Source organism: Pan troglodytes, chromosome 19 (assembly GCF_028858775.2).
Source record: "Pan troglodytes isolate AG18354 chromosome 19, NHGRI_mPanTro3-v2.0_pri, whole genome shotgun sequence".
NCBI lineage: Eukaryota > Metazoa > Chordata > Mammalia > Primates > Hominidae > Pan > Pan troglodytes.
The window spans coordinates 93,438,951-93,568,432 of record NC_072417.2 but is presented as its reverse complement, the minus strand read 5'-3'; the positions used below and the strand labels follow the sequence as shown (position 1 = coordinate 93,568,432).

At 47.8% G+C, this 129,482-nt stretch overlaps 4 protein-coding genes across 13 annotated transcripts; 2 read left to right on the top strand and 2 right to left on the bottom strand.

Moving 5' to 3' along the window:
* Positions 1-24,630: 24,630 nt before the first annotated feature.
* On the top strand, positions 24,631-42,377 carry LOC129137559 (eukaryotic initiation factor 4A-III-like). Of its 2 annotated transcripts, none has more exons than XM_063799419.1 (12): positions 24,631-25,036; positions 27,583-27,655; positions 29,982-30,048; positions 30,535-30,597; positions 31,775-31,907; positions 32,165-32,245; positions 32,756-32,897; positions 33,650-33,788; positions 34,420-34,535; positions 35,586-35,693; positions 35,790-35,917; positions 39,585-42,377. In XM_063799419.1, the coding sequence occupies exons 1-12, from the start codon at positions 24,868-24,870 to the stop codon at positions 39,680-39,682; spliced, it is 1,317 nt and encodes a 438-aa protein (XP_063655489.1). In that variant the 5' UTR covers positions 24,631-24,867; the 3' UTR covers positions 39,683-42,377. The 2 variants fall into 2 exon arrangements, with proteins under 2 accessions (XP_063655489.1, XP_063655490.1); XM_063799420.1 differs by having other exon boundaries at positions 24,643-25,036; positions 36,346-42,377.
* Positions 42,378-45,097: 2,720 nt separating this feature from the next.
* LOC129137561 (uncharacterized) lies at positions 45,098-54,393 on the bottom strand. 3 transcript variants are annotated; one of them, XR_008540234.1, is made up of 5 exons: positions 53,172-54,393; positions 50,166-50,396; positions 46,803-46,957; positions 45,975-46,500; positions 45,098-45,268 (listed from the first exon to the last, which is right to left on the bottom strand). XR_008540234.1 is itself a non-coding variant. In XM_054670238.1 (4 exons), the coding sequence occupies exons 1-4, from the start codon at positions 53,365-53,367 to the stop codon at positions 46,213-46,215; spliced, it is 870 nt and encodes a 289-aa protein (XP_054526213.1). In that variant the 5' UTR covers positions 53,368-54,393; the 3' UTR covers positions 45,098-46,212. The 3 variants fall into 3 exon arrangements, 1 of the variants encoding a protein (XP_054526213.1); XR_010153128.1 differs by having other exon boundaries at positions 45,098-45,242; XM_054670238.1 differs by having other exon boundaries at positions 45,098-46,500.
* On the bottom strand, positions 53,189-114,416 carry LOC129137562 (uncharacterized). Of its 6 annotated transcripts, XR_010153129.1 has the most exons (7): positions 113,362-114,416; positions 110,014-110,168; positions 109,186-109,711; positions 67,245-72,151; positions 63,717-63,745; positions 58,571-58,893; positions 53,189-53,319 (listed from the first exon to the last, which is right to left on the bottom strand). XR_010153129.1 is itself a non-coding variant. In XM_054670239.2 (3 exons), the coding sequence occupies exons 1-3, from the start codon at positions 113,570-113,572 to the stop codon at positions 109,424-109,426; spliced, it is 654 nt and encodes a 217-aa protein (XP_054526214.1). In that variant the 5' UTR covers positions 113,573-114,416; the 3' UTR covers positions 106,705-109,423. The 6 variants fall into 6 exon arrangements, 1 of the variants encoding a protein (XP_054526214.1); XR_010153132.1 differs by lacking the exons at positions 53,189-53,319; positions 58,571-58,893 and having other exon boundaries at positions 61,045-63,745; positions 70,059-72,151; XR_010153133.1 differs by lacking the exons at positions 53,189-53,319; positions 58,571-58,893; positions 63,717-63,745 and adding an exon at positions 63,755-65,222 and having other exon boundaries at positions 70,059-72,151.
* LOC129137560 (eukaryotic initiation factor 4A-III-like) lies at positions 85,020-98,536 on the top strand. 2 transcript variants are annotated; one of them, XR_008540233.2, is made up of 13 exons: positions 85,065-85,440; positions 87,987-88,059; positions 90,385-90,451; positions 90,938-91,000; positions 92,180-92,312; positions 92,570-92,650; positions 93,161-93,302; positions 94,055-94,193; positions 94,832-94,947; positions 95,997-96,104; positions 96,201-96,328; positions 96,826-97,019; positions 97,179-98,536. XR_008540233.2 is itself a non-coding variant. In XM_054670237.2 (12 exons), the coding sequence occupies exons 1-12, from the start codon at positions 85,272-85,274 to the stop codon at positions 96,840-96,842; spliced, it is 1,236 nt and encodes a 411-aa protein (XP_054526212.1). In that variant the 5' UTR covers positions 85,020-85,271; the 3' UTR covers positions 96,843-97,077. The 2 variants fall into 2 exon arrangements, 1 of the variants encoding a protein (XP_054526212.1); XM_054670237.2 differs by lacking the exon at positions 97,179-98,536 and having other exon boundaries at positions 85,020-85,440; positions 96,826-97,077.
* Positions 114,417-129,482: the final 15,066 nt, after the last annotated feature.

Below are 129,482 nucleotides of genomic sequence, written 5' to 3'. Positions count from 1 at the left end.
TTGCTTGAGCTCAAGAGTTCAAGGCTGCAGTGAGCTATGATTGTGCCACTGCCCTCCAGCCTCGGTGACAGAGCAAGACCCTGGCTCAAAAAAAGGAAAAGAAAGAAAAAGAAAGAAAGAGAGAGAGAGAGAAAGAAAGAAAGAAAAGAAGAAAAGAAAGAAAGAGAGAGGAAGGAAGGGAAGGAGAGAGAGAAGGAAGGGAGGGAGGGAGGGAGGGAGGGAGGGAGGGGAGGGGAAGGGGAAGGTGAATGGGAAGGCGCCAGGAGCCGTGGCTCACGCCCGTAATCCCAGCACTTTGGGAGACCAAGATGGGCGGATTACCTGAAGTCAGGAGTTTGAGACCAGCCTAGCCAACGTGACAAAACCCTGTCTCTACTAAAAATAAAAAAATTAACCAGGTGTGGTGGCGTGCACCTATAGTCCCAGCTACTTGGGAGACTGAGGCAGGAGAATCACCTGAACCCAGGAGGCAGAAGTTGCAGTGAGCCGAGATTGTGCCACTGCAACTCTAGCCTGGGCTACAGAGGGAGACTTCTGAAAAAGGAGAGAAGAGGGGAGGGGAGGAGAGGGGAGAGGAGGGGAGGGGAGAGGAGGGGAGTGGAGAGGAGGAGAGGGGAGAGGAGGGGAGAGGAGGGGAGAGGAGGGGAGAGGAGGGGAGAGGAGGGGAGAGGAGGGGAGAGGAGGGGAGGGGAGGGGAGGGCCCAGAGATCCCTAATTCCAAACTCTGAATCTAACTGTACAGCAATTCTAGAAGAGCCTAAGATCATAAAATCCTGAGCATCTAAGATGTGGGTTCTCCTTATTTGACCCCTCCCAGGTCAACATCCTTCTCCTAACCCAAGTGTCAGTCTCTTCCCTTGCCAGTGATGTAGGAAGAAGGCATGTACACATACACACACGCACACGCACACACACACACGTACATACCCCATGGGGGGCAGAGGGTGACAAGCCCAGGAGGAGGGGGCACAGCTCACCCCGGCCCCCCAGTGCCATGACAGGCTGGCTGTGCCCCTGCTACCAACAGCAGGCAGCTGGTCTTGCTCACTTTGTTCTGAACTTAGACACCTTCCTTCTGCTGTCTTTCATCCCGCGGCAATAGCGAAGAGATGAGAGTATAAAACAGAGATCCCTTTCATCTAGCATGACCCGTGCTGTTTGAAGGCAGAACTCAGCATTCAGAGAATGTTCCAGTGATTGACCCAGCAACACAGACAAGCCGTTTTCTGCTCTCTAGTCCACATACAAGGCAGCTCCTCCACTCCTGATGAGGAAGATGCCGGCCCCTCCCACTCCCCTGGGACCACTCTCGGGCCCCATCAGACCTGTGTCGGCTGAGCCCCTCCGTAGGCTGAGCCCTCCGTAGGCTGACCTGCTCTTCGCCGGATGGACTGCGCGCACTTACCTTCCCCCTCCCAGGGAAGCGAGGACTGAATGTGGCCCAATCTCTGGCTGAACTGAACGGCAGTGGACAAGCAGGTTTGACAGGCACATCCCACAGGAGCAGTGCCTTATATGGGGCTTCTATGAGCCATCGAAGCACCAGTACAGTCCCACAGCTGGACATTGCCGTAAGAACCACAGGGATGGCGGAGAACAGTCCGTGCATCTGGTCGACCCATAGAAGATGGTGATTGAGGGTGATTGAGGGGAAGGCTTCAGGGTTGGGGGCTGGGAATCCTCTCTCCTTTGTGAACGGTCACCCAGTTCATCATCATTTCTACCCTTGGGAAAATCCTACGAAGATCAGGATAAATTCTAGGGCCTTTCTTGGTTCTCACGATCCATTATTGGAAGTATCTGAATAATTCCAATAGATCCATCTCAAGTTAACATTTCATAACTATTGTTTAGATTTAGATGAAAGTCTTGGTCCTCCACGTTGAGATATGTCTAGAATCCGATCCATTCTCACCACCTGCACTGTGGTGCCCTGATCATGGCCCACCGGGACCTCTGCAATGGCTCCTAACTTCTTCCCACGCCCCCATCACCAGCGCTCAACACAGCAGGCAGAGAAGTCCTGCTAGAGCATGAGTCAGCTCCTGTCATTCCCTTCGGTGTACAGCTCCTGGAGTCCTCAGCGTGACCATGAGGCTCTGCTTATCAGGTCCTTGCTGACCTTATCTCTCTTTTACCTGCTCCAGACACACAGCCCGACAGTCTTGACAGTCCAGGCACACTTCTGCCCCAGGGCCTTTGCACCTGCTGTTCCCACTGCCTGGAACACTCTTTCCCATCCCTCCTTCCAGACTCTACTCAAATGCTACTTCCCAGATCATCCTAATTAAGTCCGTAGACCTCCCATCCTGGCCTTCACTCCCCTTCCCTGTTCCATCTTCTCTGTGGGAATACTGCCTTGACCTAATGTGTATTCTAGTTACGTGGCTTCCTGCCAGCCTCCCCACTCCACAGTAACCTACTGAGGACAATAATTCTTGTCTTTCTTGTTCCCTGCTGTGTCCCCACCCCTAGGGCTGTGATTTTCCACAAATATTGGTTGAGTGAATGAATAAACATTGGTTAGGGGCTTGGTTCCCAATGATGCAGACACTGAAAGAAGGGAAATTCACAGCTCCATGGCCTGAGAACCTTCAGGATTATCCTGCGGACAGTCAAAGATCGGCCTTCAAGGTCATGTAGCTCGTGGTGGCTGAGCAGTAGCTCCAACCCAAATCTCCTGGTGATGAGCCGGCTGAAGGCACAGCCAGTTGGGCAGAGCAAGTGAGAACACAGGCCGAGGCCAGGTGCAGACATGAACTCTCCAACCAGGGTTACAGCCCCACTGGGTGTCAGCTTCCCCTCGGGCAGTTCATTTAAGCCCCTAAGGCTCAGCTCTCATAGTTTCCTCCAGCAGACCTCATGATAAGCCCTCCCCCACAGTGGGAAAGCTTGCCAGCTCATCACACTGTGCCAGCCACACAGAGAATTCTAGTTACAGAAAACGCAAAGAAATGCCGCCATTCCCAGTAAAAGACGGGGGCAGAAGAATGCACTGGAGATGGGAGGAGCCTCCCTAAGAACAGAAATAGCCATAGAAATAGTCAAGGTGCAGCCATAGAAAGGAATGAAGGGCCTTTGCAGAGACATGGATGAAGCTGGAAGCCATCATTCTCAGCAAACTCACATGGGAACGGAAACCCAAACACTGCATGTTCTCACTCATAAGTGGGAGCTGAACAATGAGAACACATGGACACAGGGAGGGGAACAACACACACTGGGGCCTATGGTAGGGGGAGTGGAGGCGGAGCATCAGGACAAATAGCTAATGCACGTGGGGCTTAAAACCTAGGAGATGGGTTGACAGGTGTAGCAAACCACCATGGCACACGTCTACTTATGTAACAAACCTGCACATTCTGCACATGTATCCCGGAACCTAAAATAAAATAAAATAAAAAGAAACAGTCAAGGAAGCCACAACCCTGAAGGACCCTGTGTTTTCTAAGGTCAAAAACCATATCTTAGGCTAGGTGCAGTGGCTCACGCCTGTAACCCCAGTGCATTGAGAGGCTGAGGAGGGAGGATTGCTTGAGGCCAAGAGTTCGAGACCAGCCTGGGCTACACAGGAAGACCCTGTCTCTACAAAAAATAATTTAAAAAGAAGCCGGGTGTGGTGCAACATGCCTGTGGTCCCAGCTACTCCGGAGGCTGAGGTGGGAGGATCACTTCAGCCCAGGAGGTAGACGCTGCAGTGAGCCGTGGTTGCACCACTGCACTCCAGCCTGGGCAATAGAAGGAGACCCTGTCTCAAGCAAAACAAAACAAAACATATCTTAATCACTATGGCATCTTCAGGAGGGCCCCACTGGCAGGTCATCTGTATCACACAGAATTGCAGCTGCATACACATGTCCAGAGCCAATAAAGCAGCACCTCTAGTAATCCGGCCAGGTTAGGTTAGGGTATCCCTGGAAAAACTCAGAAGGGGGACCTGGGGGACAGGGGCCAGCAGGCACCAGGACGGCACCACCCAGGGGCTCTGTGCCCCGTGGCAGTGATCAGTGAAGAAACGGACATGTGCCAGACTTGGGCCAGCTGAAGAGCTCCTCTGGGCACTTTTTTTTTTTTTTTGAGACAAGTCTCACTCTGTCACCCAGGCTGGAGTGCAGTGGCTTGACCTCAGCTCACTGCAGCCTCCACCTCCCAGGTTCAAGTGATTCTCCTGCCTCAGCCTCCCGTGTAGCTTGGATTACAGCTATGTGCCAACATGCCCAGCTAATTTTTGTATTTTTAGTAGAGACGGGGTTTCACCATGGTGGCCAGGCTGGTCTTGAACTCCTGATCCCAAGTGATCTGCCCACCTTGGATTCCCAAAGTGCTGGGATTACAGGCATGAGCCACCACGTCTGGCCTCCTCTGGGCACTTTATTCATCCATAGAATGTAGGGAGTTGGGGAAAAGCTTTGCCTTGAAATCATGATGTTGGCACCAGATGAAGATGGAGGCGTGAGGCCCTAGAAGAATAAAAATCAGACCCTCACAAGAAAACCCCAAGATCAGGAGTTTAGGTTGATCGAGGAAGGGGGCCTCTACCTGACTCCCCTGCCACGGGTGGAGGTAAATAAAGGGTCAGGGTGTATAAACAGGGAGCGTATGCGTCTTCACTCTTGTAACTGGGGGCTGGGAGGATTCCAGGACTTCTTCCAAGACATTTGAAACAGGTCCTCAACATCCTGGCTGGAGACCAGAGTAGGCGTCTCTGGCTGGGTGGCTCTGCAGCGTGGCTGGCTGTGGATGAGGATGAGTGGCAGCAGAGACCTCACGCCCACCTCTGGGCCGCAACAGTGCGTGCAGTGGGCTGGGTGGGGAATGGCAGGAAGCAGCTATTTCCATAAGAGCTGGTAAAACTGGTCACTCCTGTTGTGTTTTACAACTGCCTACCTGACAGCTCCACTTGGATGTCTAGACACCTCAAATATAACCCAGCTAAGTCACATCTATTGACTTTTTTCTTTTTCATTTTAAATATTGAGGCGAAATTCACACAACATAGAATTAACCATTTACAATTTTTTTTTTTTTTTTATACGGAGTCTCGCTCTGTCACCCAGGCTGGAGTGCAGTGACGCGATCTCGGCTCACTGCAAGCCCCACCTCCCGGGTTCACGCCATTCTCCTGCCTCAGCCTCCCGAGTAGCTGGGACTACAGGCGCCCGCCACCACGCCCGGCTAATTTTTTGTATTTTTAGTAGAGATGGGGTTTTGCCGTGTTAGCCAGGATGGTCTCGATCTCCTGACCTCATGATCCGCCCACCTCGGCCTCCCAAAGTGCTGGGATTACAGGCGTGAGCCACCATGCCCGGCCACAAAAAAATTTTTTTAAAATACAGGGTTTTGCTCTGTTGCCCAGGCTGGACTGCAGTAGTGTGATCATAGCTCACTTCAGCCACAAACTCCTAGGCTCAAGTAATCCTCCTGCCTCAGCCTCCCAAGTAGTTGGGATTACAGGCATGTGCCACCACATTCAGCTAATTAAAAAAAATTTTTTTTTGTAGAGATGGGGTCTTGCCATATTGCCCAGGCTGGTCTCAAATACCTGGCCTCAAGCGATCCTCCTGTCTCAGTCTTTCAAAGTACTGGAATTACAGGTGCATGCCACCATGCCTGACTAATTATTTTATTTTATTTTTTCTAAAGACGGAGGTCTCGCCATGTTGCCAAGGTTGGTCTTGAACTCCCGACCTCAAATGATCCACCCACCTTGGCCTGGGATTACAGGTGTGAGCCACAATGGCCAGCCAAAATTACCATTTTTAAAATGAACAATTCAGGCCAGGTGCGGTGGTTCACACCTATAATCCCAGCACTCTAGGAGGCCAAGGTGGGCAGATCACCTGAGGTCAGAAGTTGGAGACCAGCCTGGCCAACATGGTGAAACCATCTCTACTGAAAACACAAAAATTAGGCTGGGCGCGGAGGCTCACGCCTGTAATCCCAGCACTTTGGGAGGCTGAGGTGGGTGGATCACGAGGTCAGGAGATCGAGACCATCCTGGCTAACACGGTGAAACCGCGTCTCTACTAAAAACACAAAAAATTAGCTGGGTATGGTGGCGGGCACGTATACTCCCAGCTACTCGGGAGTCTGAGGCAGGAGAATGGCATGAACCTGGGAGGCGGAGCTTGCAGTGAGCCAAGATCGCGCCACTGCACTCCAGCCTGGGCGAGAGAGCTAGACTCTGTCTCAAAAAAAAAAAAGAAAGAAAGAAAGAAAGAAAAAAACATGAAAATTAGCTGGGCTTGGTGGCAGGTGCTTGTAATCCCAGCTACTCATGACGCTGAGACAGGAGAATCGCATGAACCCTGGAGGTGGAGGTTGTAGTGAGCCAAGATCTGACTATCGCACTCCAGCCAGGGTGACAAGAGTGAAAATCTGTCTTAAAAAGATAAATAAAATAAAATAAAATAAAATAAACAATTCAAGCCAGGCACGGTGGCTCACACCTGTTATCTTAGAACTAGAACTTTGGGAGGCCGAGCTGGGAGGATTGCCTGAGCTCAGGAGCTCGAGACCAGCCTGGGCAACATGGCAAAACCCCGTCTCTAATAAAAATACAAAAAAATTAGCCAGGGGTGGTGGTGCACGCCTGTAATGCCAGCTACTGGGGAGACTGAGGCAGGAGAATTGCTTGAACCTGGGATGCGGAGGTTGCAGTGAGCCAAGACCACACCACTGTACTCCAGCCTGGGTCACAGAGTGAGACTCCGTCAAATAAACAAACAAAAAAACACAATTCAGTGGCATTTAGTAAATATACAACATTGTGTGACCACTTCATCTAGTTTCAAAACAGTTTTACCACCCAAAAAGAAACCACACACCCGTTAAGCAGCTCCCAGTCAAAGGCAACCACCAATCTGCTTTCCATCTCTGGATTTGCCTGTTCTGCACAGTTCATATACGTGGAGTTGTGTAATATGTGGCCTCTTGCATTGGTGTCTTCCCCTCTGCATGATGTTTTGAGGCTCCTCTGTGTCATAGCCTGTGTCAGTGCCTCGTCCCGGATGTGGCCATATCGTATTCCATTGTGTGAACGCCGTGCGTTGCTGATTCATTTGTCTGTTCATGGCCATCAGGCTCTCGTGAATGCTGCTATTGTAACCGTGTAGTGGGTTCATTTATCCTACTTCCCAGATAGAGCCAATTTATCAAGACAGGGGAATCGAAATAGAGAAAGAGTTTAATTCACGCAGAGCTGGCTGAACAGGAGACTGGAGTTTTATGATGACTCAAACCAGCCTCCCCAGAATTCGGAGGCTAGGATTTTTCAAGGATAGTTTGGGGGCCCCGGGAATGAGTGCTGCTGGTTGGTTACAGATGCAATGACAGGGGTGACAGTCTTCTTCTGGGTGAGGCCACAGGACACATTGGCAGGTCCAGGTGGACCCATCATCTGTCAGAAATGCAAAACCCTGGCTGGGCGCAGTGGCTCAAGCCTGTAATCCCAGCACTTTGGGAGGCCAAGGCAGACAGATCACAAGGTCGGGAGATCAAAAACATCTTGGCCAACATGGTGAAACCCCATCTCTACTAAAAATAAAAAATAAAATATTAGCTGGGCGTGGTGGCACACGCCTGTAATCCCAGCTACTCTGGAGGCTGAGGCAGGAGAATCATTTGAACCCGGGAGGCAGAGGTTGCAGTGAGCCGAGATCGGGCCACTGCACTCCACCCTGGGCAACAAGAGCAAAACTCCATCTCAAAAAAAAAAAAAAAAAAAAAAAACCGAAGAAGAAGAAATGCAAAATCCTGAAAAGACATCTCAAAAGGCCAATCTTAGATTTATGTGTACACATCAGCAAAACTCAGGCTCCTCTCATCCTCCTAACTTGGTAGACTTTCATTAGCCTTACGATGACAGTTTAGTTTTGGAGAAGGGCTATTATCGTTTAAACCACAAACTAAATGTCTCCCAAAGTGAGCTTGGCACAAGCCCACTTTGGAGGTTAAAGACAAGATGAGGCGTTTCGCTGGAGCCCATGAGGTTGAGGCTGCAGTGAGCTGTGATTGCACCACTTCACTCCAGCCTGGGCTACTCAGTGAGACCCTATCTCTTAAAAAAATTAAAACAACAACAAAAACAACAAACAAAACAACCAAACTGCACACTTTGGATTCCATGTGGGATTAACAATGGAAGCTACTCCATTTTGGAGTCTGGTATTTAAAATTCTCACTGCGGCTTGGGTTTGCCTCCTGATCAGGGAATCAGTCCCTGCTGGCTTCCATTTATTGATCCTTATCCCTTCCATGAACAGCTTTTGATTTCCTGCCTTCTGTCTTTGGGACACAGGGCTTTTGGACCCTTATGTGCAGGTGGTCAGCTGAGAAGCTGAGACCCTAGAGAATACAGCTGAACAGAAATGTGAGTTAGACTCCACTTGTGGCTAGTGAAACTTCACTTTCTTTGAGCTGTCTTTGGGATGGGTCTGGGACTTATACAAAAAGAATTATCAGCTGTTTGGCCCAGCTAAAATCTGGTAACAAGAGATTTGAAAGGATTTTTTGGGGGGCAGGGGGGACAGAGTCTCACTCTGTCAACCAGGCTGGAGTACAGTGGCACAATCTCAGCTCACTGCGAGCTCCGCCTCCTGGGTTGAAGCAATTCTCATGCCTCAGCCTCCCGAGTAGCTGGGATTAAAGGCATGCACCACCATGCTTGGCTAAGTTTTGTATTTTTGGTAGAGACGGGGTTTCACCACGTTGGCCAGGCTGGTCTCGAACTCCTGGCCTCAAGTGATTCGCCCACCTTGGCCTCCCAAAATGCTGGAGTTACAGGCATGAGCCACTGTGCCCAGCCAATTCCTTCTCTTTTTTTTTTTTTTTTTTGAGACAGAGACTTGCTCTGTCGGCCAGGCTGGAGTGCAGTGGCACGATCCTGGCTCACTACAACCTCCGCCTCCCAGGCTCAAGCAATTCTCCTGCCTCAGCCTCCAGAGTAGCTGGAATTACAGGCGTCCGCCAGCATGCCTGGCTAATTTTTGTATTTTTAGTAGAGAGGGGTTTCACCTTGTTGGCCAGGCTGGGCTCAAACTCCTGACCTCAGGTAATCCGCCCACCTCGGCCTCCCAAAGTGCTGGGATTACAGGCGTGAGCCACCATGCCCGACCGATTCCCTCTCTTTTTAGACCACACGGGGTAACTTCCTGACATTGCCATGGCATTTGTAAACCATCATGGCGCTGGTAGGAGTGTCATTTTGCATGCTAACACATTATAATTAGCATATAATGAGCAGCGAGGACAGGCAGAGGTCACTTCCATCGCCATCCTGGTTTTGGTGGGTTCTGGCTGGCTTCTTCATCGCATCCTGTTTCATCAGCAAGGTCTTTGTGACCTATATTTTGTGCCAACCTCCTATCTCATCCTCTGACTAAGAATGTCTAACCTCCTGGGAATGCAGCCCAGTGGGCCTCAGCCTTATTTTACCCGGACCCTGTTCAAGATGGAGTCACTCTGGTTTGAACGCCTCTGACACCGCTGTTCACTTAATTTACAAAAATTGTTCTCCCGTATACTTTTACTCTGCCCCACTCCTGCTTCCGCTGCCATATTCAGTACCATGTAAAGAGATCTAGAGATTTCTAATGACCCAAACCCCTTAAGGAACTCAGAAAAAAAAGATGCCACTCACCGTTGGTTGGAGGGCTTCTGCTTTCCTTGTGGAGTTTCAAGCGCCACATGGAGAGTCTCCTGAGGTCTAACGCTCCGCTCTCTTTTGCACAGTATTACCCGATTTCTTTGGCTTTTCGGAGATACCAAAAATGGCCCTGTATTGTGAGAAAACTTGACCGTGGTTTGCGTAATGGTTAGGCAAGAGATACAGTTTTAGAGGTGGCTGATGGCAGTTGCTTACAGAAAATGGTTATTACTACAGGGGATGACAAAAAGCATGGTTTGGGGCACCAATGAGGTGGGAAATCAGCCGGATTTGTTTTCTGAGCACCAGTAATGACCCTGCTGGTCAAAGCAGGATGCAAACTGGGTGCAGTGGCTCTTCCCTATAACCCCAGAATTTTGGGAGGCTGCAAAAGGAGGATCACTTGAACCCAGGAGTTTGAGACCACCCTGGGCAACATAGTGAGACCCCCGTCTCTACAAAAAATTAAAAAATTAGCCAAGCATGGTGGCATGTGCTTGTGGGCCCAGGTACTTGGGAGACTAAGGCAGGAGGATTGCTTGAGCCCAGGAGGTCAAGGCTGCAGTAGGCCATGATTGTACCACTGCGATCCAGCCTGGGCAATGGAGCGAGACCCTATCTCAAAAAAAAAAAAAAAAAAAAAAGCAGGCTTAAATAAAAAAAAAAAAAACCAGCTGAAACCAGCAGATGGAAAGAAAAGTGACCTCCAGTTGCCCTCACTGCTCATCAGCATGAAGACCTTCCTTACGGCACTATGACAGCCTATAAATGCCATGGCAATACCCTATATGGTTCCAGAACTCCCCTACTTCTTTTCTAGAAAATTCAGAATAGCCCACCCCTTGATTAGCATATAATTAAGACCGGGTGTCATTGTGGCTAGCCAGTGCTCCCTTGTTGCAGCTGTGGCTGCCCCTGCTGCTGCTGCTGCTCCTCCTCCTGCTGCTGTTTACTGCTACTCTGGCCTCTCCCTGTGGGTTAGCCCTGCTCTTAAATTATTTCCTGAGCAAAGCCAAGAACTCTCTCAGGCTAAGCCCCAATTTTGAGGTGTGCCTGTGTTACCTAGAGGCTATGAAAACACAGCCCACCAAGGGATACGACTCCACGGACGATAGGCTGGCCACAGATTGGGATAACTGGCTTTGTTTCCGAGTACCCCCATTTTTCTAAAAGATATTTAATTATATTTTTCTCTCTTTTTTTCTCCTTTTCCCAGTTCCTGACTTCCTACTTAGCCCTTTAGGTATGCAAATCTAGCCTTTTCTCCCCTCCTTCACCAGACAGTCCCTCGAGATCCCCTGGCAAGTGCATCTAACTCCTGGAGAGTTAACAGTTGATTTACAGACCAAAGCATGCCTGCTATGGAACTCCCCCATCAGGGGGTGGCCTGGAGAGATAATGGTCTGCCCACAAAAGTGCCAGCAGTCACAAGCTCGACCACCTGATAGATAAGGCACTGGAGCTAGCATGAACCCACTCCTGCCCCTGCTCACTTCCTCCCCTGTCTTTTAGAAGTGCCCACTTTCTGTTCCAAAAGCAAAGTGGGACAGCTAAATGCAAGACAAATGCCTGTGCCACTTCCCCAAGCTAGCTTTGGAATAAATAACCTTATTTGTGCCAGACCTCATTCTAAATAATTGGACTCTGCAAGTGGCCAGCAACTAACCTACTCTACTGTTGAGTTAGAGCTCTGGGTTGCCCACCAGCCTCCAGGGAATGTCCTTACAATGAAATGCACTGTGGGGAGCATCACACCATCCCGTCCCATGACGAAATGAAATGCACTGTGGGGGTATTGCCCGGTCCAGTCCTGTGCTGAAATCAAATGCACTGTGGAGGCACTGCACTGTCCAGTCCCATGACAAAATGTAATGCACTGTGGGAGCATCACGCCGTCCAGTCCCGTGCTGAGATGAAATGTACCGTGGGAGCATCATGTCGTCCAGTCCCGTGCCGAGATGAAATGCACCGTGGGAGGATCACACCGTTCAGTCCTGTGAGGAGATGAAATGTACCGTGGGAGCATCACGCCGTCCAGTCCCGTGCCAAGATGAAATGCACCGTGGGAGGATCACACCGTTCAGTCCTGTGAGGAGATGAAATGTACCGTGGGAGCATTGCACCGGCCAGTCCCACACTGCTCTCTTCTTTCTGGGACCCAGGATTTGGTGTAAAAATGGGGTCTTTGATTTTGGAGGATCTGTGCTCTGCCTTCCAGCTGTGCCTGCTTTATGCGTATTTAAAGATTAGGCCCTAAAAACACCATGCTTTCTTTCCCCTTTTCATTAAAGGGCTCTACTCTTCAGGGTAATCTAATTTATCTAGTCATCTAATTAAGAAACAGGCCCTCTCCCTCTCCCTCTCCCTCTCCCCACGGTCTCCCTCTCCCTCTCTTTCCACAGTCTCCCTCTGATGCCAAGCCGAAGCTGGACCGTGCTGCCGCCATCTCTGCTCACTGCAACCTCCCTGCCTGATTCTCCTGCCTCAACCTGCCGAGTCATGTTTTTGGAGATGAAAATTTACAGTTCCTTCACAATTGTTTAGGGCATGAAACAGTTAAGAGATTAATAGTCTGAAGTGAGGGAGAGAAACTATATGAAAAATGGCAAATGAAGAATCTTATGAGTCTATAAGATCTGCTTGTGTTTGTGTGTTTGTATGTCTATGTGTTTATGTATGTCATGTGTATGTCATGTTTCACTACCAAAATACATGAAAGAGCTCTAATTAATTGGCTTAAGGAAAAGGTAAGCACTTAAATCAAATATTTTATCAGAAAAACAGAAACGTTAACTCAAATGAGTTCTAGTTCAGGTGACTCTAGCAATCTTTGGTAAATAGGGTTCTAAACTATTGGTAAAACAGGATAGTAAAATGTCTTCAGAATTTAACTTAGACATTTTTGTCTAAGTCTAATGGTCTGTTTGTTTGGTCAGATTCTGTCACCTAAATGTTTTAAAGTCATAAAACTGTTGCTTATTATTTTAATTTTTTGAAACAGAGTCTTTTTCTGTCACCCAGGTGAGAGTTCAGTGGTGAGATCTTGGCTCACTGCAATCTTTGTTTCCTGGGCTCAAGCAATCGTCCCACCTCAGCCATGTGGAGGCATAGCTGCAGGCACTGTCCTTTGTCCTGGGCTCTGCATCCAGCACATTATTAAAATTGCTGACCTTCGAGGTTTTTCTCTAAAAATAAGTGTTACTAAGAGTTCACATCATAATTAATATATGTAATTAAAACTCCAGCCTGGGCTACACAGTGAGACTCTGTCTCAAAAATAAATAAATAAATAAAACTACTAGATAGAAGAAAAACATTTCTATGTGCAAAATATATGAGGAAAGTAAAACGTGTTTTTAGTAAAGGAGGTTATAAGAAGCCATACCATTGTAGTTTTTGTTAAAGGGATATTAATTTTGCCTAGTTAAGTTTTACACTGAGGGAATTTAAAAATGATAGATAAAACTAAATGTATATAGAAAGTTGAAAAAGAAAATGGAAAATTGTCAAAGCTTATAAAAGATTTATAAAAATCTTGTGGTCAAACTGGTTAAGAATGGATGGATTTGTTTATAAAATTTTATTAAAATTAGCTTCATTATTAATAAATACTAATGCAAATGTAAAATTTGGTTTCCTTTTTGGAACAAAATTTTTGTGTAATAAGAGTACAAGATGTCTGTTTACTTTTTGAGTAAACTTCAAAAAACAAAACAAAATAGGTGAGGGAGGCAGACAGATTCAGTGGCCTCATGCTGTATTTATTAGTTTTTTGGCTTTTGAATTTTTTTTGAGATGGAGTCTTGCTCTGTCACCCAGGCTGGAGTACTGTGGCATAATCTTGGCTCACTGCAACCTCCACCTCCCAGGTTCAAGTGATTCTCCTGCCTCAGCCTCCTGAGTAGCTGGGATTACAGGCATGCACCACCACGCTTGGCCAATTTTTGTAATTTCAGTAGAGATGGGGTTTCGCCCTGTTGCCCAGGCTGGTCTCAAACTCCTGACCTCAGGTGATCCACTGGCCTCAGCCTCCCAAAGTGCCGGTATTACAGGCATGAGCCACCGTGCCCAGCCTGAATTTATTAGGTTTATGATTGTTTGGGAAACTGACTCTATTAAAGGGTATATAATTTTTGCTTTTTGAAGTATTTCAATTATCATTGTGGCTCAATGACCATTTTACAGGGACCTGTGATCCTATTTTGTGATATGAAGTGTTTTAAACCTTTGATATTTGACAAACTATTTTCTTTTGAGCTATTTATAGCTTTTAACAATTGAGTGAAGTATATTCTTGTGAGCAAAATTTGAAGCATATTTCTTTCTCTTCATCTGATGTCTCCAAGTTTGAAAACTATTTGTGAGTATTCCTAACTTATGGCAATATAGTTATTTGCATAAGGTCAGTAAGAATCTGTTGTCTTTCATAACAGGACACAGTTGGACACACTGATTATTTTACCAAGGCATGGACTAGAATGGCATATTTTAGATATGACTGGACTGTTTTGAGGAATTGAGGTTAACTTATAGAGCTGAAAAAAAGACAGTTGAAAAGACTGGCCTGGTACCTTGACTCAGTGGTTCCCCTGCAAGCTTCCTGACCTGTGTTAAGTAAAGAATGTCATTTTCTGATTAGGCCCAGGAATCTCAAAATATATTTTGAGACCTCTAGAATAAGTCATCCAACTTATACAGGTATCTGTAGGCACAGATAAATCCTCGGCTTGGCTCCCAACTCATACAGGTATCTGTAGACACAGATAAATCCTTGGCTTGTTTCCCAACTCATACAGGTATCTGCAGGCACAGATAAATCCTTGGCTTGGCTCAAGAGGCTTTTACAAAGTCTGACCTTGGCCAGTCATGGTAGCTCAAGCCTGTAATCCCAATACTTTGGGAGATCAAGGCAGGAGGATTGCTTGAGGCCAGGAGTTCAAAACCAGACTGTGCAACATAGTAAGACTCCATCTCCCAAAACAACAACAACAACAACAACAAAGCCCAGTGTAATGGTATGTTTCTCTCATCCAAGCTACTTGGGAGACTGAGGTTGGAGGACCACTTGAGCATAGGCGTTCAAGGTCATTGTGAGCTATGATCACACCACTACACTCCAGCCTGGGCAACAGAGTGAGACCCTGCATCAAAAATAAATAAGGCCAGGTGCAGTGGCTCATGCCCGTAATACCAGCACTTTGGGAGGTTGAGGTGGGCAGATCTCCTGAGGTCAGGAGTTTGAGACCAGTCTGAGCAACATGGCAAAACCCTATCTGTACCAAAAATACAAAAAATACTCAGGTGTGGTGGCATGCGCCTGTAGTCCCAGCTACTTGGGAGGTGGAGGTGGGAAGATCACTTGAGCCTGGGAGGCAGAAGTTTCAGTAAGCTAAGATCGTCCCACTGCACTCCAGCCTGGGTGACAGAGTAAAACTCTGTCTAAAAGAGAGAGAGACAGAGAGATTAAATAAATAGTCTAACCTTATAAAAAGTTCCAGCAAAAGCAACTTAAAAGAGCCTATATGGCCAATTACTATTTTTACTATACTTTATGCAAATAATCGGGCCAAGTGTAATAAGACTAAAACTTATTTTACCAATATATTGGTCTTACTATGATTTCTTCTTGATAACAATGGGAAACTGGAGACAGAAAAATTAGGTTTCAAAAGAAAACTACAGGCTGGGTGGGAGGATTGCTTGGGGCCCAGAAGTTCAATACCAGCTTGGGTGACATAGCAAGACTTCTTCCCTACAATAATTTTTTTTAAGAAAGAAAGAATACTATAGTACACTTGTTGTTAGTTTCCAGCCTTGTCCATTGTTTTTTCAGTTTTTATTATTTTCTACAATTTGTGATGAATCCTCCATTCTTATCTGGCTACAAATCTCCAAACTAACATTTTCAAAATCTTCTTCCATCTTTCTGATGTGGACTGAATGAAATTGCTACCACATTTTCCCTGAGGCCTTGCAAGCTGAAGCTCATACTATCAGGGGAACCAGCCTCCAATGAATATTTCAATGTAGGTTCTTTTCTATTTTCCCTAAGTATTGGCTGGTCTGAGAAATAAAGAGAAAGAGTACAAAAGACAGAAATTTTACACCTGGGCCTCTGGGGGTGACATCACCTATTGGTAGATTCCGTGATGCTCCTTGAGCCCCAAAACCAGAAAGATTTTTATTAGGGATTTCAAAAGGGGAGGGGGTACGAACAAGGAGTAAGTCACAAAGATCACATGCTTCAAAGGGCAATAACAGATCACAAGGGCAGAAGGGCAGAGCAAGATCACAAGGCCAGGGTGAAATCAGAATTACTGATGAGGTTCCATGTCCCACTGGGCACGCATTGTCTTGACAAACATCTTAACAGGAAACAGGGTTTGAGAGCAGACAACCGGTCTGACTACAATTTGCCAGGCTGGAATTTCCTAATCCGAGCAAGCCTGAGGGCACTACAGGAGACCAAGGTGTATTTCATCCCTTATCTTCAACCACATAAAACAGACACTCCCAGAGTGGCCATTTTAGAGGCCTCCCCCTGGGAATGCATTCCTTTTCCAGGGTTATTCCTTGCTGGGAAAAGAATTCAGCAATATTTCTCCTATTTGCTCTCTGCAAGAAGAAAAATACGACTCTGTTCTGCCCAGCCCCGCAGGCAGTCAGACCTTATGGTTATCTTCCTTGTTCCCTGAAAGTCACTGTTATCCTGTTCTTTTTGAGGATGCCCAGATTTCGTATTGTTCAAGCACACGTTTTACAATTTGTGCAGTTAACGCAATCATCACAGGGTCCTGAGGGGACATTCATCCTCAGCTTATGAAGATGATGGGATTAAGGGATTAAAGTAAAGACAGGTATAGGAAATTATAACAGTATTGATTGGGGAAGTGATGTCCATGAAATCTTCACAATTTATGTTCAGAGACTGCAGTAAAGATAGGCGTAAGAAATTATAAAAGTATTAATTTGGGGAATTAATAAATGTCCATGAAATCTTCACAATTTATGTTCTTCTGCTGTGGCTTCAGCTGGTCCCTCCATTCAGGGTCCCTGGCTTCCTGCAACAGGCTGAAGTTTTTCTTTTAGGTTAAAATAGAGATAAGATTGATCAAACAGACTCTTTGTGGCAATAAGATACCAAATTATAAACAAGACCTAAGGCCATGGCAGGCAAACGCTGATTCACACCCTACTAACCATAAACCCTTGTCAACCTTTTTTTTTTTTAATTAACCTGGTACAAGGTGGCTTCCTTTCCAAACTGGTTCTGGATGAGCACACATGACAGAATGGAAATCAAAATATTTTTCTGTGAAATATATTTCTTTGACATATTTTGGAATGGCACTGCAAAGCTGTCTTTCGGCTGGGCGCGGTGAACTCACGCCTGTAATCCCAGCACTTTGGGAGGCTGAGGCAGGTGGATCATAAGGTCAGGAGATTGAGACCATCCTGGCTAACGCGGTGAAACCCCGTCTCTACTAAAAAATACAAAAAAATAGCTGGGCATGGTGGCAGGCGCCTGTAGTCCCAGCTACTCGGGAGGCTGAGGCAGGAGAATGGCATGAACCTGGGAGGCGGAGCTTGCAGTGAGCCAAGATTGTGCCACTGCAGTCTAGCCTGGGCAACAGAGCGAGACTCCGTCTCAAAAAAAAAAAAAAAAAAGCTATCTTTCGTGGGGGAAATTAATTTGCATCTGTAGAGAATGTCCACTAACATATCCAGGCCTTGCCTGGATCTAGGAGAGATTTGCTGACAGCTTGACACCTTTAAAGTCTGAAAAGAGACATTTGCCATCCATTTTCTCGGAGGGATGCTAGAAACCTATGAGGCTTTCATTTACATAAGAAGGGCCTTCATCCCCACAACTGCCTTAACTCAAGCATTCTTTTCTACTTACTTCAGGTCTTTAGACGGTAGCTTAACTCTTTTTGACTCCCCCAAAACGTAATATAAATAATAGCTTAACTCTCTCAAATGGCAAGTAAAGAATCTGTAAAACCCACGTATGACTTGTAAGCCCCTGCTCTGGGATATCCTGCCGTTCAGGCTGAACCAAACGTATACCTTCCATGCACTGACTTACATCTTTGCCTGTAACTCCTGTTTACCTAAAATGTATAAAAGTAAACTGTTACCAGCCAGGCACAGTGGCTACTGCCTGTAATCCCAGCACTTTGGGAGGCCAAGGCGGGTAGATCACCTGAGGTCAGGAGTTTGAGACCAGCGTGACCAACATGGTGAAACCCCATCTCTACTAAATACAAAAAATTAGCCAGGCGTGGTACTGCACGCCTGTAATCCCAGCTACTTGGGAGCCTGAGGCAGGAGAATCGCTTGAACCTGGGAAGCAGAGGTTGTGGTGAGCTGAGATTGTGCCACTGCACTCCGGCCTGGGCAACAAGAGTGAAACTCCATCTCAAAAAAAAAAAAAAAAAAAAAGGAAACTGTCTCACGTGTCCTTGTGAAGAGACCACCAAACAGGCTTTGTGTGAGCAACACGGCTGCTTATTTCACCTGGGTGCAGGCAGGCTGAGTCCAAAAAGAGAGTCAGCAAAGGTGGTGGGATTATCATTAGTTCTTATAGGTTTTGGGATAGGCGGTGGAGTTAAGAGCAATGTTTTGGAGGGCAGGGGGAGGATCTCACAAAGTACATTCTCAAGGGTGGGGAGAATTACAAAGAACCTTCTTAAGGGTGGGGGAGATTATAAAGAAACTTCTTCAGGGTAGGGGAGATTACAAAGTACATTGATCAGTTAGTGTGGGGCAGAAACAAATCACAATGGTGGAATGTCATCAGTTAAGGCTATTTTCACTTCCTTTGTGTATCTTCAGTTGCTTCAGGCCATCTGGATGTATATGTGCAGGTCCCTGGGGATATGGTGGCTTAGCTTGGGCTCAGAGGCCTGACAGAAACTGTTACCTGGGTACCTTGTGACCACTTAAGGCTTTTTGGGTTTGTGTTTTTTCCAGGCCACAGTCACTTCTACTGGTTCAGAATAACCCTCTTGAAAACATTTTTACAGGGTTTGGTTTTTCTGTTAACACTGCACATGTGCTAGACTCTGACCAGCCAGTGCAGGGTCTGAGAGTCAAGACAGCAGTGAGGTGAGTTCAGGCAGCGCTCAGCAAGGTGCCTTGCCCCAGCCAGTTGGGTTTAGGCAGGGCTGTGCCTAGAAATGAACAGTGTTCACCCTTTAATACCTACGGATGGGTGGAGACTTCTGGCAAGAAGTCACTTTTAGGGGATGGCCCCTTGGATCAGATCGAGGTCACTTCTATCTAGGACATCAACTCCTGCAGTGATGAGTTACAGGAACCCAGTGCAGCCCAGCAGCACTGCCCCTGAGCCTCCTGGGCAAGAAGAGCCACCTCACCCTTTTCTACCTGATTCCTGGGAGCCGATGAAGGTAAAGGAAAAGCGACAGGTCGGCTCTGGAGGGTGGCAGACCACCGGGCTGTTCCCATTGTCACAGGGCAAACCCCCAAAGTAGGACTCAGCCTGTGAGACCACGTGGGTTCCTGGCTTCCCACGGGAAGGAACTCAAAAGTGAGCCAACGGAATGAAATGAAAACAGGTTTATGAAGGAAGTAAAGGAATAAAAGCGTGACTACGTCATAGGCAGAGCAGCCCTGAGGGGTGCCAGTTGGCTTTTATGGTAGGTAATTTCTTAATCGTATGCTAAAAAGGGGTGGACTGTTCATGAGTTTTCCGGGAAAGGGGTGGGCAATTCCCGGAACTGAGGGTTCCTCCCTGTTTCAGACCACATAGGGTAACTTGCAGGGGTGGCCATAGCACTTGGAGACTGTCATGGCTGGTGGGAGTGTCTTTTGGCAGCTGATGCGTTATAATTAGCATATAAGGAGCAGTGAGGACAGGCGGAGGCTGCTTTCATCACCATCCTGCTTTTGGTGGAGTTCGGAGGCTTCTTTACCACATCCTGTTTTATCAGCGGGTCTTTGTGACCTCTATCTTGTGAAACAAGTCCTGCCACATTCCTACCTCACCATCTCCCCCACAGCAACCTCCTGAGCTCACAGCGCTCCTGGCCAGCTGGGACTGCGTTGTGTCCCTCCCTCTCTCTTGCCCCAGAGGTCCACACATTGAGTAAGCCAACAACTATTTATTGAACACCTACTGAGCATTAGGGAAACAGTGGGGGCAAAACAGACAGGACCCTAGCAGCCACATTTAATGGGGTGAGTAGTCTCCCTCCCCAACGTGGAAACCATGTGGGAAGTGAGATGCCGGTGACAGCGAGGATGCTGAGACCAGGCATAGGGGTCTGTCTACCTCAGTGACCGGGAGCCTCTTTTCCTAGACGCCATGGGGGCCAGGGACAAAGGGCAGGCACTATAGCTACTGTTTAGGGAACTCAGAGCCTGGCCTGCTTGTGCCTTTCCCTGCAGGGCACTTGAACTTATCACACTGGGCCTTAGTGTCTCCATCAGTAAAAGAAAAAAGATACCTATCTGCATTCTCTACTTATGGAGATAATGGAGGTTTCCCATAGTAACGGAAACATTTATCCAGAACTTTAAGCAGGGGACTTGTGGATAGAAAGCTAAGCGAGGCTGTCAGCTCTCATTTATTAAGTAGATGTTATGCATAGCACAACAGAGCTACTCAGAGCCGACACTTTAACAAATCTGGTGCATGACTCACAAAGCATGTTCTCAAGACACGGCTGACGCGATCCTAACTGCCTACCAGTAATAAACAGAACAAGGGGTTTGGGATCCTATTGACGCTAGGGCATCTGCTGAGCACTACATAGGCCATGGAAAAGCACGCACCATATTTCACAGCAAAAACCTCTTCTCCTGAGAGGAGCTCTTGCTGCTCTCCTACATGACAAAAACATGAGTCTCCTCCCATCTATTCACCACCTTCCCGCACTGCGTTTTCTAAAGCCTTTTTGGCAACAGGGACGGGTTTTGTGGAAGACAAATGTATTATTCCATTTTCATACTGCTATAAAGAACTGTCCGAGAATGGGTTATTTATAAAGGAAAGAGGTTTAATTGACAGTTCAGCATGGCTGGGGAGGCCTCAGGAAACTTACAATCATGGCAGCAGGTGAAGGGGAAGCAAGGCACCTTCTTCACAAGATGGCAGGAAGGGAAAAGTGCCGAGCAAAGGGGGAAGAGCCCCTTATAAAACCATCAGATCTCGAGACAACTATGGAGACAACAGCATGGGGGACTCATCCCCGTGATTCAATTACTCCACCTGGCTTCTCCCTCGACACGTGGGGATTATAGGGATTATGGGATTACAATTCAAGATGAGATGTGGGTGAAGACACAAAGTCTAGCCACGTCAACAACTTTTCCACAGGTGGTGGAATAAAATTCTTCCAGAGATGGACGGGGTAGTGGTTTCGGGATGAAACTATTCCACCTCCCATCATCAGGCATTAGATTCTCATGAGGAGTGCACAACCTAGAGCCCTCGCATGTGCAGTTCACAACAGGGTTCACACTCCTCTGAGTCCAGTGCTGCTGCTGACAGCAGGCAGAGCTCAGTTGAGCTCCCTTGCTTGCCTCCTGCTGCACCGCCTGGTTCCTAACAGGCAACACACAGGTGCTGATACTGGTCCGTGGCCTGGGGTTTGGAGATTCCTACTCTAAAAGGTGGATTTACCCTCATCATCCCAGCGCCCCTCAGCCTGTAGGAAAAGAGGCCTCTTGGTCACAAAGGTGGACAGACCCATTAAGCTCTGGGTGAGCAGCCCCGTCTCCAGCACCTCATGTCCCACAGTGTTTGTGTGTTGGGGAGGGGTCCATCTCACGCGATTAATCTCAAGGCAGGAGAGCCCATGTCTCTTTTATGCCCCATTGTTCCCCTAGAAAGCATCGTTCACCCAGAGACTGCAGCAAACCTCAGCAGCTCTCATCATTGTCACATTGTCATAGACTCTGGGCTAAAAAGCTACTGCTCCCCAGAAAAGTTAGAGCCCTTTAAGATGTGTGTTCAGACACCTGGCATAAACAACATTTCCAGGAAAATGGTGTAAAATGTTAGATCATCTAGTCATAAAAATATGAAGGAAAACAAATCTAAGCAGTTTGTGGATTAGATTTTAAAACTTTGAACAAGGTGAGGCCTGGTAGCTCACACCTGTGATTCCAGCACTTTGAGAGGCCGAGGTAGGAGGATCGCTTGAGCTCCTGGGCTGGGGCCAGGGTGTAGGGTCCTCAGTAAGGCTTCTGAATAAAACTAACTTTAATTCTTTAAAAGCTTAACTGTTTTTCTTTAGTCAACAAGGTATTTTACATTCTTCTCCTACATTAAGTCATTGAAATCTGTGTGTATTTTATGACAAAGCGCTACAGCACGGCCTGGGAAACAGTGTGAGGCACTAAATGATCCTTTGTAGAGTGAGGAAGGTATCAGAACTTACATTTTATTCAGCTTTATAAATATTTAATATTTTGGGTAACACCAGCATCCTTACAAGGAATGTTTATCAGAAGGTCAATTATCTGTCATGGATAAATTCTGGTGCCAGAATGAGGTTCACTCTTGGAGAAGGCTGCATTTACTTGTTCACCCTTGAAATACTGCAATCCACCGACTTCTTGATAAAAGGATGCTCTGGTTTTCTGTTTATTTTTGAGATGGAGTCTCTGTCGCCCAGGCTGGAGTGCAGTGGCGCAATCTCAGCTCACTGCAACCTCCACCTCTGGGGTTCAGGAGATTCTCCTGCCTCAGCCTCCAGAGTAGCTGGGACTACAGACACCCGTCACCACGGCCAGCTAATTTTTGTATTTTTTTTTTTTTAACTAGAGATGGGGTTTCACCATTTTGGCCAGGCTGTTCTCGAACTCCTACACTCATGATCCGTCTGCCTCGGCCTCCCAAATTGCTGGGATTACAGGCGTGAGCCACCAGGCCTGGCCAGGATGCTCTGGTTTTAACTAAAATTAACCTTCATAAAAGGAGAGCTTTTCAAGCACTCCTAGAAAGAAGCTGTGGATTAAAGATGTGCCCAGTGATGCAAGCCAGATTTGTGACCATAAGAAAGGACAGCACCGGGCTCATGCCTGTAATCCCAGCATTTTAGGAGGCTGAGGCGGGCAGATCATGAGGTCAGGACTTCAAGACCAGCCTGACCAACACGGGGAAACCCCATCTCTACTAAAAATACAAAAATTAGCCGGGCGTGGTGGTGCATGCCTGTAATCCTAGCTACTCAGGAGGGTGAGGAAGGGGAGTCGCTTGAACCGGGAGGCAGAGGTTGCAGTGAGCCAAGATTGCGCCACTGCACTCCAGCCTGGGGAACAGAGCGAGACTCTGTCACACACACACACACACAAAATAGCGGGGCGCGGTGGCTCACGCCTGTAATCCTAGCACTTTGGGAAGCCGAGGCGGGCGGATCATGAGGTCAAGAGATCAAGACCATCCTGGCCAACATGGTGAAACCCGGTCTATACTAAAAATACAGAAAATTAGCTGGGCGTGGTGGCGCGTGTCTGTAGTCCCAGCTATTTGGGAGGCTGAGGCAGGAGAATGGCGTGAACCTGGGCGGCAGAACTTGCAGTGAGCTGAGATTGCGACACTGCACTCCAGCCTGGGCCAACCCAGCAAGACTCCGTCAAAAAAAAAAAAAAAAAAAGGACAGAGCTGGCGCTCGTGGAAATACAATTTTCCCAAAGTTACAAACATGATTCTCAACAGCATGAACTGCCCTTCAAAGATGATGGAGCTGCTTCAAAAGGCGTTAGAGGAGCTGGGTACGAAGAAGCACTTAAAGTGTCAGATAAGAAAGCGGTTAGTGGCTGTGCGTAGTAGCGACACCTGTGGTCCCAGGTGCTCTGGAGGCTGAGGCGGGAGGATCGCCTGTGCTCGGGAGGTGGAGGCTGCAGTGAACCGAGATCGCGCCATGGCACTCCAGCCTGGGCGACAGGGCCAGACTGTCTCAAAACAAACGAACGAACAAACCAAAAGCAGGTTAAGATGCGCAACTGGTTAAAGTTCCGCTGGGCAATTAAAAAATGATCCCGTCTGGGTTATCTTTGCTGCAGGACACGCATTAGCAGCACCGTCTACTGACAAGTGGCCTTCATTAAGAGCAAATGGCAGGCTCAGCGTGTATTTTACTTTAGAACAGCTGCTTGCCGGGCACAGTGGCTCATGCCTGTAATCCCAGCACTTTGGGAGGCCAAGGCAGGCGGATCACCTGAGGCCCCGCAGTTCAGGACCAGCCAGGACAACCCTAACCCCCACCTCCCCCAACCCCGTCTCTACAAAAAAATTTTAAAAATTAGCCGGGCGTGGTGGCGCGCTCCTGAGGTCCCAGCTACTCCAGAGGCTGAGGCGGAGGCTACAGTGAACCCTGATCCTACCACTGCACTCCAGCCTGGGCGACGGAGCCAGACCCTGTCTCCAACTCACCAGGCAAACGGTGAAGACACACCCAGGCGCGTCCCCTAAGAGGGACGCCGGCGTCAGGGGCCCTGGCCCTCCCCAGCGCAGACCCGCCGGAGCCCAGCGCCGCGCCGGGGCCCACCACCGGCGGCCGTGAGGGTTTCCACCCGAATCTCCCCGGCGAGCTGGGCGCCTCCACTACGGGTCCGCGACGCAGTCCACCCACTGCGGGCCCGAGAGAGGACCCGTGCTCGTCATTTTTATTCGAGGCGGGGCTATCTGGGGACCCCGCCCGGAGCGGAGGCCCCTCGCGGCCCCAGCCTGTTTCCAGGGAATTCAGGGCCACACGCCGCTCAAAGAACCTCAGCGCCCCAGTCCGCGAAATCCCGCAGCCGCTACGAAACACCGCCAACTTCAGAGGTCCCACACCCTCCATCCCTTTTGTAAGGAACTGGGTACCCCGCCCTCAACGAGATCCCGCGGGAACTGCATGTGGCGCGAGAGCAGAAACACCTTACTTTTCCCTGCGGCAAACGCCCAGTTCCCTTTCACGTGACGAAGAGTGCCCCGTCCCCCAGAGGCGTGGCCGCGTCGCACGTAAGCACGTACGCACGCACGTCTCTCGCTTTGGCATACTTAAGGCCTCAGTTCTCGGCCCCGCTTGGCAGTTCTCTTAAGGTCGGCAGCGGCAGCGGCAGCGAGGTCGGCAGCGGCAGCGAGGTCGGCAGCGGCAGCGAGGTCGGCAGCGGCAGCGAGGTCGGCAGCGGCAGCGAGGTCGGCAGCGGCAGCGAGGTCGGCAGCGGCAGCGAGGTCCGCTGTGCTCTTCCGCGGACTCTGAATCATGGCGACCACGGCCACGATGGCGACCTCGGGCTCGGCGCGAAAGCGGCTGCTCAAAGAGGAAGACATGACTAAAGTGGAATTCGAGACCAGCGAGGAGGTGGATGTGACCCCCACGTTCGACACCATGGGCCTGCGGGAGGACCTGCTGCGGGGCATCTACGCTTACGGTGAGCGGGCGCGGGCCGCGGGGGCCAGCCGGGGGCGAGTCGGGGGCGAGCCGGGGGCTGAGGGCCCGACTGGTGACTCCCGGGCCGGCCCTGCGCTCCGGAGGTCGTGGTCAGGGTCGAGGCTCGGGGGCCAGTGACGTCCGACCCCCACCCCCACCCCCGTCCTCGCCCTCACGCCTGGCTGTGTCGGCGCTTTCGGTGCGTGTCCCCCGTGCAGAGCTCGGCGCTGGGTCTGTCGGGGGCTGCAGCCGCTTCGAGGCGCCTCAGCGTCGTTCATTCAGCAGATAACTGTTTTCTCCCTATTAGCTTTTCTGGGTACTGGGGTTTTGGCGGTAAAGCGGATGGGTTTGCGCCTTTACGGGTTTTGAATTTCGTTTGGGGGGAAAGCATACTGTCAGGCTGCCCGGGCAGTGGTGGTTGCTGTGAAGAACCTGCAGCGGGGTAATTGAATAGAGTGGGACCGGGAAGGAGGAGAGAATTAGTAAAGCAGAGAGGTAAGGGGCTTCGCAGGAGGGGGTGCCATTTGAGCAGAGTTCTGGATGAAGGAGACTGTTAATGAGAAGAGGGAAGAGCAGTTGGGGCAGAAGGAACAGCTGGTGCCAGGGCCTTGCAGCCCTTAGCCAGCTGCATTCCAGGAACTGAAAGAAGTCCCCTGTGGTGGGATTTTGGAGAGCTAGTCGGGGCAGATCTAGCAAAGACGTGTAGGGTGACGAATAATTTGAATTTCATTTAGAAATCTAGTGGGAAGCCACTGGAAGGTTTTAAGTAGCTATGTGACACGATCACATTTACAGTTTTAAAGATTCTTCTGGGTGTCTGTAGATTTGAGGTGAGGCGAGGCAAGGCAGGAGAGGAAACAAGAGAGTTGGGAGCTTTTGCTCCAGTTCAGGGAAGAGAGGATTGTGCTGCCTTGGAGATGGAGTACCAGGGAGCTGACAGCATTGGCTGATGGATTGAACGTGAGCGACAGAAGAAGGAGAGTTGGAGTGTTTTGAGTAAGCGGTGGTTGATGCTGCAGACATTTGGCTAGGTAGGCAGCACTCCAGAGAGTCAGAATCAGGAGCTGTCTCTTGGTATGTTTGAAAGATGTGAGGAAGTTGAGGGAGAGCCTGGAGAAGAGGTTGGGTTGGGCACATAGATGGGAATGACCAGCATCTGGGATAAATGGCCTGTGTTTAATGCTTGGGACAGGGACATTTTTTATCGTGTAGTTCTCTTCCTTTTCTTTCTTCCTTTTCCTTCTGACAGTCCTGCTCTGTCACCAAGGCTGGAGTGTAGTGGCATGATCTCAGCTTATTGCAAGTTCCACTTCTGGGGCTCAAGCGATTCCTTTGCCTCAGCCTCCCGAGTAGCTGGGATTATAGGTGTGGGCCACCACGTCCTACTAATTGTTGTATTTTTAGTAGGGAGGGGATTTTGCCATGTTGCCCAGGCTGGTCTTGAACTCCTGACCTCAGTGATCCACCAGCCTCTGCCTCCCAAAGTGATGGCATTACAGGTGTGGGCCACCCCACCTGGCCGTATCCTGTAGTTCTTGATGCCACAACTGTTTGGACAAAGTGAAGCGAAGTTGCTGAGGATGGGTGGTGAAAAAGCATCTCAGGCAGCCTCGCAGTGAGGCTGACAGCCCCACCTGGTTTCCTGGCACTCAGGCGGTCCCTGCCCTAAGACACTGTTGTTCGTTTCCCATCTATGTGCTTGCTCTTCATGAAGAGTTTAAATCATCTGCTATATTTGCGTTTGTGTTAAGATGGGAAATTGTGCTACATTTTCTTTTGTTTCTTATTTTTCGCTATGCCCCAGAACTGAGCAGAGCTACATTTAAGAGACTACCAAAAAATAATTGAAATAGAGTTTTTGTACATAAAATTTTATTTACTTGAAAAACACGTGGTTCTTCTTGAAAATAGCCTCACCCTTTGGTGTAGTAGTTGCTTTGCAAGAGAGATGGTGTTGTAGTTAGTGAGCTGCATCCAGACAGAACAACACAGGACACCCTGCAGCGTGACCCACGCAGGTTAAACGGAGTTGTAGACCTGTCAGCAACACACAGACTTAATGCTAGCTAGTAGGAGAGAACAATGGCTAGAGTGCCTTTCCTGTTTTTTTGTTTGTTTTTTTTTTAATTTAAAAAGTAGTATAGGTTGTTTGTAATCCAGTCAAACCTAAGGGAGTAATTAGAGTAAAAAGTAAGTTTCTTTCCACCCCTCTACTGCAGTAACTGCCAGGAACATTTTGGCACTTATACTTCCAGATGCTGCGCGCCCTGATTTTTTTTTAAAGAAAACTGGTGTCTATATTCTACAATTTGGTGGTTTTTTTAAAAATAGAGATTGGTCTTTACAAATAATATCCCACGTTAGTGTAGAAATCCACTCAGCGCAATTCATTGAGCCCCTGGGTTTTGAGAGCTTGCTATGTTGAACACTGGGTTAGGCTGGAGGACAGGTTCAAAAAACAAACCATGTCTGCCCCTGAGGAGCTTACAGTACAGGGTTTCTATGCCGTCATTGTGGTGAGAGCTAATTTTTTGTTTTTATTTGCAGGTTTTGAAAAACCATCAGCAATCCAGCAACGAGCAATCAAGCAGATCATCAAAGGGAGAGATGTCATCGCACAGTAAGTTGTCCTGGGGTGCGGCGCAGGGCTGGATGTGAATTTGGGCAGCGCAGTGCAGTTAGATGCTCCGGGATGACTGTTTCCCTCAGCTTGTACACGCTCAGTTCCAACACTTTCCCTGACTTTAGCCACAGGGTTTAATAATTTTTTAAATTTGTGTTCTCTACTGTAGAAAGCTTTCATTTTCTTTTTGAGATGGAGTCTCGCTCTGTTGCCCAGGCTGGAGTGCAGTGGTGCCATCTCGGCTCACTGCAACCTTTGCCTCTCAGTTTCAAGCTATTCTCCTGCCTCACCCTCCCAAGTAGCTGGGATTACAGGCATGCACCACCATGCCCGACTAATTTTCATATTTTTAGTAGAGACGGGGTTTCACCATGTTGGTCAGGCTGGTCTCAAACTCCTGACCTCAGGTGATCCACCCTCCTTGGCCTCCTAAAGCGCTGGGATTTCAGGCATGAGTTACCGCACCCGGCCAAGGCTTTCATTTTCTTAGCCAGCTTTGCTTAGTGGTTTGCTGGCATGTGGAATTGTATATAACACAATTTCGGAAAAACAGACTGTGCTTTTCCTCTGCTCTCACACCACCACGACAATCATCAGCACAGAAGACGACTTCTGTGAGCAGAGGTGTGGGGGTTTTCCAGCTGGGTGTCCTCCAGTTCAACTCTCACACCACCTGCCTGGAGATAGGCCATATCCTGCAGGTTGAGGGCTCAGTCCCCATGACTACCCTCTTTTCAGACACCAGTTCTAAGTTCGGATCTCTAGAACTTCTGACCAAGCAGCTTCAAGTTGGGTTCCCAGGATCTCCTCTTTAGGTTGGATTAATTTGCTGGAACAGCAGCTCAAAGAACTCAGGGAAACACATTTAGTGGTTTATGATAAAGGGTACTGCAGAGGATACAGATATGGGGGGAGGGGTGCAGCCTCCAAGGGGCGGGTGGTCACCTCCCGGAACCTCCTTGTGTTCCACTGTCTGTGTTCAGCCATCTAGAAGCTCTTGGAACCCAGTCCTCTTGGGTTTTTATGGAAAATTCCATGAGGTCAGCATTCTTTCCCCCATAAGGGAATAGGGCAGGAGCTTTTCTGGGATAATACCATAATGCTTTTTTAAAAAAAAAATTTGAAATTTAAATTGTTTACATTTTTCGAGACAGGGTCTTACTCTGTCTCCCAGACTGGAGTGCAGTCATGTGATTACAGCTCATAGCAGCCTCAAGCGATCCTCCCACCTCACCCTCCCAAGTAGCTGGGACTACAGGCACACATCACCATGCCCAATTACTTGTTATATTTTCTGTAGAGACAGGGTTTTGTTGTGTTGCCCAGGCTGCTCTCAAACTCCTGGCAATCTGTCTGCCTTGGCTTCCCAAAGCCTTGGGATTACAGGCGTGAGCCACTGTGCCCGGCCTCAACATTTTTTTTGTTAAGATATGGGGCCTCACTTCGTCACCCAGGCGGGAATGCAGTGGTGCAGTCATAGCTCACTGCAACCTCTAACTTCAAGGATTAAGGAATCGTCCCGCCTCAACCTCCCAAGTAGCTGGGACTGCCAGAATGTGCCGCCGTTCCTGGTTAGTTTTTTGTTTTGTTTAGAAATGGGGTCTCTTGCTGTATTGCCCAGGCTGGTCTCGAATTCCTGGCTTCATCCAATCCTGCCTCTGCGTCCCAGAGTGTTGGGAATACAGGCCTGAGCCACCACACCGTGACATGAGGGTCTTTATGACTCACAATCTGAAAGGCAGGGAAGATTAGAGCCCTGCTGTGGAGCAGGTGAAAGGAGAGCAGAAGGTCAGAGAGATTGTTTCCTGAGGCCTAACAAACCCATCAATTTAATAAGACTGTAATAAGGGCTATGGGAGCTGTGAGCCAGGAACTCTGGATGAAAACCTGTATATAGCCGTATCTCCTAGCACCACAAATCCTCTTTTCATAGCTTTATCCCTCGTTTGCCTAATTTCAAAAAAGACTCATTTACACAAAAATTTCTTTGGAGGAGAGAGTTAGTCCAAAATCCTAGAAGGAAAAGAGTTGTATTTCGATAAAGGGGAGTCCTCCTTTTTCTGACACCTATGAAACGCCTCTTGAAGTTAGAGAGTCTGTGACTCCATTGCCCCCGTGCAGAAGCCATGTCTACTCTCTTCATGGACACTTAACAAGCTGTGACACTGGGCCCGAGTCCTGCCTCCTCGCAGTTAAGATGGTATTAGGTACGGGGGCTTGCTCTAAGAAGGTACCTAAGTGCCTCTGGAGCCCAGGCCTTGGAGTGCAGCTGTGGCGTGGCCTGTCCTCCCTCTAATCCCACTGCTTTTGTTTCCTTGAATAGGTCTCAGTCCGGCACAGGAAAAACAGCCACCTTGAGTATCTCAGTCCTCCAGTGTTTGGATATTCAGGTAATTTGCCATTCTTAAAACAAACTGTTATGTAATTCTAGGAAATACTTGCTTTTTCTTCTGTAACTACAGTGTTCAAAAAGTATAATTTAAAATTTTCTAGTATGTATTGACTCAGCAAATTTTTACACAGAGTCTTAGTTGTACACTAATATTTGCACTAATATTGTGTCACGATTTGCTATTTAACTAGAGGAAGCTCTTGTCTGCAGACGAGGATCCTGACACATTAAGTTACTGTTGGATTTGCAATTTAAATGACATTAATATTTGCTAACCTGTAAGAGATGAGAAGTATGATTAATATGAGATACTATTTCTCATATTGATCTGAGTGTGAATGACTACAATCCACTTTGATAATACTGTGGATTCTCTAATTTCTGATAAATTCTTTCACCAGGTTCGTGAAACTCGAGCTTTGACCTTGGAATCCACTTTGATAATACTGCGGATTCTCTAATTTCTGATAAATTATTTCACCAGCTTCGTGAAACTCAAGCTTTGATCTTGGCTCCCACAAGAGAGTTGGCTGTGCAGATCCAGAAGGTGAGATGGCTAAAGATAGCGGTGTCCGATTAACAAGTACTGCTTTTGTGATTTAGTTGTGAAACACCGACTTATTTATTTAATCCAATCCTGTTTTCTGATACCTCAAAATTTTCTTCCTGATTAACATTTTGCCATGAATCATTATATAAATTGCTGGTTTGTATTAAGTCATTTTTGGTGTGGCTTGTGTGCTCTCGGTAGTTTTTTACAGCCTTAGAAATGTAGATTTTTTGCGAAAAGTCAATTTTAATAAAAATAAATTAGGCCGAGGTGGGTGGATCACCTGAGGTCAGGAGTTTGAGACCAGCCTGGTCAACATAGTGAAACCCTGTCTCTACTAAAAATACAAAAAAATTAGCTGGGCGTGGTGGCAGGCGCCTGTAATCCCAGCTACTTGGGTGGCTGAGCAGGAGAATCACTTGAACCCGGGAGGCAGAGGTTGCAGTGAGCTGAGATTGTGCCATTGTCCTCTAGTCTGGGCAAGAAGAGTGAAACTCTGTCTCAAAAAAAAATAAATTGTACCCATTTTATACTTAACGTAGTATAAAGACGTATGTTTAAAAAGATGTATATTAAGATGTTAATGTTGGTTTCTTCAGTGGATGGGATTATGAATTTTACATATTCTTTTCTGTTAATGATATAGCTTTTGTAATAAGAAACCAGCAGGCCGGGTGTGGTGGCTCACACCGGTAATCCCAGCACTTTGAGAGGCCGAGGCAGGCCAATTAGGAGGTCAGGAGATAACGACTCCCTGAATACACATATAGGATGCACACAGCACAGCGTGCTAACACGGTGAAACCCCATCTCTACTAAACATACAAAAACAAAATTAGCCTGGTGTGGTGGCGGGCGCCTGTAGTCCCAGCTACTCAGGAAGCTGAGGCGGGAGAATGGCCTGAACCCGGGAGGCGGAGCTTGCAGTGAGCTAAGATTGCGTTGCTGCCCCCCAGCATGGGCCACAGAGTGAGACTCCGTCTCAAAAAAAAAAAAAAAAAGCAAAATTAACTTGTTTTTGTCAGAGAAAAGAGCAGGAGAATTTTGTGGTTTGGAGATAAGAATGGCATAAATAATAATCGGTGATCATCTCGGAGGAGAAACAGTCTTTCTTTTTGGAAAATGTGGATGTTTCTCTCTCCCACCCTGGACGTGAACCTGTGCTTTGTTTCAGGGGCTGCTTGCTCTCGGTGACTACATGAATGTCCAGTGCCATGCCTGCATTGGAGGCACCAATGTTGGCGAGGACATCAGGAAGCTGGATTATGGACAGCATGTTGTCGCGGGCACTCCAGGGCGTGTTTTTGGTAAGCACTTTTGTCGCTAAAAATGGTGCTGCCGGTAGTATTTGTAAGAAGTGCTTAAATGGTACAGGACAGCTTTCGATTTGGTAGGCCGCACGGTAGACTTTTGCACCTGGGTCACTTGCAGGAGGTGGAGGGAAGGTCTCTGGAACCCTGAGACCAGTGGAATGATGAGCTCTTTCTTGGGAGCCTCAGGTGTGATTATTTCAAAATCTCATAGATGTGATTTGTCATAAGTATTTCAAAATCTCATGTTATAGATATGATTCGTCGCAGAAGGCTAAGGACACGTGCTATCAAAATGTTGGTTTTGGATGAAGCTGATGAAATGTTGAATAAAGGTATGAGTAACAAAAGAATTACTTTTCTACTGACATAATTCTTAGTTCTTAAATTTTCACAGTGTAAAATTGAAACAGCCAGTGACTGTTCTGAATGTGAATAGCGTTTTCATCGTGGAAAAACAATTGTGCCTTGGCGGCAATTATGAACAAAAAATTCCTACCTTGATTTTATTTGTTTATTCATCGTGGGTGACTCAGGCCAGCCTCTATGGCTTTTTATTTGGTATCTAGGACTCTCGGGGTGGGTTTCTTGATCCCTAGATCACTTCAGATTGAAGAAGCACCAAAGGGAAACCAGATTCCCTCAACCAGATAACACTCCGGGGGGCGGGGAGTAGGGACGGAGAGAACGCGTGGATGTGGCCTGGTGCTGTAAAAATGAGATTTCCTGTCAAACGTACCTTATCACCACTCTGCCTCTAACCCAGTGGGAACACTGGGCGTGCACCTTCCATTTCTGGGTGTGCCGCCCTAAACATCCCTCACCTGTCTTGCTCCCTGTCCCAGGTTTCAAAGAGCAGATTTACGATGTATACAGGTACCTGCCTCCAGCCACACAGGTGGTTCTCATCAGTGCCACGCTGCCACACGAGATTCTGGAGATGACCAACAAGTTCATGACCGACCCAATCCGCATCTTGGTGAAACGGTAGGAGCCCCTCTTGTCAAGTTTACTAGAACACTGGGCCGCATTTATAAAGGATTTTATGTCGTAATTTCAAAAACTTTTCATAGCCAGAGTCTGGCTGTGTTGCTGAAGCTGGTGTCAAAACCCGGACCTCAGGCTATCCTCTTGCCTGAGTGTAAAGGAATTGAAAGCATGCAAATTCTTTTAAAATTCCTGTTTTAAAAAACCAAATAGGCTGGGCAACAGAGAGAGACCCTATCTCTACCAATAATAAAAAATTAGCCAGGTAGGGCGGCACATGCCTCTAGTCCCAGCTACTCAGGAGGCTGTGGTGGGAGGATCGCTTGAGGTCAGGAGGCTGAGGCTGCAGTGAGCTTTGATTGTGCCACTGCACTTCAGCCAGGGCAACAGAGCAAGACCCTGTCTCAAACAAAACAAAACAAGACAAAACAACCCATCTTTTACAATCCTCATTGTGGTTTGAACCAATAATTCTAAATTTAAAAATTAGGTGACTGTATTTATTTATCAGTGTTTCATTTAGAATCGTATTCCATGTGCTGCACATTGTGAAATGTTAAGTAGGATACAGAATGGAGGCCTGTGTGACGGAAGTGGTGATAGGATGGAGGACAGGGCTGGGGCTGCTGGGTCTGCACCAGATATCACGGTGTGACCTTCTCCACCAGGGTCTCCCTGGATCCTGGCTTGGCCCACCCTCAAGTCCTAGAAGGAAGGATGAGTATGTAACAGGATTTGTCTTTGTCCTTCAGTGATGAATTGACTCTGGAAGGCATCAAGCAATTTTTCGTGGCAGTGGAGAGGGAAGAGTGGAAATTTGACACTCTGTGTGACCTCTACGACACACTGACCATCACTCAGGCGGTCATCTTCTGCAACACCAAAAGAAAGGTGAGAGGCACTGCACAGCCTCCATGTGCTGAAGGGAAACTGCAGATTGAGTCTCTGAATGACGTCAATCAAGATTTTTCAGTAAAGGGCCAGTTTGTCCATATTTTAAGCTTTCAGGGTATGTGTTCTCTTGTAAAAGCAGCTGTAGACAATATGCAAACGGTCACGTGGCTGTGACCATTAAAACTTCATTTACAGAACAGCGATATCAGCCACCCCTAAAGATTCAGATTTTGTTGGTTGAAGGTGGACCCCAGGCCTGAGTAGTTTTAGATCCCCAGGTGATGGTAATGTGGAGGCAGACCTGAGAACTGTCGGCCACTTTCCTGAGAAAGGAGAGGAGTTGGGCTACATTCTAACAAGATTGGATTTCAAATGAGAATGAGCACACCTGGCCCCCTCCCCCCATAGAGTCATTATATGGAGAAAATGAAGTAAGAGGGTTTTGTGAGTGCACCCCAACATTTTCTGGGAAAAAGTTTGTACATCCAGTTAGGATGATTCTGAGTTTTAAGAGCAGTTACCTTATGAATATTGATACTGGTTCTGCAAATGATGCGGTAAAGTCCCGAATGCACGTCTCTGCTTTGGTATACTAGCTTTCAGTAGCATCTGTTGATTGGATTTGTAGGTGGACTGGCTGACGGAGAAAATGAGGGAAGCCAACTTCACCGTATCCTCGATGCATGGAGACATGCCCCAGAAAGAGCGGGAGTCCATCATGAAGGAGTTCCGGTCGGGCGCCAGGTGGGTCCGCTATGCTGTGGCTCTGCAGGTCAGGGTTTGCTAGACTGTGCTAAGCACTTCATATGCACTGCCTAAGTGCAGGCCCCACACCCGGGGGGATGACAAGCTTCTGCTCTGAAAGCTGAGGCCCTGGGTGAGCAGAAAACCTTCCAGTTAATGAGGGGTCCGCTGTGCTCCTGTAATACTTAGGTTGAGGTGATAACTAGCCTTAACTAGCCAGGTTGGTCACCTTGGTTACAAGTGTGTGTCTTCTTTTCCAGTAAGTAGGGGGGTTTTCTGTTCATCGTTTCGATTAGTTTAATTCCACAGTGGTCAGAAAGCGTGGATTGGGTGGTTTCATTCATTTGAACTTGATTCAGACTTCCTTCTTTGCCCACCTTGTGGTCAGCTTAACAAATGTGCTGTGTGTGTCTTTTTTTTGTTTGTTTGTTTTTGAGACAGTCTCACTTCGTTACCCAGGCTGGAGTGCAGTGGTACAATCTTGGCTCACTGCAACCTCTGCCTCCTGATTTCAAGTGACTCCTGTGTCTCAGCCTCCCGAGTAGCTGGAATGGCTAATTTTTTTTTTTTTTTTTCATTTTTAGTAGAGATGGGGTTTCACCATGTGGGCCAGGCTGGTCTCGAACTCCTGACCTCAGGTGATCCATCTGCCTCAGCCTCTGGCAGTGCTGGGATTACAGGCATAAGCCGCCGCCATGGCCGGCTGAAGTTACCATTTTTAATTTTTTGCTAGGCAAAAGTGAAGTATTTTTCCCAATTATTGGTTTAGGACCGATTAAACAAGTTAAAGATAGTCTAGTAAAAGATGTCTATTTTTTTAATCTGATGGAGCACATGACCGAAGTAACTAAATCCACCAACAGCCCCTCTGCACAGGGGTTTCTGGTGCTGTCCCTGAGGCTTCACGTTTGCAGACAGACTGTTGAGAGAGGAGAATCTCGTATATTTTGGACCTGCAGCCAGGATTCCTTAAAATTAGCAATGGAAGCAAGTCCAGTCTTATACTTGTATGAGTAATTTAATCACCTCAAACACTCTTTCTTTTTGCAGCCGAGTGCTTATTTCTACAGACGTCTGGGCCAGGGGATTGGATGTCCCTCAGGTGTCCCTCATCATTAACTACGATCTCCCCAATAACAGAGAATTGTCCATACACAGGTAGGGTGCAAGCTCTCATTGGCTTCACTTCTGTGACACATTTACTAAATCTTGATTGTTATATATACTAACTGTAATATTGTTTTATTCCTGAAGAATTGGGAGATCAGGTCGATATGGCCGGAAGGGTGTGGCCATTAACTTTGTAAAGAATGACGACATCCGCATCCTCAGAGATATCGAGCAGTACTATTCCACTCAGATTGATGAGATGCCGATGAACGGTAGGAAATCGTCCAGCTCTACTGTAATTGTAGAGGGAACTTCCCTATTCTTAGTTTGGGGCACTTGAGTTTGTTTTGTTGTTGTTGTGGTTTGTTTTGTTTTGTTTTTGAGACGAAGTTTCGCTCTGTCACCCAGGCTGGAGTGCAGTGGCGCGATTTCGGCTCACTGCAACCTCTGCCTCCTGGGTTCAAGCAATTCTCCTGCCTCAGCCTCCTGAGTAGCTGGAATTACAGACGCGTGCACCATAGCCAGCTAAGTTTTGTATTTTTAGTAGAGACGGGGTTTCACCATGTTGGCCAGGCTGGTCTCGAGCTCCTGGCCTCAAATGATCCGCCCACCTCAGCCTCCCAAAGTGCTGGGATTACAGGCGTGAGCCACTGCACCTGGCCCATTTCACTCACTTTTCTAATCTTTTTTTTTTGGAAAGAGTTTCATCGTTGATGAGTTTTGCTCTGCTGCCCAGGCTGAAGAGCAGTGGCACCATCACAACTCATTGCAGCCACAACCTCCTGGGCTCAAGCGATCCTCTCACCTCAGCCTTCTGAGTTAGCTGGGACTACAGGTACATGCCAGCACATCTGGCTAATATTTAAATTTTTTGTAGAGACCGGGTCTCACTTTGTGGCCTAGGCTGGTCTGTCACTCATGGGTTTAAGTGATTCTCCCATCTTGGCCTTACAAAGTGCTGGGATAACAGGTGTGAGCCACCATGCCTGGCTTCATTTTTCTAATTTTTTTGTTTGTTTTTTTGAGAGCCCAGGATCTCCCTGTCGCCCAGGCAGGAGTATAGTGGCAGGACCATGACTTACCACAATGTTGACAAGCTACAACAGATAATTATCTGTTTAAATATTTAAATTATTAAAGTATTTAAGTTATCTGTTGAAATAGTTAAAGTAATTACCTGTAGCTTTATAGGCACACAGCACCACAGCTGCCCAATTTTTAATTTTTTAAAGACAGGGTCTCCCTCTGTTGACCAGGCTGGTCTTAAAGTCCTGACTTCAAGCAGTCCTCCCGCCTCAGCCTCTCAAAGTGCTGGGATTACACACCGGGCTCTAATATTTGAAATGGAAATGTTAAAACTGGCCCCTCCCTTCCTGAAATTAGTTGGGATGATAATCTTATTTCAGGGTTAGGGTGAGCTTGGAAATATTTTTAAATTTCATCAGGTGATTCTACTTGAAGGCATCTGAAATTCTATAGTTTATGAATGGAACTTCCTTTCACTGAAACTGTGACTGGACCCTTGCTAGCCAGCTGGTGGCTGGTAGACCAGCTGCATCATCAGGAGTTGGTTAGAAATGCAAGTGCTCCGGCCCTGTCCTGGCTTGCTGAGTGAGAACCTGCAGGTAACAAGACTCCCAGGTGGCACTGCTGGCCGAGCGGGAGGAGCACGAGACTACAGGCCCAGGCAGCTTAATGAGTTCCTGGCAAGGAGGAACCAGATACAGGTGTGTTCAGGGCATTTGCTCAGCAGCAGTGGGGAGTGATGCCCACCACAGCTCTGGCTAGTGCCAGCCTCAATGTCCGTATCTGCAGGCGCCTGAGCTCACTGAGGCTCACCTGGTCTCATCAGGAGCTGCTGCCAGGCTTGTGTTAGAGGTGAGGAGTGGCTCAGGTTTCCACACAGTCACTCCGGAGGACGGAAGGCCTCCATTACCAGTAAGAATGATTCTAGATGAATAAGCACGTGGTGTTACAGTGGAGGAGGCAGCATTGGTGCCTTGGGGAGGAGATGGCAGGAGAAGGGGTGGGGCTTAAGCTACCCCACACACTGTCTAGGAAAGGTCATCCAAAAAGGAAAAATACAGAACAAGTGTTCATAAAAATGTCAAACTGTACTGACAAATCAGAAATGGTATGGGATTCTCCAAGATTTAAAAACCACCAGTCCTAAAGGTTGACAAGGAAAGTCTCCAGACTTTCTGGAGAGCAGCCTGGCCCTTGGGCAGTCAGTGATGAAAATGCTATTTCCCTTTGGTGGTGTGTGGTTCTGCTGTAGACAGCTGTCTGGAATGTGGACTTCTCCAGGAAGTTGAGCGTTGCTCCTGCCTATACCAGGGAAGGATGCTAAGTGCTCATGGATGGGGGCATGGTGCGGGACAGGGTGGAACATTTGCAGTGATGCTGGGAAGAGAAGGATACACGAGGTAGAGAACTCACGGAGGTTCTTGGGAGGGTGGTTTGGGGCCAGGATCCTCCCAGAGTCCAGATGGAGTCAAGTTCAGGCAGGGGGTCTGCTGAGCCTTGCTAGGGAGGTATCACTGGGCCTCTGGTCAGGTGGAAAAACTGGCTCTAGATCCTGAGGGGCTTCCCAAGGTCCCCAGCAACCAAATCCAGATGAAAAACCCCTGGGTTATGTACTTCATTACAAAAGCATAATCTCACTGAAAAAAAACATAGAAATGCATAATTTGAAAAAGTCATCCTTAATCCTCCTACCCAGATATAACTCACAATTTGATGACTGTCCATCCAGTATTTTAATTTATCTTGTACATCTACCTGTACATAAAGACCTTTTTAACCCAAAATTGTAACCCACTTTGCCATTATTAACTCAGGTTTTTGCTTAGTAATGTATCATATATATTTCACTATGTTAAAAAAAAAAAAAAAGCTACTTTTCCAGCCTCTATACCATGCCTCCTTTGGAAGCAGTTGAAGATTCATTAGAATAATCTTTTATTTGTTTATTTTTTTGAGATGGAGTTTCGCTCTTGTTGCCCAGGCTGGAGTACAATGGTGTGATCTCGGCTCACTGCAACCTCCACCTCCTGGGTTCAAGCGATTCTCCTGCCTCAGCCTCCTGAGTAGCTGGGATTACAGGCGCCCACCACCACACCTGGCTAATTTTTCATATTTCTAATAGAGTTGGGGTTTCACCATGTTGGCCAGGCTGGTCTCAAATTCCTGACCTCACGTGATCCTCCTGCCTTGGTCTCCCAAAGTGCTGGGATTAGGCATGAGCCACTGTGCCCACCCAGAATAATCTTTAGAAGTGATTTTCTTGATCAAGGTACATGTTTCAAATTAACGTTGCAGAAAGATTTTCCACCCATTTATACTCCTAATGGTATATTTTCTGGTTTTTTTTTTTTTTTTTTTTTTTGGGTGGTTGAAATTTATTCAACAAATACATATAGGATGCCTTGTCTTAAAGCCAGGCAATTTTCCTAAAAGAATAACCACATAAAAAGGGTTCTAACCAAGAGCTAGAGTGTCCTGACCCTTTGAGGTATGTCTAAAGTATAGAAATAGAATGGTAATGTTGATGCTGTTGGCATGTTTCTTTGTAGTAAGATTGTTTAAAATAATACATAGACATAAAATGTATGACGAAAATAGCACAGCACCGAAGAAAGGAGTCATGGAAGTATACTGTCAAGATTCTTTATTACTTGAAGGCAGATTGTGATGAATTAAAGATGCGAAACATATATAAAAGTGTTAAGCAATTTTTAGGTATGAACCTTTAAAGCAATACAAAAATGTGAAACAGAAATAAACAGCCAACGTAGGAGACAAAATAAGAGTTCTAAGGAATACTTAATCTAAGAATCCTGAAAAGGAAGGAAAAGGGAACAGAGAACTTATGAGATGGACAAATACAAAACGGTAGTAGGTTGAAAATAACCATGTCAATAATTACATTTATTGCAGATTGTCTGTCTCACCTCAAACTAAAAGAAAAGCAAGCTAAACCCAAAGGAAGCAGAAGAAAGGAAATAATAAAGATGAGAGTAGAAATAAATGAATAGAAAAAAATAGAGAAAATCAATAAAACCAACGGTTCATTCTTTGAAAAGATCGACAAAATTGACACATCTTTAGCAAGTCTAAGGAAAAATATGTTCAAATAACTAAAATCAAGAATGAAAGAGGTGATGGCACAGCTGACTGTACAGAATACAAAGTATCAGTGCCATGGATTGTTTGCCAACAGATGAACCTTGATAAAATGGAGAAATTCCTACGACAAACAGATTAAATCAGTAATCAAACTTTCAACAAAGGAAAGCCAAGGCTTGTGAATCCTGCTAAACTTTTACAGAATTATCACCATCACAATTTTTTTTTTTTTTTTTTTTTTTTTTTTTTGACGCAGAGTCTCACACTGTTGCCTGGGCTGGTGTGCAGTGGCACAATCTTGGCTTGCTGCAACCTCCGCCTCCTGGGTTCAAGTGATTCCCTTGCCTCAGCCTCCCAGTAGCTAGGATTACAGGTGCCTGCCACCACATCCGGTTAATTTTTTGTATTTTTAGTAGAGACGGCGTTTTACTGGGTTGGCCGGGCTGATCTCAAACTCCTGATCTTGTGATCTGCCCCCGTCAGATTCCCAAAGTGCTGGATCACGAAATCTTTCAAAAAATATAAGGCAGATCATTTCCCAACTCACCCTGAGGCCAGCATTACCTGACACCAAAACAAAGCTACCACAAGAAAAAACTAGATCAATATCATATGAATGTAGATGTAAAAATCCTCAAAAAACTGGCAAAACAAATCCAGCAACATATAAAAAGGATTGTACACTGACAAAGTGGGATCTATCGCAGGAATGGAAAGTTGGTTTAATATCCAAAAATCTGTCAATGTAATACACCCTATCAATAGAATAAAGGACAAAGTCCACATGATGATTTACAGATGCAGAAAAAGCATTGGACAAAATCCAGCATCTTTTCAAGATAGAAAATAAGAATGGAAGGGGGCTGCTTCAACCTGATAAACAGCATCGATGAAAAACCACAGCATTACCCGCTAAGGTTGGGAACAAAACAAGAATGCTCTTGCCACGTCTATTCCAACATTGTACTGGAAGTTACGAGCCAGGACAATTAAGCAAGAAAAGAAAGAAGGCATCCAGATCGGAAAGGAAGCATCAAAACTCTCTAGTCCCAGATGACATGATTTATACCTAGAAAATCTTAAGGAATTGACACATTTAAAAAATCACCTATCAGAACTTATAAATGAGGTCAGCAAGGTTGCAGAATATATGTTCAACATAGGAAAGCCAGTGTTTCTGTACACTAGCAGTCTGAACAACCTGAAAATGAAATTAAGAAAATAATTCCATTTACAATTGCATCAAAAAGAGTGAAATATGTAGGAATAAATTTAACAAAAGAAGGGCTATACTTGTTCACCGAAAACTACAAATAGCTTGTTGAAAGGCATTGCAAACCTAAATATACAAATGTCCCAGGTTCATGGATTGGAAGATAACTTTCCCAAACTGACTGATAGAGTTAGTTAGGCTTTGTGTCTCCACCCAGATCTCATCTTGAATTGTAATCCCCCTAATCCCCACATGTCAAGGGACAGACAAGGTGGAGGTAATTGAATCATGGGAGCAGTTCCCCCCATGCTATTCTTGTGATAGTGAGTTCTCACAAGGTCTGATGGTTTTATAAGGGGCTCTTCCCACTTCACTTGGCACTTCTTGCCACCTTGGGAAAAAGGTTCCTGCTTCGTCTTCGCCTTCCACCATGATTGTAAGTTTCCTGAGGTCTCCCCAGCCACACTGAACTGTGAGTCAATTAAACTTCTTTCCTTTTTAAAGCACCCGGGCTCAGGCAGTTCTTTATAGCAATATGAAAATGGACTAATATACTGCTCTGCAGTGTTTAGGAGAATGTGGAGAAACTGGAACCCCCAAACATTGCTAGTGGGATTGTAAACAGGCACAGCCTTTATGGAAAACAGCCTGGCAGTTCCTCAAAATGTTGAACATAGGAGTTGACCTAGCAATTCTCCTCCTAGGTCTATACTCAAGAGAATTAAAACAAAAAATCTGCACACATAAAGCTAATGTGTTCATAGCATTGTTCATAAGAGCCAAAAAGTGGACACAAGCCAGATGTTCATCAGCTGTAAGCAAAACTGGTGAATCCACACAATATTACTTGGCAATACAAAGACATGAAGTGCTGACACACTACAACCTGGATGAACCTCGGCAATATGCTAGGTGGAAGAAGGCAGACACAAAAGGCCACGTGTGGTGTGATTCCATTTACATGAAACGTCCTGAACAGGTAGATCCATAGAGAGATTAGCAGGAAACCATTCACAGTGGTTTCAGGAGCTTGAGGGGGGAGGAGGGGGATGGGTGAAACGAGGAGTGGCTGAAAATGAGTATAGGGTTTCTTTTGAAGGTGATAATAATGTTCTGGAATTAGATAATCGTGATGGTTGTACAAGTGTACTAAAAACTGAATTGCATACTTTAAAATGGTAAATGTTATGGTGTGTGAATTACATCTCAGCACAAATATCATGAGGAATCTCATGCATCCCCCTCTAAAATTACACTTACAAACCAAAAGCACGAGCAAGGGAAAACAAGCAAATTGCCTACTGCAAAATTAAAAGACAGATATTGTTAGGCTGGACTATAAAGCCATACACACCTATATACTGTTGCTTATGAGAAATATAAAGACAAAAGTGAAAAGATGGAGAAAAATACACCATGGTAATGCACACATCAAAATAAACCTGAAGCAGCTCTGTTAATATTAGACAAAGGAGATCTCAGAGCAAAGAATATTGCAAGGGACAAAGAGAGTCATTTGATAATGATAAAGGGGTAATTCATTAAAAGGATATAACAATACTAAATACCTATGCACCTAATAACAGAGCTTCAAAATACAGGAAATATAGGAAGGAAAAATGGAGAAAACTGCAAGGGGAAATAGACAAATCCACAGTGGCAATTGGGGCTTTCAGTAACCCTCTCAGGAACAAGGCACAGGTGTCCTCTCCCTTCTGTTCAATATATTACACTGTGGATTCTGGCCAGTGCAACAAGGCAAGAGAAAGAATAGGCCTCCAGGGTGGAAAAGAAGAAGGCTTTCTTCACAGATTATATGTTTCTCTATGTAGAAAATCCTAAGGAGTCTACCACAAAGCTACTGGAACTAATAATTGAGTTTTGGGAAGGTAGCATTCTACAAAGTCAATATAGAAGAGTCAGTTGTATTCCTATATGCCAGGAATGAACACTTGGAATGGGAAATTTGGAAAACACCACCATATACAGTACCATCAAATACATGAAATACTTGGGGGTATATTTGACAAAAGATGAGCAAGCTCTGTAATTGAAAGCTACAAAACGTTGCTGTGAGAATTAAAGATGTAAATAAATGAGAGATACACTGAGCAGATTGGAAGAGTCGATATTGTTAAGACATCAGTTCTCCCCAGGTTGATGTACAGACTCAACACAATTCCAACCAAAATATCAGGGAGCCTTTTTTGGGAGAGTGGGGATAGGGCTAAACATTGACAAGCTAGTTCTAGAAGTTATATGAAAATACAAAGATCTAGCATAGCCAAAACAACTTTGGAAAAGTGCACCAAGCTACTCCTGATACCAAGAAATATTATAAAGCGACAGTAGCAAAGGCAGTGTGGTATAGTCATAAATATAGACCTGTTGTAGATCCAGGGAAAACAGTAGAAAGTTCAGAAAGACTACACATTTATGGTCAATGGATTTCCAACAAAGGCACTTAAGCAGTTTTATGGGGAAAGCATAATGATTTTTGGTTGTGTGTGTGTGTGTGTGTGTGTGTGTGTGTGTGTGTGTTTTGAGATAGTCCAGCTCTGTCACCCACACTGGAGTGCAGTGGCCACAATTATAGCTTACAGCAGCCTCGACCTCCTGAGATCCAGGAATCCTCCCACCTGAGCCTCCTTAGTAACTGGAACCACAGGCATGTGCTGCTGCATGCATCCAATTTTTTATTTTTTTATTTTTAGTTTTAAAATTTATTTATTTTGAGACAGAGTCTCGCTCTGTCGCAAAGGCTGGAGTGCAGTGGCATGATCTCCGCTCACTGCAAGCTCCACCTCCCGGGTTCACACCATCCTCCTGCCCCAGCCTCCCGAGTAGCTGGGACTACAGGCAGCCGCCACCACGCCCTGCTAATTTGTATTTTTAGTAGAGACGGGGTTTCACCGTGTTAGCCAGGATGGTCTCGATCTCCTGACCTCGTGATCCACCTGCGTCGGCCTCCCAAAGTGCTGGGATTACAGGCGTGAGTCACTGTGCCCGGCCTAATTTTTTGCTTTTTGTAGAGATGGGGTCTTGCTGTGTTGCCCAGGCTGGTCTCTAACTCCTGCTCAAGAACTCCTGTCCCGGTCTCCCAGTGTTGGGATTACAGGCAGGAGCCACCACACTGGCCCAATAAGGAAGCTTTGTGTGGTAGGTAGAATAATTGTCCTCAAATATTGTCAGGTCCAAATCTCTGGACCTTGTGAATATGTCACATTACATGACAATAGGGACTTCGCAGAAGTAAGTGCAGGATCTTGGATGGGGGATCCTGGATTATCTAGGTGGACACAATCTAATCTCATGAGCCCTTAAAAGTCAAGACTATTCTTTGGCTATGGTTGGTCAGAGAATGATGTGATGGAAGGAAGGACAGGCATGACAGGGACTCAAGTCCCTCATTTCTGGGGTTGAAAAAGGCATGAGCCAAGATATGGGGGAAGCCTCTGTAGGCTGAGAAGGACCTCTGGCTGACAGAAGGGAAACACAGACCTCAGTGCTACAACTGCATGAAACAATTCTGCCAGTAGCCCATGTGGGCAAGGAGACGGATTCTCCCCTGGAGCTTCTGGAAAGGAAGGCAGCCCTGCTGACACCCTGATTTCAGCCAGGAGAGCCCTTGTATCAAATTTCTGACCTATGGAACTGTGATGAAATACATCTGTGTTATTTTAATTCCCTCAAACTGTGGTCATGTGTTACGGCAGCACTAGAAAATTGACGTATGTTATAACTCTATAATAAGGAACGACCCAGTTTAACCATGGGCAAAAGAGGCGAACAGACACTTTACCAAAGAAGATTGATGGATGACAGATAAGTGGGGGAAAAGATGTTCAACATCAATAGTCATTAGGGGAGTGTAAGAGCCACAGTGAGATACACAGTCACTAGAATGGCTAAAAGGAAACAGACCACGCCAATGCTGGCCCGGATACGCAGCCCCTGCCAACTCCCCTGCACAGTCGGGAGGAATGCAGAATGGTGCAGCGATTTGGAAACAGTTTGGCAGCCTCTTAAACAATGAATAGTTTACCCCCCATATGAACTGACCACATCATCCTTGCTATTTGCCCAAGAGAAACAAAATAATGTCAAAGACTTGTCCATGACTGCTCATAGCAGCTTTATTCATAATAGCCAAAAATTGCAGAGAGGGGCTGAGGGTGATGGCCCACGTTTGTAATCCCAGCACTTTCAGAGGCCAAGGCAGGAGGATGACTTGAGGCCAGGAGTTCCAGACCAGCCTGGGAAACACAGTGAGACACCATCTCTACAAAATATTTAAAAAATTAGCCACATGTGTTGGTGCATGCCTGTAGTCCCAGCTGCTCAGGAGGGTGAGGTGGGAGGATCACTTAAACCCATGAGGTTGAGGCTATGGTGAGCTATGATGGTGCCACTGCACTCCTGCTTGGGTGACAGAGCAAGACCCTGCTTTAGTTTGGTTTTGTTTTTTGAGATGGAGTCTCGCTCTGTTGCCCACGCTGGAGTGCAATGGCACGATCTCGGCTCACAGCAAACTCCGCCTCCTGGATTCAAGCAATTCTCCTGCCTCAGCCTCCCAAGTAGCTGGGATTACAGGCGCCCACCACCACGCCCGGCTAATTTTTGTATTTTTAGTAGAGATGGGGTTTCCCCATGTTGGCCAGGCTAGCCGTGAACTCCTGACCTCAGGTGATCTGCCCGCCTCAGCCTCCCAAAGTGCTGGGATTACAGGCATGAGCCCACACGCGCAGCCAAGACCCTGTCTTTAAACAAACAAACAAAAAAATCAAAAACAATTCTGATATCCATAAAGGACAGATAAAGAAATGGTGGCATTTGCATACAACGGAAAACCATTTAGCCACTAAAAAGGATGAGTTATTGATGGATAAATCTCAAAGAAATTATGTTGAGTAGTGTGTGACCAAAAAATTCCCCTTTATACAAAATTCTATAAAATACAAAGAAATATATTTTGACAAAAAACATACCAGTGGTTTCCATTCAGTGGGTGGCTGGAGACTGGAGTGAGGGGATTCCAAAGAGGAGAAGGAAACTTTGAGGGTGATGGAGATGGTCACCATCTTAACTGTAGAGCTGGTTCACAGACATTCACACGTCAAAACGGATCAATTTGCACGTTTTAAATATGTGCGGTGCATTGTCCATTGATTATATTCTCTCACGTGGGCATCACCGACAGGAGTTCTGTCTATTTCAGTCACCGTTTCACCCAACTCCTGGAACAGAGCCTGACGCAGGGCGGGTGCCCAGCACACGTGGGGAAGAACAGTGAGTGTCCGGCTGCACGCAGGGTTCTGACAGTGCTTCCAGCCCGGATGCTCTGCTCTTCCCACACACCCTCTTCCTTGTGAGGCAGCTGGAATCACTCTGTTGCCTGCATTCCCGGTTCCCGACATCACACCTGGGTTGTTTGGGAGGCCAAGGGAGCAGCTGTAGGTGCCACTGCAGAAGTCCGTCTTCTCTGCTAATGCTGAGCTTTTTTCTCTCTTGTCCCTGGCATGCAAATAACCAGCCTGTTCACATTCCACCCTCTCACCTGGGCCTTCCCTCTGGCCCTCACCCACCATAATCCTGGTCATGTGGCCTTCTGCAGGCAAGTATGTGGGGGTGGGGTGGTATAGGGGCACCATCCCTTGTCCTAGCTCCTCTCGGAGCCTCCACCAGATCAGGAAGAGCAGGCATAAGGCCCACAGGGCCCCACAGTGGCCGCCAGAGGGCTTCTCTGCAGGCCATGTAACGGATTATTGATGTCATCGATTTGCAAAAAGGAAAGCTGGGCCTTTGTGGAGACACACCTGGAGGCTGCTGCCAGGCAGCACTGATTCTTCCTTGGAGTGGGCTGGGAAGGCAATCGTCTTCCGAACGCTAAGGACCTGTGGGCTCCACGCCGGGCCTTTGACTAATGTCTTACACTTGGAGATTCTCTGCTGCTTTCTATCATCAGCCCTGGCTTTCTGATCCATTCCCCACCAGGCAAGGAAAGAAAGGAAGCGTTTATATTAATCTATACCAATGTAAACGGGAAAGAACGCACCACCCCTTGCAGGACCAGCCACAGCATTTGCCAAGGGCCCGTCACAAAATGAAAGGCTGTGGGGCCCCTTGTTCAAAAGTTATTCACAATTTCAAGATGGTGACCGTGGAGCATTAAACCCAGCTGCAGCCTGCTGAGCTCGGGGCCTGTGGGCCTGCATGGGTCACACCTGTGAAGCTGGCCCAGCCACACGCAGTGACTCATTGCCCAGAACATCAGCCAAGAGCGTTTTCTCACCAACAGCAGGCCTTGTTTTAGAGGATGAGCTGGGACAGATATGAGGGGGCTGAGCCACGAGACCCCCGGGATGCCTTCTCCCAGGGCGGAGGGTGCCAGCTTGAACGCTCCCGGCACTAAGACGTCTCCACTACAAGGCTGCCTGGGGTCCACATCCACATTGCTTTATTTTTATTTGAGATGGACTTTCGCTCTTGTTGCCTAGGCTGGAGTGCAGTGGCGTGATCTCGGCTCACCACAACCTCCGCCTCCCGGGTTCAAGTGATTCTCCTGTCTCAGCCTCCTGAGTAGCTGGGATTACAGGCATGCACCACCACACCTGGCTCATTTTGTATTTTTAGTAGAGACAGGGTTTCTCCATGTTGGTCAGGCTGGTCTCAAACTCCCAACCTCAGGTGATCCGCCCACCTAGGCCTCCCAAAGTACTGGGATTACAGGCGTGAGCCACCACACCTGGCCTATTGCTTTAAAATTCACCTAAGTTCAATAGGGTCCCACTGAGGCAGGGCCTGTATCAGGCACTGGTGAGAAACAGATGAAGCTGCCTTGAGGTGCCCACAGGCCAGCGTCCCATGTAATGGGCTGTACCGTGTGGACCACCCTGAGGAGACCCCTGGCCTCTCAGAGGATGGAAACAACTCCTCTCCCCTCCTCCAACCCTGTCCCTTCCCACACAGGGAGCACTGTCCCACCCCATGCCAACCTCCTCACTCAGGACTCCTGATAGCTCTGTCCTATGGTCTGAAGGTTTGCCCCTCCCCCAAATTCCTATGTTGAAACCTAATCCCCAATGACATGGTTTTAAGAGGTGGGGCTGGCCGGACATAGTGCCTCATGCTTGTAATCCCAGCACTTTGAGAGGCTGAGGCAGGCAGATAACCTGAGGTCAGGAGTTCAAGACCAGCCTGGCCAACATGGTGAAATCCCATCTCAATTAAAAATATAAATAAACTAAAATACAAATACCACTAAAAATCCAATTATCCAGGAATGGTGGCGGATTCCTGTAATCCTAGCTACTCGGGAGGCTGAGGCAGGAGAATCACTTGAACCTGGGAGGCAGAGGTTGCAATAAGCCAAGATTGCACCATTGCACTACACCCTGGGTGAGAAGAGTGAAACTCGGTCTCAAAAAAAAAAAAAAAAAAAATGTGGTGGGGCTGTTGGGAGGTGATGAGTCCTGAGGGCCCTCCATCCTCATCAGTGGCATTTAGCGCTCAAGGGAGCTTGTCTTCGCCTTCTACCACGATGATGGAGAGTGCGCCATTTATGATACAGACAGCAGCCCTCACCAGACACAGAACCTGCCTCGATCTTGGACTTCCCAGCCTCCAGCCCTGTGAGAAATCCATTTCTGTTGTTTATAAATTACCCAGTCTTGGGTATTTTGTTACAGCAGCCAAGGAAGGGTCAGATCCTACAAGGGGCTAAGGCTACATTGGCCCTGCCAGGCTGGGCGGTGGCACAGAAGGTGAGGACGCTGATGGTCGGTCCAGGCTGGCCGAGGCTACCACGCTCCATCAACCCTCCCTGACCGTCTTGGGTGTCAACTGCAGACCTGGTGAGCCTGGCAGAGCGTTAGGGCAGGTCACCCTCGGCACCGAGACCAGGCACGCTGCTGGCCTCAAGACAAACGTTCCTGCTTCTTAACCCCACATGGGACTAGGATGAGGGGAGGAAGTAACATATGTTATTGTCACTACTACGTCCACCTTACAGAGGAACTTTAGGGCGCGAGATGACTTAGTGATGTCAATCTGGATGGTAAAAGTCGCACACGGGGGTCAGGCCCTGGCCTGTGACGTGGCAGAAGAGCAGTGTCCGCTTCTATAAAAGCTGACCCAGAAGACAATAGTGCTGGTCACCCAGGTAGACACACTGCCCCCCAGGGATGTCATGCTGCTCCACGGGGAAGTCACTGTACTTTCTGCTCCTGGTTTTCAGGAAGGTGGCAAAAGTAATCCATCGCTCTGCAGAGGACTTTGGCGTTGGCCACTTCTTTTGTTTTTTTTTTGAGATGGAGTCTCACTCTGTCACCCAGGCTGGACTGCAGTGGCGTGATCTCAGCTCACTGCAGCCTCCGCCTCCCAGATTCAAGCAATTCTCCTTCCTCAGCTTCCTGAGTAGCTAGGATTACAGGCGCGTGCCACCACGCCCAGCTAATTTTTGTATTTTTAGTAGAGATGGGGTTTTGCCACGTTGGTCAGGCTGGTCTCGGACTCCCGGCCTCGTGATCCGCCTGCCTTGGCCTACCAAAGTGCTGGAATTGCAGGCATGAGCCACCGCGCCTGGCCTTTTTTTTTTTTTTTTGAGATGGAGTCTCACTCTGTCGCCCAGGCTGGAGTGCAGGGCCCAGAGCCCATCTCTCTCAGCCAGAATGACCAGCGTGCATCAATCTCTCCTGTGTTTGGGGTTCGTACGCCAACATGTATGAACATTATCATGTTGACAGCTACCACCTACTGCCTGTTTTCTATGGCCCCAGCTTTGCAGTGACTGTTTTATAAACAGTAACTCATTTGCTTCTCCTAACAACCGTATACAGTAAAGCCATTACCATCCCCATTTTTTAATGAATAAACACTAGTCGGACCATCAGAACAGACTCCAGAGACAGCTGTAGTGGTGTGAATGGTGGTTCCCCTTCAAAGACACATCCACCTGGAACCCGTCCAGATGACCTTTTTTGGGAAAAGGGCCTTTGCAGATATAAGTTAATGATTTCAAGATCAGATCATCCTGGTTATCCAGGTGGGCCCTAAATGCAACAGCAAGTGTTTTTATAAGAGACAGGACGAGAAGAGTCCCCCCGAAGACAGAGGCAGACAGTGGAGCCATGTGGGCCGCGGGAAGCTGGAAGAGGTGGGGAAGAGGGAGCCGCACTCACCGGCCCGCATGGCGCTGTTGGTGAGCCTGGGGCTGTGCAGCACCTCCTCCTCGTCCAGCTGGCACAGCACCTTGGCCTGGCGCAGGTGGGGGGTGAGGCGGCTGGGGCAGATGCAGCGTACGATCCTGTGGCGGTGGCTCTCCATCATCTCCCACACTGTCTCCTCGTCCAGTGCCGTGAGTGCGGAGTCCCTGCGGCACAGTTCCCCCATGGCTGGGCGCTGGGAGGACCCTAGGAGGGGTGGCCATGGGGGTGGAGTTGTCAGGGAAGCATGACCCCAGGATAGCCAGGGTGACACCGTTTTAAAATCAACTCCATCGTAAAATTAGCAAGGCGCACTCTTTGCCAGTCAGAACCCACAGTCCTGAGATGTTTACGGCAGAGGAAGCATTCCAGTGGCCATTTGCCATTCTGGTTTCTCCCTCTGTGTAAGATTGAGTGCCACGGCCCCACCTGCTCTACCCCAATCCTAAGCAATAAAGTCACTAAATCACACTTTATTGTGTCAGTTACAGCTTTTTCTAAAAAATTAAAGTAAAGAAATACTTTTTTTTTTTTTTAGAAATTCATCTAAAATAATGGTAGTAGGCTAGGCGTATTGGCTCACGCCTATAATCCCAGCACTTTGAGAGGCGAAGGGGGAAGGATTGCTCAAGCCTAGGAGTTCGAGACCAGCCTGGCAAATATGGTGAAACACTGTCTCTACTAAAAATACAAAAATTAGTCAGGCATGGTGGTATGCACCTGCAATCCCAGCTACTTAGGAGGCTGAGGCAGGAGGATCACTTGAGCCTGGGATACAGAGGTTGTGGTGAGCTGAGATTGTGCCATTGCACTCCAGCCTGGGTGACAGAGGGAGACCCTGTCCCGGTAAACAAACACACAAACAAACAAACAAATAACAGTAGGGGTGCTGCACTTTGGAAATGCTGCTTTATATGTTCTTTATGAAAGGTAATTTTCATTAGAAGCAAGACTGTCGGCTTCTCTAGAGCCGAGATCGTGCCACTGCACTCCAGCCTGGGCGACAGAGCAAGACTCTGTCTAAAAAAACAAAGAAAAAGTTTCCATTGTTTTCATCTACGCAGCAGGTGGTCCCTTGTTTGCAGCGGCCCAGGACAGTGCGCAGACAGAGGACTGCGCAGAGGACTCCACTTGAGGGAAATGTGCTGGGGAGTGACACTGGGCACAAGTGCCTCGCAGAAGACACTTCAGGGTAGTAACGGCCAGCACTGCTCAGCTGCGGGGGGTGTGGGCTTCCAAAGATGGCGAGGCAGACAGAGGGTGGACAGGTCCCCGAAAGGGCTGAGCTGCAGCTGATCTGGGGCCGCCACCAGGGCTGATGTCCCAAGCCCAGGTCTGTCTGGACAGAATACACAAAGCAGGTCGCCGTTACAGCCTGGAACACCTGCTCTTCAGGGGACATGCTGGCTAGTGCAGACTCTAAGAGCTGTTGGAGGTCCTCAGCCGTCACCTGCCCAGCCTCCCATCCCAGCGAGAGATGAGCTGTGTCCCCCACTGTGCCCCTGCCTGAGCCCCTCTCTGGCATCAACATAAGGCCATTAGCCCATTAATCCATCTAAATAATTTTAAAATGTTTTAAAACTGTGCACTGTTTTCAGCATATTAAAAAATCCTGCAAATAACAAATACCCTGCAAATAACAAATATCCACATACCTACCGTGTGGATTCAACCATCTTGACATTCTGCACTTCAGGTTTCTTTTTAAGGAAACGCGAGGCAGATGGCACCTTTTTGTTCTCTTCAGTCCCTCTTCCCTCCCTCTCTGGCCAGACATTCTAAAATCATTTAAAAATGATTTTTTTTTGAGGTAGGGTCTCACTCTGTTGCCCAGGCTGGAACGCAGTAGCGTGATCGTGGCTCACTGCAGTCTTGAACTCCCAGACCCAAGCAATCCTCCCACCTCAGCCTCTCAAGTAGCTGAGACCACAGGCATGCGCCACCATGCCTGGCTTATTTTTAATTTTTGTAGAGATGGAATCTTCGTATGTTGCTCAGGCTGGTCTCGAACTTCTGGGCTCAGGTGATCTGTCTACCTCAGCCTCTGAAAGTGCTGGGATTACACTCCAGCCTAAAAATGATATTTTAAAAATCATTTCCTACAAGTGGAAGTGTGTATAAACAGTACATAGCATCTTTGCGTGATACTTCATGCAGACAGCAGCTTTACCTCAACAGTGCCTTCAGTGTTAGCTGGAACTTCACAGAAACTATCGTTCTGTGCAAGGCTGTACGGCTTCTGAGGTTTCTCATACTGATACATGCAGCTTGATACATGCACGGTCCTTTAAACTGTGCACTGGATTCAATGATATGAATAACCACAGTGGACTTACGCTCCTGTGGGAGGATATCAGGTTGTGCCTAATTTTTCTCCACTGCTCACAGAGCTGCAGCCACCGCCTTTGTTAATCTCCTGGGCACAGGTGGGAGCGATTCCTCACAGACCCATGAATTCCTGTGACTTGATTCTTTTCATTTGGAATGAGAGACTGGACCACTGGAGACAGATGCCTCTTGCAGGGATCTGTATGCTAAAAATACTTGAAAATCAGAGCAAATCAACACCTGTCATCTGAAAAATGGAAAATGGGCTGGGCGCAGTGGCTCATGCCTGTAATCCCAGCACTTTGGGAGGCCAAGGCGGGCAGATCATCTGAGGTCAGGAGTTTGAGACTAGCCTGACCAACATGGCGGAACCCCGTCTCTACTAAAAATACAAAAATTAACCAGGCATGGTGACGGGTGCCTGTAGTCCCAGCTACTTGAGAAGCTGAGGCAGGACAATTGCTTGAACCTGGGAGGCGGAGGTTGCAGTAAGCTGAGATTGCATCATTGCACTCCAGCCTGGGTGACAGAGTGAGACTCCATCTCAAAAACTAAAAGATAAAAATAAAACATGGAAAATGATCGTTGGAGAGTCGTGTGTGCAGGAGCAGCGCCACAAGCCGTCCCAGGAGCCGGGTCTCCGGAAGTACTCACCAAGGTTCTCAGGTTTGCTTTTGCAGGAGCTCCGTGCAGCAGGGTGGGGTCCACAGTCCCCGCAGTGTCTCCAAAGCCCAGTGTGGTGCCAGCTGCCTCCTTTCTCTGCGGGCTGCTGGGTGGGATGGAGCTGGGCAGAAGGAAGAGCCTGAAGCCAAAGCAGCACCAGGTGAATGGACCGTGATTTCAAAGCCATGTGACCTGTTCCAAAACTCAAAGTTCGGTCACAACCACCGCAAGCGGCGGGGAAAAGACGTCAAACTCGGATCCGGGAAATAACTCGACGGACCTTTGACCCCTGTGGTTTTCCCAGTAACTATTGAAGCTTCCTTAGCGCTTGGAAGCAGACTTCTAGAATGGACCTGGGCTTTGAACCCTAGACTACCAAGGAGAGTTGACAGGCGCAGTAGTTATCCAAAGCACCCACAGGCCTGTCTGCAGCTCCCCACAGGGCCAGGCCACTCGTACCCTTCTGCTGAGTCTCCTTGCCCCGAAGGAAGAACAGCTGGAGAGGACAGTGACGGGCGCAGAGGCCCGGGTGGGCAGGTGAGGAGGAGAGGAGAACCAGCCGAGGGCAGCTCTGCCTCATTCCTTCTGATCTCAGTCCTGTTTCTCACTGGAACAGGTGATTGAGGCTTGCGAGTCAGGGTGTCACTGATTGTGGCCCCCAGCTAAAGAATGCTGAAGCCTTGACCCCCAGTACCTGTAAATAGCACCTCATTTGGGAATAAGTCTCTGCCAGCGTAATCAAGTTGAGGTCATTAGGGTGGGCCCTAGTCCAGGGATGGGTGCCCTTATAACAAGAGGAGAAGGGCTGGGTGCAGTGGCTCAGGCCTGTAATCCCACACTTTGAAAGGCCAAGGCGGGCAGATTGCTTGAGCTCAGGAGTTTGAGACCAGCCTGGGCAACACAGTGAGACCTTGTCTCTGCTAAAATCTGCTAAAAAAAATTTTTTTTTTTGAGACAGAGTCTTGCTCTTGTCTCCCAGGCTGCAGTGCAATGGCACAATCTTGGCTCACTGCAACCTTTGTCTCCCGGGTTCAAGCAATTCTCCTGCCTCAGCCTTCTGAGTATCTGGGATCACAGGTGCATGCCACAATGCCCAGCTAATTCTTTATTTTTAGTAGAGACAAGGTTTCACCATGTTGGCCAGGCTGGTCTCGATCTCCTGACCTCAAGTGGTTCGCCTGCCTCGGCCTCCCAAATCACTGGGATTACAGGCGTGAACAACTGCACCTGGCCCAAAAAATTTTTTTTTTAATTAGCCAGGTGTTGTGGTGCACACCTGTAGTCGCAGCTACTCAGGAGGCTGAGGTGGGAGGATCGCTTGAGCCTGGGAGGTGTAGGTTGCAGAGCTGAGATAGTGCCACTCCACTCCAGCCTGGATGACAGAGCAAGACCCTGTCTTAAAAAAACAAGAAAGAAGAAGAAGAAGAAGAGGAGAAGGGCCCTAGACCTAGACACCCCATGATCACCCCATGTTGGCAGAGGCCGAGACTGGAGTGACACGCCAAGGGTCGGTGGCAACACTAGAAACTCAAGAGAAGGCATGAAGCAGACCCTCCCTGGAGCCTTCATGAGGGTGCGGCCCTGCTGACCCCTGGAGTGTGGACTTCTGGGCTCCAGAACCATGAGCAAATACATTTCTGTTGTTTTAAGCCACCCAGTTTGTGGTCATTTATGACGGTAGCCAGAGGGAGCGTGCACAGGGGCAAAGGCGATGTGGAAATTGTCCGTCCATCTCCAGGGATGCGCTGCCAATGGGCACACTCCCACCGAAGGCTCCTGAGCTCCTGGGCCTCCACCCAGTAGAAGCCTGCATCGCTAGCGTCTGACTCCAAGTCAGAATGATCCTCTGCCCCACTTCAGGACCAGCTATATCGTCTGTGGAGCTCAGGGCAAAATGAAAGGATGGTGCGTTTGTTTTAAAAACGTATTCAGAATTTCAAGGCAGCAATAGCAGAGCAATAAAGTCAGCCCAGGGCCCCCACTCCAGCCCTGCCCTGCATCACTGAGGGGTCTTCAGGCCCCCTGTCTATCAGGGTGGTAGCTAAAGGTAGGGGATGTTTCCTTTACAGATGATGGAATGTCCTAAAGTTAACTGTGGCGGCGATTGCACACATCTGTGAATACACTAGAAGCATCTTAAACGGGTGAATTGTGTGCCGTATGGGTTATAGCTCTTCCTTTTTTTTTTTTTTTTGAGACAAGGTCTTGCTCTGTTGCTCAGGCTGGAGTGCAATGGTGCAATCTCAGCTCACGGCAGCATCCGTCTTCTGGGCTTAAGTGATCCTCTACCTTAGCCTCCGGAGTATCTGGGAATACAGATATGTGCCGCCATGCCAGGCTCATTGTTGTTGTTGTTGTTGTTTTTTGTAGAGATGGGGGTCTCACTATGTTGCCTGGGCTGGTCTCAAACTCCTAGGCTCAAGTGATCCTCCCACCTCAGCCTCCGAAAGTGCTAGGATTATACGTGTGAGCCACTGTGTCTGGCTGTGAGTTATATCTCAACAAAGTTGTTTAACAAAAAAAAAAGATCCAGGCTTGGTGCAGTGGCTCATGCCTGTAATTTGGAAGGCAGAGGCAGGAGGATCACTTGAGCCCAGGAGTTCAAGACTAGCCTAGCAACATAGCACGATCCTGTCTCTAAAAAAAAAAAAAAAAAAAAAAAGATCCGAGAGCAGCTGGCAATCCCACCCTGCCTCCTGCTTCCCTCTCTCATCCCTGCCAGGAAGCAGGAGGAGGGTGGGATGAGGAGGTCCCTGCAGTGCCCAGTTCTGCCCCTGCCACCCCAGGGCCAGTGCTCGGGGTCCACAGTGCGTGGGACACCGGCACCCTCTTTCCTTTCTCTTCGTTTTCAGCCTAGGCTGGGCCCCCATCCCAGCCAGGCCCTGCCTTTCAGTGCCCCCACCACAAGCGGGCTTCCTCTCTTGCCAGCTCCTGTTCTCTGCCAGGAGGTGTCGGGCAGGAGCACGTGCTCTGGGCGTTTCCCTGCCAGCCTCCTCCCTTCCATCCCCTTGGCTTCCTCATTCCAGAATCCCTGTTCACCTCAGCTGACCCTGTGACCCCCTAGGAATGTCTCTGGCTCCTGCAGAGGCGTCTGGGGTTCCCCTCATGCCTTCTTAGAGGACAACCAGTGGGCGCAGTCGCTCTGTCACATCAAGCCCGAAGTCTCCAGGTCAAACCCAACAAAGGATCAGGGCAGCCTCCTGTACCTCCCTCCCCAGCTCCTGGTGAAATGAACCAAATGTTGCTTTTTAAAAAGTTAAAAAAATAAATAAGTGAATAAAGCAGCAACCACAAAATGAGGAAAGGAAAACAACTTTTCTGCCACAAACTGAAAAATAGCAGGCCGGGCATGGTGGCTCACACCTGCAATCCCAGAACTTTGGGAGGCTGAGGCAGGCAGATCGCTTGAGCCCAGGAGTTTGAGACCAGCCTGGGTGACATGGCGAAACCCTGTCTCTACAAAAAATACAAAAATTAGCCGGGCATGGTAGCGTGAGCCTGTGGTTCCCAAGCTACTTGGGAGGCTGAGGTGGCAGGATCACTTAAGCCCGGGAGGCAGAGGTTGCAGTGAAATGAGATTGCATCACTGCACTCCAGCCTGGATGACAGACTGAGACCCTGTCTTAAAAAAAAAAAGAAAGAAAAAAAAAGAAAAATGGCAGACAAGCCCTGAAACCAAAGGAGTGCTGCCAAGGGGCACTGGGGGCGCAGGTGCCAGCGCAACCCTTAGGGACAGACTGCGGGAAGAGAGGGCTTCAGCATCCCTCTACTGTTTGGGCAGCTGAAGAGAAGTCTAGGGAAGTCAGAGAAAACGCCCCAGAGCTGCCTCCAGCTTCCCTGGGAGTCCTCAGCAGGAGTGGGGAGGGGGCTATACTGAGCCAGGAGAGAACCCAGGCCCAGCTGTCCTTCTCAGCGCAGGGCAAACACTGGATTTCTTTAATCACACATCCAGGACCAAACTACGGTGGGAATAGAGTCTTCCAGCCACATAAGAAGATTCTTTACCCTAACAAATAATGTAAGCAGTAGAAATCGGGGTAGGGGGTAGGGGAAGGAAGGCATCACTTTATCTTCCATGACCCTGTGCTATCTAAAATAAAGGAAGTCCAGGCGACGTGGCTCATGCCTGTAATCCCAGCACTTTGGGAGGCAGAGACGGGCAGGTCGCCTGAGGTCAGGAGTTCGAGACCAGTCTGGCCAACATGGCAAAACCCTGTCTCTACTAAAAATACAAATATTAGCTGGGTGTGGTGGTACATACCTGTAATCCCAACTACTTGGGAGGCTGAGGCAGGAGAATCGATTGAACCCGGGAGGCAGAGGCTGCAGTGAGCTGAGATCACGCCACTGCACTCCAGCCAGGGAGACAGACTGAGACTCCATCTCAAATAAATAAATAAAATAAAACAAAATGCTGATTTTATTTTATTTTCCATTTTGTGGAGAATGGGATCTTGCTATGTTGGCCAGGCTCTCAAACTCCTGGGCTCAAGCACTCCTCCCGCCTCTGCCTCCCTAAGTGCAATGATTACAGGTCTGAGCCACCAAACCCAGCACTGTTGATTTTACATAATGTCACTAATTTATCAAGGTTTTTGTAATCTCTTATCTGAATCTTGGGGATTTTTTAAGAACTAATAGTTCTTGTCATTGTGAAACTGTTCTACTACATTTGGCATTCCATTATTATTTTTAACAATTAAAAAATATTTTTTGGCTGGGCGCGATGGCTCACGCCTGTAATCCCAGCACTTTGGGAGGCCGAGGTGGGCAGATCACAAGGTCAGGAGTTCGAGACCAGTCTGGCCAACATAGTGAAACCCCATCTGTACTAAAATACAAAAAATTAGCCAGGTGTGGTGGTGTGTGCCTGTAAGCCCAGCTACTTGGGAAGCTGAGGCAGGAGAATCACTTGAACCTGGGAGGCAGAGGTTGCAGTGAGCCGAGATTGTGCCATTGCACTCCAGCCAGGGTGACAGTGCGAGACTCTGTCTAAAAAAAAAAAAAAAATGCCGAATCTGGATGCACTGCCTATGAGTTAGCCCAGTTCCTCAAGGAGCAGTACATAAAAAATAAAAATAATAAAAAAAAACTTTTGCCAGCAACATCTGAGCTGAACTAAAATTTAAGTAAAATTAAAAGTTTACATTTCAATCATGTAGAATACGATCCCATTTTTATAAAATGGTGTTAGTTTATCTCTGGGAGTCCCTCAATCTATGTGCCCATCCATCCATTCATCCAATCTGCCGATCAGTCTGTCCTGTCATTCCGTGTGTGTGTGTGTGTGTGTGTGTGTGTGTGTGTGTGAGTGTGTGTGCATGAGAGAGAAAGAGAGGGGGAGAGAAATGGAGAGGCAGAGAGCAGAGGGATTCTGGAACACTCCTCACCAATGCTAATGCTTGCTGTTCATGGTGGTAGATTGTAAAGAAATCTGTTTAGGCCTGGTGCGGTGGCTCACGCCTGCAATCCAGCACTTTCAGAGGCTGAGGCAGGCAGATCACTTGAGGTCAGAGTTCGAGACCAGCCTGCCAACATGGTGAAACCCCATTTCTACTAGAAATAGAAAAATTAGCCGGCTGTGGTGGTGCTCGCCTGTAGTCCCAGCTACTCGGGAGGCTGAGGCAGGAGAATCGCTGGAACCTGGGAAGTGGAGGTTGCAGAGAGCTGAGATGGTGCCACTGCTTTCCAGCCTAGGAGCCAGAGTGAAACTCTACCTCAAAAAAAAAAAAAAAAAAAAAAAAGAAATCTGTTTAGAATAAGCAAGTATGGGTTCAATAAAAACCATAAAGTCATTATTTTAGAAAACAATAAAATTAATCCAATTGATGAAACAGAGAAGGAGATGGGCCTCATCCTAGAAGTGTTCGCCACGGAACACTGGGGTCCTAGGTTGTCTGGCACAGTCCTTTTATGACTCTTGTCCTGGAGTAATGATCAACGGTGCCACCTTTCTCTCTCAATACAGACTCGGTTTAGGGGGCATCATGGGAAGGGGAGGTGAAGGCACGCCGAGGCCGAGCTCCTCCAGCTACGCGGGGACACCAGCAGAAACGTCTCCTCTCCTGCTCCCCTCAGCCCCCATGAACGCGGCACATGGAGAGGGTGGCAGCCCAGGGGATGACATACTGGCTGAAGTGGGGAAAGTTCTAGAAGAAGGAAAGCGGGAGGAAGTCTTGGCTGGTCTAGGATGCATCAGTCAGGAAGACAACTGTTTCTTCCCCTCAGGGCAGGATTTCTCAGCTTTCTACTTAGTGAAGGAGAGTGCAGCATCTTTCTAAAATCCCGGTATTTGCCCCCAAATCTCTTATGAAACATCTACTTCAATAGGCATTGGGCCTGAGCCTAGAGGTTCCAAGGCAGATGGAAAATACAGGTGTCCCTAAACAGTCGCCTACAAGGCCTTTCTTTGGGGCCAATGGCCCTGTGATTAAGTTGGTGCCAAAGAGCCAATGACTGAAAAACTAGGGCTTACCGCAGTATAATGTTTGTTTCTAGCAAATGACACTCTGGCACACTCTCCAGTATTTTACTATATCGAGTTGCCAAGGGGCCACATCTCCAGCTTGCAGCTGAAACCCTGGGAGTTCTGGACAGCCAGGTCTCTGCAGATACCCTGAGGGCCAGGACTGGTGGTCAGCCCAGGACTACAGGTTTCTCGGGTGCCTTCCCGGGGCTGGGTCCAGGTGGCAACGACCGGGTCTGGGAGGGTCCTCTAGTTGGATTGTCCCTCTGCCCCTGACTTGCCCGAGCCTCACAGGACTCCTGAGGAGGGTCTGAGGGTGCTGACTGTGCCCTCCCATCAGACTGAACTCAGAAAGCCAGGGCAGCTCAAGCCAAAGCTGCCTCACCAGCAGCTGAAGACAGCGGCTCTGCAGAACTCTCCAGACCCCAGCCAACTGCCCCAGCCAGCTGCCCCTCAGGCTTCTGGAGCCCCCAGAGCCACACTGAACTTCAAGCATCAGTGGGTGGAGCTAAATAGAAGTCACTAGTCCCTTCTGCAGTTGCCATGAAGCAACTTACAGTAGACTCCAATGGCAGTTAACAATTGCAGGAGTTTCTTTGTAACTTGTCCCAGTGTAAATAAGGGTTAGTCCTAACAGTAAAACAAAATAAAACAAAACAAAAGAAAAAACCTTAGGGCTGGGCACAGTGGCTCAGGCCTGTAATCCCAGCACTTTGGAGGCCAAGGCAGGAGGATTGCTTGAGCTCAAGAGTTCAAGGCTGCAGTGAGCTATGATTGTGCCACTGCCCTCCAGCCTGGGTGACAGAGCAAGACCCTGGCTCAAAAGAAGGAAAAGAAAGAAAAAGAAAGAAAGAGAGAGAGAGAGAGAGAAAGAAAGAAAGAAAAGAAGAAAAGAAAGAAAGAGAGAGGAAGGAAGGGAAGGAGAGAGAGAAGGAAGGAAGGGAGGGAGGGAGGGAGGGAGGGAGGGAGGGAGGAAAGGGAGGGGAAGGGGAAGGTGAATGGGAAGGTGCCAGGAGCCGTGGCTCACGCCCGTAATCCCAGCACTTTGGGAGACCAAGATGGGCGGATTACCTGAAGTCAGGAGTTTGAGACCAGCCTAGCCAACGTGACAAAACCCTGTCTCTACCAAAAATAAAAAAATTAACCAGGTGTGGTGGCGTGCACCTATAGTCCCAGCTACTTGGGAGACTGAGGCAGGAGAATCACCTGAACCCAGGAGGCAGAAATTGCAGTGAGCCGAGATTGTGCCACTGCAACTCTAGCCTGGGCGACAGAGGGAGACTTCTGAAAAAGGAGAGAAGAGGGGAGGGGAGGAGAGGGGAGGGGAGGAGAGGGGAGAGGAGGGGAGGGGAGAGGAGGGGAGAGGAGGGGAGGGGATGGGAGGGGACGGGAGGGGACGGGAGGGGAAGGGAGGGCCCAGAGATCCCTAATTCCAAACTCTGAATCTAACTGTACAGCAATTCTAGAAGAGCCTAAGATCATAAAATCCTGAGCATCTAAGATGTGGGTTCTCCTTATTTGACCCCTCCCAGGTCAACATCCTTCTCCTAACCCAAGTGTCAGTCTCTTCCCTTGCCAGTGAAGTAGGGAAGAAGGCATGTACACACACACACACGCACACGCACACACACACACGTACATACCCCATGGGGGGGCAGAGGGTCACAAGCCCAGGAGGACGGGGCACAGCTCACCCCTGCCCCCCAGTGCCATGACAGGCTGGCTGTGCCCCTGCTACCAACAGCAGGCAGCTGGTCTTGCTCACTTTGTTCTGAACTTAGACACCTTCCTTCTGCTGTCTTTCATCCCGCGGCAATAGCGAAGAGATGAGAGTATAAAACAGAGATCCCTTTCATCTAGCATGACCCGTGCTGTTTGAAGGCAGAACTCAGCATTCAGAGAATGTTCCAGTGATTGACCCAGCAACACAGACAAGCCGTTTTCTGCTCTCTAGTCCACATACAAGGCAGCTCCTCCACTCCTGATGAGGAAGATGCCGGCCCCTCCCACTCCCCTGGGACCACTCTCGGGCCCCATCAGACCTGTGTCGGCTGAGCCCCTCCGTAGGCTGAGCCCTCCGTAGGCTGACCTGCTCTTCGCCGGATGGACTGCGCGCACTTACCTTCCCCCTCCCAGGGAAGCGAGGACTGAATGTGGCCCAATCTCTGGCTGAACTGAACGGCAGTGGACAAGCAGGTTTGACAGGCACATCCCACAGGAGCAGTGCCTTATATGGGGCTTCTATGAGCCATCGAAGCACCAGTACAGTCCCACAGCTGGACATTGCCGTAAGAACCACAGGGATGGCGGAGAACAGTCCGTGCATCTGGTCGACCCATAGAAGATGGTGATTGAGGGTGATTGAGGGGAAGGCTTCAGGGTTGGGGGCTGGGAATCCTCTCTCCTTTGTGAACGGTCACCCAGTTCATCATCATTTCTACCCTTGGGAAAATCCTACGAAGATCAGGATAAATTCTAGGGCCTTTCTTGGTTCTCACGATCCATTATTGGAAGTATCTGAATAATTCCAATAGATCCATCTCAAGTTAACATTTCATAACTATTGTTTAGATTTAGATGAAAGTCTTGGTCCTCCACGTTGAGATATGTCTAGAATCCGATCCATTCTCACCACCTGCACTGTGGTGCCCTGATCATGGCCCACCGGGACCTCTGCAATGGCTCCTAACTTCTTCCCACGCCCCCATCACCAGCGCTCAACACAGCAGGCAGAGAAGTCCTGCTAGAGCATGAGTCAGCTCCTGTCATTCCCTTCGGTGTACAGCTCCTGGAGTCCTCAGCGTGACCATGAGGCTCTGCTTATCAGGTCCTTGCTGACCTTATCTCTCTTTTACCTGCTCCAGACACACAGCCCGACAGTCTTGACAGTCCAGGCACACTTCTGCCCCAGGGCCTTTGCACCTGCTGTTCCCACTGCCTGGAACACTCTTTCCCATCCCTCCTTCCAGACTCTACTCAAATGCTACTTCCCAGATCATCCTACTTAAGTCCGTAGACCTCCCATCCTGGCCTTCACTCCCCTTCCCTGTTCCATCTTCTCTGTGGGAATACTGCCTTGACCTAATGTGTATTCTAGTTACGTGGCTTCCTGCCAGCCTCCCCACTCCACAGTAACCTACTGAGGACAATAATTCTTGTCTTTCTTGTTCCCTGCTGTGTCCCCACCCCTAGGGCTGTGATTTTCCACAAATATTGGTTGAGTGAATGAATAAACATTGGTTAGGGGCTTGGTTCCCAATGATGCAGACACTGAAAGAAGGGAAATTCACAGCTCCATGGCCTGAGAACCTTCAGGATTATCCTGCGGACAGTCAAAGATCGGCCTTCAAGGTCATGTAGCTCGTGGTGGCTGAGCAGTAGCTCCAACCCAAATCTCCTGGTGATGAGCCGGCTGAAGGCACAGCCAGTTGGGCAGAGCAAGTGAGAACACAGGCCGAGGCCAGGTGCAGACATGAACTCTCCAACCAGGGTTACAGCCCCACTGGGTGTCAGCTTCCCCTCGGGCAGTTCATTTAAGCCCCTAAGGCTCAGCTCTCATAGTTTCCTCCAGCAGACCTCATGATAAGCCCTCCCCCACAGTGGGAAAGCTTGCCAGCTCATCACACTGTGCCAGCCACACAGAGAATTCTAGTTACAGAAAACGCAAAGAAATGCCGCCATTCCCAGTAAAAGACGGGGGCAGAAGAATGCACTGGAGATGGGAGGAGCCTCCCTAAGAACAGAAATAGCCATAGAAATAGTCAAGGTGCAGCCATAGAAAGGAATGAAGGGCCTTTGCAGAGACATGGATGAAGCTGGAAGCCATCATTCTCAGCAAACTCACATGGGAACGGAAACCCAAACACTGCATGTTCTCACTCATAAGTGGGAGCTGAACAATGAGAACACATGGACACAGGGAGGGGAACAACACACACTGGGGCCTATGGTAGGGGGAGTGGAGGCGGAGCATCAGGACAAATAGCTAATGCACGTGGGGCTTAAAACCTAGGAGATGGGTTGACAGGTGTAGCAAACCACCATGGCACACGTCTACTTATGTAACAAACCTGCACATTCTGCACATGTATCCCGGAACCTAAAATAAAATAAAATAAAAAGAAACAGTCAAGGAAGCCACAACCCTGAAGGACCCTGTGTTTTCTAAGGTCAAAAACCATATCTTAGGCTAGGTGCAGTGGCTCACGCCTGTAACCCCAGTGCATTGAGAGGCTGAGGAGGGAGGATTGCTTGAGGCCAAGAGTTCGAGACCAGCCTGGGCAACACAGGAAGACCCTGTCTCTACAAAAAATAATTTAAAAAGCCGGGTGTGGTGCAACATGCCTGTGGTCCCAGCTACTCCGGAGGCTGAGGAGGGAGGATCACTTCAGCCCAGGAGGTAGACGCTGCAGTGAGCCGTGGTTGCACCACTGCACTCCAGCCTGGGCAACAGAAGGAGACCCTGTCTCAAACAAAACAAAACAAAACGTATCTGAATCACTATGGCATCTTCAGGAGGGCCCCACTGGCAGGTCATCTGTATCACACAGAATTGCAGCTGCATACACATGTCCAGAGCCAATAAAGCAGCACCTCTAGTAATCCGGCCAGGTTAGGTTAGGGTATCCCTGGAAAAACTCAGAAGGGGGACCTGGGGGACAGGGGCCAGCAGGCACCAGGACGGCACCACCCAGGGGCTCTGTGCCCTGTGGCAGTGATCAGTGAAGAAACGGACATGTGCCAGACTTGGGCCAGCTGAAGAGCTCCTCTGGGCACTTTTTTTTTTTTTTTTTGAGACAAGTCTCACTCTGTCACCCAGGCTGGAGTGCAGTGGCTTGACCTCAGCTCACTGCAGCCTCCACCTCCCAGGTTCAAGTGATTCTCCTGCCTCAGCCTCCCGTGTAGCTTGGATTACAGCTATGTGCCACCATGCCCAGCTAATTTTTGTATTTTTAGTAGAGACGGGGTTTCACCATGGTGGCCAGGCTGGTCTTGAACTCCTGATCCCAAGTGATCTGCCCACCTTGGATTCCCAAAGTGCTGGGATTACAGGCATGAGCCACCACGTCTGGCCTCCTCTCGGCACTTTATTCATCCATAGAATGTAGGGAGTTGGGGAAAAGCTTTGCCTTGAAATCATGATGTTGGCACCAGATGAAGATGGAGGTGTGAGGCCCTAGAAGAATAAAAATCAGACCCTCACAAGAAAACCCCAAGATCAGGAGTTTAGGTTGATTGAGGAAGGGAGCCTCTACCTGACTCCCCTGCCACAGGTGGAGGTAAATAAAGGGTCAGGGTGTATAAACAGGGAGCGACTCCCCTGCCACAGGTGGAGGTAAATAAAGGGTCAGGGTGTATAAACAGGGAGCGTATGCGTGTTCACTCTTGTACCTGGGGGCTGGGAGGATTCCAGGACTTCTTCCAAGACATTTGAAACAGGTCCTCAACATCCTGGCTGGAGACCAGAGTAGGCGTCTCTGGCTGGGTGGCTCTGCAGCGTGGCTGGCTGTGGATGAGGATGAGTGGCAGCAGAGACCTCACGCCCACCTCTGGGCCGCAACAGTGCGTGCAGTGGGCTGGGTGGGGAATGGCAGGAAGCAGCTATTTCCATAAGAGCTGGTAAAACTGGTCACTCCTGTTGTGTTTTACAACTGCCTACCTGACAGCTCCACTTGGATGTCTAGACACCTCAAATATAACCCAGCTAAGTCACATCTATTGACTTTTCTCTTTTTCATTTTAAATATTGAGGCGAAATTCACACAACATAGAATTAACCATTTACAAATTTTTTTTTTGAGATGGAGTCTCGCTCTGTCGCCCAGGCTGGAGTGCAGTGACGCGATCTCGGCTCACTGCAAGCCCCACCTCCCGGGTTCACGCCATTCTCCTGCCTCAGCCTCCCGAGTAGCTGGGACTACAGGCGCCCGCCACCACGCCCGGCTAATTTTTTGTATTTTTAGTAGAGATGGGGTTTCGCCGTGTTAGCCAGGATGGTCTCGATCTCCTGACCTCATGATCCCCCCACCTCGGCCTCCCAAAGTGCTGGGATTACAGGCGTGAGCCACCATGCCCGGCCACAAAAAAATTTTTTTAAGATACAGGGTTTTGCTCTGTTGCCCAGGCTGGACTGCAGTAGTGTGATCATAGCTCACTTCAGCCTCAAACTCCTAGGCTCAAGTAATCCTCCTGCCTCAGCCTCCCAAGTAGTCGGGATTAAAGGCATGTGCCACCACATTCAGCTAATTAAAAAAAATTTTTTTTTGTAGAGATGGGGTCTTGCCATATTGCCCAGGCTGGTCTCAAATACCTGGCCTCAAGCGATCCTCCTGTCTCAGTCTTTCAAAGTACTGGAATTACAGGTGCATGCCACCATGCCTGGCTAATTATTTTATTTTATTTTTTCTAAAGATGGGGGTCTTGCCATGTTGCCAAGGTTGGTCTTGAACTCCCGACCTCAAGTGATCCACCCACCTTGGCCTGGGATTACAGGTGTGAGCCACAATGGCTAGCCAAAATTACCATTTTTAAAATGAACAATTCAGGCCAGGTGCGGTGGTTCACCTGTGGTTCACACCTATAATCCCAGCACTCTAGGAGGCCAAGGTGGGCAGATCACCTGAGGTCAGAAGTTCGAGACCAGCCTGGCCAACATGGTGAAAACATCTCTACTAAAAACACAAAAATTAGGCTGGGTGCGGAGGCTCACGCCTGTAATCCCAGCACTTTGGGAGGCTGAGGTGGGTGGATCATGAGGTCAGGAGATGGAGACCATCCTGGCAAACTCGGTGAAACCCCGTCTCTACTAAAAATACAAAAAATAGCCGGGCATGGTGGCGGGCACCTATAGTCCCAGCTACTCGGGAGGCTGAGGCAGGAGAATGGCGTGAACCCGGGAGGCGGAGCTTGCAGTGAGCCAAGATCGCGCCACTGCACTCCAGCCTGGGCGAGAGAGCTAGACTCTGTCTCAAAAAAAAAAAGAGAAAAAAACATGAAAATTAGCTGGGCTTGGTGGCAGGTGCTTGTAATCCCAGCTACTCATGACGCTGAGACAGGAGAATCGCATGAACCCTGGAAGTGGAGGTTGTAGTGAGCCAAGATCTCACCATGGCACTCCAGCCAGGGTGACAAGAGTGAAACTCTGTCTTAAAAAGATAAATAAAATAAAATAAAATAAAATAAAATGAACAATTCAAGCCGGGCATGGTGGCTCACACCTGTTATCTTAGAACTAGAACTTTGGGAGGCCGAGCTGGGAGGATTGCCTGAGCTCAGGAGCTCGAGACCAGCCTGGGCAACATGGCAAAACCCCGTCTCTAATAAAAATACAAAAAAATTAGCCAGGGGTGGTGGTGCACGCCTGTAATGCCAGCTACTGGGGAGACTGAGGCAGGAGAATTGCTTGAACCTGGGATGCGGAGGTTGCAGTGAGCCAAGACCACGCCACTGTACTCCAGCCTGGGTCACAGAGTGAGACTCCGTCAAACAAACAAACAAACAAAAAACACAATTCAGTGGCATTTAGTAAATATACAACATTGTGTGACCACTATATCTAGTTTCAAAACATTTTTACCACCCAAAAAGAAACCACACACCCGTTAAGCAGCTCCTAGTCCGAGGCAACCACCAATCTGCTTTCCATCTCTGGATTTGCCTGTTCTGCACATTTCATATACGTGGAGTTGTGTAATATGTGGCCTCTTGCATTGGTGTCTTCCCGTCTGCATGATGTTTTGAGGCTCTTCCATGTCATAGCCTGTGTCAGTGCCTTGTCCTGGATGTGGCCATATCATATTCCAATGTGTGAACGCCGTGCGTTGTTGATTCATTTGTCTGTTCATGGCCATCGGGCTCTCGTGAATGCTGCTGTTGTAACCGTGCAGTGGGTTCATTTATCCCACTTCCCAGATAGAGCCAATTTATCAAGACAGGGGAATCGAAATAGAGAAAGAGTTTAATTCATGCAGAGCTGGCTGAACAGGAGACTGGAGTTTTATTATGACTCAAACCAGCCTCCCCAGAATTCGGAGGCTAGGATTTTTCAAGGATAGTTTGGGGGCCCCGGGAATGAGTGCTGCTGGTTGGTTGCAGATGCAATGACAAGGGTGACAGTCTTCTTCTGGGTGAGGCCACAGGACACATTGGCAGGTCCAGGTGGACCCATCATCTGTCAGAAATGCAAAACCCTGGCCGAGCGCAGTGGCTCACGCCTGTAATCCCAGCACTTTGGGAGGCCAAGGCAGACAGATCACAAGGTTGGGAGATCAAAAATATCTTGGCCAACATGGTGAAACCCCATCTCTACTAAAAAATAAAAATAAAAAATTAGCTGGGCATGGTGGCACACGCCTGTAATCCCAGCTAATCTGGAGGCTGAGGCAGGAGAATCATTTGAACCCGGGAGGCAGAGGTTGCAGTGAGCCGAGATCGGGCCACTGCACTCCACCCTGGGCAACAAGAGCAAAACTCCATCTCAAAAAAAAAAAAAAAAAAAACAAGAAGAAGAAGAAGAAATGCAAAATCCTGAAAAGACATCTCAAAAAGCCAATCTTAGATTTATGTGTACACATCAGCAGAACTCAGGCTCCTCTCATCCTCCTAACTTGGTAGACTTTCATTAGCCTTACGATGACAGTTTAGTTTTGGAGAAGGGCTATTATCGTTTAAACCACAAACTAAATGTCTCCCAAAGTGAGCTTGGCACAAGCCCAGTTTGGAGGTTAAAGACAAGATGAGGCGTTTCGCTGGAGCCCATGAGGTTGAGGCTGCAGTGAGCTATGATTGCACCACTTCACTCCAGCCTGGGCTACTCAGTGAGACCCTATCTCTTAAAAAAATTAAAACAACAACAAAAACAAACAAACAAAACAACCAAACTGCACACTTTGGATTCCATGTGGGATTAACAATGGAAGCTACTCCATTTTGGAGTCTGGTATTTAAAATTCTCACTGCGGCTTGGGTTTGCCTCCTGATCAGAGAATCAGTCCCTGCTGGCTTCCATTTATTGATCCTTATCCCTTCCATGAACAGCTTTTGATTTCCTGCCTTCTGTCTTTGGGACACAGGGCTTTTGGACCCTTATGTGCAGGTGGTCAGCTGAGAAGCTGAGACCCTAGAGAATACAGCTGAACAGAAATGTGAGTTAGACTCCACTTGTGGCTAGTGAAACTTCACTTTCTTTGAGCTGTCTTTGGGATGGGTCTGGGACTTATACAAAAAGAATTATCAGCTGTTTGGCCCAGCTAAAATCTGGTAACAAGAGATTTGAAAGGATTTTTTGGGGGGCAGGGGGGACAGAGTCTCACTCTGTCAACCAGGCTGGAGTACAGTGGCACAATCTCAGCTCACTGCGAGCTCCGCCTCCTGGGTTGAAGCAATTCTCATGCCTCAGCCTCCCGAGTAGCTGGGATTAAAGGCATGCACCACCATGCTTGGCTAAGTTTTGTATTTTTGGTAGAGACGGGGTTTCACCACGTTGGCCAGGCTGGTCTCGAACTCCTGGCCTCAAGTGATTCGCCCACCTTGGCCTCCCAAAATGCTGGAGTTACAGGCATGAGCCACTGTGCCCAGCCAATTCCTTCTCTTTTTTTTTTTTTTTTTGAGACAGAGACTTGCTCTGTCGGCCAGGCTGGAGTGCAGTGGCACGATCCTGGCTCACTACAACCTCCGCCTCCCAGGCTCAAGCAATTCTCCTGCCTCAGCCTCCAGAGTAGCTGGAATTACAGGCGTCCGCCAGCATGCCTGGCTAATTTTTGTATTTTTAGTAGAGAGGGGTTTCACCTTGTTGGCCAGGCTGGGCTCAAACTCCTGACCTCAGGTAATCCGCCCACCTCGGCCTCCCAAAGTGCTGGGATTACAGGCGTGAGCCACCATGCCCGACCGATTCCCTCTCTTTTTAGACCACACGGGGTAACTTCCTGACATTGCCATGGCATTTGTAAACCATCATGGCGCTGGTAGGAGTGTCATTTTGCATGCTAACACATTATAATTAGCATATAATGAGCAGGGAGGACAGGCAGAGGTCACTTCCATCGCCATCCTGGTTTTGGTGGGTTCTGGCTGGCTTCTTCATCGCATCCTGTTTCATCAGCAAGGTCTTTGTGACCTATATTTTGTGCCAACCTCCTATCTCATCCTCTGACTAAGAATGTCTAACCTCCTGGGAATGCAGCCCAGTGGGCCTCAGCCTTATTTTACCCGGACCCTGTTCAAGATGGAGTCACTCTGGTTTGAACGCCTCTGACACCGCTGTTCACTTAATTTAAAAAAAATTGTTCTCCCGTATACTTTTACTCTGCCCCACTCCTGCTTCCGCTGCCATATTCAGTACCATGTAAAGAGATCTAGAGATTTCTAATGACCCAAACCCCTTAAGGAACTCAGAAAAAAAAGATGCCACTCACCGTTGGTTGGAGGGCTTCTGCTTTCCTTGTGGAGTTTCAAGCGCCACATGGAGAGTCTCCTGAGGTCTAACGCTCCGCTCTCTTTTGCACAGTATTACCCGATTTCTTTGGCTTTTCGGAGATACCAAAAATGGCCCTGTATTGTGAGAAAACTTGACCGTGGCTTGCGTAATGGTTAGGCAAGAGATACAGTTTTAGAGGTGGCTGATGGCAGTTGCTTACAGAAAATGGTTATTACTACAGGGGATGACAAAAAGCATGGTTTGGGGCACCAATGAGGTGGGAAATCAGCCGGATTTGTTTTCTGAGCACCGGTAATGACCCTGCTGGTCAAAGCAGGATGCAAACTGGGTGCAGTGGCTCTTGCCTATAACCCCAGAATTTTGGGAGGCTGCAAAAGGAGGATCACTTGAACCCAGGAGTTTGAGACCACCCTGGGCAACATAGTGAGACCCCCGTCTCTACAAAAAATTAAAAAATTAGCCAAGCATGGTGGCATGTGCTTGTGGGCCCAGGTACTTGGGAGACTAAGGCAGGAGGATTGCTTGAGCCCAGGAGGTCAAGGCTGCAGTAGGCCATGATTGTACCACTGCGATCCAGCCTGGGCAATGGAGCGAGACCCTATCTCAAAAAAAAAAAAAAAAAAAAAAAGCAGGCTTAAATAAAAAAAAAAAAAACCACCTGAAACCAGCAGATGGAAAGAAAAGTGACCTCCAGTTGCCCTCACTGCTCATCAGCATGAAGACCTTCCTTACGGCACTATGACAGCCTATAAATGCCATGGCAATACCCTATATGGTTCCAGAACTCCCCTACTTCTTTTCTAGAAAATTCAGAATAGCCCACCCCTTGATTAGCATATAATTAAGACCGGGTGTCATTGTGGCTAGCCAGTGCTCCCTTGTTGCAGCTGTGGCTGCCCCTGCTGCTGCTGCTGCTCCTCCTCCTGCTGCTGTTTACTGCTACTCTGGCCTCTCCCTGTGGGTTAGCCCTGCTCTTAAATTATTTCCTGAGCAAAGCCAAGAACTCTCTCAGGCTAAGCCCCAATTTTGAGGTGTGCCTGTGTTACCTAGAGGCTATGAAAACACAGCCCACCAAGGGATACGACTCCACGGACGATAGGCTGGCCACAGATTGGGATAACTGGCTTTGTTTCCGAGTACCCCCATTTTTCTAAAAGATATTTAATTATATTTTTCTCTCTTTTTTTCTCCTTTTCCCAGTTCCTGACTTCCTACTTAGCCCTTTAGGTATGCAAATCTAGCCTTTTCTCCCCTCCTTCACCAGACAGTCCCTCGAGATCCCCTGGCAAGTGCATCTAACTCCTGGAGAGTTAACAGTTGATTTACAGACCAAAGCATGCCTGCTATGGAACTCCCCCATCAGGGGGTGGCCTGGAGAGATAATGGTCTGCCCACAAAAGTGCCAGCAGTCACAAGCTCGACCACCTGATAGATAAGGCACTGGAGCTAGCATGAACCCACTCCTGCCCCTGCTCACTTCCTCCCCTGTCTTTTAGAAGTGCCCACTTTCAGTTCCAAAAGCAAAGTGGGACAGCTAAATGCAAGACAGATGCCTGTGCCACTTCCCCAAGCTAGCTTTGGAATAAATAACCTTATTTGTGCCAGACCTCATTCTAAATAATTGGACTCTGCAAGTGGCCAGCAACTAACCTACTCTACTGTTGAGTTAGAGCTCTGGGTTGCCCACCAGCCTCCAGGGAATGTCCTTACAATGAAATGCACTGTGGGGAGCATCACACCATCCCGTCCCATGACGAAATGAAATGCACTGTGGGGGTATTGCCCGGTCCAGTCCTGTGCTGAAATCAAATGCACTGTGGAGGCACTGCACTGTCCAGTCCCATGACAAAATGTAATGCACTGTGGGAGCATCACGCCGTCCAGTCCCGTGCTGAGATGAAATGTACCGTGGGAGCATCATGTCGTCCAGTCCCGTGCCGAGATGAAATGCACCGTGGGAGGATCACACCGTTCAGTCCTGTGAGGAGATGAAATGTACCGTGGGAGCATCACGCCGTCCAGTCCCGTGCCGAGATGAAATGCACCGTGGGAGGATCACACCGTTCAGTCCTGTGAGGAGATGAAATGTACCGTGGGAGCATTGCACCGGCCAGTCCCACACTGCTCTCTTCTTTCTGGGACCCAGGATTTGGTGTAAAAATGGGATCTTTGATTTTGGAGGATCTGTGCTCTGCCTTCCAGCTGTGCCTGCTTTATGCGTATTTAAAGATTAGGCCCTAAAAACACCATGCTTTCTTTCCCCTTTTCATTAAAGGGCTCTACTCTTCAGGGTAATCTAATTTATCTAGTCATCTAATTAAGAAACAGGCCCTCTCCCTCTCCCTCTCCCTCTCCCCACGGTCTCCCTCTCCCTCTCTTTCCACAGTCTCCCTCTGATGCCAAGCCGAAGCTGGACCGTGCTGCCGCCATCTCTGCTCACTGCAACCTCCCTGCCTGATTCTCCTGCCTCAACCTGCCGAGTCATGTTTTTGGAGATGAAAATTTACAGTTCCTTCACAATTGTTTAGGGCATGAAACAGTTAAGAGATTAATAGTCTGAAGTGAGGGAGAGAAACTATATGAAAAATGGCAAATGAAGAATCTTATGAGTCTATAAGATCTGCTTGTGTTTGTGTGTTTGTATGTCTATGTGTTTATGTATGTCATGTGTATGTCATGTTTCACTACCAAAATACATGAAAGAGCTCTAATTAATTGGCTTAAGGAAAAGGTAAGCACTTAAATCAAATATTTTATCAGAAAAACAGAAACGTTAACTCAAATGAGTTCTAGTTCAGGTGACTCTAGCAATCTTTGGTAAATAGGGTTCTAAACTATTGGTAAAACAGGATAGTAAAATGTCTTCAGAATTTAACTTAGACATTTTTGTCTAAGTCTAATGGTCTGTTTGTTTGGTCAGATTCTGTCACCTAAATGTTTTAAAGTCATAAAACTGTTGCTTATTATTTTAATTTTTTGAAACAGAGTCTTTTTCTGTCACCCAGGTGAGAGTTCAGTGGTGAGATCTTGGCTCACTGCAATCTTTGTTTCCTGGGCTCAAGCAATCGTCCCACCTCAGCCATGTGGAGGCATAGCTGCAGGCACTGTCCTTTGTCCTGGACTCTGCATCCAGCACATTATTAAAATTGCTGACCTTCCAGGTTTTTCTCTAAAAATAAGTGTTACTAAGAGTTCACATCATAATTAATATATGTAATTAAAACTCCAGCCTGGGCTACACAGTGAGACTCCGTCTCAAAAATAAATAAATAAATAAAACTACTAGATAGAAGAAAAACATTTCTATGTGCAAAATATATGAGGAAAGTAAAACGTGTTTTTAGTAAAGGAGGTTATAAGAAGCCATACCATTGTAGTTTTTGTTAAAGGATATTAATTTTGCCTAGTTAAGTTTTACACTGAGGGAATTTAAAAATGATAGATAAAACTAAATGTATATAGAAAGTTGAAAAAGAAAATGGAAAATTGTCAAAGCTTATAAAAGGTTTATAAAAATCTTGTGGTCAAACTGGTTAAGAATGGATGGATTTGTTTATAAAATTTTATTAAAATTAGCTTCATTATTAATAAATACTAATGCAAATGTAAAATTTGGTTTCCTTTTTGGAACAAAATTTTTGTGTAATAAGAGTACAAGATGTCTGTTTACTTTTTGAGTAAACTTCAAAAAACAAAACAAAATAGGTGAGGGAGGCAGACAGATTCAGTGGCCTCATGCTGTATTTATTAGTTTTTTGGCTTTTGAATTTTTTTTGAGATGGAGTCTTGCTCTGTCACCCAGGCTGGAGTACTGTGGCATAATCTTGGCTCACTGCAACCTCCACCTCCCAGGTTCAAGTGATTCTCCTGCCTCAGCCTCCTGAGTAGCTGGGATTACAGGCATGCACCACCACGCTTGGCCAATTTTTGTAATTTCAGTAGAGATGGGGTTTTGCCCTGTTGCCCAGGCTGGTCTCGAACTCCTGACCTCAGGTGATCCACTGGCCTCAGCCTCCCAAAGTGCCGGTATTACAGGCATGAGCCACCGTGCCCAGCCTGAATTTATTAGGTTTATGATTGTTTGGGAAACTGACTCTATTAAAGAGTATATAATTTTTGCTTTTTGAAGTATTTCAATTATCATTGTGGCTCAATGACCATTTTACAGTGACCTGTGATCCTATTTTGTGATATGAAGTGTTTTAAACCTTTGATATTTGACAAACTATTTTCTTTTGAGCTATTTATAGCTTTTAACAATTGAGTGAAGTATATTCTTGTGAGCAAAATTTGAAGCATATTTCTTTCTCTTCATCTGATGTCTCCAAGTTTGAAAACTATTTGTGAGTAGTCCTAATTTATGGCAATATAGTTATTTGCATAAGGTCAGTAAGAATCTGTTGTCTTTCATAACAGGACACAGTTGGACACACTGATTATTTTACCAAGGCATTGACTAGAATGGCATATTTTAGATATGACTGGACTGTTTTGAGGAATTGAGGTTAACTTATAGAGCTGAAAAAAAGACAGTTGAAAGACTGGCCTGGTACCTTGACTCAGTGGTTCCCCTGCAAGCTCCCTGACCTGTGTTAAGTAAAGAATGTCATTTTGTGATTAGGCCCAGGAATCTCAAAATATATTTTGAGACCTCTAGAATAAGTCATCCAACTTATACAGGTATGTGTAGGCTCAGATAAATCCTCGGCTTGGCTCCCAACTCATACAGGTATCTGTAGACACAGATAAATCCTTGGCTTGTTTCCCAACTCATACAGGTATCTGCAGGCACAGATAAATCCTTGGCTTGGCTCAAGAGGCTTTTACAAAGTCTGACCTTGGCCAGTCATGGTAGCTCAAGCCTGTAATCCCAATACTTTGGGAGATCAAGGCAGGAGGATTGCTTGAGGCCAGGAGTTCAAAACCAGACTGTGCAACATAGTAAGACTCCATCTCCCAAAACAACAACAACAACAACAACAAAGCCCAGTGTAATGATATGTTTCTCTCATCCAAGCTACTTGGGAGACTGAGGTTGGAGGACCACTTGAGCATAGGCGTTCAAGGTCATTGTGAGCTATGATCACACCACTACACTCCAGCCTGGGCAACAGAGTGAGACCCTGCATCAAAAATAAATAAGGCCAGGTGCAGTGGCTCATGCCCGTAATACCAGCACTTTGGGAGGTTGAGGTGGGCAGATCTCCTGAGGTCAGGAGTTTGAGACCAGTCTGAGCAACATGGCAAAACCCTATCTGTACCAAAAATACAAAAAATACTCAGGTGTGGTGGCATGCGCCTGTAGTCCCAGCTACTTGGGAGGTGGAGGTGGGAAGATCACTTGAGCCTGGGAGGCAGAGGTTGCAGTAAGCTAAGATCGTCCCACTGCACTCCAGCCTGGGTGACAGAGTAAAACTCTGTCTAAAAGAGAGAGAGACAGAGAGATTAAATAAATAGTCTAACCTTATAAAAAGTTCCAGCAAAAGCAACTTAAAAGAGCCTATATGGCCAATTACTATTTTTACTATACTTTATGCAAATAATCGGGCCAAGTGTAATAAGACTAAAACTTATTTTACCAATATATTGGTCTTACTATGATTTCTTCTTGATAACAATGGGAAACTGGAGACAGAAAAATTAGGTTTCAAAAGAAAACTACAGGCTGGGTGGGAGGATTGCTTGGGGCCCAGAAGTTCAATACCAGCTTGGGTGACATAGCAAGACTTCTTCCCTACAATAATTTTTTTTAAGAAAGAAAGAATACTATAGTACACTTGTTGTTAGTTTCCAGCCTTGTCCATTGTTTTTTCAGTTTTTATTATTTTCTACAATTTGTGATGAATCCTCCATTCTTATCTGGCTACAAATCTCCAAACTAACATTTTCAAAATCTTCTTCCATCTTTCTGATGTGGACTGAATGAAATTGCTACCACATTTTCCCTGAGGCCTTGCAAGCTGAAGCTCATACTATCAGGGGAACCAGCCTCCAATGAATATTTCAATGTAGGTTCTTTTCTATTTTCCCTAAGTATTGGCTGGTCTGAGAAATAAAGAGAAAGAGTACAAAAGACAGAAATTTTACAGGTGGGCCTCTGGGGGTGACATCACCTATTGGTAGATTCCGTGATGCTCCTTGAGCCCCAAAACCAGAAAGATTTTTATTAGGGATTTCAAAAGGGGAGGGGGTACGAACAAGGAGTAAGTCACAAAGATCACATGCTTCAAAGGGCAATAACAGATCACAAGGGCAGAAGGGCAGAGCAAGATCACAAGGCCAGGGTGAAATCAGAATTACTGATGAGGTTCCATGTCCCACTGGGCACGCATTGTCTTGACAAACATCTTAACAGGAAACAGGGTTTGAGAGCAGACAACCGGTCTGACTACAATTTGCCAGGCTGGAATTTCCTAATCCTAGCAAGTCTGAGGGCACTACAGGAGACCAAGGTGTATTTCATCCCTTATCTTCAACCACATAAAACAGACACTCCCAGAGTGGCCATTTTAGAGGCCTCCCCCTGGGAATGCATTCCTTTTCCAGGGTTATTCCTTGCTGGGAAAAGAATTCAGCAATATTTCTCCTATTTGCTCTCTGCAAGAAGAAAAATACGACTCTGTTCTGCCCAGCCCCGCAGGCAGTCAGACCTTATGGTTATCTTCCTTGTTCCCTGAAAGTCACTGTTATCCTGTTCTTTTTGAGGATGCCCAGATTTCGTATTGTTCAAGCACACGTTTTACAATTTGTGCAGTTAACGCAATCATCACAGGGTCCTGAGGGGACATTCATCCTCAGCTTATGAAGATGATGGGATTAAGGGATTAAAGTAAAGACAGGTATAGGAAATTATAACAGTATTGATTGGGGAAGTGATGTCCATGAAATCTTCACAATTTATGTTCAGAGACTGCAGTAAAGATAGGCGTAAGAAATTATAAAAGTATTAATTTGGGGAATTAATAAATGTCCATGAAATCTTCACAATTTATGTTCTTCTGCTGTGGCTTCAGCTGGTCCCTCCATTCAGGGTCCCTGGCTTCCTGCAACAGGCTGAAGTTTTTCTTTTAGGTTAAAATAGAGATAAGATTGATCAAACAGACTCTTTGTGGCAATAAGATACCAAATTATAAACAAGACCTAAGGCCATGGCAGGCAAAGGCTGATTCACACCCTACTAACCATAAACCCTTGTCAACCTTTTTTTTTTTTAATTAACCTGGTACAAGGTGGCTTCCTTTCCAAACTGGTTCTGGATGAGCACACATGACAGAATGGAAATCAAAATATTTTTCTGTGAAATATATTTCTTTGACATATTTTGGAATGGCACTGCAAAGCTGTCTTTCGGCTGGGCGCGGTGAACTCACGCCTGTAATCCCAGCACTTTGGGAGGCTGAGGCAGGTGGATCATAAGGTCAGGAGATTGATACCATCCTGGCTAACGCGGTGAAACCCCGTCTCTACTAAAAAATACAAAAAAATAGCTGGGCATGGTGGCAGGCGCCTGTAGTCCCAGCTACTCGGGAGGCTGAGGCAGGAGAATGGCATGAACCTGGGAGGCGGAGCTTGCAGTGAGCCAAGATTGTGCCACTGCAGTCTAGCCTGGGCAACAGAGCGAGACTCCGTCTCAAAAAAAAAAAAAAAAAAAAGCTATCTTTCGTGGGGGAAATTAATTTGCATCTGTAGAGAATGTCCACTAACATATCCAGGCCTTGCCTGGATCTAGGAGAGATTTGCTGACAGCTTGACACCTTTAAAGTCTGAAAAGAGACATTTGCCATCCATTTTCTCGGAGGGATGCTAGAAACCTATGAGGCTTTCATTTACATAAGAAGGGCCTTCATCCCCACAACTGCCTTAACTCAAGCATTCTTTTCTACTTACTTCAGGTCTTTAGACGGTAGCTTAACTCTTTTTGACTCCCCCAAAACGTAATATAAATAATAGCTTAACTCTCTCAAATGGCAAGTAAAGAATCTGTAAAACCCACGTATGACTTGTAAGCCCCTGCTCTGGGATATCCTGCCGTTCAGGCTGAACCAAACGTATACCTTCCATGCACTGACTTACATCTTTGCCTGTAACTCCTGTTTACCTAAAATGTATAAAAGTAAACTGTTACCAGCCAGGCACAGTGGCTACTGCCTGTAATCCCAGCACTTTGGGAGGCCAAGGCAGGTAGATCACCTGAGGTCAGGAGTTTGAGACCAGCGTGACCAACATGGTGAAACCCCATCTCTACTAAATACAAAAAATTAGCCAGGCGTGGTACTGCACGCCTGTAATCCCAGCTACTTGGGAGCCTGAGGCAGGAGAATCGCTTGAACCTGGGAAGCAGAGGTTGTGGTGAGCTGAGATTGTGCCACTGCACTCCGGCCTGGGCAACAAGAGTGAAACTCCATCTCAAAAAAAAAAAAAAAAAAAAAAGGAAACTGTCTCACGTGTCCTTGTGAAGAGACCACCAAACAGGCTTTGTGTGAGCAACACGGCTGCTTATTTCACCTGGGTGCAGGCAGGCTGAGTCCAAAAAGAGAGTCAGCAAAGGTGGTGGGATTATCATTAGTTCTTATAGGTTTTGGGATAGGCGGTGGAGTTAAGAGCAATGTTTTGGAGGGCAGGGGGAGGATCTCACAAAGTACATTCTCAAGGGTGGGGAGAATTACAAAGAACCTTCTTAAGGGTGGGGGAGATTATAAAGAAACTTCTTCAGGGTAGGGGAGATTACAAAGTACATTGATCAGTTAGTGTGGGGCAGAAACAAATCACAATGGTGGAATGTCATCAGTTAAGGCTATTTTCACTTCCTTTGTGTATCTTCAGTTGCTTCAGGCCATCTGGATGTATATGTGCAGGTCCCTGGGGATATGGTGGCTTAGCTTGGGCTCAGAGGCCTGACAGAAACTGTTACCTGGGTACCTTGTGACCACTTAAGGCTTTTTGGGTTTGTGTTTTTTCCAGGCCACAGTCACTTCTACTGGTTCAGAATAACCCTCTTGAAAACATTTTTACAGGGTTTGGTTTTTCTGTTAACACTGCACATGTGCTAGACTCTGACCAGCCAGTGCAGGGTCTGAGAGTCAAGACAGCAGTGAGGTGAGTTCAGGCAGCGTTCAGCAAGGTGCCTTGCCCCAGCCAGTTGGGTTTAGGCAGGGCTGTGCCTAGAAATGAACAGTGTTCACCCTTTAATACCTACGGATGGGTGGAGACTTCTGGCAAGAAGTCACTTTTAGGGGATGGCCCCTTGGATCAGATCGAGGTCACTTCTATCTAGGACATCAACTCCTGCAGTGATGAGTTACAGGAACCCAGTGCAGCCCAGCAGCACTGCCCCTGAGCCTCCTGGGCAAGAAGAGCCACCTCACCCTTTTCTACCTGATTCCTGGGAGCCGATGAAGGTAAAGGAAAAGCGACAGGTCGGCTCTGGAGGGTGGCAGACCACCGGGCTGTTCCCATTGTCACAGGGCAAACCCCCAAAGTAGGACTCAGCCTGTGAGACCACGTGGGTTCCTGGCTTCCCACGGGAAGGAACTCAAAAGTGAGCCAACGGAATGAAATGAAAACAGGTTTATGAAGGAAGTAAAGGAATAAAAGCGTGACTACGTCATAGGCAGAGCAGCCCTGAGGGGTGCCAGTTGGCTTTTATGGTAGGTAATTTCTTAATCGTATGCTAAAAAGGGGTGGACTGTTCATGAGTTTTCCGGGAAAGGGGTGGGCAATTCCCGGAACTGAGGGTTCCTCCCTGTTTCAGACCACATAGGGTAACTTGCAGGGGTGGCCATAGCACTTGGAGACTGTCATGGCTGGTGGGAGTGTCTTTTGGCAGCTGATGCGTTATAATTAGCATATAAGGAGCAGTGAGGACAGGCGGAGGCTGCTTTCATCACCATCCTGCTTTTGGTGGAGTTCGGAGGCTTCTTTACCACATCCTGTTTTATCAGCGGGTCTTTGTGACCTCTATCTTGTGAAACAAGTCCTGCCACATTCCTACCTCACCATCTCCCCCACAGCAACCTCCTGAGCTCACAGCGCTCCTGGCCAGCTGGGACTGCGTTGTGTCCCTCCCTCTCTCTTGCCCCAGAGGTCCACACATTGAGTAAGCCAACAACTATTTATTGAACACCTACTGAGCATTAGGGAAACAGTGGGGGCAAAACAGACAGGACCCTAGCAGCCACATTTAATGGGGTGAGTAGTCTCCCTCCCCAACGTGGAAACCATGTGGGAAGTGAGATGCCGGTGACAGCGAGGATGCTGAGACCAGGCATAGGGGTCTGTCTACCTCAGTGACCGGGAGCCTCTTTTCCTAGACGCCATGGGGGCCAGGGACAAAGGGCAGGCACTATAGCTACTGTTTAGGGAACTCAGAGCCTGGCCTGCTTGTGCCTTTCCCTGCAGGGCACTTGAACTTATCACACTGGGCCTTAGTGTCTCCATCAGTAAAAGAAAAAAGATACCTATCTGCATTCTCTACTTATGGAGATAATGGAGGTTTCCCATAGTAACGGAAACATTTATCCAGAACTTTAAGCAGGGGACTTGTGGATAGAAAGCTAAGCGAGGCTGTCAGCTCTCATTTATTAAGTAGATGTTATGCATAGCACAACAGAGCTACTCAGAGCCGACACTTTAACAAATCTGGTGCATGACTCACAAAGCATGTTCTCAAGACACGGCTGACGCGATCCTAACTGCGTACCAGTAATAAAGAGAACAAGGGGTTTGGGATCCTATTGACGCTAGGGCATCTGCTGAGCACTACATAGGCCATGGAAAAGCACGCACCATATTTCACAGCAAAAACCTCTTCTCCTGAGAGGAGCTCTTGCTGCTCTCCTACATGACAAAAACATGAGTCTCCTCCCATCTATTCACCACCTTCCCGCACTGCGTTTTCTAAAGCCTTTTTGGCAACAGGGACGGGTTTTGTGGAAGACAAATGTATTATTCCATTTTCATACTGCTATAAAGAACTGTCCGAGAATGGGTTATTTATAAAGGAAAGAGGTTTAATTGACAGTTCAGCATGGCTGGGGAGGCCTCAGGAAACTTACAATCATGGCAGCAGGTGAAGGGGAAGCAAGGCACCTTCTTCACAAGATGGCAGGAAGGGAAAAGTGCCGAGCAAAGGGGGAAGAGCCCCTTATAAAACCATCAGATCTCGAGACAACTATGGAGACAACAGCATGGGGGACTCATCCCCGTGATTCAATTACTCCACCTGGCTTCTCCCTCGACACGTGGGGATTATAGGGATTATGGGATTACAATTCAAGATGAGATGTGGGTGAAGACACAAAGTCTAGCCACGTCAACAACTTTTCCACAGGTGGTGGAATAAAATTCTTCCAGAGATGGACGGGGTAGTGGTTTCGGGATGAAACTATTCCACCTCCCATCATCAGGCATTAGATTCTCATGAGGAGTGCACAACCTAGAGCCCTCGCATGTGCAGTTCACAACAGGGTTCACACTCCTCTGAGTCCAGTGCTGCTGCTGACAGCAGGCAGAGCTCAGTTGAGCTCCCTTGCTTGCCTCCTGCTGCACCGCCTGGTTCCTAACAGGCAACACACAGGTGCTGATACTGGTCCGTGGCCTGGGGTTTGGAGATTCCTACTCTAAAAGGTGGATTTACCCTCATCATCCCAGGGCCCCTCAGCCTCTAGGAAAAGAGGCCTCTTGGTCACAAAGGTGGACAGACCCATTAAGCTCTGGGTGAGCAGCCCCGTCTCCAGCACCTCATGTCCCACAGTGTTTGTGTGTTGGGGAGGGGTCCATCTCACGCGATTAATCTCAAGGCAGGAGAGCCCATGTCTCTTTTATGCCCCATTGTTTCCCTAGAAAGCATCGTTCACCCAGAGACTGCAGCAAACCTCAGCAGCTCTCATCATTGTCACATTGTCATAGACTCTGGGCTAAAAAGCTACTGCTCCCCAGAAAAGTTAGAGCCCTTTAAGATGTGTGTTCAGACACCTGGCATAAACAACATTTCCAGGAAAATGGTGTAAAATGTTAGATCATCTAGTCATAAAAATATGAAGGAAAACAAATCTAAGCAGTTTGTGGATTAGATTTTAAAACTTTGAACAAGGTGAGGCCTGGTAGCTCACACCTGTGATTCCAGCACTTTGAGAGGCCGAGGTAGGAGGATCGCTTGAGCTCCTGGGCTGGGGCCAGGGTGTAGGGTCCTCAGTAAGGCTTCTGAATAAAACTAACTTTAATTCTTTAAAAGCTTAACTGTTTTTCTTTAGTCAACAAGGTATTTTACATTCTTCTCCTACATTAAGTCATTGAAATCTGTGTGTATTTTATGACAAAGCGCTACAGCACGGCCTGGGAAACAGTGTGAGGCACTAAATGATCCTTTGTAGAGTGAGGAAGGTATCAGAACTTACATTTTATTCAGCTTTATAAATATTTAATATTTTGGGTAACACCAGCATCCTTACAAGGAATGTTTATCAGAAGGTCAATTATCTGTCATGGATAAATTCTGGTGCCAGAATGAGGTTCACTCTTGGAGAAGGCTGCATTTACTTGTTCACCCTTGAAATACTGCAATCCACCGACTTCTTGATAAAAGGATGCTCTGGTTTTCTGTTTATTTTTGAGATGGAGTCTCTGTCGCCCAGGCTGGAGTGCAGTGGCGCAATCTCAGCTCACTGCAACCTCCACCTCTGGGGTTCAGGAGATTCTCCTGCCTCAGCCTCCAGAGTAGCTGGGACTACAGACACCCGTCACCACGGCCAGCTAATTTTTGTATTTTTTTTTTTTTAACTAGAGATGGGGTTTCACCATTTTGGCCAGGCTGTTCTCGAACTCCTACACTCATGATCCGTCTGCCTCGGCCTCCCAAATTGCTGGGATTACAGGCGTGAGCCACCAGGCCTGGCCAGGATGCTCTGGTTTTAACTAAAATTAACCTTCATAAAAGGAGAGCTTTTCAAGCACTCCTAGAAAGAAGCTGTGGATTAAAGATGTGCCCAGTGATGCAAGCCAGATTTGTGACCATAAGAAAGGACAGCACCGGGCTCATGCCTGTAATCCCAGCATTTTAGGAGGCTGAGGCGGGCAGATCATGAGGTCAGGACTTCAAGACCAGCCTGACCAACACGGGGAAACCCCATCTCTACTAAAAATACAAAAATTAGCCGGGCGTGGTGGTGCATGCCTGTAATCCTAGCTACTCAGGAGGGTGAGGAAGGGGAGTCGCTTGAACCGGGAGGCAGAGGTTGCAGTGAGCCAAGATTGCGCCACTGCACTCCAGCCTGGGGAACAGAGCGAGACTCTGTCACACACACACACACACACACACACACACACACACACACACACAAAATAGCGGGGCGCGGTGGCTCACGCCTGTAATCCTAGCACTTTGGGAAGCCGAGGCGGGCGGATCATGAGGTCAAGAGATCAAGACCATCCTGGCCAACATGGTGAAACCCGGTCTATACTAAAAATACAGAAAATTAGCTGGGCGTGGTGGCGCGTGTCTGTAGTCCCAGCTATTTGGGAGGCTGAGGCAGGAGAATGGCGTGAACCTGGGCGGCAGAACTTGCAGTGAGCTGAGATTGCGACACTGCACTCCAGCCTGGGCCAACCCAGCAAGACTCCGTCAAAAAAAAAAAAAAAAAAAGGACAGAGCTGGCGCTCGTGGAAATACAATTTTCCCAAAGTTACAAACATGATTCTCAACAGCATGAACTGCCCTTCAAAGATGATGGAGCTGCTTCAAAAGGCGTTAGAGGAGCTGGGTACGAAGAAGCACTTAAAGTGTCAGATAAGAAAGCGGTTAGTGGCTGTGCGTAGTAGCGACACCTGTGGTCCCAGGTGCTCTGGAGGCTGAGGCGGGAGGATCGCCTGTGCTCGGGAGGTGGAGGCTGCAGTGAACCGAGATCGCGCCATGGCACTCCAGCCTGGGCGACAGGGCCAGACTGTCTCAAAACAAACGAACGAACAAACCAAAAGCAGGTTAAGATGCGCAACTGGTTAAAGTTCCGCTGGGCAATTAAAAAATGATCCCGTCTGGGTTATCTTTGCTGCAGGACACGCATTAGCAGCACCGTCTACTGACAAGTGGCCTTCATTAAGAGCAAATGGCAGGCTCAGCGTGTATTTTACTTTAGAACAGCTGCTTGCCGGGCACAGTGGCTCATGCCTGTAATCCCAGCACTTTGGGAGGCCAAGGCAGGCGGATCACCTGAGGCCCCGCAGTTCAGGACCAGCCAGGACAACCCTAACCCCCACCTCCCCCAACCCCGTCTCTACAAAAAAATTTTAAAAATTAGCCGGGCGTGGTGGCGCGCTCCTGAGGTCCCAGCTACTCCAGAGGCTGAGGCGGAGGCTACAGTGAACCCTGATCCTACCACTGCACTCCAGCCTGGGCGACGGAGCCAGACCCTGTCTCCAACTCACCAGGCAAACGGTGAAGACACACCCAGGCGCGTCCCCTAAGAGGGACGCCGGCGTCAGGGGCCCTGGCCCTCCCCAGCGCAGACCCGCCGGAGCCCAGCGCCGCGCCGGGGCCCACCACCGGCGGCCGTGAGGGTTTCCACCCGAATCTCCCCGGCGAGCTGGGCGCCTCCACTACGGGTCCGCGACGCAGTCCACCCACTGCGGGCCCGAGAGAGGACCCGTGCTCGTCATTTTTATTCGAGGCGGGGCTATCTGGGGACCCCGCCCGGAGCGGAGGCCCCTCGCGGCCCCAGCCTGTTTCCAGGGAATTCAGGGCCACACGCCGCTCAAAGAACCTCAGCGCCCCAGTCCGCGAAATCCCGCAGCCGCTACGAAACACCGCCAACTTCAGAGGTCCCACACCCTCCATCCCTTTTGTAAGGAACTGGGTACCCCGCCCTCAACGAGATCCCGCGGGAACTGCATGTGGCGCGAGAGCAGAAACACCTTACTTTTCCCTGCGGCAAACGCCCAGTTCCCTTTCACGTGACGAAGAGTGCCCCGTCCCCCAGAGGCGTGGCCGCGTCGCACGTAAGCACGTACGCACGCACGTCTCTCGCTTTGGCATACTTAAGGCCTCAGTTCTCGGCCCCGCTTGGCAGTTCTCTTAAGGTCGGCAGCGGCAGCGAGGTCGGCAGCGGCAGCGAGGTCGGCAGCGGCAGCGAGGTCGGCAGCGGCAGCGAGGTCGGCAGCGGCAGCGAGGTCCGCTGTGCTCTTCCGCGGACTCTGAATCATGGCGACCACGGCCACGATGGCGACCTCGGGCTCGGCGCGAAAGCGGCTGCTCAAAGAGGAAGACATGACTAAAGTGGAATTCGAGACCAGCGAGGAGGTGGATGTGACCCCCACGTTCGACACCATGGGCCTGCGGGAGGACCTGCTGCGGGGCATCTACGCTTACGGTGAGCGGGCGCGGGCCGCGGGGGCCAGCCGGGGGCGAGTCGGGGGCGAGCCGGGGGCTGAGGGCCCGACTGGTGACTCCCGGGCCGGCCCTGCGCTCCGGAGGTCGTGGTCAGGGTCGAGGCTCGGGGGCCAGTGACGTCCGACCCCCACCCCCACCCCCGTCCTCGCCCTCACGCCTGGCTGTGTCGGCGCTTTCGGTGCGTGTCCCCCGTGCAGAGCTCGGCGCTGGGTCTGTCGGGGGCTGCAGCCGCTTCGAGGCGCCTCAGCGTCGTTCATTCAGCAGATAACTGTTTTCTCCCTATTAGCTTTTCTGGGTACTGGGGTTTTGGCGGTAAAGCGGATGGGTTTGCGCCTTTACGGGTTTTGAATTTCGTTTGGGGGGAAAGCATACTGTCAGGCTGCCCGGGCAGTGGTGGTTGCTGTGAAGAACCTGCAGCGGGGTAATTGAATAGAGTGGGACCGGGAAGGAGGAGAGAATTAGTAAAGCAGAGAGGTAAGGGGCTTCGCAGGAGGGGGTGCCATTTGAGCAGAGTTCTGGATGAAGGAGACTGTTAATGAGAAGAGGGAAGAGCAGTTGGGGCAGAAGGAACAGCTGGTGCCAGGGCCTTGCAGCCCTTAGCCAGCTGCATTCCAGGAACTGAAAGAAGTCCCCTGTGGTGGGATTTTGGAGAGCTAGTCGGGGCAGATCTAGCAAAGACGTGTAGGGTGACGAATAATTTGAATTTCATTTAGAAATCTAGTGGGAAGCCACTGGAAGGTTTTAAGTAGCTATGTGACACGATCACATTTACAGTTTTAAAGATTCTTCTGGGTGTCTGTAGATTTGAGGTGAGGCGAGGCAAGGCAGGAGAGGAAACAAGAGAGTTGGGAGCTTTTGCTCCAGTTCAGGGAAGAGAGGATTGTGCTGCCTTGGAGATGGAGTACCAGGGAGCTGACAGCATTGGCTGATGGATTGAACGTGAGCGACAGAAGAAGGAGAGTTGGAGTGTTTTGAGTAAGCGGTGGTTGATGCTGCAGACATTTGGCTAGGTAGGCAGCACTCCAGAGAGTCAGAATCAGGAGCTGTCTCTTGGTATGTTTGAAAGATGTGAGGAAGTTGAGGGAGAGCCTGGAGAAGAGGTTGGGTTGGGCACATAGATGGGAATGACCAGCATCTGGGATAAATGGCCTGTGTTTAATGCTTGGGACAGGGACATTTTTTATCGTGTAGTTCTCTTCCTTTTCTTTCTTCCTTTTCCTTCTGACAGTCCTGCTCTGTCACCAAGGCTGGAGTGTAGTGGCATGATCTCAGCTTATTGCAAGTTCCACTTCTGGGGCTCAAGCGATTCCTTTGCCTCAGCCTCCCGAGTAGCTGGGATTATAGGTGTGGGCCACCACGTCCTACTAATTTTTGTATTTTTAGTAGGGAGGGGATTTTGCCATGTTGCCCAGGCTGGTCTTGAACTCCTGACCTCAGTGATCCACCAGCCTCTGCCTCCCAAAGTGATGGCATTACAGGTGTGGGCCACCCCACCTGGCCGTATCCTGTAGTTCTTGATGCCACAACTGTTTGGACAAAGTGAAGCGAAGTTGCTGAGGATGGGTGGTGAAAAAGCATCTCAGGCAGCCTCGCAGTGAGGCTGACAGCCCCACCTGGTTTCCTGGCACTCAGGCGGTCCCTGCCCTAAGACACTGTTGTTCGTTTCCCATCTATGTGCTTGCTCTTCATGAAGAGTTTAAATCATCTGCTATATTTGCGTTTGTGTTAAGATGGGAAATTGTGCTACATTTTCTTTTGTTTCTTATTTTTCGCTATGCCCCAGAACTGAGCAGAGCTACATTTAAGAGACTACCAAAAAATAATTGAAATAGAGTTTTTGTACATACAATTTTATTTACTTGAAAAACACGTGGTTCTTCTTGAAAATAGCCTCACCCTTTGGTGTAGTAGTTGCTTTGCAAGAGAGATGGTGTTGTAGTTAGTGAGCTGCATCCAGACAGAACAACACAGGACACCCTGCAGCGTGACCCACGCAGGTTAAACGGAGTTGTAGACCTGTCAGCAACACACAGACTTAATGCTAGCTAGTAGGAGAGAACAATGGCTAGAGTGCCTTTCCTGTTTTTTTGTTTGTTTTTTTTTTAATTTAAAAAGTAGTATAGGTTGTTTGTAATCCAGTCAAACCTAAGGGAGTAATTAGAGTAAAAAGTAAGTTTCTTTCCACCCCTCTACTGCAGTAACTGCCAGGAACATTTTGGCACTTATACTTCCAGATGCTGCACGCCCAGATTTTTTTTTAAAGAAAACTGGTGTCTATATTCTACAATTTGGTGGTTTTTTTAAAAATAGAGATTGGTCTTTACAAATAATATCCCACGTTAGTGTAGAAATCCACTCAGCGCAATTCATTGAGCCCCTGGGTTTTGAGAGCTTGCTATGTTGAACACTGGGTTAGGCTGGAGGACAGGTTCAAAAAACAAACCATGTCTGCCCCTGAGGAGCTTACAGTACAGGGTTTCTATGCCGTCATTGTGGTGAGAGCTAATTTTTTGTTTTTATTTGCAGGTTTTGAAAAACCATCAGCAATCCAGCAACGAGCAATCAAGCAGATCATCAAAGGGAGAGATGTCATCGCACAGTAAGTTGTCCTGGGGTGCGGCGCAGGGCTGGATGTGAATTTGGGCAGCGCAGTGCAGTTAGATGCTCCGGGATGACTGTTTCCCTCAGCTTGTACACGCTCAGTTCCAACACTTTCCCTGACTTTAGCCACAGGGTTTAATAATTTTTTTAATTTGTGTTCTCTACTGTAGAAAGCTTTCATTTTCTTTTTGAGATGGAGTCTCGCTCTGTTGCCCAGGCTGGAGTGCAGTGGTGCCATCTCGGCTCACTGCAACCTTTGCCTCTCAGTTTCAAGCTATTCTCCTGCCTCACCCTCCCAAGTAGCTGGGATTACAGGCATGCACCACCATGCCCGACTAATTTTCATATTTTTAGTAGAGACGGGGTTTCACCATGTTGGTCAGGCTGGTCTCAAACTCCTGACCTCAGGTGATCCACCCTCCTTGGCCTCCTAAAGCGCTGGGATTTCAGGCATGAGTTACTGCACCCGGCCAAGGCTTTCATTTTCTTAGCCAGCTTTGCTTAGTGGTTTGCTGGCATGTGGAATTGTATATAACACAATTTCGGAAAAACAGACTGTGCTTTTCCTCTGCTCTCACACCACCACGACAATCATCAGCACAGAAGAAGACTTCTGTGAGCAGAGGTGTGGGGGTTTTCCAGCTGGGTGTCCTCCAGTTCAACTCTCACACCACCTGCCTGGAGATAGGCCATATCCTGCAGGTTGAGGGCTCAGTCCCCATGACTACCCTCTTTTCAGACACCAGTTCTAAGTTCGGATCTCTAGAACTTTTGGCCAAGCAGCTTCAAGTTGGGTTCCCAGGATCTCCTCTTTAGGTTGGATTAATTTGCTGGAACAGCAGCTCAGAGAACTCAGGGAAACATATTTAGTGGTTTATGATAAAGGGTACTGCAGAGGATACAGATATGGGGGGAGGGGTGCAGCCTCCAAGGGGCGGGTGGTCACCTCCCGGAACCTCCTTGTGTTCCACTGTCTGTGTTCAGCCATCTAGAAGCTCTTGGAACCCAGTCCTCTTGGGTTTTTATGGAAAATTCCATGAGGTCAGCATTCTTTCCCCCATAAGGGAATAGGGCAGGAGCTTTTCTGGGATAATACCATAATGCTTTTTTAAAAAAAAATTTGAAATTTAAATTGTTTACATTTTTCGAGACAGGGTCTTACTCTGTCTCCCAGACTGGAGTGCAGTCATGTGATTACAGCTCATAGCAGCCTCAAGCGATCCTCCCACCTCACCCTCCCAAGTAGCTGGGACTACAGGCACACATCACCATGCCCAATTACTTGTTATATTTTCTGTAGAGACAGGGTTTTGTTGTGTTGCCCAGGCTGCTCTCAAACTCCTGGCAATCTGTCTGCCTTGGCTTCCCAAAGCCTTGGGATTACAGGCGTGAGCCACTGTGCCCGGCCTCAACATTTTTTTTGTTAAGATATGGGGCCTCACTTCGTCACCCAGGCGGGAATGCAGTGGTGCAGTCATAGCTCACTGCAACCTCTAACTTCAAGGATTAAGGAATCGTCCCGCCTCAACCTCCCAAGTAGCTGGGACTGCCAGAATGTGCCGCCGTTCCTGGTTAGTTTTTTGTTTTGTTTAGAAATGGGGTCTCTTGCTGTATTGCCCAGGCTGGTCTCAAATTCCTGACTTCATCCAATCCTGCCTCTGCGTCCCAGAGTGTTGGGAATACAGGCCTGAGCCACCACGCCGTGACATGAGGGTCTTTATGACTCACAATCTGAAAGGCAGGGAAGATTAGAGCCCTGCTGTGGAGCAGGTGAAAGGAGAGCAGAAGGTCAGAGAGATTGTTTCCTGAGGCCTAACAAACCCATCAATTTAATAAGACTGTAATAAGGGCTATGGGAGCTGTGAGCCAGGAACTCTGGATGAAAACCTGTATATAGCCGTATCTCCTAGCACCACAAATCCTCTTTTCATAGCTTTATCCCTCGTTTGCCTAATTTCAAAAAAGACTCATTTACACAAAAATTTCTTTGGAGGAGAGAGTTAGTCCAAAATCCTAGAAGGAAAAGAGTTGTATTTCGATAAAGGGGAGTCCTCCTTTTTCTGACACCTATGAAACGCCTCTTGAAGTTAGAGAGTCTGTGACTCCATTGCCCCCGTGCAGAAGCCATGTCTACTCTCTTCATGGACACTTAACAAGCTGTGACACTGGGCCCGAGTCCTGCCTCCTCGCAGTTAAGATGGTATTAGGTACGGGGGCTTGCTCTAAGAAGGTACCTAAGTGCCTCTGGAGCCCAGGCCTTGGAGTGCAGCTGTGGCGTGGCCTGTCCTCCCTCTAATCCCACTGCTTTTGTTTCCTTGAATAGGTCTCAGTCCGGCACAGGAAAAACAGCCACCTTGAGTATCTCAGTCCTCCAGTGTTTGGATATTCAGGTAATTTGCCATTCTTAAAACAAACTGTTATGTAATTCTAGGAAATACTTGCTTTTTCTTCTGTAACTACAGTGTTCAAAAAGTATAATTTAAAATTTTCTAGTATGTATTGACTCAGCAAATTTTTACACAGAGTCTTAGTTGTACACTAATATTTGCACTAATATTGTGTCACGATTTGCTATTTAACTAGAGGAAGCTCTTGTCTGCAGACGAGGATCCTGACACATTAAGTTATTGTTGGATTTGCAATTTAAATGACATTAATATTTGCTAACCTGTAAGAGATGAGAAGTATGATTAATATGAGATACTATTTCTCATATTGATCTGAGTGTGAATGACTACAATCCACTTTGATAATACTGTGGATTCTCTAATTTCTGATAAATTCTTTCACCAGGTTCGTGAAACTCGAGCTTTGACCTTGGAATCCACTTTGATAATACTGCGGATTCTCTAATTTCTGATAAATTATTTCACCAGCTTCGTGAAACTCAAGCTTTGATCTTGGCTCCCACAAGAGAGTTGGCTGTGCAGATCCAGAAGGTGAGATGGCTAAAGATAGCGGTGTCCGATTAACCAGTACTGCTTTTGTGATTTAGTTGTGAAACACCGACTTATTTATTTAATCCAATCCTGTTTTCTGATACCTCAAAATTTTCTTCCTGATTAACATTTTGCCATGAATCATTATATAAATTGCTGGTTTGTATTAAGTCATTTTTGGTGTGGCTTGTGTGCTCTCGGTAGTTTTTTACAGCCTTAGAAATGTAGATTTTTTGCGAAAAGTCAATTTTAATAAAAATAAATTAGGCCGAGGTGGGTGGATCACCTGAGGTCAGGAGTTTGAGACCAGCCTGGTCAACATAGTGAAACCCTGTCTCTACTAAAAATACAAAAAAATTAGCTGGGCGTGGTGGCAGGCGCCTGTAATCCCAGCTACTTGGGTGGCTGAGCAGGAGAATCACTTGAACCCGGGAGGCAGAGGTTGCAGTGAGCTGAGATTGTGCCATTGTCCTCTAGTCTGGGCAAGAAGAGTGAAACTCTGTCTCAAAAAAAAAATAAATTGTACCCATTTTATACTTAACGTAGTATAAAGACGTATGTTTAAAAAGATGTATATTAAGATGTTAATGTTGGTTTCTTCAGTGGATGGGATTATGAATTTTACATATTCTTTTCTGTTAATGATATAGCTTTTGTAATAAGAAACCAGCAGGCCGGGTGTGGTGGCTCACGCCGGTAATCCCAGCACTTTGAGAGGCCGAGGCAGGCCAATTAGGAGGTCAGGAGATAACGACTCCCTGAATACACATATAGGATGCACACAGCACAGTGTGCTAACACGGTGAAACCCCATCTCTACTAAACATACAAAAACAAAATTAGCCTGGTGTGGTGGCGGGCGCCTGTAGTCCCAGCTACTCAGGAAGCTGAGGCGGGAGAATGGCCTGAACCCGGGAGGCGGAGCTTGCAGTGAGCTAAGATTGCGTTGCTGCCCCCCAGCATGGGCCACAGAGTGAGACTCCGTCTCAAAAAAAAAAAAAAAAAAGCAAAATTAACTTGTTTTTGTCAGAGAAAAGAGCAGGAGAATTTTGTGGTTTGGAGATAAGAATGGCATAAATAATAATCGGTGATCATCTCGGAGGAGAAACAGTCTTTCTTTTTGGAAAATGTGGATGTTTCTCTCTCCCACCCTGGACGTGAACCTGTGCTTTGTTTCAGGGGCTGCTTGCTCTCGGTGACTACATGAATGTCCAGTGCCATGCCTGCATTGGAGGCACCAATGTTGGTGAGGACATCAGGAAGCTGGATTATGGACAGCATGTTGTCGCGGGCACTCCAGGGCGTGTTTTTGGTAAGCACTTTTGTCGCTAAAAATGGTGCTGCCGGTAGTATTTGTAAGAAGTGCTTAAATGGTACAGGACAGCTTTCGATTTGGTAGGCCGCACGGTAGACTTTTGCACCTGGGTCACTTGCAGGAGGTGGAGGGAAGGTCTCTGGAACCCTGAGACCAGTGGAATGATGAGCTCTTTCTTGGGAGCCTCAGGTGTGATTATTTCAAAATCTCATAGATGTGATTTGTCATAAGTATTTCAAAATCTCATGTTATAGATATGATTCGTCGCAGAAGGCTAAGGACACGTGCTATCAAAATGTTGGTTTTGGATGAAGCTGATGAAATGTTGAATAAAGGTATGAGTAACAAAAGAATTACTTTTCTACTGACATAATTCTTAGTTCTTAAATTTTCACAGTGTAAAATTGAAACCGCCAGTGACTGTTCTGAATGTGAATAGCGTTTTCATCGTGGAAAAACAATTGTGCCTTGGTGGCAATTATGAACAAAAAATTCCTACCTTGATTTTATTTGTTTATTCATCGTGGGTGACTCAGGCCAGCCTCTATGGCTTTTTATTTGGTATCTAGGACTCTCGGGGTGGGTTTCTTGATCCCTAGATCGCTTCAGATTGAAGAAGCACCAAAGGGAAACCAGATTCCCTCAACCAGATAACACTCCGGGGGGCGGGGAGTAGGGACGGAGAGAACGCGTGGATGTGGCCTGGTGCTGTAAAAATGAGATTTCCTGTCAAACGTACCTTATCACCACTCTGCCTCTAACCCAGTGGGAACACTGGGCGTGCACCTTCCATTTCTGGGTGTGCCGCCCTAAACATCCCTCACCTGTCTTGCTCCCTGTCCCAGGTTTCAAAGAGCAGATTTACGATGTATACAGGTACCTGCCTCCAGCCACACAGGTGGTTCTCATCAGTGCCACGCTGCCACACGAGATTCTGGAGATGACCAACAAGTTCATGACCGACCCAATCCGCATCTTGGTGAAACGGTAGGAGCCCCTCTTGTCAAGTTTACTAAAACACTGGGCCGCATTTATAAAGGATTTTATGTCGTAATTTCAAAAACTTTTTATAGCCAGAGTCTGGCTGTGTTGCTGAAGCTGGTGTCAAAACCCGGACCTCAGGCTATCCTCTTGCCTGAGTGTAAAGGAATTGAAAGCATGCAAATTCTTTTAAAATTCCTGTTTTAAAAAACCAAATAGGCTGGGCAACATATAGAGACCCTATCTCTACCAATAATAAAAAATTAGCCAGGTAGGGCGGCACATGCCTCTAGTCCCAGCTACTCAGGAGGCTGTGGTGGGAGGATCGCTTGAGGTCAGGAGGCTGAGGCTGCAGTGAGCTTTGATTGTGCCACTGCACTTCAGCCAGGGCAACAGAGCAAGACCCTGTCTCAAACAAAACAAAACAAAACAAAACAACCCATCTTTTACAATCCTCATTGTGGTTTGAACCAATAATTCTAAATTTAAAAATTAGGTGACTGTATTTATTTATCAGTGTTTCATTTAGAATCGTATTCCATGTGCTGCACATTGTGAAATGTTAAGTAGGATACAGAATGGAGGCCTGTGTGACGGAAGTGGTGATAGGATGGAGGACAGGGCTGGGGCTGCTGGGTCTGCACCAGATATCACGGTGTGACCTTCTCCACCAGGGTCTCCCTGGATCCTGGCTTGGCCCACCCTCAAGTCCTAGAAGGAAGGATGAGTATGTAACAGGATTTGTCTTTGTCCTTCAGTGATGAATTGACTCTGGAAGGCATCAAGCAATTTTTCGTGGCAGTGGAGAGGGAAGAGTGGAAATTTGACACTCTGTGTGACCTCTACGACACACTGACCATCACTCAGGCGGTCATCTTCTGCAACACCAAAAGAAAGGTGAGAGGCACTGCACAGCCTCCCTGTGCTGAAGGGAAACTGCAGATTGAGTCTCTGAATGACGTCAATCAAGATTTTTCAGTAAAGGGCCAGTTTGTCCATATTTTAAGCTTTCAGGGTATGTGTTCTCTTGTAAAAGCAGCTGTAGACAATATGCAAACGGTCACGTGGCTGTGACCATTAAAACTTCATTTACAGAACAGCGATATCAGCCACCCCTAAAGATTCAGATTTCGTTGGTTGAAGGTGGACCCCAGGCCTGAGTAGTTTTAGATCCCCAGGTGATGGTAATGTGGAGGCAGACCTGAGAACTGTCGGCCACTTTCCTGAGAAAGGAGAGGAGTTGGGCTACATTCTAACAAGATTGGATTTCAAATTTCAAATGAGAATGAGCACACCTGGCCCCCTCCCCCCATAGAGTCATTATATGGAGAAAATGAAGTAAGAGGGTTTTGTGAGTGCACCCCAACATTTTCTGGGAAAAAGTTTGTGCATCCAGTTAGGATGATTCTGAGTTTTAAGAGCAGTTACCTTATGAATATTGATACTGGTTCTGCAAATGATGCGGTAAAGTCCCGAATGCACGTCTCTGCTTTGGTATACTAGCTTGCAGTAGCATCTGTTGATTGGATTTGTAGGTGGACTGGCTGACGGAGAAAATGAGGGAAGCCAACTTCACCGTATCCTCAATGCATGGAGACATGCCCCAGAAAGAGCGGGAGTCCATCATGAAGGAGTTCCGGTCGGGCGCCAGGTGGGTCCGCTATGCTGTGGCTCTGCAGGTCAGGGTTTGCTAGACTGTGCTAAGCACTTCATATGCACTGCCTAAGTGCAGGCCCCACACCCGGGGGGATGACAAGCTTCTGCTCTGAAAGCTGAGGCCCTGGGTGAGCAGAAAACCTTCCAGTTAATGAGGGGTCCGCTGTGCTCCTGTAATACTTAGGTTGAGGTGATAACTAGCCTTAACTAGCCAGGTTGGTCACCTTGGTTACAAGTGTGTGTCTTCTTTTCCAGTAAGTAGGGGGGTTTTCTGTTCATCGTTTCGATTAGTTTAATTCCACAGTGGTCAGAAAGCGTGGATTGGGTGGTTTCATTCATTTGAACTTGATTCAGACTTCCTTCTTTGCCCACCTTGTGGTCAGCTTAACAAATGTGCTGTGTGTGTCTTTTTTTTGTTTGTTTGTTTTTGAGACAGTCTCACTTCGTTACCCAGGCCGGAGTGCAGTGATACAATCTTGGCTCACTGCAACCTCTGCCTCCTGATTTCAAGTGACTCCTGTGTCTCAGCCTCCCGAGTAGCTGGAATGGCTAATTTTTTTTTTTTTTTTCATTTTTAGTAGAGATGGGGTTTCACCATGTTGGCCAGGCTGGTCTCGAACTCCTGACCTCAGGTGATCCATCTGCCTCAGCCTCTGGCAGTGCTGGGATTACAGGCATAAGCCGCCGCCATGGCCGGCTGAAGTTACCGTTTTTAATTTTTTGCTAGGCAAAAGTGAAGTATTTTTCCCAATTATTGGTTTAGGACCAATTAAACAAGTTAAAGATAGTCTAGTAAAAGATGTCTATTTTTTTAATCTGATGGAGCACATGACCGAAGTAACTAAATCCACCAACAGCCCCTCTGCACAGGGGTTTCTGGTGCTGTCCCTGAGGCTTCACGTTTGCAGACAGACTGTTGAGAGAGGAGAATCTCGTATATTTTGGACCTGCAGCCAGGATTCCTTAAAATTAGCAATGGAAGCAAGTCCAGTCTTATACTTGTATGAGTAATTTAATCACCTCAAACACTCTTTCTTTTTGCAGCCGAGTGCTTATTTCTACAGATGTCTGGGCCAGGGGGTTGGATGTCCCTCAGGTGTCCCTCATCATTAACTACGATCTCCCCAATAACAGAGAATTGTCCATACACAGGTAGGGTGCAAGCTCTCATTGGCTTCACTTCTGTGACACATTTACTAAATCTTGATTGTTATATATACTAACTGTAATATTGTTTTATTCCTGAAGAATTGGGAGATCAGGTCGATACGGCCGGAAGGGTGTGGCCATTAACTTTGTAAAGAATGACGACATCCGCATCCTCAGAGATATCGAGCAGTACTATTCCACTCAGATTGATGAGATGCCGATGAACGGTAGGAAATCGTCCAGCTCTACTGTAATTGTAGAGGGAACTTCCCTATTCTTAGTTTGGGGCACTTGAGTTTGTTTTTTTGTTGTTGTGGTTTGTTTTGTTTTGTTTTTGAGACGAAGTTTCGCTCTGTCACCCAGGCTGGAGTGCAGTGGCGCGATTTCGGCTCACTGCAACCTCTGCCTCCTGGGTTCAAGCAATTCTCCTGCCTCAGCCTCCTGAGTGGCTGGAATTACAGACGCGTGCACCATAGCCAGCTAAGTTTTGTATTTTTAGTAGAGACGGGGTTTCACCATGTTGGCCAGGCTGGTCTCGAGCTCCTGGCCTCAAATGATCCGCCCACCTCAGCCTCCCAAAGTGCTGGGATTACAGGCGTGAGCCACTATGTCTGGCCTGTTTTTTGTTTTGAGAAGTCTGTTGTGAGGTTTTAGTTAAATTTACGTTAACAAATTTTCATTTTGTTTGTGTTGTTCCTTAATCTGTTTGTTTCTTCACTTTCAGTTGCTGATCTTATCTGAAGCAGCAGATCAGTTGGATGAGGGAGACTGTTCACCTGCTGTGTACTCCTGTTTGGAAGTATTTGGATCCAGATTCTACTTGATGGGGTTTATATGGACTTTCTTCTCATAAATGGCCTCCCGTCTCCCTTCCTTTGAAGAGGATATGGGGATTCTGCTCCCTTTTCTTATTTACATGTAAATAATACATTGTTCTAAGTCTTTTTCATTAAAAATTTAAAACTTTTCCCATAAACTCTCTACTTCTAAGGTGCCAGCAGCTTCTCTAGTAACTTACTGTGTAGTCTTGGGTCATTTCACTCAGTTTTCTTTCTTTCTTTTTTTTTTTTGAGACAGAGTCTCCCTCTGTTGCCCAGGCTGGAGCGCAGTGGCGCGATCTCCTCTCACCGCAAGCTCCACTTCCTGGGTTCATGCCATTCTCCTACCTCAGCCTCCCACGTAGCTGGGAGTACAGGCGGCCGCCACCATGCCAGGCTAATTTTTTTGTATTTTCAGTAGAGACGGGGTATCACCGTGTTAGCCAAGATGGTCTCGATCTCCTGACCTCGTGATCCACCCACCTCGGCCTCCCAAAGTGCTGGGATTACAGGCGTGAGCCACTGCACCTAAACCATTTCACTCACTTCTCTAATCTTTTTTTTTGGAAAGAGTTTCATCGTTGATGAGTTTTGCTCTGCTGCCCAGGCTGAAGAGCAGTGGCACCATCACAACTCATTGCAGCCACAACCTCCTGGGCTCAAGCTATCCTCTCACCTCAGCCTCCTGAGTAGCTGGGACTACAGGTGCATGCCAGCACATCTGGCTAATATTTAAATTTTTTGTAGAGACAGGGTCTCACTTTGTGGCCTAGGCTGGTCTGTCACTCATGGGTTTAAGTGATTCTCCCATCTTGGCCTTACAAAGTGCTGGGATAACAGGTGTGAGCCACCATGCCTGGCTTTATTTTTCTAATTTTTTTATCTGTTTGTTTTTTTGAGAGCCCAGGATCTCCCTGTCGCCCAGGCAGGAGTATAGTGGCAGGATCATGACTTACCACAATGTTGACAAACTACAACAGATAATTATCTGTTTAAATATTTAAATTATTAAAGTATTTAAGTTATCTGTTGAAATAGTTAAAGTAATTACCTGTAGCTTTATAGGCACACAGCACCACAGCTGCCCAATTTTTAATTTTTTTTTTTTTTTTTAAATGATACAAGCACACGTATGTTCACTGCAGCACTATTCACATTAGCAAAGACATGGAATCAACCCAAATGCCCACCAGTGAAAGACTGGATAAAGAAAATGTGGCACACATACACCATGGAATACTATGCAGCCATAAAAAGGAATGAGATCATGTCCCTTGCAGGGACATGGATGGAACTAGAAGCCACCATCCTCAGCAAACTAACACCGGAACAAAAAACCAAACACCGCATGTTCTCACCCATAAGTGGGAGTTGAACAACGAGAACACATGGACACAGGGAGGGGAATAACACACACTGGGGCCTGCTGAGGGGTGGGGTTTGGGGAGGGAGAACATTAGGAAAAATAGCTAATGGATGCTGGGCTTAATACCTGGGTGATTGGTTGATAGGTGCAGCAAGTTACCATGGCACACGCTGAACTGTGTAACAAACCTGCACATCCTGCACATGTACCTCGGAACTTAAAATTTAAAAAAAAAAAAAAAAAAAAAAGAATGAACCCAAATGCTCATGCTAAACTGCAATTGAGAGAATGCAAATATAGGAGCTAAGTTTGTTTTTTGTTTGTTTTAAGACAGAATAGAACACAGATGGGCCATTCCTTAAATTTATAATGCAGTCAATTAGCCATTTAAAAGGTTAGAGACAGGATGTTTTGAAGAAAAACCAACTGTAGTTTAAATGTGCCCCATTTCAGAAGGAGCTTTCCTGGCCCAAAGTCATAGGGATGGCATCTCTTTTCCACTTAACCATGTTTTGTGCTGTTCTAGGTTTAAGTTATCAAAAGTTCTTTAGGTCTCCGGATTAAATCCTGAAACCCTCACTAGAGATCCACGACAATGTTTACAACACCATTAAAATCTTCTTCTAACCTCTTCTTGCTGCTGTCCCCATCCCTGTTCTCCCTGCCACTGCAACAGTGACTTTAAGTGACTTTCTATTTCCCTCCATTCCCTCTTAGGGCTTTTGATATCAGGTTTGAAGCAGTATGGAGGGTCTGAGATAATCATTCTCAGGATTTTAGCAGGGAAATTAAAACCCCATTCAGTCCTGGAGAATGAAGAAGGGGAGTTCTAAGAGCTAGGGTATTGGCCAAGCTTTCTGGAGCCGACAGATCTCTTTAACTATGGAAACGCTATGGTTCTGCTTTCTTCCGGTCTGGCTGTTGCTCTCGCCTGTGGAAGGCCTGTTCTTCCTGCTGTAAGATGTCTTCCCAGACCTTGCTAACCCTGGAGTCAGACTTTCTGGATGCAAATGATGGTTCCACCCCTGCTGGCTATGTGGCATGGGCAGATGACTGCACCTCTCTGTGCTTCAGTTTACTCATCTGTAAAATGGGAGGAGTAAATAGTGCCTATTTCACAGGGTTGAATAAGATTTAAATGAGCAACTATAAATAGATTGCTCACAGTGGTGCCATATAGTATGTTCTACTCGTTTGCTCATTAATTTATGTATTGAGCTTGACATAAAATTCTTTGGAAAAGGAGGATCCGTGTCTTTAACAAACTGAAAAACTTCTGCTCAACTTTTGTCCTCCCCACTCCCTGCTTTACATGTTAAATACATGTATCAGTTTCTTTTTTTTATTTATTTATTTTTTATTTTTTATTGTACTTTAAGTTTTAGGGTACATGTGCACATTGTGCAGGCTAGCTACATATGTATACATGTGCCATGCTGGTGTGCTGCACCCACTAACTCGTCATCTAGCATTAGGTATATCTCCCAATGCTATCCCTCCGCCCTCCCCCCTCCCCACCACAGTCCCCAGAGTATGATATTCCCCTCCCTGTGACCATGTGATCTCATTGTTCAACTCCCACCCACGAGTGAGAACATGCGGTGTTTGGCTTCCCGTTCCCGCGATAGTTTACTGAGAATGATGGTCTCCAATTCCATCCATGTCCCTACAAAGGACATGAACCCATCATTCTTTATGGCTGCATAGCATTCCATGGCGTACACGCGCCACACCTTCCTAAAGACCCTTTTTAAAGACAGGGTCTCCCTCTGTTGACCAGGCTGGTCTTAAAGTCCTGACTTCAAGCAGTCCTCCCGCCTCAGCCTCTCAAAGTGCTGGGATTACACACAAAGTGCTGGGATTACACACCGGGCTCTAATATTTGAAATGGAAATGTTAAAACTGGCCCCTCCCTTCCTGAAATTAGTTGGGATGATAATCTTTATTTCAGGGTTAGGGTGAGCTTGGAAATAGTTTTAAATTTCCTCAGGTGATTCTACTTGAAGGCATCTGAAATTCTATAGTTTATGAATGGAACTTCCTTTCACTGAAACTGTGACTGGACCCTTGCTAGCCAGCTGGTGGCTGGTAGACCAGCTGCATCATCAGGAGTTGGTTAGAAATGCAAGTGCTCGGGCCCTGTCCTGGCTTGCTGAGTGAGAACCTGCAGGTAACAAGACTCCCAGGTGGCACTGCTGGCCGAGCGGGAGGAGCACGAGACTACAGGCCCAGGCAGCTTAATGAGTTCCTGGCAAGGAGGAACCAGATACAGGTGTGTTCAGGGCATTTGCTCAGCAGCAGTGGGGAGTGACGCCCACCACAGCTCTGGCTAGTGCCAGCCTCAATGTCCATATCTGCAGGCGCCTGAGCTCACTGAGGCTCACCTGGTCTCATCAGGAGCTGCTGCCAGGCTTGTGTTAGAGGTGAGGAGTGGCTCAGGTTTCCACACAGTCACTCCGGAGGATGGAAGGCCTCCATTACCAGTAAGAATGATTCTAGATGAATAAGCACGTGGTGTTACAGTGGAGGAGGCAGCATTGGTGCCTTGGGGAGGAGATGGCAGGAGAAGGGGTGGGGCTTAAGCTACCCCACACACTGTCTAGGAAAGGTCATCCAAAAAGGAAAAATACAGAACAAGTGTTCATAAAAATGTCAAACTGTACTGACAAATCAGAAATGGTATGTGATTCTCCAAGATTTAAAAACCACCAGTCCTAAAGGTTGACAAGGAAAGTCTCCAGACTTTCTGAAGAGCAGCCTGGCCCTTGGGCAGTCAGTGATGAAAATGCTATTTCCCTTTGGTGGTGTGTGGTTCTGCTGTAGACAGCTGTCTGGAATGTGGACTTCTCCAGGAAGTTGAGCGTTGCTCCTGCCTATACCAGGGAAGGATGCTAAGTGCTCATGGATGGGGGCATGGTGCGGGACAGGGTGGAACATTTGCAGTGATGCTGGGAAGAGAAGGATACATGAGGTAGAGAACTCATGGAGGTTCTTGGGAGGGTGGTTTGGGGCCAGGATCCTCCCAGAGTCCAGATGGAGTCAAGTTCAGGCAGGGGGTCTGCTGAGCCTTGCTAGGTAGGTATCACTGGGCCTCTGGTCAGGTGGAAAAACTGACTCTAGATCCTGAGGGGCTTCCCAAGGTCCCCAGCAACCAAATCCAGATGAAAAACCCCTGGGTTATGTACTTCATTACAAAAGTATAATCTCACTGAAAAAAAACATAGAAATGCATAATTTGAAAAAGTCATCCTTAATCCTCCTACCCAGATATAACTCACAATTTGATGACTGTCCATCCAGTATTTTAACTTATCTTGTACATCTACCTGTACATAAAGACCTTTTTAAGCCAAAATTGTAACCCACTTTGCCATTATTAACTCAGGTTTTTGCTTAGTAATGTATCATACATATTTCACTATGTTAAAAAAAAAAAAAAGCTACTTTTCCAGCCTCTATACCATGCCTCCTTTGGAAGCAGTTGAAGATTCATTAGAATAATCTTTTATTTGTTTATTTTTTTGAGATGGAGTTTCGCTCTTGTTGCCCAGGCTGGAGTACAATGGTGTGATCTCGGCTCACTGCAACCTCCACCTCCTGGGTTCAAGCGATTCTCCTGCCTCAGCCTCCTGAGTAGCTGGGATTACAGGCGCCCACCACCACACCTGGCTAATTTTTCATATTTCTAATAGAGTTGGGGTTTCACCATGTTGGCCAGGCTGGTCTCAAATTCCTGACCTCACGTGATCCTCCTGCCTTGGTCTCCCAAAGTGCTGGGATTAGGCATGAGCCACTGTGCCCACCCAGAATAATCTTTAGAAGTGATTTTCTTGATCAAGGTACATGTTTCAAATTAACGTTGCAGAAAGATTTTCCACCCATTTATACTCCTAATGGTATATTTTCTGGTTTTTTTTTTTTTTTTTTTTTTTGGGTGGTTGAAATTTATTCAACAAATACATATAGGATGCCTTGTCTTAAAGCCAGGCAATTTTCCTAAAAGAAAAACCACATAAAAAGGGTTCTAACCAAGAGCTAGAGTGTCCTGACCCTTTGAGGTATGTCTAAAGTATAGAAATAGAATGGTAATGTTGATGTTGTTGGCATGTTTCTTTGTAGTAAGATTGTTTAAAATAATACATAGACATAAAATGTATGACGAAAATAGCACAGCACCGAAGAAAGGAGTCATGGAAGTCTACTGTCAAGATTCTTACACTATTACTTGAAGGCAGATTGTGATGAATTAAAGATGCGAAACATATATAAAAGTGTTAAGCAATTTTTAGGTATGAACCTTTAAAGCAATACAAAAATGTGAAACAGAAATAAACAGCCAACGTAGGAGACAAAATAAGAGTTCTAAGGAATACTTAATCTAAGAATCCTGAAAAGGAAGGAAAAGGGAACAGAGAACTTATGAGATGGACAAATACAAAACGGTAGTAGGTTGAAAATAACCATGTCAATAATTACATTTATTGCAGATTGTCTGTCTCACCTCAAACTAAAAGAAAAGCAAGCTAAACCCAAAGGAAGCAGAAGAAAGGAAATAATAAAGATGAGAGTAGAAATAAATGAATAGAAAAATAATAGAGAAAATCAATAAAACCAACGGTTCATTCTTTGAAAAGATCGACAAAATTGACACATCTTTAGCAAGTCTAAGGAAAAATATGTTCAAATAACTAAAATCAAGAATGAAAGAGGTGATGGCACAGCTGACTGTACAGAATACAAAGTATCAGTGCCATGGATTGTTTGCCAACAGATGAACCTTGATAAAATGGAGAAATTCCTACGACAAACAGATTAAATCAGTAATCAAACTTTCAACAAAGGAAAGCCAAGGCTTGTGAATCCTGCTAAACTTTTACAGAATTATCACCATCACAATTTTGTTTTTGTTTTTTTTTTTTTTTGACGCAGAGTCTCACACTGTTGCCTGGGCTGGTGTGCAGTGGCACAATCTTGGCTTGCTGCAACCTCCGCCTCCTGGGTTCAAGTGATTCCCTTGCCTCAGCCTCCCAGTAGCTAGGATTACAGGTGCCTGCCACCACATCCGGTTAATTTTTTGTATTTTTAGTAGAGACGGCGTTTTACTGGGTTGGCCGGGCTGATCTCAAACTCCTGATCTTGTGATCTGCCCCCGTCAGATTCCCAAAGTGCTGGATCACGAAATCTTTCAAAAAATATAAGGCAGAACATTTCCCAACTCACCCTGAGGCCAGCATTACCTGACACCAAAACAAAGCTACCACAAGAAAAAACTAGATCAATATCATATGAATGTAGATGTAAAAATCCTCAAAAAACTGGCAAAACAAATCCAGCAACATATAAAAAGGATTGTACACTGACAAAGTGGGATTTATCGCAGGAATGGAAAGTTGGTTTAATATCCAAAAATCTGTCAATGTAATACACCCTATCAATAGAATAAAGGACAAAGTCCACATGATGATTTACAGATGCAGAAAAAGCACTGGACAAAATCCAGCACCTTTTCAAGATAGAAAATAAGAATGGAAGGGGGCTGCTTCAACCTGATAAACAGCATCGATGAAAAACCACAGCATTACCCGCTAAGGTTGGGAACAAAACAAGAATGCTCTTGCCACGTCTATTCCAACATTGTACTGGAAGTTACGAGCCAGGACAATTAAGCAAGAAAAGAAATAAGGCATCCAGATCGGAAAGGAAGAATCAAAACTCTCTAGTCACAGATGACATGATTTATACCTAGAAAATCTTAAGGAATTGACACATTTAAAAAATCACCTATCAGAACTTATAAATGAGGTCAGCAAGGTTGCAGAATATATGTTCAACATAGGAAAGCCAGTGTTTCTGTACACTAGCAGTCTGAACAACCTGAAAATGAAATTAAGAAAATAATTCCATTTACAATTGCATCAAAATGAGTGAAATATGTAGGAATAAATTTAACAAAAGAAGGGCTATACTTGTTCACTGAAAACTACAAGTAGCTTGTTGAAAGGCATTTATTACAAATAAAAAAATAATTATATATTTATAAATATTTATATATTTATAAATATATAAATGTCCCAGGTTCATGGATTGGAAGATAACTTTCCCAAACTGACTGATAGAGTTAGTTAGGCTTTGTGTCTCCACCCAGATCTCATCTTGAATTGTAATCCCCCTAATCCCCACATGTCAAGGGACAGACAAGGTGGAGGTAATTGAATCATGGGAGCAGTTCCCCCCATGCTATTCTTGTGATAGTGAGTTCTCACAAGGTCTGATGGTTTTATACGGGGCTCTTCCCACTTCACTTGGCACTTCTTGCCACCTTGTGAAAAAGGTTCCTGCTTCGTCTTCGCCCTTCCACCATGATTGTAAGTTTCCTGAGGTCTCCCCAGCCACACTGAACTGTGAGTCAATTAAACTTCTTTCCTTTTTAAAGCCCCTGGGCTCAGGCAGTTCTTCATAGCAATATGAAAATGGACTACTATACTGCTCTGCAGTGTTTAGGAGAATGTGGAGAAACTGGAACCCCCATACATTGCTAGTGGGATTGTAAACAGGCACAGCCTTTATGGAAAACAGCTTGGCAGTTCCTCAAAATGTTGAACGTAGGAGTTGACCTAGCAATTCTCCTTCTAGGTCTATACTCAAGAGAATTAAAACAAAAAATCTGCACACATAAAGCTAATGTGTTCATAGCATTGTTCATAAGAGCCAAAAAGTGGACACAAGCCAGATGTTCATCAGCTGTAAGCAAAACTGGTGAATCCACACAATATTACTTGGCAATAAAAAGGCATGAAGTGCTGACACACTACAACCTGGATGAACCTCGGCAATATGCTAGGTGGAAGAAGGCAGACACAAAAGGCCACACGTGGTGTGATTCCATTTACATGAAACGTCCTGTACAGGTAGATCCATAGAGAGATTAGCAGGAAACCATTCACAGTGGTTTCAGGAGCTTGAGGGGGGAGGAGGGGGATGGGTGAAACGAGGAGTGGCTGAAAATGAGTATAGGGTTTCTTTTGAAGGTGATTCTAATGTTCTGGAATTAGATAATCGTGATGGTTGTACAAGCGTACTAACAACTGAATTGCATACTTTAAAATGGTAAATGTTATGGCGTGTGAATTACATCTCAGCACAAATATCATGAGGAATCTCATGCATCCTCTAAAGTTACACTTAAAAAGCACGAGCAAGGGAAAACAAATTGCCTACTGCAAAATTAAAAGACAGATATTGTTAGGCTGGACTATAAAGCCATACACAACTATATACTATTGCTTATGAGAAATATAAAGACAAAAGTGAAAAGATAGAGAAAAATACACCATGGTAATGCACACATCAAAATAAACCTGAAGCAGCTCTGTTAATATTAGACAAAGGAGATCTCAGAGCAAAGAATATTGCAAGGGACAAAGAGAGTCATTTGATAATGATAAAGGGGTAATTCATTAAAAGGATATAACAATACTAAATACCTATGCACCTAATAACAGAGCTTCAAAATACAGGAAATATAGGAAGGAAAAATGGATAAAACTGCAAGGGGAAATAGACAAATCCACAGTGGCAATTGGGGCTCTCAGTAACCCTCTCAGGAACAAGGCACAGGTGTCCTCTCCCTTCTGTTCAATATGACACTGTGGATTCTGGCCAGTGCAACAAGGCAAGAGAAAGAAAAGGCCTCCAGGGTGGAAAGGAAGAAGGCTTTCTTCACAGATTATATGTTTCTCTATGTAGAAAATCCTAAGGAGTCTACCACAAAGCTACTGGAACTAATAATTGAGTTTCGGGAAGGTAGCATTCTACAAAGTCAATATAGAAGAGTCAGTTGTATTCCTATATGCCAGGAATGAACACTTGGAATGGGAAATTTGGAAAACACCACCATATACGGTACCATCAAATACATGAAATACTTGGGGGTATATTTGACAAAAGATGAGCAAGCTCTGTAATTGAAAGCTACAAAACGTTGCTGTGAGAATTAAAGATGTAAATAAATGAGAGATACACTGAGCAGATTGGAAGAGTCGATATTGTTAAGACATCAGTTCTCCCCAGGTTGATGTACAGACTCAACACAATTCCAACCAAAATACCAGGAAGCCTTTTTTGGGAGAGTGGGGATAGGGCTAAACATTGACAAGCTAGTTCTAGAAGTTATATGAAAATACAAAGGATCTAGCATAGCCAAAACAACTTTGGAAAAGTGCACCAAGCTACTCCTGATACCAAGAAATAATATAAAGCTACAGTAGCAAAGGCAGTGTGGTATAGTCATAAATATAGACCTGTTGTAGATCCAGGGAAAACAGTAGAAAGTTCAGAAAGACTATACATTTATGGTCAATGGATTTCCAACAAAGGCACTTAAGCAGTTTTATGGGGAAAGCATAATGATTTTTGGTTGTGTGTGTGTGTGTGTGTGTGTGTGTGTTTTGAGATAGTCCAGCTCTGTCACCCACACTGGAGTGCAGTGGCCACAATTATAGCTTACAGCAGCCTCGACCTCCTGAGATCCAGGAATCCTCCCACCTGAGCCTCCTTAGTAACTGGAACCACAGGCATGTGCTGCTGCATGCATCCAATTTTTTATTTTTTTATTTTTAGTTTTAAAATTTATTTATTTTGAGACAGAGTCTCGCTCTGTCACCCAGGCTGGAGTGCAGTGGCACGATCTCAGCTCACTGCAAGCTCCACCTCCCGGGTTCACACCATTCTCCTGCCCCAGCCTCCCGAGTAGCTGGGACTACAGGCAGCCGCCACCACGTCCGGCTAATTTGTATTTTTAGTAGAGACGGGGTTTCACCGTGTTAGCCAGGATGGTCTCGATCTCCTGACCTCGTGATCCACCTGCCTCGGCCTCCCAAAGTGCTGGGATTACAGGCGTGAGTCACTGTGCCCGGCCTAATTTTTTGCTTTTTGTAGAGATGGGGTCTTGCTGTGTTGCCCAGGCTGGTCTCTAACTCCTGCTCAAGAACTCCTCCTGTCCCGGTCTCCCAGTGTTGGGATTACAGGCAGGAGCCACCACACTGGCCCAATAAAGAAGCTTTATGTGGTAGGTAGAATAATTGTCCTCAAAGATTGCCAGGTCCAAATCTCTGGACCTTGTGAATATGTCACATTACATGACAATAGGGACTTCGCAGAAGTAAGTGCAGGATCTTGGATGGGGGATCCTGGATTATCTAGGTGGACACAATCTAATCTCATGAGCCCTTAAAAGTCAAGACTATTCTTTGGCTATGGTTGGTCAGAGAATGATGTGATGGAAGGAAGGACAGGCATGACAGGGACTCAAGTCCCTCATTTCTGGGGTTGAAAAAGGCATGAGCCAAGATATGGGGGAAGCCTCTGTAGGCTGAGAAGGACCTCTGGCTGACAGAAGGGAAACACAGACCTCAGTGCTACAACTGCATGAAACAATTCTGCCAGTAGCCCATGTGGGCAAGGAGACGGATTCTCCCCTGGAGCTTCTGGAAAGGAAGGCAGCCCTGCTGACACCCTGATTTCAGCCAGGAGAGCCCTTGTATCAAATTTCTGACCTATGGAACTGTGATGAAATACATCTGTGTTATTTTAATTCCCTCAAACTGTGGTCATGTGTTACGGCAGCACTAGAAAATTGACGTATGTTATAACTCTATAATAAGGAACGACCCAGTTTAACCATGGGCAAAAGAGGCGAACAGACACTTTACCAAAGAAGATTGATGGATGACAGATAAGTGGGGGAAAAGATGTTCAACATCAATAGTCATTAGGGGAGTGTAAGAGCCACAGTGAGATACACAGTCACTAGAATGGCTAAAAGGAAACAGACCACGCCAATGCTGGCCCGGATACGCAGCCCCTGCCAACTCCCCTGCACAGTCGGGAGGAATGCAGAATGGTGCAGCGATTTGGAAACAGTTTGGCAGCCTCTTAAACAATGAATAGTTTACCCCCCATATGAACTGACCACATCATCCTTGCTATTTGCCCAAGAGAAACAAAATAATGTCAAAGACTTGTCCATGACTGCTCATAGCAGCTTTATTCATAATAGCCAAAAATTGCAGAGAGGGGCTGAGGGTGATGGCCCACGTTTGTAATCCCAGCACTTTCAGAGGCCAAGGCAGGAGGATGACTTGAGGCCAGGAGTTCCAGACCAGCCTGGGAAACACAGTGAGACACCATCTCTACAAAATATTTAAAAAATTAGCCCCATGTGTTGGTGCATGCCTGTAGTCCCAGCTGCTCAGGAGGGTGAGGTGGGAGGATCACTTAAACCCATGAGGTTGAGGCTATGGTGAGCTATGATGGTGCCACTGCACTCCTGCTTGGGTGACAGAGCAAGACCCTGTTTTAGTTTGGTTTTGTTTTTTGAGATGGAGTCTCGCTCTGTTGCCCACGCTGGAGTGCAATGGCACGATCTCGGCTCACAGCAAACTCCGCCTCCTGGATTCAAGCAATTCTCCTGCCTCAGACTCCCAAGTAGCTGGGATTACAGGTGCCCACCACCACGCCCGGCTATTTTTTGTATTTTTAGTAGAGATGGGGTTTCCCCATGTTGGCCAGGCTAGCCGTGAACTCCTGACCTCAGGTGATCTGCCTGCCTCAGCCTCCCAAAGTGCTGGAATTACAGGCATGAGCCACCACGTGCAGCCAAGACCCTGTCTTTAAACAAACAAACAAACAAAAAAATCAAAAACAATTCTGATATCCATAAAGGACAGATAAAGAAATGGTGGCATTTGCATACAACGGAAAACCATTTAGCCACTAAAAAGGATGAGTTATTGATGGATAAATCTCAAAGAAATTATGTTGAGTAGCGTGTGACCAAAAAATTCCCCTTTATACAAAATTGTATAAAATACAAAGAAATATATTTTGACAAAAAACATACCAGTGGTTTCCATTCAGTGGGTGGCTGGAGACTGGAGTGAGGGGATTCCAAAGAGGAGAAGGAAACTTTGAGGGTGATGGAGATGGTCACCATCTTAACTGTAGAGCTGGTTCACAGACATTCACATGTCAAAACGGATCAATTTGCACGTTTTAAATATGTGCGGTGCATTGTCCATTGATTATATTCTCTCACGTGGGCATCACCGACAGGAGTTCTGTCTATTTCAGTCACCGTTTCACCCAACTCCTGGAACAGAGCCTGACGCAGGGCGGGTGCCCAGCACACGTGGGGAAGAACAGTGAGTGTCCGGCTGCACGCAGGGTTCTGACTGTGCTTCCAGCCCGGATGCTCTGCTCTTCCCCCACACCCTCTTCCTTGTGAGGCAGCTGGAATCACTCTGTTGCCTGCATTCCCGGTTCCCGACGTCACACCTGGGTTGTTTGGGAGGCCAAGGGAACAGCTGTAGGTGCCACTGCAGAAGTCCGTCTTCTCTGCTAATGCTGAGCTTTTTTCTCTCTTGTCCCTGGCATGCAAATAACCAGCCTGTTCACATTCCACCCTCTCACCTGGGCCTTCCCTCTGGCCCTCACCCACCATAATCCTGGTCATGTGGCCTTCTGCAGGCAAGTATGTGGGGGTGGGGTGGTATAGGGGCACCATCCCTTGTCCTAGCTCCTCTCGGAGCCTCCACCAGATCAGGAAGAGCAGGCATAAGGCCCACAGGGCCCCACAGTGGCCGCCAGAGGGCTTCTCTGCAGGCCATGTAACGGATTATTGATGTCATCGATTTGCAAAAAGGAAAGCTGGGCCTTTGTGGAGACACACCTGGAGGCTGCTGCCAGGCAGCACTGATTCTTCCTTGGAGTGGGCTGGGAAGGCAATCGTCTTGCGAACGCTAAGGACCTGTGGGCTCCACGCCGGGCCTTTGACTAATGTCTTACACTTGGAGATTCTCTGCTGCTTTCTATCATCAGCCCTGGCTTTCGGATCCATTCCCCACCAGGCAAGGAAAGAAAGGAAGCGTTTATATTAATCTATACCAGTGTAAACGGGAAAGAACGCACCACCCCTTGCAGGACCAGCCACAGCATTTGCCAAGGGCCCGTCACAAAATGAAAGGCTGTGGGGCCCCTTGTTCAAAAGTTATTCACAATTTCAAGATGGTGACCGTGGAGCATTAAACCCAGCTGCAGCCTGCTGAGCTCGGGGCCTGTGGGCCTGCATGGGTCACACCTGTGAAGCTGGCGCAGCCACACGCAGTGACTTATTGCCCAGAACATCAGCCAAGAGCGTTTTGTCACCAACAGCAGGCCTTGTTTCAGAGGATGAGCTGGGAGAGATATGAGGGGGCTGAGCCACGAGACCCCCGGGATGCCTTCTCCCAGGGCGGAGGGTGCCAGCTTGAACGCTCCCCGGCACTAAGACGTCTCCACTACAAGGCTGCCTGGGGTCCACATTGCTTTATTTTTATTTGAGATGGACTTTCGCTCTTGTTGCCTAGGCTGGAGTGCAGTGGCGTGATCTCGGCTCACCACAACCTCCGCCTCCCGGGTTCAAATGATTCTCCTGTCTCAGCCTCCTGAGTAGCTGGGATTACAGGCATGCACCACCACACCTGGCTCATTTTGTATCTTTAGTAGAGACAGGGTTTCTCCATGTTGGTCAGGCTGGTCTCAAACTCCCAACCTCAGGTGATCCGCCCACCTAGGCCTCCCAAAGTACTGGGATTACAGGCGTGAGCCACCACACCTGGCCTATTGCTTTAAAATTCACCTAAGTTCAATAGGGTCCCACTGAGGCAGGGCCTGTATCAGGCACTGGTGAGAAACAGATGAAGCTGCCTTGAGGTGCCCACAGGCCAGCGTCCCATGTAATGGGCTGTACCGTGTGGACCCCCCTGAGGAGACCCCTGGCCTCTCAGAGGATGGAAACAACTCCTCTCCCCCCTCCAACCCTGTCCCTTCCCACACAGGGAGCACTGTCCCACCCCATGCCGACCTCCTCACTCAGGACTCCTGATAGCTCTGTCCTATGGTCTGAAGGTTTGCCCCTCCCCCAAATTCCTATGTTGAAACCTAATCCCCAATGACATGGTTTTAAGAGGTGGGGCTGGCCGGACATAGTGCCTCATGCTTGTAATCCCAGCACTTTGAGAGGCTGAGGCAGGCAGATAACCTGAGGTCAGGAGTTCAAGACCAGCCTGGCCAACATGGTGAACTCCCATCTCAATTAAAAATACAAATAAACTAAAATACAAATACAACTAAAAATCCAATTATCCAGGCATGGTGGCGGATGCCTGTAATCCTAGCTACTCGGGAGGCTGAGGCAGGAGAATCACTTGAACCTGGGAGGCAGAGGTTGCAATAAGCCAAGATTGCACCATTGCACTACAGCCTGGGTGACAAGAGTGAAACTCGGTCTCAAAAAAAAAAAAGTGGTGGGGCTGTTGGGAGGTGATGAGTCCTGAGGGCCCTCCATCCTCATCAGTGGCATTTAGCGCTCAAGGGAGCTTGTCTTCGCCTTCTACCACGATGATGGAGAGTGCGCCATTTATGATACAGACAGCAGCCCTCACCAGACACAGAACCTGCCTCGATCTTGGACTTCCCAGCCTCCAGCCCTGTGAGAAATCCATTTCTGTTGTTTATAAATTACCCAGTCTTGGGTATTTTGTTACAGCAGCCAAGGAAGGGTCAGATCCTACAAGGGGCTAAGGCTACATTGGCCCTGCCAGGCTGGGCGGTGGCACAGAAGGTGAGGACGCTGATGGTCGGTCCAGGCTGGCCGAGGCTACCACGCTCCATCAACCCTCCCTGACCGTCTTGGGTGTCAACTGCAGACCTGGTGAGCCTGGCAGAGCGTTACGGCAGGTCGCCCTAGGCACCGAGACCAGGCACGCTGCTGGCCTCAAGACAAACGTTCCTGCTTCTTAACCCCACATGGGACTAGGATGAGGGGAGGAAGTAACATATGTTATTGTCACTACTACGTCCACCTTACAGAGGAACTTTAGGGCGCGAGATGACTTAGTGATGTCAATCTGGATGGTAAAAATCGCACACGGGGGTCAGGCCCTGGCCTGTGACATGGCAGAAGAGCAGTGTCCACTTCTGTAAAAGCTGACCCAGAAGACAATAGTGCTGGTCACCCAGGTAGACACACTGCCCCCCAGGGAAGTCATGCTGCTCTACGGGGAAGTCACTGTACTTTCTGCTCCTGGTTTTCAGGAAGGTGGCAAAAGTAATCCATCGCTCTGCAGAGGACTTTGGGGTTGGCCACTTCTTTTGTTTTTTTCTTGAGATGGAGTCTCACTCTGTCGCCCAGGCTGGACTGCAGTGGCGTGATCTCAGCTCACTGCAGCCTCCACCTCCCAGATTCAAGCAATTCTCCTTCCTCAGCCTCCTGAGTAGCTAAGATTACAGGCGCGTGCCACGACGCCCAGCTAATTTTTGTATTTTTAGTAGAGATGGGGTTTTGCCACGTTGGTCAGGCTGGTCTTGGACTCCTGGCCTCGTGATCCGCCTGCCTTGGCCTACCAAAGTGCTGGAATTGCAGGCATGAGCCACCGCGCCTGGCCTTTTTTTTTTTTTTTTGAGATGGAGTCTCACTCTGTTGCCCAGGCTGGAGTGCAGGGCCCAGAGCCCATCTCTCTCAGCCAGAATGACCAGCGTGCATCAATCTCTCATGTGTTTGGGTTTTGTACGCCAACATGCATGAACATTATCATGTTGACAGCTACCACCTACTGCCTGTTTTCTACGGCCCCAGCTTTGCAGTGGCTGTTTTATAAACAGTAACTCATTTGCTTCTCCTAACAACCGTATACAGTAAAGCCATTACCATCCCCATTTTTTAATGAATAAACACTAGTCGGACCATCAGAACGGACTCCAGAGACAGCTGTAGTGGTGTGAATGGTGGTTCCCCTTCAAAGACACATCCACCTGGAACCTGTCCAGATGACCTTTTTTGGGAAAAGGGCCTTTGCAGATATAAGTTAATGATTTCAAGATCAGATCATCCTGGTTATCCAGGTGGGCCCTAAATGCAACAACAAGTGTTTTTATAAGAGACAGGACGAGAAGAGACCCCCTGAAGACAGAGGCAGACAGTGGAGCCATGTGGGCCGCGGGAAGCTGGAAGAGGTGGGGAAGAGGGAGCCGCGCTCACCGGCCCGCATGGCGCTGTTGGTGAGCCGGGGGCTGTGCAGCACCTCCTCCTCGTCCAGCTGGCACAGCACCTTGGCCTGGCGCAGGTAGGGGGTGAGGCGGCTGGGGCAGATGCAGCGTACGATCCTGTGGCAGTGGCTCTCCATCATCTCCCACAGTGTCTCCTCATCCAGTGCCGTGAGTGCGGAGTCCCTGCGGCACAGTTCCCCCATGGCTGGGCGCTGGGAGGACCCTAGGAGGGGTGGCCATGGGGGTGGAGTTGTCAGGGAAGCAGGACCCCAGGATAGCCAGGGTGACACCGTTTTAAAATCAACTCCATCGTAAAATTAGCAAGGCGCACTCTCTGCCAGTCAGAACCCACAGTCCTGAGATGTTTATGGCAGAGGAAGCATTCCAGTGGCCATTTGCCATTCTGGTTTCTCCCTCTGTGTAAGATTGAGTGCCACGGCCCCACCTTCTCTACCCCAATCCTAAGCAATAAAGTCACTAAATCACACTTTGTTGTGTCAGTTACAGCTTTTTCTAAAAAATCAAAGTAAATAAATACTTTTTTTTTTTTTTTTAGAAATTCATCTAAAATAATGGTAGTAAGCTAGGCGTATTGGCTCACGCCTATAATCCCAGCACTTTGAGGGGCGAAGGGGGAAGGATTGCTCAAGCCTAGGAGTTCGAGACCAGCCTGGCAAATATGGTGAAACCCTGTCTCTACTAAAAATACAAAAATTAGTCAGGCATGGTGGTATGCACCTGCAATCCCAGCTACTTAGGAGACTGAGGCAGGAGGATCACTTGAGCCTGGGATACAGAGGTTGTGGTGAGCTGAGATTGTGCCACTGCACTCCAGCCTGGGTGACAGAGGGAGACCCTGTCCTGGTAAACAAACACACAAACAAACAAACAACAGTAAGGGTGCTGCACTTTGGAAATGCTGCTTTATATGTTCTTTATGAAAGGTAATTTTCATTAGAAGCAAGACTGTCGGCTTCTCTAGAGCCGAGATCGTGCCACTGCACTCCAGCCTGGGCAACAGAGCAAGACTCTGTCTAAAAAACCAAAAAAAAGTTCCCATTGTTTTCAACTACGCAGCAGGTGGTCCCTTGTTTGCAGCAGCCCAGGACAGTGACACAGAGGACTGCGCAGAGGACTCCACTTGAGGGAAATGTGCTGGGGAGTGACACTGGGCACAAGTGCCTCGCAGAAGACACTTCAGGGTAGTAACGGCCAGCACGGCTCAGCTACGGGGGGTGTGGGCTTACAAAGATGGCGAGGCAGACAGAGGGTGGACAGGTCCATGAAAGGGCTGAGTTGCAGCTGATCTGGGGCCGCCACCAGGGCTGATGTCCCAAACTCAGCTCTTTCTGGACAGAATACATGAAGCAGGTCGCCGTTACAGCCCGGAACACCTGCTCTTCAGGGGACATGCTGGCTAGTGCAGACTCTAAGAGCTGTTGGAGGTCCTCAGCCGTCACCTGCCCAGCCTCCCATCCCAGCGAGAGATGAGCTGTGTCCCCCACTGTGCCCCTGCCTGAGCCCCTCTCTGGCATCAACATAAGGCCATTAGCCCATTAATCCATCTAAATAATTTTATAATGTTTTAAAACTGTGCACTGTTTTCAGCATATTAAAAAATCCTGCAAATAACAAATACCCTGCAAATAACAAATATCCACATACCTACCGTGCGGATTCAACCATCTTGACATTCTGCACTTCAGGTTTCTTTTTAAGGAAACGCGAGGCAGATGGCGCCTTTTTGTTCTCTTCAGTCCCTCTTCCCTCCCTCTCTGGCCAGACATTCTAAAATCATTTAAAAATGATTTTTTTTTTGAGGTAGGGTCTCACTTTGTTGCCCAGGCTGGAACGCAGTAGCGTGATCGTGGCTCACTGCAGCCTTGAGCTCCCAGACCCAAGCAATCCTCCCACCTCAGCCTCTCAAGTAGCTGAGACCGCAGGCATGCGCCACCATGCCTGGCTTATTTTTTAATTTTTGTAGAGATGGAATCTCTGTATGTTGCTCAGGCTGGTCTCCAACTTCTGGGCTCAGGTGATCTGTCTACCTCAGCCTCTGAAAGTGCTGGGATTACACTCCAGCCTAAAAATGATATTTTAAAAATCATTTCCTACAAGTGGAAGTGTGTATAAACAGTACATAGCATCTTTGCATGATACTTCATGCAGACAGCAGCTTTACATCAACGGTGCCTTCAGTGTTAGCTGGAACTTCACAGAAACTATCGTTCTGTGCAAGGCTGTACGGCTTCTGAGGTTTCTCATACTGATACATGCAGCTTGATACATGCACGGTCCTTTAAGCTGCACTGGATTCAATGATATGAATAACCACAGTGGACTTACGCTCCTGTGGGAGGATATCAGGTTGTGCCTAATTTTTCTCCACTGCTCACAGAGCTGCAGCCACCGCCTTTGTTAATCTCCTGGGCACAGGTGGGAGCGATTCCTCACAGACCCATGAATTCCTGTGACTTGATTCTTTTCATTTGGAATGAGAGACTGGACCACTGGAGACAGATGCCTCTTGCAGGGATCTGTATGCTAAAAATACTTGAAAATCGGAGCAAATCAACACCTGTCATCTGAAAAATGGAAAATGGGCTGGGCGCAGTGGCTCATGCCTGTAATCCCAGCACTTTGGGAGGCCAAGGCGGGCAGATCACCTGAGGTCAGGAGTTTGAGACTAGCCTGACCAACATGGCGGAACCCCGTCTCTACTAAAAATACAAAAATTAACCAGGCATGGTGACGGGTGCCTGTAGTCCCAGCTACTTGAGAAGCTGAGGCAGGAGAATCGCTTAAACCTGGGAGGCGGAGGTTGCAGTAAGCTGAGATTGCATCATTGCACTCCAGCCTGGGTGACAGAGTGAGACTCCATCTCAAAAACTAAAAGATAAAAATAAAACATGGAAAATGATCGTTGGAGAGTCGTGTGTGCAGGAGCAGCGCCACAAGCCGTCCCAGGAGCCGGGTCTCCGGAAGTACTAAACAAGGTGCTCAGGTTTGCTTTTGCAGGAGCTCCGTGCAGCAGGGTGGGGTCCACAGTCCCCGCAGTGTCTCCAAAGCCCAGTGTGGTGCCAGCTGCCTCCTTTCTCTGCGGGCTGCTGGGTGGGATGGAGCTGGGCAGAAGGAAGAGCCTGAAGCCAAAGCAGCACCAGGTGAATGGACCGTGATTTCAAAGCCATGTGACCTGTTCCAAAACTCAAAGTTCGGTCACAACCACCGCAAGCGGCGGGGAAAAGACGTCAAACTCGGATCCGGGAAATAACTCGACGGACCTTTGACCCCTGTGGTTTTCCCAGTAACTATTGAAGCTTCCTTAGCGCTTGGAAGCAGACTTCTAGAATGGACCTGGGCTTTGAACCCTAGACTACCAAGGAGAGTTGACAGGCGCAGTAGTTATCCAAAGCACCCACAGGCCTGTCTGCAGCTCCCCACAGGGCCAGGCCACTCGTACCCTTCTGCTGAGTCTCCTTGCCCCGAAGGAAGAACAGCTGGAGAGGACAGTGACGGGCGCAGAGGCCCGGGTGGGCAGGTGAGGAGGAGAGGAGAACCAGCCGAGGGCAGCGCTGCCTCATTCCTTCTGATCTCAGTCCTGTTTCTCACTGGAACAGGTGATTGAGGCTTGCGAGTCAGGGTGTCACTGATTGTGGCCCCCCGCTAAAGAATGCTGAAGCCTTGACCCCCAGTACCTGTAAATAGCACCTCATTTGGGAATAAGTCTCTGCCAGCGTAATCAAGTTGAGGTCATTAGGGTGGGCCCTAGTCCAGGGATGGGTGCCCTTATAACAAGAGGAGAAGGGCTGGGTGCAGTGGCTCAGGCCTGTAATCCCACACTTTGAAAGGCCAAGGCGGGCAGATTGCTTGAGCTCAGGAGTTTGAGACCAGCCTGGGCAACACAGTGAGACCTTGTCTCTGCTAAAATCTGCTAAAAAAAAATTTTTTTTTTGAGACAGAGTCTTGCTCTTGTCTCCCAGGCTGCAGTGCAATGGCACAATCTTGGCTCACTGCAACCTTTGTCTCCCGGGTTCAAGCAATTCTCCTGCCTCAGCCTTCTGAGTATCTGGGATCACAGGTGCATGCCACAATGCCCAGCTAATTCTTTATTTTTAGTAGAGACAAGGTTTCACCATGTTGGCCAGGCTGGTCTCGATCTCCTGACCTCAAGTGGTTCGCCTGCCTCGGCCTCCCAAATCACTGGGATTACAGGCGTGAACAACTGCACCTGGCCCAAAAAAAATTTTTTTTAATTAGCCAGGTGTTGTGGTGCACACCTGTAGTCGCAGCTACTCAGGAGGCTGAGGTGGGAGGATCGCTTGAGCCTGGGAGGTGTAGGTTGCAGAGCTGAGATAGTGCCACTCCACTCCAGCCTGGATGACAGAGCAAGACCCTGTCTTAAAAAAACAAGAAAGAAGAAGAAGAAGAAGAGGAGAAGGGCCCTAGACCTAGACACCCCATGATCACCCCATGTTGGCAGAGGCCGAGACTGGAGTGACACGCCAAGGGTCGGTGGCAACACTAGAAACTCAAGAGAAGGCATGAAGCAGACCCTCCCTGGAGCCTTCATGAGGGTGCGGCCCTGCTGACCCCTGGAGTGTGGACTTCTGGCCTCCAGAACCATGAGCAAATACATTTCTGTTGTTTTAAGCCACCCAGTTTGTGGTCATTTATGACGGCAGCCAGAGGGAGCGTGCACAGGGGCAAAGGCGATGTGGAAATTGTCCGTCCATTTCCAGGGATGCGCTGCCAATGGGCACACTCCCACCGAAGGCTCCTGAGCTCCTGGGCCTCCACCCAGTAGAAGCCTGCATCGCTAGCGTCTGACTCCAAGTCAGAATGATCCTCTGCCCCACTTCAGGACCAGCTATATCGTCTGTGGAGCTCAGGGCAAAATGAAAGGATGGTGCGTTTGTTTTAAAAACGTATTCAGAATTTCAAGGCAGCAATAGCAGAGCAATAAAGTCAGCCCAGGGCCCCCACTCCAGCCCTGCCCTGCATCACTGAGGGGTCTTCAGGCCCCCTGTCTATCAGGGTGGTAGCTAAAGGTAGGGGATGTTTCCTTTACAGATGATGGAATGTCCTAAAGTTAACTGTGGCGGCGATTGCACACATCTGTGAATACACTAGAAGCATCTTAAACGGGTGAATTGTGTGCCGTATGGGTTATAGCTCTTCCTTTTTTTTTTTTTTTTTTGAGACAAGGTCTTGCTCTGTTGCTCAGGCTGGAGTGCAATGGTGCAATCTCAGCTCACGGCAGCATCTGTCTTCTGGGCTTAAGTGATCCTCTACCTTAGCCTCCGGAGTATCTGGGAATACAGATATGTGCCACCATGCCAGGCTCATTGTTGTTGTTGTTGTTGTTTTTTGTAGAGATGGGGGTCTCACTATGTTGCCTGGGCTGGTCTCAAACTCCTAGGCTCAAGTGATCCTCCCACCTCAGCCTCCGAAAGTGCTAGGATTATAGGTGTGAGCCACTGTGTCTGGCCATGAGTTATATCTCAACAAATTTGTGTAAAAAAAAAAAAAAGATCCAGGCTTGGTGCAGTGGCTCATGCCTGCAATTTGGAAGGCAGAGGCAGGAGGATCGCTTGAGCCCAGGAGTTCAAGACTAGCCTAGCAACATAGCACGATCCCGTCTCTAAAAAAAAAAAAAACGATCCGAGAGCAGCTGGCAATCCCACCCTGCCTCCTGCTTCCCTCTCTCATCCCTGCCAGGAAGCAGGAGGAGGGTGGGCTGAGGAGGTCCCTGCAGTGCCCAGTTCTGCCCCTGCCACCCCAGGGCCAGGGCTGGGGGTCCACAGTGCGTGGGACACCGGCACCCTCTTTCCTTTCTCTTCGTTTTCAGCCTAGGCTGGGCCCCCATCCCAGCCAGGCCCTGCCTTTCAGTGCCCCCACCACAAGCGGGCTTCCTCTCTTGCCAGCTCCTGTTCTCTGCCAGGAGGTGTCGGGCAGGAGCACGTGCTCTGGGCGTTTCCCTGCCAGCCTCCTCCCTTCCATCCCCTTGGCTTCCTCATTCCAGAATCCCTGTTCACCTCAGCTGATCCTGTGACCCCCTAGGAATGTCTCTGGCTCCTGCAGAGGCATCTGGGGTTCCCCTCATGCCTTCTTAGAGGACAACCAGTGGGCGCAGTCGCTCTGTCACGTCAAGCCCGAAGTCTCCAGGTCAAACCCAACAAAGGATCAGGGCAGCCTCCTGTACCTCCCTCCCCAGCTCCTGGTGAAATGAACCAAATGTTGCTTTTTAAAAAGTTAAAAAAATAAATAAGTGAATAAAGCAGCAACCACAAAATGAGGAAAGGAAAACAACTTTTCTGCCACAAACTGAAAAATAGCAGGCCGGGCATGGTGGCTCACACCTGCAATCCCAGAACTTTGGGAGGCTGAGGCAGGCAGATCGCTTGAGCCCAGGAGTTTGAGACCAGCCTGGGTGACATGGCGAAACCCTGTCTCTACAAAAAATACAAAAATTAGCCGGGCATGGTAGCGTGAGCCTGTGGTTCCCAAGCTACTTGGGAGGCTGAGGTGGCAGGATCACTTAAGCCCGGGAGGCAGAGGTTGCAGTGAAATGAGATTGCATCACTGCACTCCAGCCTGGATGACAGACTGAGACCCTGTCTTAAAAAAAAAAAGAAAGAAAAAAAAAGAAAAATGGCAGACAAGCCCTGAAACCAAAGGAGTGCTGCCAAGGGGCACTGGGGGCGCAGGTGCCAGCGCAACCCTTAGGGACAGACTGCGGGAAGAGAGGGCTTCAGCATCCCTCTACTGTTTGGGCAGCTGAAGAAAAGTCTAGGGAAGACAGAGAAAACGCCCCAGAGCTGCCTCCAGCTTCCCTGGGAGTCCTCAGCAGGAGTGGGGAGGGGGCTATACTGAGCCAGGAGAGAACCCAGGCCCGGCTGTCCTTCTCAGCGCAGGGCAACCACTGGATTTCTTTAATCACACATCCAGGACTAAACTACGGTGGGAATAGAGTCTTCCAGCCACCTAAGAAGATTCTTTACCCTAAGAAATAATGCAAGCAGTAGAAATCGGGGTAGGGGGTAGGGGAAGGAAGGCATCACTTTATCTTCCATGACCCTGTGCTATCTAAAATAAAGGAAGTCCAGGCGACGTGGCTCATGCCTGTAATCCCAGCACTTTGGGAGGCAGAGACGGGCAGGTCGCCTGAGGTCGGGAGTTCGAGACCAGTCTGGCCAACATGGCAAAACCCTGTCTCTACTAAAAATGCAAATATTAGCTGGGTGTGGTGGTACATACCTGTAATCCCAACTACTTGGGAGGCTGAGGCAGGAGAATCGATTGAACCCGGGAGGCAGAGGCTGCAGTGAGCTGAGATCACGCCACTGCACTCCAGCCAGGGAGACAGACCGAGACTCCATCTCAAATAAATAAATAAAATAAAACAAAATGCTGATTTTATTTTATTTTATTTTCCGTTTTGTAGAGAATGGGGTCTTGCTATGTTGGCCAGGCTCTCAAACTCCTGGGCTCAAGCACTCCTCCCGCCTCTGCCTCCCTAAATGCAATGATTACAGGTCTGAGCCAGCAAACCCAGCACTGTTGATTTTACACAATGTCACTAATTTATCAAGGTTTTTGTAATCTCTTATCTGAATCTTGGGGATTTTTTAAGAACTAATAGTTCTTGTCATTGTGAAACTGTTCTACTACATTTGGCATTCCATTATTATTTTTAACAATTAAAAAATATTTTTTGGCTGGGCGCGATGGCTCACGCCTGTAATCCCAGCACTTTGGGAGGCCGAGGTGGGCAGATCACAAGGTCAGGAGTTCGAGACCAGTCTGGCCAACATAGTGAAACCCCATCTGTACTAAAATACAAAAAATTAGCCAGGTGTGGTGGTGTGTGCCTGTAATCCCAGCTACTTGGGAAGCTGAGGCAGGAGAATCACTTGAACCTGGGAGGCAGAGGTTGCAGTGAGCCGAGATTGTGCCATTGCACTCCAGCCAGGGTGACAGTGCGAGACTCTGTCTAAAAAAAAAAAAAAATGCCGAATCTGGATGCACTGCCTATGAGTTAGCCCAGTTCCTCAAGGAGCAATACATAAAAAATAAAAAAAATAAAAAAAAACTTTTGCCAGCAACATCTGATCTGAACTAAAATTTAAGTAAAATTAAAAGTTTACATTTCAATCACGTAGAATACGATCCCATTTTTATAAAATGGTGTTAGTTTATCTCTGGGAGTCCCTCAATCTATGTGCCCATCCATCCATTCATCCAATCTGCCGATCAGTCTGTCCTGTCATTCCGTGTGTGTGTGTGTGTGTGTGTGTGTGTGTGTGTGAGTGTGTGTGCATGAGAGAGAAAGAGAGGGGGAGAGAAATGGAGAGGCAGAGAGCAGAGGGATTCTGGAACACTCCTCACCAATGCTAATGCTTGCTGTTCATGGTGGTAGATTGTAAAGAAATCTGTTTAGGCCTGGTGCGGTGGCTCACGCCTGCAATCCAGCACTTTCAGAGGCTGAGGCAGGCAGATCACTTGAGGTCAGAGTTCGAGACCAGCCTGCCAACATGGTGAAACCCCATTTCTACTAGAAATAGAAAAATTAGCCGGCTGTGGTGGTGCTCGCCTGTAGTCCCAGCTACTCGGGAGGCTGAGGCAGGAGAATCGCTTGAACCTGGGAAGTGGCGGTTGCAGAGAGCTGAGATGGTGCCACTGCTTTCCAGCCTAGGAGCCAGAGTGAAACTCTACCTCAAAAAAAAAAAAAAAAAAAAAAAAAAAAAAGAAATCTGTTTAGAATAAGAAAGTATGGGTTCAATAAAAACCATAAAGTCATTATTTTAGAAAACAATAAAATTAATCCAATTGATGAAACAGAGAAGGAGATGGGCCTCATCCTAGAAGTGTTCGCCACGGAACACTGGGGTCCTAGGTTGTCTGGCACAGTCCTTTTATGACTCTTGTCCTGGAGTAATGATCAACGGTGCCACCTTTCTCTCTCAATACAGACTGGGTTTAGGGGGCATCATGGGAAGGGGAGGGGAAGGCACGCCGAGGCCGAGCTCCTCCAGCTACGCGGGGACACCAGCAGAAACGTCTCCTCTCCTGCTCCCCTCAGCCCCGATGAACGCGGCACATGGAGAGGGTGGGAGCCCAGGGGATGACAGATACTGGCTGAAGTGGGGAAAGTTCTAGAAGAAGGAAAGCGGGAGGAAGTCTTGGCTGGTCTAGGATGCATCAGTCAGGAAGACAACTGTTTCTTCCCCTCAGGGCAGGATTTCTCAGCTTTCTACTTAGTGAAGGAGAGTGCAGCATCTTTCTAAAATCCCGGTATTTGCCCCCAAATCTCTTACGAAACATCTACTTCAATAGGCATTGGGCCTGAGCCTAGAGGTTCCAAGGCAGATGGAAAATACAGGTGTCCCTAAACAGTCGCCTACAAGGCCTTTCTTTGGGGCCAATGGCCTTGTGATTAAGTTGGTGCCAAAGAGCCAATGACTGAAAAACTAGGGCTTACCACAGTATAATGTTTGTTTGTAGCAAATGACACTCTGGCACACTCTCCAGTATTTTACTACATCGAGTTGCCAAGGGGCCACATCTCCAGCTTGCAGCTGAAACCCTGGGAGTTCTGGACAGCCAGGTCTCTGCGGATACCCTGAGGACCAGGACTGGTGGTCAGCCCAGGACTACAGGTTTCTCGGGTGCCTTCCCGGGGCTGGGTCCAGGTGGCAACGACCGGGTCTGGGAGGGTCCTCTAGTTGGATTGTCCCTCTGCCCCTGACTTGCCCGAGCCTCACAGGACTCCTGAGGAGGGTCTGAGGGTGCTGACTGTGCCCTCCCATCAGACTGAACTCAGAAAGCCAGGGCAGCTCAAGCCAAAGCTGCCTCACCAGCAGCTGAAGACAGGGGCTCTGCAGAACTCTCCAGACCCCAGCCAACTGCCCCAGCCAGCTGCCCCTCAGGCTTCTGGAGCCCCCAGAGCCTCACTGAACTTCAAGCATCAGCGGGTGGAGCTAAATAGAAGTCACTAGTCCCTTCTGCAGTTGCCATGAAGCAACTTACAGTAGACTCCAATGGCAGTTAACAATTGCAGGAGTTTCTCTGTAACTTGTCCCAGTGTAAATAAGGGTTAGTCCTAACAGTAAAACAAAGCAAAACAAAACAAAACAAAACATCTTAGGGCTGGGCACAGTGGCTCAGGCCTGTAATCCCAGCACTTTGGAGGCCAAGGCAGGAGGATTGCATGAGCTCAAGAGTTCAAGGCTACAGTGAGCTATGATTGTGCCACTGCCCTCCAGCCTGGGTGACAGAGCAAGACCCTGGCTCAAAAAAAGGAAAAGAAAGAAAAAGAAAGAAAGAGAGAGAGAGAGAGAGAAAGAAGGAAAAGAAGAAAAGAAAGAAAGAGAGAGGAAGGAAGGGAAGGAGAGAGAGAAGGAAGGAAGGAAGGGAGGGAGGGAGGGAGGGAGGGAGGGGAGGGGAAGGGGAAGGTGAATGGGAAGGTGCCAGGAGCCGTGGCTCACGCCCGTAATCCCAGCACTTTGGGAGACCAAGATGGGCGGATTACCTGAAGTCAGGAGTTTGAGACCAGCCTAGCCAACGTGACAAAACCCTGTCTCTACTAAAAATAAAAAAATTAACCAGGTGTGGTGGCGTGCACCTATAGTCCCAGCTACTTGGGAGACTGAGGCAGGAGAATCACCTGAACCCAGGAGGCAGAAGTTGCAGTGAGCCGAGATTGTGCCACTGCAACTCTAGCCTGGGCTACAGAGGGAGACTTCTGAAAAAGGAGAGAAGAGGGGAGGGGAGGAGAGGGGAGAGGAGGGGAGTGGAGAGGAGGAGAGAGGAGGAGAGGGGAGAGGAGGGGAGAGGAGGGGAGAGGAGGGGAGGGGAGGGGAGGGGAGGTGAGGGCCCAGAGATCCCTAATTCCAAACTCTGAATCTAACTGTACAGCAATTCTAGAAGAGCCTAAGATCATAAAATCCTGAGCATCTAAGATGTGGGTTCTCCTTATTTGACCCCTCCCAGGTCAACATCCTTCTCCTAACCCAAGTGTCAGTCTCTTCCCTTGCCAGTGAAGTAGGGTAGAAGGCATGTACACACACGCACACGCACACACACACACGTACATACCCCATGGGGGGCAGAGGGTGACAAGCCCAGGAGGAGGGGGCACAGCTCACCCCGGCCCCCCAGTGCCATGACAGGCTGGCTGTGCCCCTGCTACCAACAGCAGGCAGCTGGTCTTGCTCACTTTGTTCTGAACTTAGACACCTTCCTTCTGCTGTCTTTCATCCCGCGGCAATAGCGAAGAGATGAGAGTATAAAACAGAGATCCCTTTCATCTAGCATGACCCGTGCTGTTTGAAGGCAGAACTCAGCATTCAGAGAATGTTCCAGTGATTGACCCAGCAACACAGACAAGCCGTTTTCTGCTCTCTAGTCCACATACAAGGCAGCTCCTCCACTCCTGATGAGGAAGATGCCGGCCCCTCCCACTCCCCTGGGACCACTCTCGGGCCCCATCAGACCTGTGTCGGCTGAGCCCCTCCGTAGGCTGAGCCCTCCGTAGGCTGACCTGCTCTTCGCCGGATGGACTGCGCGCACTTACCTTCCCCCTCCCAGGGAAGCGAGGACTGAATGTGGCCCAATCTCTGGCTGAACTGAACGGCAGTGGACAAGCAGGTTTGACAGGCACATCCCACAGGAGCAGTGCCTTATATGGGGCTTCTATGAGCCATCGAAGCACCAGTACAGTCCCACAGCTGGACATTGCCGTAAGAACCACAGGGATGGCGGAGAACAGTCCGTGCATCTGGTCGACCCATAGAAGATGGTGATTGAGGGTGATTGAGGGGAAGGCTTCAGGGTTGGGGGCTGGGAATCCTCTCTCCTTTGTGAACGGTCACCCAGTTCATCATCATTTCTACCCTTGGGAAAATCCTACGAAGATCAGGATAAATTCTAGGGCCTTTCTTGGTTCTCACGATCCATTATTGGAAGTATCTGAATAATTCCAATAGATCCATCTCAAGTTAACATTTCATAACTATTGTTTAGATTTAGATGAAAGTCTTGGTCCTCCACGTTGAGATATGTCTAGAATCCGATCCATTCTCACCACCTGCACTGTGGTGCCCTGATCATGGCCCACCGGGACCTCTGCAATGGCTCCTAACTTCTTCCCACGCCCCCATCACCAGCGCTCAACACAGCAGGCAGAGAAGTCCTGCTAGAGCATGAGTCAGCTCCTGTCATTCCCTTCGGTGTACAGCTCCTGGAGTCCTCAGCGTGACCATGAGGCTCTGCTTATCAGGTCCTCGCTGACCTTATCTCTCTTTTACCTGCTCCAGACACACAGCCCGACAGTCTTGACAGTCCAGGCACACTTCTGCCCCAGGGCCTTTGCACCTGCTGTTCCCACTGCCTGGAACACTCTTTCCCATCCCTCCTTCCAGACTCTACTCAAATGCTACTTCCCAGATCATCCTACTTAAGTCCGTAGACCTCCCATCCTGGCCTTCACTCCCCTTCCCTGTTCCATCTTCTCTGTGGGAATACTGCCTTGACCTAATGTGTATTCTAGTTACGTGGCTTCCTGCCAGCCTCCCCACTCCACAGTAACCTACTGAGGACAATAATTCTTGTCTTTCTTGTTCCCTGCTGTGTCCCCACCCCTAGGGCTGTGATATTCCACAAATATTGGTTGAGTGAATGAATAAACATTGGTTAGGGGCTTGGTTCCCAATGATGCAGACACTGAAAGAAGGGAAATTCACAGCTCCATGGCCTGAGAACCTTCAGGATTATCCTGCGGACAGTCAAAGATCGGCCTTCAAGGTCATGTAGCTCGTGGTGGCTGAGCAGTAGCTCCAACCCAAATCTCCTGGTGATGAGCCGGCTGAAGGCACAGCCAGTTGGGCAGAGCAAGTGAGAACACAGGCCGAGGCCAGGTGCAGACATGAACTCTCCAACCAGGGTTACAGCCCCACTGGGTGTCAGCTTCCCCTCGGGCAGTTCATTTAAGCCCCTAAGGCTCAGCTCTCATAGTTTCCTCCAGCAGACCTCATGATAAGCCCTCCCCCACAGTGGGAAAGCTTGCCAGCTCATCACACTGTGCCAGCCACACAGAGAATTCTAGTTACAGAAAACGCAAAGAAATGCCGCCATTCCCAGTAAAAGACGGGGGCAGAAGAATGCACTGGAGATGGGAGGAGCCTCCCTAAGAACAGAAATAGCCATAGAAATAGTCAAGGTGCAGCCATAGAAAGGAATGAAGGGCCTTTGCAGAGACATGGATGAAGCTGGAAGCCATCATTCTCAGCAAACTCACATGGGAACGGAAACCCAAACACTGCATGTTCTCACTCATAAGTGGGAGCTGAACAGTGAGAACACATGGACACAGGGAGGGGAACAACACACACTGGGGCCTATGGTAGGGGGAGTGGAGGCGGAGCATCAGGACAAATAGCTAATGCACGTGGGGCTTAAAACCTAGGAGATGGGTTGACAGGTGTAGCAAACCACCATGGCACATGTCTACTTATGTAACAAACCTGCACATTCTGCACATGTATCCCGGAACCTAAAATAAAATAAAATAAAAAGAAACAGTCAAGGAAGCCACAACCCTGAAGGACCCTGTGTTTTCTGAGGTCAAAAACCATATCTTAGGCTAGGTGCAGTGGCTCACGCCTGTAACCCCAGTGCATTGAGAGGCTGAGGAGGGAGGATTGCTTGAGGCCAAGAGTTCGAGACCAGCCTGGGCTACACAGGAAGACCCTGTCTCTACAAAAAATAATTAAAAAAAAAAGCCGGGTGTGGTGCAACATGCCTGTGGTCCCAGCTACTCCAGAGGCTGAGGTGGGAGGATCACTTCAGCCCAGGAGGTAGACGCTGCAGTGAGCCGTGGTTGCACCACTGCACTCCAGCCTGGGCAATAGAAGGAGACCCTGTCTCAAGCAAAACAAAACAAAACATATCTTAATCACTATGGCATCTTCAGGAGGGCCCCACTGGCAGGTCATCTGTATCACACAGAATTGCAGCTGCATACACATGTCCAGAGCCAATAAAGGAGCACCTCTAGTAATCCGGCCAGGTTAGGTTAGGGTATCCCTGGAAAAACTCAGAAGGGGGACCTGGGGGACAGGGGCCAGCAGGCACCAGGACGGCACCACCCAGGGGCTCTGTGCCCTGTGGCAGTGATCAGTGAAGAAACGGACATGTGCCAGACTTGGGCCAGCTGAAGAGCTCCTCTGGGCACTTTTTTTTTTTTTTTTGAGACAAGTCTCACTCTGTCACCCAGGCTGGAGTGCAGTGGCTTGACCTCAGCTCACTGCAGCCTCCACCTGCCAGGTTCAAGTGATTCTCCTGCCTCAGCCTCCCGTGTAGCTTGGATTACAGCTATGTGCCACCATGCCCAGCTAATTTTTGTATTTTTAGTAGAGACGGGGTTTCACCATGGTGGCCAGGCTGGTCTTGAACTCCTGATCCCAAGTGATCTGCCCACCTTGGATTCCCAAAGTGCTGGGATTACAGGCATGAGCCACCACGTCTGGCCTCCTCTGGGCACTTTATTCATCCATAGAATGTAGGGAGTTGGGGAAAAGCTTTGCCTTGAAATCATGATGTTGGCACCAGATGAAGATGGAGGTGTGAGGCCCTAGAAGAATAAAAATCAGACCCTCACAAGAAAACCCCAAGATCAGGAGTTTAGGTTGATCGAGGAAGGGGGCCTCTACCTGACTCCCCTGCCACGGGTGGAGGTAAATAAAGGGTCAGGGTGTATAAACAGGGAGCGTATGCGTGTTCACTCTTGTACCTGGGGGCTGGGAGGATTCCAGGACTTCTTCCAAGACATTCGAAACAGGTCCTCAACATCCTAGCTGGAGACCAGAGTAGGCGTCTCTGGCTGGGTGGCTCTGCAGCGTGGCTGGCTGTGGATGAGGATGAGTGGCAGCAGAGACCTCACGCCCACCTCTGGGCCGCAACAGTGCATGCAGTGGGCTGGGTGGGGAATGGCAGGAAGCAGCTATTTCCATAAGAGCTGGTAAAACTGGTCACTCCTGTTGTGTTTTACAACTGCCTACCTGACAGCTCCACTTGGATGTCTAGACACCTCAAATATAACCCAGCTAAGTCACATCTATTGACTTTTTTCTTTTTCATTTTAAATATTGAGGCGAAATTCACACAACATAGAATTAACCATTTACAATTTTTTTTTTTTTTTTTATACGGAGTCTCGCTCTGTCACCCAGGCTGGAGTGCAGTGACGCAGTCTCGGCTTACTGCAAACTCCACCTCCCGGGTTCACGCCATTCTCCTGCCTCAGCCTCCCGAGTAGCTGGGACTACAGGCGCCCGCCACCACGCCCGGCTAATTTTTTGTATTTTTAGTAGAGATGGGGTTTCGCCGTGTTAGCCAGGATGGTCTCGATCTCCTGACCTCATGATCCCCCCACCTCGGCCTCCCAAAGTGCTGGGATTACAGGCGTGAGCCACCATGCCCGGCCACAAAAAAATTTTTTTAAAATACAGGGTTTTGCTCTGTTGCCCAGGCTGGACTGCAGTAGTGTGATCATAGCTCACTTCAGCCACAAACTCCTAGGCTCAAGTAATCCTCCTGCCTCAGCCTCCCAAGTAGTTGGGATTACAGGCATGTGCCACCACATTCAGCTAATTAAAAAAATTTTTTTTTTGTAGAGATGGGGTCTTGCCATATTGCCCAGGCTGGTCTCAAATACCTGGCCTCAAGCGATCCTCCTGTCTCAGTCTTTCAAAGTACTGGAATTACAGGTGCATGCCACCATGCCTGACTAATTATTTTATTTTATTTTTTCTAAAGACGGAGGTCTCGCCATGTTGCCAAGGTTGGTCTTGAACTCCCGACCTCAAGTGATCCACCCACCTTGGCCTGGGATTACAGGTGTGAGCCACAATGGCCAGCCAAAATTACCATTTTTAAAATGAACAATTCAGGCCAGGTGCGGTGGTTCACACCTATAATCCCAGCACTCTAGGAGGCCAAGGTGGGCAGATCACCTGAGGTCAGAAGTTGGAGACCAGCCTGGCCAACATGGTGAAACCATCTCTACTAAAAACACAAAAATTAGGCTGGGCGCGGAGGCTCACGCCTGTAATC

Excerpts from the sequence above, each read along its gene's own strand:
- LOC129137561 (XM_054670238.1), bottom strand. The coding sequence starts at position 53,367 with ATGGCTTTGAAATCACGGTCCATTCACCTGGTGCTGCTTTGGCTTCAG. Across the intron at positions 50,397-53,171 it reads AAGCAAACCTGAGAACCTTG|GGTCCTCCCAGCGCCCAGCC; the intron begins GTGAGTACTTCC and ends CACCCCTCCTAG. Across the intron at positions 46,958-50,165 it reads CAACAGCGCCATGCGGGCCG|CCAGGGCTGATGATAGAAAG; the intron begins GTGAGTGCGGCT and ends TGGATCAGAAAG.
- LOC129137559 (XM_063799419.1), top strand. The coding sequence starts at position 24,868 with ATGGCGACCACGGCCACGATGGCGACCTCGGGCTCGGCGCGAAAGCGG. Across the intron at positions 30,049-30,534 it reads TCCAGTGTTTGGATATTCAG|CTTCGTGAAACTCAAGCTTT; the intron begins GTAATTTGCCAT and ends TTATTTCACCAG. Across the intron at positions 34,536-35,585 it reads GAGTTCCGGTCGGGCGCCAG|CCGAGTGCTTATTTCTACAG; the intron begins GTGGGTCCGCTA and ends TTCTTTTTGCAG.
- LOC129137562 (XM_054670239.2), bottom strand. The coding sequence starts at position 113,572 with ATGGGGGAACTGTGCCGCAGGGACTCCGCACTCACGGCACTGGATGAG. Across the intron at positions 110,169-113,361 it reads CAACAGCGCCATGCGGGCCG|CCAGGGCTGATGATAGAAAG; the intron begins GTGAGCGCGGCT and ends TGGATCCGAAAG. Across the intron at positions 109,712-110,013 it reads TGCCTGGCAGCAGCCTCCAG|GGACAAGAGAGAAAAAAGCT; the intron begins GTGTGTCTCCAC and ends TTTGCATGCCAG.
- LOC129137560 (XM_054670237.2), top strand. The coding sequence starts at position 85,272 with ATGGCGACCACGGCCACGATGGCGACCTCGGGCTCGGCGCGAAAGCGG. Across the intron at positions 88,060-90,384 it reads GGGAGAGATGTCATCGCACA|GTCTCAGTCCGGCACAGGAA; the intron begins GTAAGTTGTCCT and ends TTCCTTGAATAG. Across the intron at positions 96,105-96,200 it reads AGAGAATTGTCCATACACAG|AATTGGGAGATCAGGTCGAT; the intron begins GTAGGGTGCAAG and ends TTATTCCTGAAG.